The sequence below is a fragment of the Athene noctua genome, chromosome Z, assembly GCF_965140245.1.
Source record: "Athene noctua chromosome Z, bAthNoc1.hap1.1, whole genome shotgun sequence".
Classification (NCBI taxonomy): Eukaryota; Metazoa; Chordata; class Aves; order Strigiformes; family Strigidae; genus Athene; species Athene noctua.
In genome coordinates, this window is record NC_134077.1 from 58,288,597 (window position 1) to 58,413,137 (window position 124,541).

A 124,541-nucleotide genomic window follows, 5' to 3' on the forward strand; every position below is an offset into this window, starting at 1 on the left:
ACGGACCTCAAACTATTAAAACACTGGTGGTGAGGACAAGAAAAATGTCCCCTGTGAAGACAGCACATCTGTTACATTTGTAGCTGTACTGCTGAAGTAAAAGTCAGACCGGTTTATTCACTGAAGTGCAGAAAAGTTTGTAATATAGAAGTAAGAATATAAAGCTTTAACAAGAATGGTAATAAATAAGGAGGATGGAGGGTGGCACACTGGGAAACATGGAAGGCAAGGTCAGCCTGTCTGCTACACCATTTACCAGAGACTTCACAATTTCTCCAATATGCTTATTAAGCAAATAAGGTAAAATACTTAATTCTCCCATGTTGGCAATATTTGTATTTAATGTTATGAATAGCCACTCAGTCACTGAAGGCCCACATTTAGTTTTCTTCTGAATCAGCTGTGGCGTATGTTTTCATTTCTGTCAAAGTACTCATGTCACGGTTTTACCTTACAGGGTAACTGAGCACCGCGCAGCCGCTCACTGCCCCCCTTCCCCCCAGCACTGGGGAGGAGAGAATTAAAGCAAAAGGCCCAGGAAATTGATGAGGGATGACATCATCCATTATGGCACAGACTCATTAGGAAAAGAAAAAAAGAACACAAAATTTAATGGAGACATTAACAATGACAACACGTAACAAACAGAACAGGACCATGAGAAGCATTACCGCATCTTGAAAACACCTTTCCACACCCCTACCTTCTTCTTGGCTCAGCTTTTCTCCCCGTACATCTGCCTCCTCCCCAGCAGCGCAGGGGTCAGGGAGTGGGGGCTGTGGTCAGTCCTGCCGCTTCTTCCACCTCGGGGGAGGGGAACTCCTGGCATTCCTGCCCTGTTCCAGCGCAGCCCCCCTCTCACAGGAGACAGTCCCCCACAAACCAGCTCCGACACGAGTCACTCCCACGGGCGTGTGGGTCACCCCCACGTGTGGCAATCCTCCCGGCGCTGAACTGCAACAGCGGGGGCTTCTTCCCACAGGGTCCCGGCCTTCTTCTGGTGCAGTCACCTGTCCCGGCGTGGGGCCCCCCACAGCTGCGAATCAGCATCTGCTCCACCGTAGACCCCCATGGGTGGCAGGGGGCGGCCCTGCCATCTCACCAGGGGATACAGGGGAGCCTCTGCTCTGGCACACACACACACCTCCCCCCTTCTCCTCTGTTCTTCCAATGACCTCGGTGTGCACACAGGTGTTCTCACAACTCCTCCCAGGTTCCCTTTCTTAAATACGTTATCACAGAGGCGCAGCCGCTGTCACTCATTGGCCCAGCCTTGGAGCAAACGCAGGTCTCATCTGGAGCTGGGGGGGCTCAGAGAAGCTTCTCACAGGGGCCACCGCTTGTAGCCCCCCCCCCCCCCCCCCCCCCCCCCCCGCTACCAAAACCCCTGCCACTCACTCATACCAGGACATCATGACAACCTATGAAAGCACAGAAAAAAACCTATGAAGCCTCACCTGAAGAAATACTCCTTTGTTGGCTTTTGCTGGTTGACTTTCAAATACCATTATGTTTTTCACAGTTCATCTCTTGTTATATAAATATTTCTTTAAACTTAGCACAGGCAGTTCCAGGATTTATTCTAAGTACAAACGTATTACAATTCTACTTTTTATTTATTTAAATGGTATTAAGTCTTTAAGAATAAACCATGCTGATGACCTATGAATAAAAATGGTGGTTTCAGAAATGACAGTAAGTGTAAAGAATTTTTAGCAAGGCCACATTTATGAAACAAGCATGTTTAAAGATATGCAGATAACGAAATAATATTTGTCACATTAATGGCATCTTGAAATAACATATTTTTGGAAGATGCAAACATGGTGAGGTTTCACATAGTAGAAACTGGGATGCAACCTTAGATAAGGAATCAGCTTCATTTAGGAGCACATGTCATTTATTATCTGAAAAGAATGCTGTTCTTAAAATAAATAGCATTGCTTCACATCTGCAGAACCACATGTAGTACTACTCCAGACTAAGTGGCAAAAGAGAAGCTCAGACACCTTCATGCATTCAGTATTGGTAAGCCAACCTCTAGATCAGTATGAGCAAACTTTCAGCCTTGTCTGAGGTATTTTGGTTTTGTATTTTATTGTTGCAAATCTTACAGACATTAGCGCTCTGTTAAATAAAGGAATGGAGCACAAAAAACACATCACAACAAAATAGCTGGCCAGAAACCCCCCCCAACCTGCCCTACCCAAAAGAAAAAGTCCACTCCACTCTCCCCTGCCCCACCCCCCTACCCCCCAATCAAACCACTGCAGTTTCATTAGAGGTCAAGAGACCTGTGGCAAAAAACATCAGAGGAATTACATTCAGTAGATGTGCAGTATCAACATTCCAGGCTCACATATATTTATATATATATATTTATATTTATATATAGGGATCATTAAATGTTTACAAATAACAATATTGTTACAAATACAATACTATACTTTTCCCAACGCTTTACAATAATTTCTATTCACCCTCTTTACAGAACAATAGTACAACTTCATAGTCTAGGTACTGTGCTAAATATATACAAGAGTTCTCAACAACATTGTTGTCTTCAGAAACACATTTCATTTTAGAAAACAAGGAAAGCAAGCAAACCTGGAAATCCCAGCTGAATCTCAAATTAAAACTAGATTCAAAACAAATGTGTGAAACTTGCTAATAAAAAAAAAATACAAGGGATATTTCATCCTTAATGTAAACACTTTAGAGTTAATTAGACTGTATGAAGCAGCAAGGATGAAAAAGAACTCAGGTCTGTCACTGAAGAAGGAATGTGAACCAGCAGTCTGTTCCTCTCAATCTGTTAAAAACTCACATATGTAATCTAACAACTTGCTGCAACGGTCTAGAGAACTGCTAGCTTTCCCTTTCAAGCTCCTTTTTCTTGAAACTCTTTCCCTTCACAAAGTAAAATGGGATTGTTTACAAGACTGTTGCCAGAAGTGTGGACACACTATGGACCTCCCAGTTTAGAAATCTTACGCACACACCTTAGTTGGAAAAAATGAGACTTTTTGTTAGGTTCTGATCCTGCAAGCATTCACTTGCTTAATGTTAAGCACCTGTTTACCATGAACTGTTCAAGCACTCAAGCATCAGTAACTTCACAGAATCTTGGCTGCAAGATTTTCAAAGAGACTTGTTTCATCTCTAAATACATCTGCATGTTCAGGTCTTCATCACTTCCCGGTGAAGGGAGTTAAAGACCCCACCACATAAGCTGGACAGAACCACAGAAACAAGTGAAGCTGAGAGTATAAACACGACAGGAACCAGAAGCATAACTGTGTCTTCAAGAGTTCACTATGTTTCCTCAGGCAATTTATGGAAAGGCTGCACTGTATATAATCTTCTAAATTGTACATGGTTATATATCATATTTACATATATTACTATATATATGGAAAGTTCTGGAAAAAAAGTTCAAATGATCATACATCAGATGTCTAGAGTTGAACAATATACTCACAAGTCATTCACTATCTAGTTGCATCAGTCAGGCAACAGAGGTAAGTACTAACCTGGAATACTAACACCGCTCTCTTGTGCAATCTGCTATTCTGGAGATTTGGATTAAATCATATAACAGCAAGAACTGCAGTAAAATCAAGTCATCATACATTAATTTCAACACTAAAACATATTCACTTACTACAATAGTTTATGCACCACTTCGTTATCTCCCTTAAATATTCACTGCCCACTGAAATACAAAGCTTATTGTCTACCTCTGATCAGCCCATGGACATCCATCATTTCTGAAAGCCAAAAATGGACCTCTGGCAAGAGTGCTCAACAGCTCTCAGCAGTGTCTGCACACACACGTTGTACACACGCATGCATCCACTTCCATGAATCTCTGTAGCAATGTCCAGGTATCATTACTAGACTGTAAACAATGCTTCCATTGCACAGTCCACCCCACTATAATGGAGAAATAAGTGACTATGACCAGCAGCACATTTGCAAAGCATAAGTGGTGTGTGGCCTGCTCTTGTTTTCATCTCACTGAGCCTTTCTATCACAGTTAAACACAGCACAAACTATTTTTTTAAAAAAATCAACATACTAGCCCAGACTAAATGCATGGCTCAATTTCAGCATAAACACCAGTATACAGTCCTGGCAAAAAAATAACTACAGAGAACGGAGAATTTTCCTCTCACTAGGAAAAAAACCCCACTGCTGTTTCTTTTTTTTTCCCCTCTTCAAGCAAAACAACCAACCCAACCCCCTTTTCCCCTTTTGTCTCTAGCATGCAAGTTAGAGGCCAGTCAAATCCTAGATTTCATACATCCCTAAAGTTTATCATCTTCATACAAGTGCATATAGTACACGCATATCTCCTTTAAGTGCCATACATATTGAAAAAAAATCACAAGTTAAATTATATAACAAAATAAATAAGTTTATTCCCACCTTAACCCTCCCACTGTTATCTATATCGTGAACTAAGGAGAAAAATCAATAAAACGAGACATGTCTTTGGACAAAAATATATATTAAAACTGGCTCAGAGAACAAAAATACTTAGAATAGTCTGCAGATCTCATATTCAAACTTCATAAATAGCAAGCACAGTTTTAAAAATGTCTATATACATCGGCACACATGGCTGTGTGCACCAAATTCAGAATTAAGAGCCTAGAAAAAGTGTAGCTATTCAGGAAAGCCCCTCACTATTTCTCTATTGTAGATATTTAAAGATCCTGCCCCCCTCCTTTAACCTCTAAAATAGGCAAGGGACTATAAAAGACATGTTGCATTTAAAAACAAAGTAGAAGAAAGGAAAGACGTAGAAACCTTGGGGCAGAGACAGTGAGGCAACTGTAAAAAAAGCCTCCCAAATTACCTAGTGTAAGTAATGCAAGTGTAACATGTTTCAGCAACTCATGGAGTACCTTTTGGGGTCCTATGTCCATGAAGAACTGACAACAGAGGGGAATTAAAACGTGTGTAGTAGCAAAGTCCATTCTACAATAGCAGCATTTACTGAGCCTTCATAAGCAGGTAATTCTTCCCGAGGGAAAAACTATCCTTGTGGACATAAACCTTTATATCCCTACAGACATAAACCTTTAATATTGAGCTCAGTGCCTGTGGGAAAATGAGGCAAGAAAAGCAAAGTCACATGCAGGATATCCAAAAGAACACTTTGCATCCTGTACTTTTATCTGTTTGGTAAAGACATCTTTCATTCAGTAACATTTAATTTACTCAGTTTGTCAAATTATAGCCACAAAAATAAAACGGACTGTGTAGCATGAAGCAGAGTCAATCTTCTTTGAGAATCCTGCTGTGAACAATGCCACTGCTATTTTCCTGTTTTGCATGTGGAATTGCATGAAGTTTCACTTGTAAAAAGATGCAACCAAAATAGTCCCATAGATGTATTTTGCCCCTTCCCAAAATAGAGGGAAATAGTGGGGAGAAGAGGAAAAAGGGACAGTGTGTTTCTGCCTGTGAAGGGGAGAGGGAGAGAAAGAAATGTCTCTGCAGACACAAAAATGCAGCACTAGACAAGCACTAATGAGGAAAAACATCCTCCATGCACATCATGATGGTGAGGTGTCAGCTTTAGATGTAAACTGGTTGCTCTTGTGCAGTCAACAGTCTGTACATGGCAGCTGGCATAGTCTTCATATGAATCTAGAAGAGATACGGCAAGTTAATCAATGTTCCTAACATGCATACTACAACAGAGCACTGGTGAAGGAACTAGCTAAGGTCATGAAAGACAGAAGGGAAAGGTAAAACCCGAGAGTTTTCAAACCCCTATTAAAGTATTGCAGGTGCTAGTTTTATGAAACAGTATGTTTTGTATCAGTGAACATCCTAAAGTTGTGACGCTTTGTATTTTCAAATTAGGGTTCTTCTAAAACATAAAGAACTATGGGTAAATAATAAAACAAAGGTGTGTTGGCTTACTCTCACTTCCACTTTTTAGATCTGAATAGCAACATGCTAACATAGAATCACAGAATTATGGAATAGTTTGAGTTGGAAGGGACCTTTGAAGATCATTTAGTCCAATCCCCCTGCTGTGGTCAGGGAACATCTTTCACTAGATCAGGCTGCTGAAAGCTCCATCCAACTTTGAACACTTCCAAGAATGGGGCACCCACAACTTCTCTGGGCAACTTGATCCTGTGTCTCACCACCCTCACCATAAAAAATTTCTTCCTTATGTTCAATCTAAATCTACCCTCTTTCATATTAAAAACATTACCCATTGTCCTGTCACTGGAGACCCTGGTAAAAAGTCTCTCTCCATCTTTCTTATAAGCCCCCTTTATATATTGAAAGGCTGCAGTAAGGTTCCCCCAGAGTCTTCTCTTCTCCAGGCTGAACAACCACAACTCTCTCAGCCATTCTTCACGGGAAAGATGTTCCAGCCCTCTGATCATTTTTGTGGCCCTCCTCTGGACCCACTCTAACAGATTCATGCCTTTCTTGTGCTGGGGACCCCAGAGCTGGACACACTACTCCAGGTGGGGTCTCACGAGAGTGGAGTAGAGGGGGAAAGTCACCTCCCTCGACCTGCTGGCAATGCTTCTTTTTATAAAGCCCAGGATACAACTGGCTTTCAGGGCTGCAACTGCACATTGCTTGCTCATGCCCAATTTTTCATTCACCAGTATCTGCAAGCCCTTCTCCACACTGCTGCTCTCAATCCTTTCATCCCCCAGTCTGTACTGATGTTGGAGCTTGCACTGACCGAAGTGCAGAACCTTGCATTTAAGCCTTGTCGAACTTCATACGTGTCACACGGGCTCATTCCTCAAGCCTGTCAAAGTCCCTCTAATGGCATCCCTTTCCTCAAGCGAATCAACCACACCACAGAGTTTGGTGTTATCCACAAACCTGCTGAAGGTGCGCTCAATCCCATTCTCTCTGTCATTGATGAAGATACTAAGAAGTATTGGTCCCATTATGGTCCCTTGAGGGGCACCACTTGTTACTGGTTTTCCACTGATTTGTTAATGGTAACAGCAACAATGTTGTATGGTCTAGGCACATTGCCTTGCTCTTACCTCACCAACAGCATTTGAGAGAATGTGAACAATTTTCTCATGGGGTGTTGCTACAACACTCTGTCCATTGATTTCAATGATCCGATGGCCAACACGCACACCTCCTCGCTCTGCTATACCTCCTCTCATAAGGCTGCAGATCTGGAATGGAAAGGACGAATTTATCAGGGTCTGGATAAGGAACAGAGGCTTTAGGTTACACATTTTTGCCTGGAAACTATAAAGCAACATTTAAACACAGAGGCTTGCAACAAATTCTAAAATGTAATCGATCACTGATTCAAAGTAAAAGTTGTTAGTGACAAGTAACTACTGGACATTCTATTTCAAGAGCAGAACAAACTGTCAGAAAAGGCTGTCTGTTGTAAATCACATGTGCTATGGTTTGGAAATTTAAGAGCATATGAAAGACCACAGTTTAGTAATGTTCAGGATGCATATGCCTTACAACAAGACAGGATCAACAACAGTCTTTTTCTTTTGAGATCATGCAATGGCTTGGTTAGAGACATTAAAGACACTGATTGAAAGCAGCCTCTGCTACACATTTTTGTTTCTCTAACCTAAACCAGCTTTCTTACTCCTCTGGTTAATTCTAAAGTTGTGAAGTAAGCAGAGTCAAAGACAAAAAATAACTCTGATTAACTCTGATTTTATATCTTAGACTTAAGACATATGCAAAGTCCTGCTTGCTGTAAGGGAAAAAATGGCAGCTTCCCTCTTCCCACACTGAAACTTACCCACAAATGAGTAAGAAGTTTCATGTATATTAAAGCTTAACAAGAGAGAGTGAAAGATACTTACAATCCCATTCTGCACACTGAAGCCCAACTGATATCTGAGGTCTGGTCTCCTGATCAAGACTGTGGTTACTGGAGGACACCTAACAATGTTCAGTTTAATCCGGGCCTGGTTTTTCAAACCCTGCAAAAAGAAATCACCATTAAAAATGCTGGCAAAGACAGCGCAAAATATTTAACATAAGCACTGTGTGGGGAAAAAAGTGTTAAAATATTGACAGGGGAACAGCCCTGAACAAACTGCTCTTGTATGCATTGTAACATTATGTGATCACTGAATGCCAGACACAAGCAGAATATTCACTGAATCGAGTGATAAAATATCTTTTTTTTTTTTTTTTTTTTCTCACCAAGAAGCTGACACAGTTATTTTAGGAAAACTAGCTTCCTGTTAGCAATTTCTTCATGTGATAACACAAATCATGTACAAGAAGAATGCTGAACAGGTGTATACAGCTCACCAAAAAAGCCAATGACTGTGGATGGGAAATAAAATTTTAGAGTAGCTTGCTAAGATAGTTACAAATAAGTGGCTTCCCTAATGGGATATACTAAATTCTGTCAAGCAAATGGCAGGTCCTGCTCATATCATGCTTGTATAAGCAGTGGTCCCAAATTCTGTTCCTCCTCCCTTCTAAATGAGTTATATCACATTTGTCATGAACTCCTCGCTACCAGGAGAAAACTGAAGGAGGAAAATTTATTTACACTGTCAGGGTGGTAAAACACTGGAACAGGTTACTGAGAGAGATTGTGAAGTATCCAGCCTTGGAGTTATTTAAACCCTAGTAGGCACTAAGCAACCTGCTCTACTTTGAACCAAAGTGTTGGTCTAGACCAGCTTCAGCAGTGACTGCCAGCCTCAGAGACTGATTGTATGGATCCATGAAAACTCAAATGTAAAAATGCAGATAACTTCAACCTGACCCCTTGTACAGTTTCAAGCATTCAGAGCTCTCGGAGATTGTTAAAATATTTTTCTGAAATGCTTCATTCACATCAAGGATTAGTTATAAATAAATACATAAATAAAATCCGTATCAAGAAAGAAACGCTTTAGAAAGAATACAGCAACTTCAACCTTACTTAATACAATACCTACCAATGAATTCTGAATTCCTGTTATATGTACAATTGAAATCTGGGTCCCACTGCAACTAACAGGTGTCTGCACTGACTTCAAAAGGTTAATTCTGAAAAAGAATTCCTACTACACCTAAGGTAATATACACTGAAGTCTCTACATCTAGCTTACTGCTGTTGATTCTGTTGAGCTAAACTGTATAAAATCAGCAGTGGCTTGAATAGCTAGACTGGCATCCTGCCAGGGTGAACTGCCTTAGAGTCTGTTCTCCTGTCAGTGCCTTAAACTGGATGCAATAATCGCATGGGAAACAGCTGCCGTCACTTCCACACAGTGCTGAGCTCAGCTTAGCTCACTGTTGAAAGTTACTCCAAGAGAACGGGCATGTGAACACAAAATGACAAAGCATGTGGCTGTGGGAACCACCCCTACTCCCAGCAGAAAGAAGGTCCAAAATCCATCTCTTCCATGACTGTGGACTACTCCACTCTGGTGAGGAGCGAGCAGCACATCACACATGCTCAAGAGTCACTCATCTTCTATTTGCAGGTCTTCACAACAACACACACTGTAGGAGACAGCAACTAGTAAACCTGTACTAAGCTGTGGATATGATGTTTACTCAAGAGTCTGAGGGGCTTTTGCCTCAGCCTTCTAAATCCAGGAGGGCAGGAATTATGCAGAGTACTGGATATGCCCATTTAGGTGTCTAACTTCAGTGACCTGAGTTCACTCAGGCTACATGCCCTCAACAGAGTTGCTATTACTGTGCTCTTACTTCCCTGACAAATGTGCAAGTTATTTATATGTATTCCTTGAAAAAAAAAGTAATATGGTCCCCAACAAATAATTCTCAAATTTTCCAGAAAATGCATATATTTCAAAAGTGGCTAATACCCAGTATTATGCAGACTGGTAATATCTGCTGATCAGAAACAAAACAACTCAATCACTGGACCAATTTATTTGCTCATCTAGTCCCTGAGTCAGCTTCTGATAATAGCTAGTACCAGATGCTTCTGAAGAATATACAATTAGGGAATAACCACCACATATGGAAAGCTTCTTCCAAGCTCTGTCAGTCCGCAACTGGTTTATGGTCAATTAGCAGCAGACATTACATCCAAAACTGAAATTACCTTGAAGTGCCTGCAAGATATTCTTCTTAGCTACACAATATTGTAATCTTTTTATAGGAGTCCTTACAGCATACTAAAGAAATCTGAAATCCTGAGATATTTCTGCCACGTTTAATTCAGTGGTATATATACTTGTCACCAGAAGTGCTATATGAAGAGCTCCAGATGTATGGTTATGAAGACCTGCAAACATACGGATTATCTTCTCTTTAGAAAGACAAAATAAATGGCTAGCAGTTCCTATGGCAACAGCAATAAGTATCAGTGAGGAAGGGAAAGATCTGCCAAAGCTGGAAATAGTGAAGCTGGTTGGTTGTTTTGAGGAAATACAGATGAGCACAACAAAACTCCCCCTGAAAAGGTTCTGAATCAAAGAATCACAGAATGGTTTGGGCTGGTAAGGACCCAAAAGATCATCTAGTTCCAACCCCCCTGCCATGGGCAGGGACACCTTCCACTAGCCCAGACTGCTCAAAGCCCCGTCCAGCCTGGCCTTGAACACTGCCAGGGAGGGGGCAGCCACAGCTTCTCTGGGCAACCTGTGCCAGTGTCTCACCATCCTCACAGGAAAGGATTTCTTCCTTATATCTAATTTAAATCTACCCTCTTCCAGTTTAAAACCATTACCTCTTGTCCCATCACTACAATCCTGGACTCATAATAACTCATCACAGTTTTAGAAATAAAATTGACATAGCATAGGGAACAAGTATGGCTAACATGAAAAGCCTAAATTTGCAGGAGTTTTGTTTCACTGAACCTGGCACAAAGATATTTAATATGATTACTTTTTTCCTTCCCTCACAAATATAAGACTGTTTTTAGCATGCTACACTTCCAGGCTATCATTTCTACTCACTGAATCTAAAATAGCTAGCTCAGTAACTTATGCATCTATTACTCATCGGAACTCAGTATAAAACATTTTTGGAAACCAGAATGGGAAGTTTTTATAGTAAACGTCTTAGTTCAAATATTAAGAAACTAATCTGTGGACAAAAAAAGAAAAATGTGCTTTACTTTGTAAATTTACTTTGTAAATGCAAAATTTACTTTGCTATTTTAAAAAGTACAAAATGCACCCCCCCCCCTGTATTACATAATACAACTTGTTACCAGAAAATTGCCTAAATAAATAAGTTTAACAGGCATATTCCCAGAAATCAGAGAAGGATTTCTGTATAGCACACCACCAGCATTACATTACATGTCTACATCTGTTGATCTGCAGAAGCTCTGTGGGGCTGTTCTGATAAATAATAAAGCCCATATAACTTCCATCTCAAACATTCCTTAGTGACGCATCTTTACAGCTCTTGAAACTCTTGATGTTAAAATACCTATTCCCTTGTATGCTACAGCTACTTCAGGCACCATTCAGTTCCAGTTGACCTGCGTGCTTTTAGCAGTCTCTTTTCTGACAAACAGAATAAAACTCTTCTAATTAAAATCTTCCATTTAGCCAAGTGAAGCATCACATTCTCAAATAACTCAAGCAAAGTTTCTACAGAGGATAAGCACATCTTTAATTCAAAGTTTAAAAGTTTTAAAAATAGTTATAAACAAAATGCAAAGCATCAGCTCTAGTTCAGTCAGATACTAGGAGGCATTTAAACAGGTAATATGGCCTAAGACAACATTAGTCGCATAAAATTTTGAGTGTGTATCTGGTAATATCTTCCTTCTGAACAAAATATTCTCTTGTGAAGTTCTGCACAGGGGTCCTTGTCTATGTAAGCAAATGGCACAGCTCACTTTCTGGGAGTCAGAAAATTGGTGTAGCATAATTCCCACTGTAATTTAAAGACCATGAAATGGAAAGTGCTATACAAATGTCTCGTAGGAATTTACTTAAGAGTTCTATACTTTCTGCTCTCCTGTTATGTAACCCTTTTAAAATGTGTAACTTCCAGAAACATTCTCCATACCTTTATAATGCTCTGACATGTTGAGAGTGGTAAACCAACCAAACTGGTCCCATTGATTGACATGATCTGGTCCCCTATGTTCAGCTTCCCAGACTTCTCTGCTGGTCCTCCATGCATCATGTTGGCTATGATAACTGTAGGCAAAATGGATCCCCAGCCAGACTCCACAATCACTACACCTAGGATTTCTCCCTTTTGCTTTTCAATGTAAACCTGTATCATAACAAAAAGTATTTAAAAAAAAAGCTTCTTCACAGCTACGGAACTGACTAACACCTCCCCACCCCCAAACATTCATATAACCAACAAACACATATCCCTCCTTACTTGCAACCTGCCTTCCCAATTCAAAGGCAAAACAAACCAGGGCACACATTTTGTTATATTTCATTTGTATTCAAACACGAAATAATCAGCACTACATAACAGACATTTTACTCAGCTTGAAACACCCCTCACAATTTATTTCTGCATATAAGCAGAGGAAATTGGAGTTGAAGAAGCACTGGTGCGATGGTCTTCAGTGACAAAGCTCAACAGGAAGAGATTGCAAGCGTTTATGGCTGTAGATTGGAAAACCAATACCAGTGTCTTCCAGTGGTGCAGTTTCATCTTAAGTAAGCAAGCTGCAAATTCTTTCAGCAAATACAATTCTTTAAAATCTGGTATCAGCCACTTTCACAAACACCTGTGCCTCTATAAATTTCACATTGTTTACTGTAATCTGTTGAATTGTATTAATCTAAGTTTGTTTTCAAACATGTCTGAAAATGATTTGATAAAAGAACACAAAGAGATGGTAAACCATTTGCTGCTGATAAATTTGGGTTCATTGTTTGCCTTTGAAACAGAACTGATGACAGGGTGTCCTACTTGGGAGGATATTCTAGTCTCACTGAGGTAATTTATAGGAAGTATTAATGGTTTCCTGATTTCTGCTGGCATGGGCGTGCAACTGGTACAGAGCAGCTTAATGTTGTTACAGAAAAAAAAAGAGACATACATCTTTGCAGTTTTCAGATTTGGAGAAGTGAATCAGGTCATCATTGTACATGTCCTGGGTATTGAGCAAGTCACTATATTCCTTCTGGCTAAGGTCTTCTGGGTTGATTCCGTTTGCCCTCAGAAATTCCTGGTAGGCCACACTAAATGCTTGACCTATGGACTGTGCAATCAGCTGTGCCTGTAGCAGTTCCCAGAGAAGAGAAAAAAAAATTGAAACATTCTGATGGTCTTGTCCACTGACACTTTCTCTTTTACAATCACAGTGCAAAATGGATCATCAAGTTGATGAACCTACAAGTTACTGCAAACCAGTTTAAAAAATACTTGTTCATTAAAAATTAATTTAGAAGACCCACAAAATGTCAACACATTCACCTGTGCCATAAATACAGCTTGGTAAGCAATTATAAATGAGAGCCACCCTTTCACCGATAAGAACTGATAATATAAATGTAAAGGTATACCCGCTGCAGTGACTGTAGCTTGCACCTACAATTCTTCCTACATGTGCAGCTCCCAGATGGCTCTCCCCTTTTAGCAGATGCAATGCCATTCTCTGAAAAGCCAGCAGTGAAAATGAAAATGTCTACTAGAAAACACACAACCACATTTAAGAGGGTATTTTCTCCTTTTCTTACCCTCCTTTAGAAACATCATGTCCATATTGGCTGCTCCTACCTCATTCTCAGATGAAACATGAAAAAGGCAGCAATTAGTGACTGGATCCAGGCCTTGAAGCAACTGGAAGTGGTCATATAACATCTCCTTCTCCACCCTGCTACCTTCTTCAACCTCTTTCCCCTACATTTCTTGTTTCCCTCCAACTCCCATGGCTTTTCCAGTTTCCTGCCCTTTTCCTTCTCAGCCTGTCCTTTGTGTGCACCCTCTTGCATATGCAGCTTCCCACAGCCTTCTCTGCACCTAAAGCCACCAAACGCACCACTCCCTACAGTGCACTGCTCCCACTCTTGAGCTCTTCTACATATGAAGCAGTGGGAGAGAGACTGGGCCCAAGGCAGACATGGAGAAAGCTCTGTGTCAGGCATGGTGGGGAATGCTGCTGGAAACGGCAGACCGGAGGGATGCCTCCCTTTGAGGTAGTATGAGACAGGTAACGGACAGGAGAGGAAAGCAGCACAGCACGATGCAGAGTACTGCTGTGCATAACTGGAGCGATATGTGCAGTAAGCACTGTGTAGCGCACAGGAGTTGCCCATGATGTGTACTGGAAAGTCCCTTGGAGTGAAGTGGTGAAGGGAGTGGAGAAGAGGAGAGTTCCACAGCTGACAAGGTAGGCCTGAGGGAGTGCTGCTCATGAATGAATACTGCTGAGGTGTATTTTTATACAGCCTATCAGCTGTATTTAAAGTCCATTTTAGTCTCTAATAAAGGAAAGGTTCCCAACCCTGAAATAAAAAGTTGATTTTATCTTAAAGCAACTCAAACTAGCGCTAAACCTGCTGATGAGAACAGCATGATTGCTGGTGTTGAAAAGGCCAATATCTAGATTGGCAGTATTTTACCAATGCTCAGATCAACCTAGTTTTGATAGCAAGAACCGGAAAGCAAGAAAATGGGAAAAGTACACCTCCATAGCTCAGCAACATAAGTGAGGAGATAAATGTCAACTTTACATTCATACACATGTATCTTCCCTCCAGGAAGAGACCAACTCCCATTTAGAGACCCAGCATTTGGACATGTCACTGGGGTTCAGCTCATTTGAAGATCCAGCTCTGAATACATTTGAAAATCTGGTGCTGTCCTCTTTAGATAAGGACTCTTCCAAGCAGAAACACGTTCTGGCCAACACCTGCTTGAGGGCTTACAGCTTCTCTGTCAGTTACTAAGTAAATTCTTCTAAATACCCAGCTGTCCCAGAAGAAAAGGTGACAATGATATATACATGACTTTTATATTATAAACAGGCTGTACTACCCAACTGGATGTAAAAGATCTTTGAAGTTGACATCTCTTTTCTGCTAATAGGTGCTGCACTGTTTCCATTCTAATTCTTTTAGTCATTCGGGTATTTGAGATAATTTTGCAAGCTATTTGTGAACTATACCATGACTAAGGAGAGCTGATGTAATCTCCTGAAATTTCTCAGCATATTTTCACATCACTGAGCAATGCTTGTACTGGATCTACAGGCGCCTACTTTTTAGACCAACATCTTGTTGCATAGGGAGGATCATATCTGACACAAATATGGGCTGATCCAAACAAACCACAGAAAGTGATGTCAGTGATCCCCAATAGGAAGAACAGATTCCAGCTAGCCAAAGTAATAATAGTAGCCTGTGAAACAGATCTAGGAAGTCTGGATCATAGTCAGACCTCCACATGCTGAAGGAAAGTAAACCCCAGTCTCTGGCCTCTGACAGTTTGATTTTCAATTTTTCAACCGGTCAGTAGGAGAGCTAGCAGTGTCCAAACTTGTGACTAGAAATACAGGAACGGCAGCCTCAAAGTGGGCAGCATATCAAACGATATTAAGCCAAAGGACCACTGGCTACTCTCTTTACTTAACACTAGTTTCTTGAAAGGCTTTGCGAAACTGGCTTACACATTAGTTTGGGGAAAAAACAAATAAACAAATGAACAATTTTTTGTGCTCGCTGTCAAAATTTTGATAGAGCATTACTTCTATCTGTACTCTTGCTCCTACTTTTTAACCTCAACCTCAGCAGTGGGTCATATTTGTACATTCACCTTCAACCAGGTAATTTATTCAGACATGGGTTTAGAACAGATTCATCACGACATAAAATCAGCTGCTTATTCAAGAAAACCTTCCCATGTCAAAGTCCTTGTTGATACACTGTAGAGTGGAAGATATGAGTATTCTGTAAGACACTGATATTTTCACCTTACTTCTCTTAAGTAATGCTCTGCTATTCGGAGGGCTTAGAACTGAGATTTTCTTATTTTCACAAATTACTAGGACTAACTTGATTATGATCCTGACAACTACACACCTAGCCACTTCAGTCTGAGATGTTTGGTTTTACTTTTCAGCTACTGAGCTTAAAAAACTGCATAAAATAGGCAAGTTATGCATATTGATTGTGAAAACAGGATATCAAGTCCTATATAAGGTAATTTAGTAACCTGCACCATAGACTAAAATTAACTCAGATGTGTGCCTATTCATCATACTTTTGGTTTGCTGGAATTACCAATATTGCTGGCTTTTTGATATGATGGCAGTAACTACTCCCCAACACAACTCTACTCTTCAAAGGGAAAAAAAAAAAAAATCACCTTTACCTTTCTAGTATGTATCAATGATTGATTCTTGATGCAAAATTTGGGATTAGAATTTCCCTAGGAAAATCAGCATCTCTGACAGACTTTCACATGCAGAATCTAAGCTGCTATTTGTAAGCTGTGGCACCTGGATCCTCCTCTCATTGTTACTGGAAGGCACTGAAGGAGCTTAAAAATGGGAAGCATTTCTATAAACACCAATTTTGTGAGTAAAATGTCAGGTCCAAACATGTGAACAGAAGGCAAGTTCCTCTGCTTAAATATTTGGTTGCAGTTAAAGAACAAACAGGACCACTTGCAATGGACTTCAAGCCTACCAAAATATGCTTACATTTCCACCCTAGAAAATTACAAGACAGAGTAATTGCTCACATCCTCAGACTCAAAGACATGACAAATCATTTTGTACTGCCTCTTTCCGTCTTGGGAAGGGTGAGATGCTTCCACATTATCTTGGGAGTTAGACCGTGGCATTCGCCTACGAGCCATCAAAACAACTATATTTCCTATATCTGCAATGTAAGAAATGGTCCGCAGTGGATGATCCATCATGGTTTCCTGGGGAATACAAAAAACAACGTGAGCAGCTGTTTCAACAAAGTTCTTATTGCACACCTAGTATTATGCAGACAAATGTCAATATAAGGTTTTTGTTAAGTGAAGTCTGTAATACCTGTCATGCATGAAGGGAGACGCCAATAGAAAACAAGAGCTTCCCTTTCCAAAAGGAAAGCAAAGAGCAAGTTTTACAAATTAAAGTTGCACTTTCTGTGGCAAAGCACATGAAGACCTCAATAACAGAACTTGAATATGCTGGGCATTCATGTGCAGAGGACTACGAACTTCAAATTATCACAGCCAAACATTCTGGGCTACTCTGGGCACAATACTCGATGCATCATGGCTTCTAAGCAACAGCTGACTGCAATTAGGTTACCTGCACATTCTAATAATTTCTACATTCAGACACACATCAGAGTAATTGCATGTAGGACATGGTTCTTGAACATGGATTTGTTACTAGGAAATCCTGGCGTGAAATACAAGAGCCAGCACTTTTCGAGGGACAAATTTTGGCATGTAGGTGAAGGTCTATTTCAGTAGCCTACAACCACAATACTGACAAAGGTGTCTTTGTCTATACCTGCGTGTCTGCATTCAGTACTTTTATCCTCTGTGTAGAAATGAAGAGATCCACTTCAGTCATGGGTTGAGATTCACCTTCTGGAGCCTGTAAATAAATGTACAAGAGTCAAACAAACACATCAGGTAACATACTTACCAATGATGTTAGCTCACGAACAGGGGTGCACTAAGACACAGTCACCAGAACAGCAATGCAAGATAGACAGCAGAAGCTAAACACAAAGGTATGGAAACTATATACATATATGTGAAAGTAAGTAGGATATTATCTGAAAAATTCTTAACCCCATAAAAGCTTCCCTTGTTATTTTTCCTGATTCAGTATACCTGACTACAACATGAACTATACAAAGACTTCATGAAAATCAAAATGATTCTCTCGTTTTGTCCACACTATGAATCCCACTTTAAGGAAGGTTTTTCACACAAGCCATAGAACAGACTAATGGCATCTCTTGCCTAAGGACTTTCTATATGAGCTAACGGTGACCACAAAGACCTGTGGAAAAACCTGTGCCACAGGTGAGTACAGCTTAAGCGATTCATAATGTAGTCCTGGTAAGAAGACCTTCACATACTCTTCAAGCATTAACCCATTGGAGAAGTCACATTTTGTTAACAGAAAGCAAACACTTGCAATTTTTTAATAAATTAGATTTGTTAAAAGATACTTAAAAACTTCATAAATAAAACTTATTACTAAGATGAGTCAATCTCAGCATATTACTGTGTGTATATACATGAACTTTTTTTCTTTTTTGCATCCAGCAATTTGACACGTCTGTGAATCAAACAAAATATTCTTACAAAAAGATTAAAACACCCCCCCCAACTTAATTTTAATCTATAATTTTACATAATTAAAACCTTTGCCATGTTGGTCCTGTTCCTTTAGTATGTGTTTTGGGTTCTGCCTGTAACCATTTGATAAATCCAATCTTCTATTTCTAACATGAGATGGCTAATGATAAACAACAGAAAATGGCCAATCAGGTAACTGATTTCTGACAAATGTCAACTTGTATGGTGGCTCAGAAATAAATCTAAAAAAAACTTGCTGGATGCAGAAAATAAAAACACAAAATAAAAAGAAAGGCAAAAAAACATCCCAGAAAACAAAAGAACAGGCATAACATCAAGCTGATGGAGTTTGTACTGCACCTTCTTCCTGCTTTTGGCTAATTTCTGGGCCATCTGCTTAGCATGGAACAAACAAGAGACAGGAGAACAGTTAGAAAAGAATTTACAGAGACTCCAAGACAAGAAGGAATCTGCCTGCTAATGCTAGGGCTCACAGACTACTAGCTGTTCTAAATTAGTCCCTGCTTAGATTAATTTCCTCCTTTTCTTTTTGGCTTAAAAAATGATGTCATGTTTAGCACAAGTACTTTAAAGAATAAAAAGAAACTGCACAAAAAGAGTCAGGAAGAACACAAGAGGAATTTCTTTTTATTTCATTTAAAATGTTACTTGAAAAAAACAAGGGGTTTTTAGAATGGGTTTGTTTCTTGGGGCTTTTTGTAAGGAAAAAAAAATTGAGCTTCTGCTTATTTACAGCAGTGTAAACCATGATGTTACTGCTTTTGAAGCAACATCAGTGTAAAAGGTGGGAGAAGAATCTTAACTCTTACCATTACAGGTTTTTCAGATCTAAAGAATTTAGATGCAAGTTTCCTAATGCTCTCACATTTAACCAGTCTTCAAAAAATAACCTCCCTAAAACGATGTTATTTTTTCCTGGAAAAACAGTATGACAGAAGGTAAATTTCACCTCCATTTTCTCCTCCTTCTGTGCAAATATACCCCATACCACTGTTAGCACCACGTATCTGGACAACAGGTTTTTCCTGTGTCTCCTGCACGAAGAGATGTCCATACTACTGCATTTTTTGAAGAAGGCAGTGGAGCATGTACTTCAGTTCCACAAATAGGTCTCTTGTCACTGAGTAGTTTAATTGATTTACATCCAACTCATTTGCAACAATCTGATTTCTTATGTGCTACTACTGTGGCAACAATAAAACCACAAATAAGCATCATTCTTGCAGTCTTGCAACCACTAATTCAAACCAAGGTGAACCTGAACTTACAGACCTGCTTACTGAAGAAATGCAATACTCACCAGGCTGGCCAACATCTTTTTACTTGCAAAAGTAACAGCCTCTTAACTAATTAAATTAACAGGTGTTCTTGTGGTAGGAAGGAAGCTTACTATTACAGGCTTCATAGAGATTTATGGCTAATTACTTTTATGAACAACAAACAGGAGGCCTGAATCACAAGACACATCAAATGTTTTATACTGATGCTCACAACTTACATCTGTCAGGTCTCATCTAAACAAACCTGAAAGCACCTACTGAAACTTCAGACTGTGCTGCTTATTTACAAATAGAAACATCCTCACACTAGGTTTTAGTCACCTTTTTCAAAGTAAGAAATATTTGATAGCCTGGCAACGGCAAACTATTTCAAAAGCAGTTAGAACTGCCTCATGCTGCAGGCTCTTCATTATATTAATTCACATTGGTAATCAGAAATAATATACTCATCTTGAATAACAGCTGCCTGCCACACACTGGGCAAGGGGAAGACACTAACGAGACAGAGCATTTAAACTGCTTTCCAAAATCAAGCTCCCCTTTAGACAATTTCCCCCTCTCACCAAACTTTACAGAGTGATGGACCTCAAAAAAGAAGAAAAGCACAGGCCAAAAAGAAAAAGGGGGAAAAAAAATTCTTGAGCTAGAGGTTTACAATGCAGAATTAAAGATTAATCGGAATATACTACCATTCAATTTACTGAAACTTCTGCTCTTGCAATGGAAGCATCTGGTCTTAGTAGTATTTTAGTTTTTTGAAGAACAATTTTCAAATATTTCATAAAACTAAGGTAATGATATGGAACAACCAATTTTAATAAGTGATTTAACACTGCACAGAAATGTCATAAAAGAAGCTATGGTCCATGAAAAAATAAATTAGGATAATTTTATACAAGACACTTTATCATACAAATCCTCTTTATGATCACATTATTTTGCTAATTTAGATTGAAAGATTCTTTCCATATTCTTAGAAAAAACAGAAACTATCTAATATAAACATTTTTTTTTTTAAAAAATATACAGAGTCCAGGATTTTTTTTTTAAGGTAAATTAAATTTAACTATGTACCTAGTAGCAATTTCCAAAATTAGAAATCGTTAAAAAACAGCAAGCTTCCACTTTTGCTACAGGGATGACTTAAATATACTCAACCCATTTTGCCTCTACAAAAAATATACTGCAACTCAGTGAACACCTAGATGACAATGAGTTAAAAAAATGTGCAGAATACTAAACTATTTCCACATATGTGTTTTCTTACATTACATTCAGTAATTAAATCAGTTATCTAAAAATGTTCAAACCTGCCACATATCTCAAATCCGCTGATGAAAAATAAAAATGAAAGTTAGTTGTTAGTTCACATGTGAAATGTAACAGCACAGATAGGCTGTGAATTTTAACCACGCACATCATCTTTTTTACTGTTTCAAGTATTATGGATCCACTCCAAGTAAAATGTGAAAATATATTTTTTTCTGTGCTGTCTGAAGAAATTGTACTACAGTCTGAAAATGGTGAAATACTTTTTCTATTACTAAAAGTAACTCCTAGTGGAAATACGAAACAACTACATTTGACAAATGCCTTCAAAGTCGTGTATCTGTTTTAACTTAGGTGGACTTCATAGGGATGAGCGCCCAAGCAAGAAACCCCCCAACTCTTGTACTTTTAATGGAAGACATGCTTTTTTAAACAAGCAGCATGGAGAATTGTTCTCAAAACCTGTTTATATTCTAAATGAATGAATATGTGGTCTGAAGGAAGCATTATAGGAATTATCAGATTTAAAAGGAACACACTCATAGGAAGGTAAGGTACAACAGGCATTAAACAAAGCTCTCTCCCCCTTTTTAATGCTCTTAACTTCAAGTTTGCAAATTTTTAAAAGCTCACTCTTAATTCATAACCTTTATTTTCTTTTACTACAGAGAAATGTTTCACATGCAACACCTAACACACTCCATAAACAAACATGAGTGTGGCACAAGTATCATAGTCATTGTGCAAGTAGTATTTTACACATTTGGGCTAAAGGCTATCTTACACAATAATGAATCTGGCAGCAGGAACTCCAATAGTCATAATGAATTTCTCACTAAAAAAAGTTTATCTTTAAAGGTAATCAGCAACAAAGCCAGCCAAACCCAGCCCTAATAAAGCAACAACCCTAAGGTGCAGGGAGGTATATTTTCATTGCCTGAGCTTCATCTAGAAGCAGAAAAGCAGGAACTGTCAAAGAAGTGTACAATGGTATTGTGTGCTGTGCACTAAGGCAATAATTTTCTGAAATACACTTACAGTTTCAGAAAATTATGCTCACCAAATAGGATTTTACCAGGTCAACAATGCAACAACTTAGGCCTCCATCCTGAGACAAATTTACTACAACCAAGAACATGCATGCCTGTTGATTTATATGGATGTAAAAATCATGGGTTTCATGAGTGAAATGAGTTAAACAGATTTCTTTTGTTTTGAGGCACAGCAGTGCTGAGGCATAACAGAATCCTCACAAAGAACTTTATTTTGTTAATGAATTTCTAAGAAATACATTTGTATCAGAGGAAGATTCTACACTCTTATACCTCATAGGCCTGCTTTGAATCAATTCTATTCCAGGTTTCTCTAACACATCCCTTCAATTTTTGCCTATTGTGTACTCCCTCCCACATAAGCTTTACTTCCTAGGTTCAAACTTCCTGTCCAGCCCCAGGTTCATGTTCTACTCCGGATACCAGTTTCCTGTGACAGCTGAAGATAATCTTTCCTTTCAACCTCCAGTGATGCATCCCTCCTAGATCCAGCCTCAGTGAGGCTCTTATTTCTCTCCCTTCTCTATCCTACCTTTAGTTTCCTGTGCATTCAAATCAGACAACTTTTCTACTATGTGGCCAAGCATCAGGAAGGAACAGATGGTGACTACTAAACAGAGAGGCACAGCCTTACTTGCACCCAGAACAGGAAAGAAGCAGACTCTGTAAGGGAAAGTCTCCACTGTAGCTTTGGGAAGAACTCACCAAGACCTGCCAGGGTTGAGAAAGCTGAGTGTAAAATCTTCTAAAAGAAAGACACTGAAAACAGCATCTCCCATGAACACAGATGATTCCTTTTTTTTTCAAAAGGCTCAGTAGTTGCTTAAGTTTGTGGAAACTTCTACAGAGATGACAGAAGATGACTTATCTGTATCAGGAAGGCTACATGCCTGCCTCCTCTAAAATACTAGAGTGATTTTCAAAGACAAGGTTACAAGACCTTATGTATTTTGGCATCAGCAAAATTACAATTTCTTTAAGTGTTTCAACAGTTCTATCTGGAGCTTTCCTGTCACAGTTTCAATGGTTCTAGTTGAAGCTTCCCTGTGAAAGTTTCATACACAGACTAAATTGAACACCTGGCATGGAAAACAGTGGAGGGAGTAACAACAACAGGAAGCATCAGCTGACCTTAATAAACAGTGCTACTGGCTTTACTGATAACATGCCGTCTCTCACCCTCTCTCTTTTATACAATTGCATGCAGAGTCTGAGTTGGAATCCAAAATAAACTATACAAAAGAACAACACACAAAAACTAAACAAAAGAAAGTTTTCAGGTGAGATTTTGTTGGTTAGCTGAATTAGCAGAAAATGAAGCTGTGTGCCTACCACCCAGTCATGTATGGGTAGTGGGAGTATTGCAGCATCCTCTACAACCATGCAATACTTCATCCACACACCTTAATTTCAGTTGACAATGTCATCATTGTAACTTACGACACAGCAGCATGCCCATTGCTTGTCATGGCTCATACAGCAATCAGTGGGCATTTCTGTTTTCCAAACAAAGCAAACATACAACAATCTAGGATTTTTTTTTTTTCCCCTTACATCTCTGTACCATCACAGGCTTTTCTTTTTCTTTTAAAATCATCTCATAGCTGTTATGTGGTGGAGAACTAGTAACCAACCACAGCAGGGTCAAAAATAACTGCAGACATTACCACAGTGCCAGTTTCATCAAGTTCCAAGCCAGAAGCAGCTGCAGTACTTAATAGTTTTACCCTCAATTTGTTTTCCCTCAAAACCCAGGTAATATATAACTTAGACCATCATTCACTTCAGATTCTGGCTTAGAGTACACAGTTCAAGTATTACTACAGGGAATTAAAATGACCCGGTAACTTTTCCTTATTAGTCTTGTTCCAAAAAGCAGCATTAAACATGTGATTTATTTTCCTGAAAGAAAGATGAGGCACTTAACCCTTCTGAAACCACAGATAACCCCACAAGAAGAAAATAGTGCATATGTAAGAAGATCATATTCACAACCTTAAGGCACCCATAAGAAGCAGCAGGAATTATTCCTCACCTTGATCCTGCTGACAGCTTCCTGAGCCTGCATCATTCTCACATTCTTGGAGGGAGTTTTATCAGAAAGAAGTTGAGTGGAGCCAAGGTAATTGGCAGCAAAAATGATTCCATCTATTAAGTCTTCAGGATCGCAAGGTCCAGGAACTGTAACACAGGAAAAAAATCACTGAAGAAAATCATACTGAACCACAGCAAAACATTATCACTCTGACAACTTGAGCCTGCACCTGATGGCTGCAAATGCTCCACTGAAATACTTCAGTTTAGCATGCTGATGTGGCAACCAGTACTTTCAAAGGCACAAAACATCAAGCAAATGCTCTCAACATCTCTGGTGGGTTGACCCTGGCACCAGGTACCCACCAAAGCTGCCCTATCATTCCCCCTCCTCAACTGTACAGGGGAGAGAAAATATAACAAAAGGCTTGTGGGTCAAGATAAGGTCAAGATAAGGACAGGGAGAGATCACTCAGCAATTACCGTCACAGGAAAAACAGATTCAACATGGGGAAATTAGTTTAATTTATTACCGATCAAATAAAAGTAGGATAATGAGAAATAAAACCAAATCTTAAAAACACATTCCCCCCATCTCTCCCTTCTTTCTGGGATCAACGTTAGTGCCAATTTTCTCTACTTCCTCCCCACAGCAGTGCAGAGGGATGGGGAATGGGGGTTGCTGTCAGTTCATCATACACTGTTTCTGCCACTCCTTCCTCCTCACACTCTTCCCACGCTTCAGTGTGGGGCCCCTCCCCCAGGAGACAGTCCTCCACCAATTCCTCCAACATGAGTCCTTCCCATGGGCTACAGTCCTTCATGAACTGCTCCGGTGTGAGTCCCTTTCACGGGGTGCAGTCCTTCAGGAACAGACTGCTACAGTGTGGGTCCCCCACGAGGTCACTGTCCTGTCAGCAAACCTGCTCCAGCGTGGGCTTCTCTCTCCTCCACAGGGTCACAGGTCCTGCCAGAAGCCTGCTTGAGTGCAGGCTTCCCAGGGGTCTCGGCTTCCTTTGGGTGCATCCACCCGCTCTGGTGTGGGCTCCTCCACAGGCTGCAGGTGGGTATCTGCTGCACCGTGGAATCTCTGCTCTGGCACCTGGAGCACCTCCTCCTACTCCTTCTTCACTGACCTTGGTGTGTGCAGAGTGGTTTTTCTCCCATATTCTCACTTCTATTTCAGCTGCTGCTGCACAGCAGTTTCCCTTCTTCTTAAATATGTTGTCACAGAGCCACTACCACCATCACTGATGAGTTTGACCTTGGCCAGTGGCGGGTCTGTCTTGGAGCCCACTGGCACTGGCTCTGTTGGACATGGGGGAAGCGTCTAGCAGCTTCTCACAGAAGCCACCCCTGTAGCCCCCCTTGCTACCAAAACCTTGCCACACAAACCCAATACCACATCTCTCCAGCAAAAGCTGTAAATGCTAATTCAGCCTGTCTCTTACAACAGCTTAGTCTTTTGTGTGCAGGGATCACGCTGGAACAAAATAATCTCTGTGAGTTTTCACTGTTATAAAGAGACAGACACAGTACCCACCAAAACCAACCTTGCAATTCTAAGACCAACAGTCACAAACAGAAAGATGTAGGATGCAATTTAACAACAGTTATCAGCCACTGGTTCAGCTGTGTGTTAGTTTCAGCTAGTACAACAGGCAGAGGAACTTCCCCGGGAATGCTTTACAGGTACAACACGTTTCCTCTTGCTAAGGAGACTGATTGACCAATTAAGCCAAGTACTTTTATGCCACAGACCTTTAAAAGTCACTCCTATTCTCAACAGTGATATTGAGGTAACGTACAAGAGTTAAATAAAAATGTTGTTAAATACATTGAGCACGGGCTCTCCTGATGGCAAAACAACTCTCTTTGTCCCACAGATTCTTAATGATCTGACTTGCATCAACTTCTGTGGAAAATTCGAGTGTGCAGTGAAGAAGTGTTCAGTGCCTAACAATGCAAATCCTTACAATGCAGCATTTATGATCTGTGATTGTTTTGGTGTTTGGCAATTATATCTAAAAATCATATATGTAAAAATGTTCTATTTTAACACTTTGCTACATGTTAAAGTTGTCACGAACCAGAAGTGAGGCTGGTTAACCTAAGAAGCTTCTTGTTTTCTTACAAGTAAGGAAACACAGCTGATGTTCAGGACATGTGAAAATGCAAGTCATCTTAAAGAATGCTAATAAGTGTCCACATTTTATCACAAAAAAAATATTGGTTTTAGGTTTGTCTTTTTTTCCTCTAAGAAGAAAGCAAAAACCCTACAATAGCAGACTGGTGTTTTTCTTAGTTTAAGGGGTACCTTGAGATATAAGGTGATGGGGCCTAAAGTTTAGCATTACCGAGAATGAGAGTTTTGTTCTAATTATAACAGAAGAGATTAACAATCCCTCAGAAAGAGCATGGGTAACTTTGGCCCCAAATAAATGCAAGTCATTATTAAGATTAAAATAACAAAAGAAAGCTGGAGATAAATATCACACTGAAACTATACACACAGACAGAAGTAGATGGATAAATCTTATGAGCAAGTTTGTCTCCTTTATGGTTTCTTTAAATATGAAAATTTATGACTAGTAATTTTAAGATGCTCAACTCCAGTGTGCGGAATTTGTTCAGATACTATTATCTGGAGAACTCTCAAAATTAACAAGTCACTTTCAAGTACATGTCTTGAAGAAATGGAATTTTTTCCTTAGGAAAATTCATGCATCTGGAAGTACTACATATTTGCATACTATTCCAGTCCTGAAAACATACAGCATTTTAAGTGTTAGTGTTTGTTACTCTACATGTCAAGGCCTTTTCACCACTTCCACCAGTTCATTACAAAAGGCACAAAACCCTCTATAGTACAATTTCTGATCAAAATACAAAAAACATAAATACAGACTGACAAAAGTATAGATAAGACTCCCAGAAGGAAGCATATTAAAACCAAAAAAAGGTATGTGCTCTATTTTCATCAGAGGTGAACACACAGACAGCAATGCTTTCTATAAGCCCCCTCCATTTATTACCTCTGTCAATGAAATTATTATCTGAATAGAAGTGTAGCATAAGTGCTGGCAATTTTTTATTAGACTGCTAGTGCATAAAAATGGAAAATTTGGGTCTTTAAGGAATCTTGCACTGGACCAAGATCTAAGAAAACTTTAGTTTACAATTTTCTTTTTTTCTTTTAAGGAGGGGAGGATTATTTAAGATAGCCCTTGATAGACAGGGCTATCACTAGGAGATAAATTTCAGTTCTAAGAGAGATCCTTCATTGCTGCAAAATTCCAAAGCTCAGCTAGTTTCAAAACAATATATGAAATATACATTAGTTGACATTCCGGCCACAGACTCCAAAATATGCAGCTCATATACTGAAGACTAAACCAATGATTAACTTGTAGTCTAAAGAGAATGATTGCATAATTGTTTAAACACAGCACACTGTAAAGCAATACAAGGAGTTCCAAGACAGTCCAAATTATGTATTGCATCAACTGTATTTCTGGCATTTCATCAAGCATATGGAACAACTGCTGTCAGCTGAAAAAAAGCCAAATAAAACTTTGAATATTCTGCTTCTGTCATGCTCTCATAATGAAATAGCTGGGCTTTACAGCATGCAGCCTTCCTGTATATTCAGAGTGCTGACTCATACAAAAGGTAACAGCAGTTCATGGAGCAGTTAACTTGCTTTTTCACGTTTTTCTGAATAAATTCAGTGCTACTAGAAGTGCAGCCTTAGCTCTAAGACAAGCAGCACTATTTAATTAGAAGACCAGTAGCTGTAAAGCAGTGCAGATTTCCTCTGGCAGGCCTGTCAATTATTCCAATTAATCCAATTCTGCTAATTAATCCAACTGAGATTGGATTGAGCTGGCCAATAGAAATCAGTGCTGGAGAGAGCACTACAGTCTTCTTGCCTAGCCTATTTTCCTTGTCTACACATATTTGTATGTGTTATAGAAAGAACATTAAAAAATTAGTAGTGTGTTTTAAGTGATATTGATAAAAAGCCAGCAGAACTGACACAGAAACTATGGATGAAACACTAAAAAAATAAAAGCTCCATGTTTTTGAACTTCTGAAAGGGAATAGGATTTAGTTTAGGTTCCAGATTGGATACAATTTAATCTAAACCAGCATACCCAACCCCAGTAGCTTTTCTATTCAGTAAAAAAAAATAAAATCTTATGCATTATAAATACTGGAGTTTTTTGGATAAAAAACATTTAGAAATTGTAAAACTAGCTTACCTTCAACATAGGTTGGAAATGAAGCCAAGCTTTTTCTGGACTGTAATTAAGACAAAAAGTATTTCAAACAGAACAGAGCATGCACAAATATGCATCAAAAATTTCTCCATGCCAAAAAAAAAGAGGTAAATCAATCATAGCTATTAGCAAAGAAAGATCACCACTTACTAAGATTTATTATTACATTTAGTATTTTCAAACTCTAAGCACCTACTAGAGTTAAATTCAACGTACTTCATTTGTGTCTACCTACAGGCCACTTGCTAGGCCTAATTTTCAGTTACTTGGTGTTAAATAGTATATTAACTGTCTACCAACAGACACTCTAACTAATCAAGAAGTATGCAGGAAAATACATCATATCTCAAAGACACTGGATATTCCAACTACAAATAAATACATGCAGGAATATATAAAATTACACTATAACATTATTATTCATGACTGAAACCATCAGCCCAGTCAGTTACTCATTAACCAAATCCTGTTATTCATTAGGACTGTTCTTAGATGTATCCCTCAAATTAATACAGCCTACAAAAAGCTTTCTCAATTTTAACATGTTAGGTAGCAACCTGTATTCTGTGGGGTAACTGAATTCACTAACACCTTACCCCCAACTATAGTTGGTAATTATGTAAAAAGTGAACATATAAAAAAATTCCTGACTTACATATGTAAATACACAGCCTAAAGTAAAGACCTTACTTCCAACTGCAATTTTATGTGAAGGACTGTGGGTAACACTTCAAACACCTGAAAGCTACAACATTCACCATTTTGTTATAATCAATAACGTAAACCACATAGCAAAATTTATCAAAGAAAATTCTGTGTGGCAATATAGAGATGTTAATAAGTATACTGAAATACCTGCTGCTATTGTATGATAAAAATTTAGGACAGTCCATGGATTCCAAAACTTTAATGAATCTGCAACTGATTGTATTAGCAGTAACTCCTCCAATGAGTGCTTAATATCATTTTATTAAAAGAAAATCTATATAGGATCAGAATAATGTATAATAAACAACTTCCAGATGCTATACATTGAAACATATGCCATATTATTTTCATTTATGACAGGCAACTTACTATGCTTTTTGTATTAGTGGAAAAAACAGGTAAACTAGGAAGGTTTATGTGACAGCTTGAGTGACTAACCCCAAGGAGTTTTTTCCATTGTAACAAATAGAGAATGGATGTAACAAGCAATGTTTTTCAATGAATGATGCTCATCTTGCTATAAAATAAAACAACCTGTGAAACGAAAACAAAAGACACAGACAGCAGAGCCTGTGCAGCCGTACTTGCTGTTGCTCATGAAAACGACCAAGCTTTATTGCAAAACCAAGAAATCTCTCCATCAGAGATGCATAAATGGTCAGTAAACAACCATCTCCCGCTGCCAAAGCATTTAAGCTGCTGTGAGGACACTCACATGCCTTTTTAGATCTGCATCTCTTTCACCTCTTCAGATGAGTGTTTTTACGGGACCACCTACCCATACATATTTCAACAATTGTTTGTAATTGCTGTTGGTTTAGTGCTAAGAGGGAGATTCATCCACTGGACTCTTAACAGGCCCAGAGGACAAATACCCTACAAACCAGAGACAGCACATACATATAAATGCCCTTTCCAAAATACTTACTTTTTTTTTTTTTTTTTTTTTACAGAGTGAACAAAATCTGTAATCACAGATTTGGCAACTATTCAGCAATCTGACTGATGCAACTTCTTTTCAGAATAGAACGGAATAAATTGCAGCATATATGCTTTTATTGCAAAAACTCACACAAAAATTAAGGGTTTTTTGTTCATTACCCAGGTTGAAAGACATTCTGCTAAGAGCACAGGAATAATAAAGAAACAGGTAACGTTACCAATGGGAGGAAACCTACACCTCTTAATTTTACATATCCATGAATAATGAAATATCAAGGTAACTAATGTTTCATTACTCTTGTTAATCTCATTGCCAACCAGTATTATAAAATTTATATTTTAAAAAAGGTTTTACTAAGACCTAAAAGCCATTCACAAAAATTACGAGGCCACTTTATCACTGTTGTTCTTGCACTGGAAGTACTAAAGCAGGCATTATTGCTCATCTGACGGAAGCAAACAGCCTGACACATCCTAGTGTGAAACCTGGCTTACCATCTCCGACAGACACTACTTGTGAGCAGATCTTAAATACTGAAATAAGTAGTGTCTTGTTTGTTTTCTTCCTTTGCGTAAGTTCATTGATAACTAAAAATTTCTAAAAGTTAGGATACATATGAAGTGACAAAATCTGTACTGAAGAAAGCTAAAGGCTTTAACAGGCTAACAATATAGCAGATGAAAATTTAATGGCACAATCTATTGTTGAAGGCTTTAGAACATGAGATTTTATGAGTTTCTTCTATCTTTTGAAACCTTTCCTTATTCGCTAAACGCAAATACAGACTGGCACAAATACACGTGTTACAAGCTTTATTATCCCTTGAAAATAACAAAAGAAAAAAGGAAAGAATAGATTACTAATTAGAATTTAAATTTTAATCAGTATTTCCAGTTAAAGAAGATCAGGTTTTTTCATTGAAGAAGACAACTCATGCATTACCGTCAGTAACAATATGGTATTTTGTTAAGACTACAGTTTCTAGGTTTTTCTGAAGCGTAAAAACAAATAAACCAAATATTTGTAGATTTTTCTGCTTACAGAGCCAGCCATTCTATACTAATTCAAATACTATTTATGCCAACGATTTTCTTTTCATATCGTGAGAAGTTCTACTCACACTTCTCATTTTGTGTTGGTAGAACTACTGCAATATAAAAAGCTGTCAGGTGAGGGAAAAAAAAAAAAAAAGGAAAACAGAAAAAAGAAAGGTACATATTTAGTTTTATTTTGAGGAGCCTGGAGTCAGGAACTGAATTCTGACTGTGAATCACTGGCAGACCAGTTTCTACAATGACAAAACATTAAACAGCATAAATTACAACGTAATTAATTTCATTTAAGCAAGCTTTTTCATCTGGCTGAGAAATTATTTTTTTTTTGGTGGGAAGACATTCTGCATGGAAGAAAGAAAAGGGCTGCTTCCTTTTGCCTCTTAACACCGAGATGATGTCTGTTTGGTAAATCAACACCAACCGGTCTGCTAAATAAATTTAGTGGCTGCTGAACACAGACTCAGAAATGCCATGATAGACAGTTTTAAGTATGTTATCAATTCAGTCAGACATCCAGGCTAAGGAACGGAGCTACAAATCAGCTTTTCAAGTTTGCTGCAATTTTGGAAGAAGAGAAGGGATTTCACAAGTACAAAGGTGCAAGCAAAATAAAGAGGCATAAGCGGAATGAACAAGACTGTGGCTTTTAGAAAGATTTCACTCTACCTCTTTATTAGTGGAGGCCTCTGCTGTACTGCAGACATCCTGGTGATGTTGCCTACTTGACGATTCAGCACCTCGAGGTGAAGAGGAATCTGGAGATGGAGACTAGACATGTCAAGAAAATGAAATAATAATCTGAGTGACTGATGTGGAAATTCTTTCATATTTTCCTGTAACTCATCAGTGGAAATAAGAGATGAGAGGGGAAAAATAGAAAAGAAAAAACAAGACAAGCACTTTTAAGACATTGTAACCCTTGCTTTTAATCATAATGATCACGTATCAACACCTCAGTGGGCTTATTCTGAAGAGCTAAATTTTTTAAAAACACCTGTGTTTATTTGTCAGTAATGTATGAAAAGCAGTTGGAAAAATGAAAAGCTGTCCTCAGTGGCAAGCAACACTCAGCCAAAAAGTGTGTCATAAAACCGTATTTTTGCAAGGTGAATGGGGGATCGTCAATATTGGTATTGGGCCAACTACTTACTGTCAGTACTCAACTGAGTTGCAGTTACAGGACTTTCAGTTGCACAAGTATGTGCCTATTGCATGCAGAGAAATGACTGTGAGCTTACTGAAGGCTGCAGGCAATGCAGACCAATGTCCTAAGCACTGACATTCTAGGAAAGCAAAGATAGTCACAAAGAAATAAGCTGTGATGGTAGACAGGTGAACTGACCATGACCAGAACACAGGGATTCCACTAAAGATTACTTAGTTGTCAAATCAGGGAGACTGAAGAAAAGACTGCAATTTCCCCATAAGCACACATGGTCTCAGGTAGAATTAACCTGAAGTGCTAATCTTAGCAGAGGTAGGCTGCAGTGGTTGTCCCTAAATTGTTATTCCACTGTCTTAGAAAACAACTTTTATAAATTGTACAGAGTAATGCTAATGTATTCAAGGACTTCTGAAAATATTCAAGGAGTATTCAGTACCAGCGTAATCAAAGACTGTAATTCCTCATCCTAAATACAGCACAAACTTGGAAAATATTTCATAGCTCATGCTATGAACCCAGTACTATACATGCTCTCTAAAACAGACTTCCTAATTTTTCTCCCTTCACTGTAAACGATTTAGTGGAGAACCTGTCTTTCCAATAATGTCCCAGTCATTCATGATCATCAAGAATGTTATAGCAGAAAAACAAAGGGAACAATATAGAAAAGCAACACCGCGGAATAGCTACATCTATGCAATATGTCAGCAAGTATCTTGGTAAAGGGAAAGAATGCCTTGGGAAAGGATATTCTAATCATATGCAATTCCTAATGAATGCTGGTGACACTAAAGAGCTGTAGCAAGGTATTTAAAGTCCAGAGCAGGGGGCACTGGTATGGGGCTATGACACAAGAACACAGAATGCAGAATTAATGAAGATGACCAAAATGAAAGAGAGTACAAAGCTTCAATGTAGCAGGCATATTTAAAGGCAGATCTTAAGGAGATACAGGAAAAACATGTCAGTGCGCACGGCAAAATGTGAATTCTCAAAGGAAAGTTTACCATTTAGCTATACAAGCTGGGTGTTTAGCCCAGCAGCCCTGGTATTCTACACTGTCCTTTGACAAAGGGAGTCTGGCCCAAGATATGCCAGCTCAACAGTTCATCACTGATGGCAAAACAGTCAAATACTCTTCTTCTGGTTTCATAAACAATTACATGACATGGCTTTTCTATAAGCCAATGAGTCACACCAGAAAAGGGCCACACTTTCAGTGCTCTGAGGTGCCAGTAGCTCCATTGAAGGAGTGCCCTCCTTCTATGCCTCCACTCCAGCTGAAACATTGAGTTCTGTGAAATAGTGTGCAAAACCCCCTACGTTTTGCAAGCTCAGCTTCACAGATATGGAAGAAACTAAGAAAATAAAATTCCCTTCTCCACCTTTTCTCTTTATCCTCATTTCTTTAAAATGTCTATCATGGATAATTACTAAATATTAAAATTATAGTTAACTAATAAAGGTTTCCAAAGAGTTAAGAAGCAATTTCTTATACAGGTGTCTTCTGGGTAAAAGAGTAGACTTTGCATCTCTCTATATTTTGAATTACATCCATAGGGGAAAAAGGAGGTGCAGCTGTGGAACAGGCCCTGACCAGATGCAGCTGTGAAATGGTCCCTAGAATGCTGTCATGGGATTGCAACATCAGACTAAAGCTGGCATGTGCTTGCACCACCAGCATTCACACAGGGGCTCTAGGAGAGGTACAGGCTCCCCTGATTTGCTGTGTAACTACCAGAGTTACAGTGCCACAGTGACTCAACTGCACAAATGGCAACTCCAATTTATTTAAGGAAGAGTCCTCATAGTGCTCACATTCCCAACAGTTACATAGTATTTCTGTGTTAGGATTAAAAACAAAAGATGCACAATACTATCAAACTAATAATGACATCAGAATGTTGCAGGATTGAGCTTTAAATAGTAAACAAAGAAAAGCATAGAATATTTTAGCATTAAAAGTATATTTAAAATGCCTGAAAGCTCTCATTTTCACACACTAAAGTGGTAACAGTAAATGATTTAAACTAGTTTGTTGGTGACATTAAGAAATTTTGCACCATTTAAAATGTATTAACAGTTTCTCCAGTAGCACTACAAATGCCTTTACTCAGCTATTTTAATCTACAAAGTATCAGAATTAAGCAACCATCAAAATGATCACACAGCTTTCCATATGCTGTGTTTGAATATCTGCTTCAATTTTTCTGGGAAATCCCCACCCCACCCCACCCCCCCCAACTAAAACTACCAAACGCAAATATCAAACATCCTACCAAGTGTGCTACATGACATGACAGTTGTGCTCAAAAACATTTGTACAAAAAAGTTGTCTTTGAAGAATAAACACTCACTTCTTTCTGCATCAAAATGCATTTTTAGAGGTACCACAGTTAATGCACAAGGAAATAATGCAGTCACAGCAATAGCAAGAAATGTTTTGATAGACAACATGCATAGTTGCTCAAAACACTACAACTGAAGTTTAAAATGTTTAGTGACTGCTTCATTGTCCGTTAAAAACCAAGTTTCAGAAGCCTAACAAAAATGCTGTCAGAACAAACATAAGTTCATGTAAGTATGCTGTTACTATGTAGAGAGGTCCATTAGTGGAATTTTAAAGTGTTTTCTTGAGTGCAGCATGAAAAAGTACTAGCTTACCCCATTTCTCCTCTTGAATATCTACTTACATTTTTCTTACGATTCTCAACCTGGTACATCCAAAAATTCTCCATCTCAATTCAATTTCGGTGTTGTTCGACTCTAACTAACATGCAACCCCCTCCACCTGAGAAACCTTCCTTGCTATTATGCAGAGGGATTTAGTAACAGAACTTGTGACAGGAGAGGATTGTGTTGCATCCAACCTATACAGGTCAATGCAGCTGTCTACCAATTAGCTCATGAAGACAAACATAACTGACACTGAAACATTTTCAAATACAACTACCTGCTCTTGCTTTATAAAAGCAGTGTTGTTTTACCTGCTTTTAGCAGCAGCTTATCTGAAAAGAGCATAAACTAGGGGGTCACATTGTCACATACAAGGGATAGAGGGTGTGAAATCAACAAATACTTCAGCAAGATTCACTTAAACACAAGGCCATTATTTATATATGACACTAATGTCCACCTACAGGCTTCCTGGCAGAGGAATAGCAAATACAGTCTTATTTGTAATAAGGTACCCATACCCATTAGGCAAAGGCGGAAAGCACTATGAAATATTCAGGTCCAACGTGTGAGTAGTCAGTCAGATGCACAATTTCATAAGCATCGCCGAGTACAGCATAACTATGGCAGTAAATCTCTTAGATTTTAGCACAGCTATGCCGTGGCAGAATACCTGTTGTGATTTAAAATGTTTAAATTCTATTCATTAAAATGGAGACTGAGACATTAACATATATTCAAAGCTTTTAGATGGCATAAAGTACACATAAAGAATGGAGCTGAAAGCTAAATTTCCTTCCAATAAAACTAATCATCATTACTGGGTGTCTCTGAATTTGCTTCAACTACAGTGTCAAAAATGGGAGGGTTTGAAAAAATAAAATGAACTCTGAACTATTGTACACATACGTGCATACTGTGGCACAATCTCTGCAATTTAATTTATAACTGTGACATAAGGATGAAGTTTGTATTGTAGTTGCGGTGTAGTTGTGGTGTAACTGCCTCTGCACTTCCCATCGCTTCTCAGTGCACTTCCCATCAGTTTGCCGGGTGGTCCAGTTTGTGCACAGATAATACGATGAGTTGTCTTATGACAAGGTAAAGGACTGAGCTACTCACTTCAGAGCAATGCATTTGACTAATTGCTACAGGACCACTCTGTACAGGAATTTCAGGCAGCCTCAGAGATTCCCCCAGCAGGCTCCTCCTGTGCATATGACAAGTGAGAAGCACAATTTATCGCTTCTGCTAACTACCATCCTGGGGAGGTACTCTGTCTGACCCAACAGATTCCTCATGCAGTTTCTGCTGCAAAAATGATCAAACAGTACATGGATAAGACACTTGCAGGTAGTCAACAGGAACTATTCCTGCAGATGCAGATAAGGTCATATTCAACAGTGTTATGATACAGTTAGCATAGGATGTGTTTTGTCTGTAGCTCAAGGTAAACTACAGCAATGGATCACACATGCTACAGTGGTCATGTGGGATCACAGACCAGCTAGCTGTATGTGAGACCTGAGGACAGATGCAGTTTGGGGGATCTCCTCTGATCCAGCTGATGATGCCTTGCCCTGCCACTTATCACTGTTTGGATAATGATTGACAATCCCACTTAAGAGATCTGACTGTTCACACGTTACACTATTCAAAAGCTCTGTACAAACTAGCTTTTTTTTAAAAAACAAACACACTGTCCACGAGTGTCTGCACAACACAGAGTTGCAATTATTCAGTAATATTCATTGAAATTACAAAAATAGAGATTTTGACCTAAGCAATAACTGTAATTGTCGAAGTCTTTGACAAAAATCCCCACTGTTACTGTTACTAATCCCATTGTTACTAAGTCTCAAATACAAAATAAAAATATACCTAAGAACACACAGAATTTTAGATCTGACACAAAAAAGTCCAAGTGAGCAGACAATAAATGTAACTGAGACTGTTACGGCAAGATGGTCCTTTATTTTGCCCATTTCAAATTGTCTCTTGGCCACATGAGCCAGTAGCAGTAACCATATAGTACCACAGTCACACTTTGTGAGCTGGTAACTTCTCTTTGAATAAAATCTTAGGCTGTACAGACTCTGACTGTCTGTCAGATCACACACACATGCTATGTGGGTAGGGTCTGTCCAGCAGCAGGCATACTGGATAGAAGGTTGCCAGTGCAGCAAGGCCCCTGGAAGCTGGTTCAGTGCTGGCTGTTTCTCTCTTTCAACTATGGATTTCCTCAGCTGTACTTTCACTTGAACTTGTAGTTCAAATGCAGCTTAATTTATCAGTCTGAAAAAATCACTACAGGCCCCTCCTGTACTTTAACAAGCACTGTTCTAGTTTTCAACAGCACCGAAAAAGTACTTGAAATTGCTTTCATCTTTCAATAATTTAAAAAAAAAACAAAGCAAAAAAATATTTAAGGGGTTATGTATCCAGTGCTCATGGTAATCTAAAAGCCTGTAAATCATCTGGAGAGTGCCTGTCTTAAAGCAGACTAATTGAGAAATTTAAGGTTTCTTCTGTGTGAGTGATGAATCAGCATGAAGTTTTCTGCCCTGGATATTTTTTTTTTTTAAATTGTTTTTGGTTTGGGGATTTTGGGGCATTTTTATTCTGTATAATTTTAAGACTCGCATAGGTGATGGAAAGATTACCTTTATTTCTGTGTGCTCAACCAACAGTTCTAAAAGGTCTGCTCAGAAAAAGAAAACAATATCGTATCAAAACAAACTCATCTTTATTTCATTTCTTTTCTTTCTTTTTTTCCCCCTTAGTTCATCTATTACTAAAACCTGATTAATTATTTAAAACAGACTTCTCTATTGCCTTGTTAATAATACATTACTCCTGCTGTGGAAAAAATGAAGCAAACCCATCTGCATGAAAACACCTCTGGAGTTATCAGAATTGAGAAAATCCTGCAACTGAGAACTCAAAAGGTTGAAATAACATGTATGTAACAAAAAAGAACAGAGAAGCAAAACAATGCAGCTCAGTTCTGTTTTACCTGAAAGGCTTGTCTTCAGCTCTGAATTCCTACTTCACAGATCCAAACCATCCACATGTGGTTTTACTTTATATTAGCATTTATTCTAACCCTGCAGCACCTCAAGTGTCTGTAGAGGAACAGAGACTGTGAACACTGGTGAGGGCTTTGTAAAACCAAAGTCTTGGCACACAGCAACAAACCGTGACCTGCAGACCAACAAAACTTGGCCTTCACGTCTATAACCTGATGGAAAAGTGAACGGATTTCACAAAAAGGTCATGATGTTTTGTTCTGAAATGGAGAATTTCTTCTTCTAAACAACTATTTTTTCCTGATTATGGCAGAAGTGAAGCAGGCAGCCTGCTTCTCTCCTCTGGACATGGTAAGACAGAAATGCTCTTTAAATCCCAGCCCCAAAAAAATCTACTTGAGTTTTTGTGCCTGTGAGTGCTTTTCTCAGCAGGTCTCTGTACTTCCACAACTAAGCAAGCCACTATTCTCAAAGCTCTATAATATTTTAAACATGCTTTTACAGACCTTATGTACAGTTTATACACCAGAATATTTAATTGTATTGTGAGATATCTACAACACAAAACTATTCCCTTTTCCACTTGCACATGTGTTTATCCCCAAGTCCAGATCCATGCACTGCAGATGTCTTCTATTTAGACCTTTAAATACCACTATTTCTGTGCCGAGCTAGGCACATTCACGGAAGGTTTCTGGTGGAGAATCTGACAGAGAAGAATGATGGGCAAGAGCTATCTAAATGGGATATGGGTCTTCCCTTCCAGTGAGATAACTGTGTCATCTAGAACATTCCCTTTTCCTGAAGGGCATCCTCCTCCACCACTCTCAGACACGTGCACACCATAAGCTCTTTGCTGGTCTCCAGCTATGAACATTATTCAGTATGATGTCAACAGATTCTCTCCTGTTTCATACTCAGAAAACACAACCTAACTGCAATTCCACAGTCTTTTCCTTTGTGGGTCAGTTTCCTGATGTCACATTTCTTGCAGCTGTGCGGCTCTAACTGCTATTGTATTTGAATGAGATATCCTCACAAGGGCATATCCAAGTGATGGTCTGCTTTGGTTTAAAAAGTTTTCTGATAAACAGGTTTTGGAAATATATGTCAGTTGCTTATATCTCATAGTGTAGCATGTTGTTATATGTTGTTATATCTCATAGTGTAGCAAACAAACAAAAAAAAACCTTACTGCATTTATTCAAAGGACAGTGAGAGAATTTTTCAGCTTTTATTAAATACACAAATACAACACCTTCTTCACAAACTAGATATCCAGACCATCTCTTATTCAAATGAAAGCATGCACCACTAAATCAGGGTACACAAGGCACACGACAGCAAATGCTCTCCATTGTTAAATATTAAGTAGGTACTACAGTACACTGTTTATTTATTCACAGAAGTCTGCTACCTGTCTCCTACATCACAGGACTACCAGAATTTATTACAGTAGAATTGTCCATGGGCTGTGAGCAATTTTCTTTTCATACACCCACCAAACATTTATTTAGAGAAGAAATACATAATGATGACTGAAATTTTGGGTAAACTGTGAATAAACCTGAAAACAGGGCATCTTAAAAACAGATACAGTGATCAGTAGCTTTCTTACCATCAGTCATTGCATGTCTTTCCTAACAGTCCCAGACTATACCCAGCCACATGCTAGCTGAAACTTCTGGATTGTTAGCTTCTCAAAATAGTCTCTGGACACTTCCACTGATATTCTACCGAACGTTCTGCTGTGAATGTATCACCCAAATGCTCAGCACTGAGGAGTAACAGTCACTTTCTTGTGAATAAAGGCAAAGGAAGTTGTCATATTTAATGATCTCATGGATAGCTCCTAGCTGAATAAAAAGTGACTGCTATTTGGATCTAAAGAAGTCTTACCAGTTTCAATATGATACGATGAACAACACAAAATGATTACAGATATTTTCAAGTAAATTCAATCTGTAAAAGCAAACTGGTTTTGTTATAAAACAATGTACAATTTTCAAAGTAGACTGCAAAATAGCTGCAGGTAATAAAAGCACACAATTTGCATCACTTATCTGCATTTTCTTGATACTTCTGGGGGAAAAAAATTATGTCTGCCTAAAGATAAAACACTATTTATGTAATTCCTTCTTATTTCCAGGCCAATGTTACAAATTAGACTGAATAACATCTCTGGCATATACTGGTTACACTGAAAAGCTCCTGTCTGAGATGCTAGTTCTTCCCCAAGGGAAAGAGAAGAAAAATCTACATTTAGATGAATGGGATTCAATCATATATTTATTACAATCGATCACTCATAGTCACTTAGTCAACATAACTTAATTTTTTCCCAATTTACTGCTAAGCAGTTCTAGGAATGCTTTGTTAAAGAAAGCAGGCTGTTCATGAGTTGGAATCTGAATTAAAGAATCCAGTAAAGCAAATACATACCTCATGTTCAGTGAAAAACTGTATCCAGTCACAAGTCTCCTCTTCTATAGCATCTATTCCCCTCCATCTGCTGCAGATCTTCTAAACTATTTGCTTAATTTCCTTCCTCTTTCCAAGAACACAGCCTGTCTGCACATCTACATCCATCATTTATTTATCTTCGCACTGAACTATACTGTTATTATACATCACTGTTTTGGTTACAGCCAGCACTGAAAAATCTCAGTCAGGTTCTTATCTGACAAACTATGAAAAATATTGAATGAGAAATTAATTTTTGGTGCAAACCAGAAACCCCTGTGTACTTGAATAGCTAACTACAGACAGACAGAAACCTCTTTTTTGTTTACTATATGACATACTAGGCTGAGTCCTACCAGCATACCTTAGAAAAGTTAAATTCTTCAAGGTGCAGCAAGATTTTGGAGAGCAGCTGGAGCACCTTCAAGAAAGACTCAATGCTCTCAGGATCCCCAACCTAACGTTCCTGAGACCATCATGGTACTGGGTGTTACAATCAGGCCATCAGGAAGCAACAGAAGTTCTTTGATCCTCTTAAAGACAGCACTTACAAACACAGACAAAATGGTGAACAAAATGTCCAACAAAAGAGTAATGTGATCTATTTGAAAAAGGGGAGAGAAATAATTAGAGACTTTGGAAATCTTTAAAGAAGTTAAATTAAAAATAATTGTTCTCCTGTACAGAGAGAGCAGTAAAGACTGCTTTAGCCTTCCACAGGACTGCTAATCAACTCTGTGACAGACATTAATTTTAAAATATTTGTAGAATGTTTTGAAATACAGGTTTTTTTTTAAAAAAGTTTCAGTGAAGTTATGAAGAAACAGAAAAACAACCCAAACATACTCATCACTGTGATTCCAAGAGTTTTCAAGGAAAAATAAAATCTGGAAGCTACTTGTCTCAATCAGCTTGCAGATTTTTGCAGCAACTCTAACACCATGCTCCAAAAATCTCTCCTCATTTATAGAATATTAGACTTCATCATTTTGAAGACAGATTAAAAAAATCAGAAGTCTGTCATAGATCTACATGATGTGATCTTTTATCACCATCTGAATTCCCTTTGCAGAGGCTGAGGTGTTTTAGATAGTTCTGATGCATTCCTAGAATATTACAATAATTCAGTTTAAAACACCAAACAACACATAGAAAGTTCTATTTTCGGTGTTCTTCCAAAAAAACACAGGTCACAAAAACCATTCCACAGCAAAAAGACAATGAAGCAGATGTTTATGTATAGTTATCCTTGAAATAATAGCATGGGTCCATATGATAGACTATTTTTGGCCAGTAAATTTAGTCTACCAGCTCTTTTCATATCAGGCATAAATTTAATGCAGTTAACAGTTGTTTATGAGTTTGTTTGAATAGAAATGCAGAAAACCCATAAAACTTCAAGTGAAGATTATCATACAGGCAGCTGGAACCACAAACTGGGAACTGACTCTGATACAAGTTAAGCCTCATGCCAGAAGTACAGAATTTCAGAAATGCTGATGCTGTAAATCTGAACAATGGCCTTTGATACTTAGGTGCTGGAAAGTGAATACACTTTACAGTAATAATATACTGAGGTTTATAACACACTTTTAGAGCCTGCAAGTGGACAAAAAACTTGCAAATTTTCTGGAATATGAATCTGATCTATGATACCATCATAAAGAATATCAACAGTTTTCTGATGGAACTGTTACGAATGTTATGTGACAGAAAATGAAGCTTAGAAACCCAGAAATAACAGAAACACAAAAAGATAGATAACAGAAGATTAAATGTTCTGTAGCTATTCTAAAATATTCCATGGCAGTAAAAAATGTAACAGCATTTGTTTCAGAAAAAACGAAGAGCTTCATGTGACAAATTCTTGTACAGTATAACTGGGGTGAGCAGCGCTTTATAAAGAAAAATTTGGCCCACTGGTAACACATGTACTTACCTCTTACATGCTCTCTAGAGTATAAATTTAAAACACACAAAGCACTACATACTTTACTTAAGGATGACTCACAGAACAAGAAAAAAATGCACCCTTCTTCACTGCCATGAATGTAATAATTAAAGGAAGGAGACATAATCTGAGGGTTGAAAACTTTGTATACTCACATCTCCATCTAGTGGCCTCTGGTCGTCAGAGTCCCTGGTTGGACTGATGTCCTGCCTCATCACCCAGATCGGCTCCTTAGGTTCATCAGGGGTATAAGGAGAACGGATGGTCCTTGTCTTCACCTCCTCAATAGCCTCTTTAATATCCTTGATGGCCAGTGAAATTGCATCTCTCTTTTCCTTGCTGTACCTCTGTACAGATTCTCCTGAGCTGGATGTAACTCGAGAACCAGCTGGGAGCTGGCCATTACTTTCATGCCCACCACCAGTAAGAGCATGACCATGCTCCAAACTCTGCTCTGCCTCTGGCATGTCTTCAGCTGCCTTGTCTAAGCTCTGGGAGCTCATGCTCTGCTTCACCTCTGCTACAATCTGATCAATGTCCTCCTCTTGTTCATAACTATCCATTCTTGGGTAGGGTGCAAACTCTGCCTCCTTCTCAGGGCTGTCAGACTCTCCATCAGACCGTTCATCATAATGGTGAAGGCGGGCACCAAGTGCCTCCTTGCGGTAATTGTCAGCTTCCTCTCTTTCCCGCTCATACTGTTGGATCCCCTCCCTAGCATCGAGGTCTGGCGTGTCTCCTATCTCCTCATACACATGCTCTTGCAGTCCATAGTCAGCGTAAGGCTCAGCATACTGTTCATCCTCTCCTCGGTGGAAGAGCCGATGTGTGTAGACATAACCCGAATAGGCTGCATTCATGGCTTCCTCATGTTCGATGGAATGGAAATGTAAGTGATTGGGCAATGTTCTATTATGAATGGCCTCACCATGCTCAGCCTCAGCATTCTCTGTGTACTCCTCAGACTCAGGCCTGTACTGCACCGCATATGCGCTCTCATCCTCATTTTCCTGAATTCTCTCTGTGTCATAACTGTCCTCCACTGTGGCTATCACATCCCCTTCTGCAGTATCTGTGTGATTGTGGAAACCACTCTCAGTGCTGGCTGACCGGGCTAACATCCCTTCCTCCTCCTGCCCAGCCAGGACCCCTTGGCTGCTGTTTGTATGCCTTGGGTAGCGAGTTGCATACCGCTGTTCCTCTTCCACCTCTGAGTGCTCCAGGTCAGCCTCCACTGACTCGTTCACTGCTCCATTTGTTGGCTCTTCACTTACCTCCCCCTCAGGTGGTCCAACCAAATGGTTCATGGCAAGTTCTGGTGGGTAGGTCACTTATTCTACTGACATTTTGTCTATCACAGCTGGAAAGAAATAAAAAAAAACCTCTGATGTTACTCTTACAAAAAAAGCGGAGTCAATAAACAGAAGCAACAAAGGTTCCCTTCCTTCCCTGGTGCACAAACGTTTGACTTCATCAGCTCTGAAGTCAGACGACAGACAGCACAACAGTATTATCTGCCATGCAAATGATCTCCAACAGCAGCAACCAACAACGATCCCCTTGAGGACTGTCATTCTCATTTCTACAAACAAATTCTTTGTGGAAGAATCATTTTCAAGCAGTTCTTGGGAGATGCTTCTACAGACTGCTGTGGCATATCAAAGATGTTGGCAGGTACATGTTAGAAAAGCTAACTTTTGCCAGGATAGAGATATGACAGAAATATTCTACATTTGCTCCACCACTCTCTCTACAGCTCACCAACTTGGTGCAAATGAAGGATGCTGTAATGTAAAATGACATATTTAGTCTCATCTGCAATTGCTCACAAACATGACAGCTGTGCATACTACACTTCTTCAGTTCATCTTCAGCTCAGCTAGGCACCCTATGCACTCTTAAAAAATAAATTAGAAACGAAAATGTACTCTCGGGGTGTCTAAAGCACCTGTTCCTTCTCCCTACAATAGCACATGACAGCTAGATAGAACATAGTTACCTTCGTGGAATGTATCTATAATCACTTAGGATGGCTTCTGCACCAAAAATCTTTCTCAAAACATGGAAAGGACATTACTAATATTCATAACCATGACCACCATTGAGACTAGTGAAGCATCTTAGCCTTGCTGACTTTCTCAAAAGATGATATAATTATTAGAGAGATCTGTCAACAGTAAGAAATATGCAGGCCACAGAAACAGCAAAACTCCATAAGAATACAGCACAGCTTCCACAAGTTTCATAGAGCAAACAGGCCTATCCAGCTCAGAAGGTTTCATTTTTATGTAACAGCTTCAGCTATTTTGAACCTTATTCTATGTTTTTAAAATGTAGTGTCATAAAAAGGACATTTTACATCCTTTTAGGTCCCCAAATCAAGCCACATATCCATAAGTAAAAGACAGTTCTAGCCTGTTACTTATTAATAAGAACTAAAAGAAAAGGTACCTGTTGGAAGACTTCTAACTTTAAGGATCTATAAAAGAATGTGTCAATTACAAATTAGAAACATTAACATGAACGTAAAGTAGAATTTTAACAAAATCAACTGAACTGAAGCCAGGAGGCTCAGTTGACACTTTGCTGACTAAATGAGCTCTGTGCAAAAGTGCAGTTGGAGTAACTTCCTGTGACAAGAAAGCAACAGTAATTTCAGTTGCCTGCTATCAGAAAAGCTGACAGGCAGACAAGGCTAGGTGGGAGTTACTTGCACTATACTTCCATGGGAAATCTAGTGGGTGCAGCTTCCAGCTCAGCCAGTGCTCCTTGTCTTTGTTATACCTAATTGTTCTAGCCTTTAAAATGTAGGAGTCCTTGGAAAAAAAAAAGGAAAAAAAAAATACATCTTGGCCCAAGACCTTTTAATTTTCAGAAAAAGTTCATACATAGCTTTTGCAAACTGTTTCACCTCTTGTTGTGGTTTAATCCCAGCTGGCAATTAAGCATCACACAGCCTCTCAGTCTTCCTAGAGGCTGGTGCATGACAGGGGATGTGATATCCCACTCAGTTGCCTTTCCCACCCCCATCACAAGGGAGAAAAATATATAGTATATCATACAGTATAAAAAATACACGTACAAAAAGAGCTAATAAATCACATTAACTGAACAGATAAAGATGTTTTACACAAACTAGCTAACCCCCTTTCAAAATAACTATGAAAAACTTTGTTTTTTCCAGCTAAACAAGGTATGCTAGTAAGAAGCCTTCAGTGACAAGGTACAGTCTTTTCCAGTTACAACTTCCAATAAATCAGGAAAAAATGGGCAGAATACAGGTGTGTGCCAGAACTAACAAACTAAACACTCTCCTCTCCACAGCATATGATATATTATTTAAGTAAACAAGAACAGTAATATTAGAGAGCTTTCCATTTTAAGCCCATAAAAAGGTAAAGATGCCAAGGCATAACAGTCCTTTGAAAAGTCCATCCCAAGCAGGATTTCCTGCTTCCATTGAGGTAATTTATAAAATTTCCATTGCTTTGCACATAGACATTAGGCTAAAATAGAGGACTGCTTAAAAATTCAACCTTAAATCTGTTGCATTTGGAGTAGCCCCTGACTCGCACTCACAGGAAAAAGGGCACTACAAGTTGAAAGAAAACTAAGTTACACATAAACACAAAATGATGATCAACTTTCTTAAATCTTTATCATGTATCTTGCCACATCTTTAACTGAATTATGTTGTTAGAATAGAAGACAAAATTCAGCTGTATGAGAACTACCTGTACCTCAAGTCAAAGAAGGTATCAAATGTCACAATATTTATGACAACAGAAGTTTATTTATGACAATTGTGTTTCAGAATTCTCAATACAGGCTTGCAACATAATGCATCCTATGGACAAACAGCATCACTGATATGTCTAGCTGTGAGAAAAAAATTACAGAGACTACAAACCATACAAAATATTGCTAAAACCCAAACATCTTCCTTTTGGAAGCTGAAAGTTTTGAAAGCTGAGTTTCTAAAGGTCTACTTGTAAAACTGACTTCGTTTCAAGAATGATCTCACGTTAATTTCAAATATTGATATCCTGAAATTTTCAATGTTGTGTCCTTTGAGAGGTGAGAAGGAAATTTAAAGCTTTTCACTGAAAAATGTCCTCTTCTGTTTGCCCTTCCTCCAATAATTTCAATTTAATTTCACTTTTTAATTTTGCAAACAATGAAATATTATTTTCAAATGTATTTTGAAATTTTCAAAAAAGGAGACATTTTAATTGTTAAAAGATAAGTTTACTTACAAAACTGTAGATCTGAATAAATGCCCTTATGCCACCTAAGCCCAAACAACCTTCAATGAAAGGTAAGCTTCTAAGTCAAGTACATGTATTTGACTATTTAACAATCAGTCTTTAGAACAGTAATTTAAAGAACCACCTATTAAGGTTGGGGGTTAGAAGCACTAAAACCCTTTTCATACATGGTAGCTGGAAGACTAGTAAACCCCACATTTTTCAATTCTTAGTAGCATCTCCCTCAAGCAAATACAAGGTCTGCCTGATTTTTCTCACCAGGCCTCCAAACAGCACTTAATTTCCAGCAAACAAACGAAGATCAATAACTTATATAAAATGCCATAGACAGACGAGAATATAAGCAAGGGTCATCTGACCTTGGAAATAAAGACACAGCACCCATCTGAAAGGTATTATACTCTCACATTAATTACCCAGAACAGCAGCTGTGCTCCAGTAATCAAACATATATAGGAAAGTGCTCTGTAAGCACTCTTAGCTTTGCAGTCAGGACTTGATGGATGAATCTGTCTCCAAAACAGAGAAATCAGAGGTTGTATTACTACTGCAACTAGCTCTTTGCTGAAGGTTAAACTATCTTTCTGCCCGTAAAGAAGAAAAATTAAACATCTGCACATATTTTTCAAGCACATAAAGAAAAAGCTTCAAGTTTAAGGATTTTTTCTGTGCTACTTTTTATTTAAAAAGGAAGTATTTATAACACTACCAAATGGCATACTATCACCTTGGAGCAAGACCATAACACCCATGCCCCAGTGCTGCTCAGGAAAAGGCTAAAATAATAATAATAAAAGGTTAAAATATGAGTGTTCAGATTTGTTGTTTCCCAAGTCCACTTGTACAATTGTTTGCTTTCTTATGCATGCAGGCAGAAATGAAGCTTTTAAAAAAATCATTATTATTCCAAATATGCCTTTTAGTGTTTACTTTGTAAGAGCACTATGCATCATATTTCCACAGCCTAACCCTGACTTTTTGGAATAAAAGATCACACTCCTTGATAGGTATGCGTACTACTGTTACCATCTCAGAACAAAGCTGTGTCAGCTACACCTACACACACATATACATGCTGTTTTTTGTCACATATAGGGTAACAGGATAACTTAGTTAGGAGGGGACCATAGTTGGTCTCCACTACAAAGCCCTGCCCAAAGCGCATCCAGGTTGGAGCTCAGATCAGGCTACTCAGGGCCTTACCCAGTTGAGGCTTGATAACCTCCAAGGCTGGAGATGGCACAACCTGTCTGGGCCACAGTGCCACTGCTGGGCTGTCCTTCTGAGTAAAATGTTTCTTCCTTATAGTCAGTTTGAATGTCCCCTGTTTCAGCATGTGCCAGCTGTCTCTAATCCACTCTCCTGTCACACTACTGTGAAGACCACAACTGCATCTCCTCTATTCCCTGGGCTCTGGTTGGATGACCTGGAAGCCGTCACTCTTCCCAGCTGAACCAGCCCTGGTCCTTGCAGACTCTCCTCACAGGGCAAAGGCACCATCTCGGTGGCCTCCCCTCACTTCCCACCAGTTTGTCAGTGTCATTCCTGTATTGGGGATGCAAAGCAGAGGCAGTACTCAGGTGGGGTCTGACATGCTCTGAGCAGAGGGGACAGTCCCTGCCCTCCCCTTGCTCTCAGGACTATTCACAGTGCTCCAGGCACTGCTGTCCCTTTTTTTGCTGCCTGGGCCATGCCCCAGAGCTGCTCCTTGGCCCCACCAGCCTTAGCCTGTATCATTGTGAGGGGTATTTACCTGCATACATTTTAAAAAAAATTATTTGCATTTTGCATTTATGGGAAGTATAACTGTTTCCTCTTATTTTGTATAACTTTTGCAGGAGAAAAGTTAGTATACTAGTTGATCATGTAAGCAAAACCAGTTTTGACTTCCGTTGAAATTTCAGACATATTTACCAATATCTTCCATAAAAAAATAGCTATTTTTCAAACATATTTACCCATAACTCCAAATCACACTAGAAGCAGAGAGACCTCTGACTGAATTTGCAAAGGCATCCTACCCCAAGTGCAAGTTGCCTTGGCACATTCTCTGAGGAATTTCACAAAGCATCTATGTTTTGCCAGACTCCAGCAATACACCGATGTCTCACTGGTACAGATACATTTATCTCAATGTTGTAGTTAAAATCTGAGGGGCGGCCAAACACCACAAAGCTGCTTGCTGTGTTGCTGCTCGCCTATACAGAATCCAAACCACAGCACTCTTACAGCTACTAAGAACAAAAATTAACTCTGTCCCAGTTGAAATCAGGACACTCAACAAGACATAGGAACACAAGCTACTTTTCAAGAGACCAGCATAGTCTTTTAGCAAACATATGTCTCTGAGACGCATCTTCAATATTTTTTTTTTTTTTGAAGAACCCCTATTGATACCAAAAACTTACTAGTTAGTATACAAACAACAAGCCCCTTTGTATAACTGTAAACTCTGAAGGTAAGGGAGTCTGCATGCTAAACAGACAAGATAAGTGTCAAGGAGCAAACCAAACCGTAACAGGTCCCTCTGTATAAACTTTGCAGATAAGTGAGGCTGCGTACCAAAGAGGGATCCAAACCTGGAGTTACCATATATGAGTAAACTCAGCCAGGTTCTTTACCTCAAAACGACCACCCAGAGACCCTTCCCCAATTACAGCAGACTTGCCCAATGTATTAACATATGCATTAGATTTCCTGGAAATAGGCAGATATTTCTCAGAAATTACAGGAATATTTATTTCTTTTAATGTATATAATGACTGTGCCTTTGTCTTTCAGTGAGAAACCATCCCCTGTGCACCCCGTAGTGCCTGCCTTCTGATGCTAAACTGAGTGTTAGAAAGTTCTTCATTTACCAAGTTTTGATAACACTATGGTATAAAATAGCTGAGAACTTAACAGCATATGCAGTGACCCCTTAGAAAGAATTCCCTTCCTCTTCCATGTTAGATGACTCTCTTTTCTGAACTGTAACCTGCCTGGGAAACCTGCTTCTGCTGCCATGTGCTATATAAGCTCATCCAAAACACCTTTAAAGAAAAAAAGTTGTGAAAGGTATGTTTCTCGCCAGTCAGTGAAAGCAGCACCTGGAAGTGACACAAACAGCCCACCATGTGCACACACATACACACATTGGTTTATAATGATGAGGCTGAACAACTATGAACCCTCATAATATTGCAACTGTCAAGCAGAAAAGCTGCATGCACAATATTGTTCTGCACACAATATATTCTACAAGTGCTTGTGGAACAGTTGTATTGCTGTAATATTTTAAACAAGTTAAACACATTAGTTTCAACAAATCTGCCTTTAATATCTTCTGCAGTCTTTAACTCCAATTTTGTTCATAATAATCTTGGAAGCTTCCATTTCTGAGTCCCAGGTCTGCTTCTGAACTCAGTAGGAGCAAATTTTAAAACACAAACTACTCCATGTTCAACTGAAAAGCCTTTTGTTTTCTAGTTAAATTATGTAAATTTCAAAAGCAGCTAGCTTCTACCAGTATCAGTATTTTCTGACCACAACTAGCCTAAAAGAGTACACAAATTCATAACAAAAAGTAAAGAAATACTGCTATTAAAAAAGAGTTAGCGCATGCTTATAACATCATCTCAGCCATGGCATCTAAAAGAAGTCCCATGTCTAACAAGAGAACTACAACTAGCCAAAGATCAAGCACTGTGGCACAAGACTCAGGCTTAACATTAGTATCTCCCCACAACTTAAAGCACACAAGGAGTCAAATTTTGGGCACGAGAGAGGAAAAAAAAGCAAACTCATGAATTTATGACCAAAGAACCACTGAGCTACTAGAACAGGACCATCACAGGATTTAAGTCAGCAGCAGAAAAATAAACAAAACCTATGTCTTGGAAAGATATAACTACATCTACTGTTTAGAAACTTCCCCATATATAACACAATTAAAAATTATGTTCTTAACACCAGAGATCCATATGGAACAATAATGAACAGAGTACACAAACCATACTGGAATGGAAGTGAATTGGATTAAGCCACAGTGTGTACCTGAGTAATTCAAAGACAAATCATACATCAGAGTCTAGCTTTGTGCTGTTTCTAAATCTACTTTGGCTCTCACCAATGTATAAAATTCTGTGGTGGAAAGGGTGAACATGTGTCAGCAGCAGACTTCCTAAACCACATCATTTCAGACTAACTCTGTGATTACAGGGCATTAATTTGAATTTCTGCTTCCAATTTAAAAATTGTTTATATCAGCTCCTAAAGATCTCTTTAAATTGAATTGACATCATAACTAAAGAAACCTGAACAAGTCACGCAATTCTCCTGTGAAGTCTGGAAGTATCATCACTCACGAGATAACAAGAGTACTAGGATCATACCATGTTCTTGCTCATGTAAGGAACTTTTTGGACTTTTAGTATGTCTCAACATCGCTGTCTCCACGACGACCACTTCCTGACTCAGCATAAAGGAGCACATCTTGAAGGAGACACATAGTCCCCGACGAAAACCACATCCGCCCTAGACAAGAACATCAGCAGTCTCAGCAGTCACCCATTGAGCTGCGTCTAAGCGTGAGCCGGGTGGAGGGGAAACCATGGCGAGACAGATCGGCCCCTCGCCAGCACGACCACCATGGACACCCGGGCATGCACGCACGGAGGACCACGGGGTGGCACCTACAACAATGAGCCCCATGGAAAGGGGCGGACAAACTGTGGGGACAGGGACTATACAAAAGACAGACTGCGTACTCCTTTAGAGAGGGGAATCAACTCGGAGAGGGGAACCAACTCAAAGAGGGGAACCAACTCGGAGCCAGGAACGTGGAGCATCATCGGGCTGACAGAACATCGCCGGATCCCTGGTCGTGGTGGTGGTAATTAGTTGCGCCTCTACCGTGTTCTTGCTTAGGGATTCCGACCTTTTCCTTTCTTTTCCTCTCTGTCCTATCGCTCTTATTAGTTGTTATAGAAAATAAAGTTTATAAGGTTATGCAGCATCTGACCTCGTTTGTGCCTTAATCTCGCTCTCGGGATTGTTTAAGAACCCTCCCTGATATCGGATCGGGACATTTTTTAAATTGGTGTCACGGACAGGATCCCTTGAGACGAGAGTGCTGTGTTACCTTGTTGTCTTGAATGCAAACCTCTCAGGGTGAAAGTTTTCTGTGCTTTATATTAAGTTGTCATCTCCTGAGAGCAAACAGGGAGAGCGTGGACAGTGATGTTACATTTGTGTTTGGGTTAAGTTGTGATCTCTTGAGAGTGAACAGGTGAAAGTTATTTATCAAGTTGTGGCCCTCTCAGGACGAAAATTCCTTTGCATTGCTTTTTGTGTGAGATTCACATTTAGTCTCCTGGGAGAGAATAGGGGAAATGTGACATTAAGGTTTGACCCTCTCAGGACGATGTCTCCTTTGTATCAGAAAAAGGGAAAGGAATGGTCTGTGATGATGCGCCCTCAGAGGCTGAAGGAATAGATATATTATATGATCTTTTGGAGGCACACAGATCCCGTCCCTCAATTCAGGGGCGAGACTGGGCGAAAAACCACTGGTTCCAACCACAGAGTGTGGTGGATCGGATAAGGATATTGCAGAAGGAAGATAAGGTTAGAAAGGGGAAAGAAAAAGCTATAATTCGTGCAGTGCTAGGAGCGAGTCTGGCAGCTGTGGTGGAAGAGAGAAAGGAGAAGTCTAGTCAAGCTGATGCTGTAATAGACTCACTGCAGATGGTCATACAGACCCTGCAGAACCAATTGAGAGATACTAAAGGGTTGTTAGAGGAGGAAAGGGATCAAAATAGAATATTGAGAGATGAATTGAGAGAATACATTTTGGCAGAGACAGATAACCATGCCGAAGCAGAAGTGAACCTTATGGAGAAAGGGATACGTCAAATCTATCCCCAAGGAGATTTGCAGAAGGCAAAAGAAACCTTAGAAAGTTACCCCCACATGTATCCACTGGTTAAAACAGAGTATCTATATGAGGACGATAGTGATAACCGTCCTCAGGTTATCACAAAAGAAGTCCCATTTACAGCAACTGAATTGGCAAAACTGAAAAAAGATTTTTCAAGGACTGCAAAAGAATCAGAGACAGAATATGTGTGGAGAGTGTCTCTGTCAGGAGGGGATGGAATTTTATTGTCTGAGAAAGAAGCAGAAGGATATTGGTTTCCGGGTGTGTTTCTAACCACTGGCGACTGCCGAGCCCCATGGTCTTTGACTCAGAGAGCTGCATACTGGGCCGGAGGGCTGAACCCCTTGGAGAGGGGAGATCCCCTTGCCATAACAGGTACAGTGGATCAGTTACTGGAAAGTGTGCAGAAGGCAGCCTGTCTGCAGATGATGTATGATTGGGAGCTCATGCCCAACCAAGGCTCCCCGATGATGATGCCTGTGGACCCAGAGAGGATGACTCCCCTGATACGAGGACTCCCTGACTCCCTGAAACCCACTGCTATTCAATTGCAAGGGAAGATTCAAAACACTCCTAATGGAGAAAGAATAACAGCCGCTCTGGAGGGGATAGTGACCCCTGACCATCAACGGCCAGGGAAGAAAGTATGGACATGGGGAGATGTAGCCCAGGAATTGATTAATTTTGGGAGAAAATATGGTCCTGTTGGTGGACCGTCCCAAAGAACTGAAACCAGGCCCAAAGGTGAGGGGGGATGCGGAGGATGGATGTTTGTAAGACAACTCACCTGCAACACAAAAAGAGACTTACTGATTACTGTTGCTGTAGGACCAAAGAAAAGACTGGTAACATTTTTAATTGATACTGGGGCACAAATTACCGCATTAACATGGACTGAAGTGGAACAATGTGGACTCGCAATTCCATCCAAAAATTTAATTGTCCTAAATGCCCTGGAAAAACACAGTCAGTACCTATGACTTCAGTAAAATTATGGTTACCAGGAGAGGAAAACCCAGTCAACACTATGGTAGCCATAGGATCTTTCCAAACAAATCTCTTAGGCATAGATGTTTTGAAGGGTAGACAATGGAGGGACACTCAGGGGAACTCGTGGTCCTTTGGTGTCTCCCAGATCAGGCAATTGGCACAGACAAAGAGGTGCGTTTATTGCAAGCAGCACCTGCCCTGCCTCCCTCTAAAGTGACAAATGTTAAACCCTATCCATTGCCTCTAGGAGCAAGGGACGGAATTACACCAGTCCTGGAAGATCTGAAAAAACAAGGGGTTGTAGTTCCCACTCACTCCCCCTTCAATTCTCCAGCATGGCCAGTTCAAAAACCTAATGGCAAATGGAGATTGACAATAGATTACAGGAGACTCAATGCCAACACAGGTCCACTAACAGCTGCTGTACCAAACATTGCTGAATTAATAGCAACCATTCAGGAACGGTCCCACCCTGTCACGGCTACAATTGACGTCAAAGATATGTTTTCATGGTCCCTTTACAACCCGAGGACCAGGATCGCTTTGCCTTCACCTGGGAAGGGCAACAGTACACTTTTACACGACTCCCTCAGGGATATAAGCATTCCCCCACGCTAGCTCACCATGCTCTAGCACAAGAGCTGGAAACAATTCCCAGAAAACCAGAGGTAAAGATTTATCAATATATAGATGATGTACTAATAGGAGAAAGTCAGGTAGAAGAAGTTAGGGAAACTCAGAAGGACATCATCACCCATCTAGAAAGCATAAGATTGACAATCCCCCCTGAGAAAATACAGACACCTTCAAGTGAGGTAAAATCTTTAGGGATCTGGTGGAAAGGAGGTATGATGTGCATTCTCCCAGATACTCTTTCTTCTCTTAATCAGATCAAGATGCCAGGGTCAAAGAAAGACTTGCAACACGCACTAGGATTGCTTTTGTTTTGGAGGAAACACATTCCTGATTTTTCAATTATTGCTAGGCCTTTGTATGACTTATTGAGAAAGAGAGCTCAGTGGGAATGGACTCAGGTTCATGACGAGGCTTTACAACTACTTGTGTTTGAAGCGACTGCCTATCAAGCCCTGGGTCCAATTCATCCGACAGATCCAGTTCAAATTGAATGGGGAGTTGCCAAGAGTGGACTGTCCATTCACTTATGAAAAAAGGGTTCAGAGGGTCCTGTTAGGCCCATTGGTTTTTATTCTTGTAGCTTTAAAGACACTGAAAAAGGTACACCACTTGGGAAAAAGATCTATTTGTAGTCAGTCTAGCTCTAAGAGAAGCCGAACGCACCATTTGGCAACAATCTGTAATTCTCAGAGGTCCATTTAAAGCGATCAAAGCAGTTTTGTCAGGAACTCCACCCCCTGACGGAGTAGCCCAGAGAGCCTCCGTGCAAAAATGGTATGCACAAATAGAACATTATTGTGAAATCTTTTCTGTAACTGAAGGAGCCACAAGTGTTAAATATTCAAGATGAGGTAGACCCGAGTAGGGAAACACCCGAGCTTTTGCCTGTAATACAAGTGGCTCCTCTGTTTTCTGAACAATTGCGAAATGTCTGGTTTACTGATGCCTCATCAAAGCGAGAGGGAAAAATTTGGAAATACCGAGCTGTGGCACTTCGGATAGACACCAATGAACAGATCATTACCGAAGGAGAAGGTAGTGCACAAGTAGGAGAATTAGTTGCTGTGTGGAGTGTTTTCCAACACGAGGCTCAGTATGCTTCTTCTGTCTGTATCTATACTGACTCTTATGCTGTGTTTAAAGGTTGCACTGAATGGCTTCCGTTCTGGGAACAAAATGGATGGGATGTCAACAGAATACCCGTATGGCAAAAGAAAAAACGGCAGGAAATTCTTACCATTGCCAGACAAGGGAAATTTGCAGTAGCTTGGGTAGCATCTCATCAGCAAGATAATACCACTGTGAGCCGATGGAACGCCGAGGTGGATGAACTAGCTCGGCTGGCTCCCCTACAAAGCACTCAGATAGCAGAAAATTGGGAACGCCTGTTAGAATGGCTACATGTAAAAAGGAAACATTCAGGCATTAAAGACCTGTATTATGAGGCACAAGCCCGAGGGTGGCCAGTTACCAGGGAAGAGTGTAAAACTTGTGTATCTTCTTGTGAACAATGCCGTGTCCGTCTGGACAGACATCCACTGGGGAGTGACCCCCTGCACTTAAGAGAGGGAAAAGGCCTATGGGAGGCCTGGCAGATCCATTACATCGGTCCCTTTCGAAAGTCAGAAGGCAAATACTATATACTGGTAGGTGTAGAGATAGTGTCTGGGCTAGTGCAAGCTAAAGCATGTTCTAAAGCAACAGGAGAAAACACAGTAAAAGCTCTGAAAGAACGGTTTGGAATTTTCCCCAAATCACAGTCGATCCAATCAGATAATGGCTCGCATTTCACAGCCAAAGTGGTCCAAGAGTGGGCAGCCCAGGAAGGAATTTCGTGGGTGTTTCATACTTCGTATTACCCACAAGTGAATGGAATTGTGGAAAGAACAAATGGTCTACTAAAACGCTTCCTCAAACCACATAAGCCAGGATGGGATGAGCGGGTGTGGGACGCAGTGACCAGCGTCAACAGTCACTGGGGAGAAAATGGATGCCCAAAGATCACAGCATTCTGTCCTAAACCTCCGGCAATCATGCCAGCCCCACATGGTCCCGACCATCCCAGCAATCCATCCCATTTCCCAGGACAACCTGTCTTGGTTGAACTCCCCACAGTGGGCAAAGTGCCACTGGTGTTGGACACACCCCTTAATAAATACACCTGGAAAGCAAAAGATGCCTGTGGGAAAACTCACAAGATTCACACTAGATGGATTGTTCCCTCTTTCTAACCTGAGAAGCGAATTTGTTCTTTTGTTTCACTTTCAGGAGGAAGCAAGCGACACAGATGCACCCACAGAAGTGAAGCAGATGCAGATTTTAGTGCAATTTTGTCAGGATGTATATGCTATTTTTTATTATAGTATTCTGTGCATTTACCCATGGGAGTGAAGGGAAACCAATTCCCCCATCTCCCCCCAACCCATGTGACCCCTTTGAGGACAATGAGTTTGTTTTGTTAGCAAAATCTGTAAGCCAAACCTTTAATCTCAGTCACTGCCGGGTTTGTGGAGGACCTCTAGGATTGTCAAGCTGGCCGTGGGTTTCTACACCCCTTACCTCAGCACAAATTTTAAGTAACTACAGTGAAACTGGCCCATGTCCCTGTTCAAACATGGAATGGCTGGAATGGTGATTTATGGTCTTGGTTACCTGGAGCACCATGGGTAAAACAGCTTTTATTTTATCTGTTATGTGCATTTGCTGCCTTGATGTTTTCGCCCTGTATCATTCCTTGCTTTGTTCAGTTAATCCAACATGTTGTATCCAACATGCAATTTACATCTACTGCCTCACCTGATGGTGTAAAACAGATTCGTCCTGTTCGCCAATCAAAGTCTACCGCTGTATCAATCATTTAAACCTTATATACATCTACACATGTATCCTTGTTTATATTTAGGATAGGTGCTTTGAGGCCTAAACAACACATGCGCTTTGGGCTGGGGGCGTGGAAATCCATTTTCTTGCTGCGTAGACAGACCCACAACTCAGGCAAACTAGACCACCATTTTGCAGCTCCGCAATTTTTTGCAATCTGTCGCAACCATGGATATGGATTGCATTTCTGCATTAGCTTTAATCCTTGTTTTATCAGCTATTGCCTTGTTTGTTATTGTAATGTTTCTTTTTTGCCGTTGCAAATGTCATTTTTGTAAACTATCTTTGTCTTCCTCTGCCGCTTCACCTGAGCAACAACCGCTGCATTCCTCTGCTGATTCCCCTGCTTCTCCTCCTCAGTCATCGTCTTTTCCTGCCGCTGTTCCTGAGCCTCAACCATCATGTTCTTTTGTCGCTGTTCCTGAGCCCCAGCCATCATGTTCTTCCGCCGCTTTACCCAAATCTCAACTGCCCTCATGTTCTTCTGATGATTTTCCTGAATCTCGAGTTTAGTTTGTAAGATGTCTTTGTTTTATAAAGTTAATTAGTTTTAATATTGTTAGAAATAATAGTATTGTTTATTTGTTTTGATTTAAATTTAAAATAGAATTTTCCAGGCTCGAATGATGCATGAGCTTTGGGATAAGGAAAGCCCTTTTTCCCTCTGTGCATACTGATCCTGATTCCAGCAGACTGGAGCAGCAGACCACGTGTGCTTGCAGGGCCCTGACCATTTTGTGGTATTTTTTTGTTTATGATGGATTGTGTTTTAGCATTACTTTTAATTCATGTTGCCCTTTCTGCCCTGTTGGCTATTATCTTGCTTATTATTGTCATACTTCTGTTTTGTCCCCATGGAGACTGTCGCTGCGTCCCTCTGCAGATTTAGAGCCTTAAAATTAGTTTATAAGATGTTCTAGTTTTATAAGGTTAATTAGTTTAAATATGATGTATTTGTTAAAATTGCTAGATAAAAATGCTTAAATATTGTTAAAAATATATGTTTGTTAGATAAAAATGTTCACTGTTAAAAATATTGATAAGAATATATACTTGTTAGACTAAAATTGTTTATTGTTATTAAAAATAGTGTTAAAAGATGTTTATTGTTGTGAAGAATAGTGTTTAAAAAAAATGTTTATCAAAAAGAAAAAAATCATTTGTTGTTGTATTGTGCACTTTTCTAGCCTTTCTCTCTCCGCTTTCTGTACTGTTATCTTTCACACCACCACGAAAACAGTGATGTTGAGCCACAGGTGGTGTAAGGAACTTTTTGGACTTTTAGTATGTCTCAACATCGCTGTCTCCACGACGACCACTTCCTGACTCAGCATAAAGGAGCACATCTTGAAGGAGACACATAGTCCCCGACGAAAACCACATCCGCCCTAGACAAGAACATCAGCAGTCTCAGCAGTCACCCATTGAGCTGCGTCTAAGCGTGAGCCGGGTGGAGGGGAAACCATGGCGAGACAGATCGGCCCCTCGCCAGCACGACCACCATGGGCACCCGGGCATGCGCGCATGGAGGACCACGGGGTGGTACCTACAACAACGAGCCCCGTGGAAATGGGTGGAAAAACTTGTGGGGACAGGGACTATACAAAAGACAGACTGCGTACTCCTTTAGGGAGGGGAACCAACTCGGAGAGGGGAACCAACTCGAAGAGGGGAACGTGGAGCATCATTGGACTGACAGAACATCTCCAGATCCCTGGTCGTGGTGGTGGTAATTAGTTGCGCCTCTGTGGTAGTGCAATTCTTACCCCTCCCTGCCCTCCTTGTTGGGCTGCTTGGTGCCAGGTGTGATTCCATCCACATTTCCCCAAGCCATACACCAATCTGTGGAGATAAGGACTGATAACCTTGAGGAGCCTGGCTCCTGCCCCTCCCAATTGCTTGGAAAAGGTTATAATGGCCCATCATCTCCTGATGGCCTGACACACCTGTGCCTGGGATGTGATCAGATGGAACAATAACAGGGTTGCATGTTATTCAAATTCTTGTGCAACTGCCAGAAGGCACCAGATAGTATTTGACAAAAGTCAATTATCTTGGATCCTATAAACTGTGACCACCAGAGAGGCCCTTTGAGCTCTCCTGGATCGCAGCGGGCCTGTGACCAGCATCTCCCCTGAGCTGGGACGCCTCTCAGGTACCAAAACCCTTCAGGTGTCATCTTCTCCAGACGGAAGGCCAGGGCGAAGTCCCCCCGCTCCAGTCTCAATTATCGCCTGTTGAGGAATGCCAAGGCATTGTGAGTATTTGCTCTAAACTCGAGAGGGAAATTTTCTTTGAGCTAGCTTCTATTTCACGTGTTTATTGGTGGGGGGGTGTGTGTGGGTACGTACCCTTACCCTTGTTCCTGTGTGCTTGTCCCTTTTGTGTTCATTTTACCGAACCCAAACCCCTTTGTTTCTGTATGCGTATGTCTGGTTTGTGTATGCGCATGTACATACGTGTATAAATTAAGGTACCGTTAAGTAAGTTAGAGTGAATATTGTCATTTTAGAACCCGAATAAGTCGCTTTTCTTTCTGAGTTATTTGTATTGACAAATAGTTGCTAGTTATTAATAAATCTAGATTATTTTTCTAAATCATTACCATGTCAATACTTTCATCCGTGACAGCCTCTACCATGTTCTTGCTTAGGGATTCCGACCTTTTCCTTTCTTTTCCTCTCTGTCCTATCGCTCTTATTAGTTGTTATAGAAAATAAAGTTTATAAGGTTATGCAGCATCTGACCTCGTTTGTGTCTTAATCTCACTCTCAGGATTGTTTAAGAACCCTCCCCAGTATCGGATCGGGACAGCTCAACAGCATTTTTAACTCCTCATTTTTAAATTCTAGGTACCTACTTTTGTTCTTGAACTTTTTGTTTTGATAACACAACTTCACCCTTGCTTCAAGTCTTCAAAAGCACATTCCCATTTCATCTACTGCAGCCCATAAATGAGTGAAACTACAAAGGACCAGTTTTAAAAAATTGCAATATATCTGATAAAAAACTTATCTTTTCGTAAGATCTGAAAAGTACTTTAGGAATAAAATGATAAATTATTGTATTTACAGATTTAAAAGTTTATCAAAACCAGAAATTATTTACTGCCTATAGAAATCACCTCTACCTGTTTTTAATATGGGCTTAAAACAGATAAGAAGTAGCATTTTGCAAGTATTCAATTAATGAGAAATTTTTTTTTAGAAAAGTAGTAATTAGTTTTAGGCATGCTAATTATTAAACTGAGCATCTGGGGGAAAAAAAAAAAATAATCAGTTTCCAGTTCCATTGAACCTGAGCACACCGAACAGCTGATGACCAGTATGCAGTCAACAATAAAGCGAACATAATAGACACAGGGTAAAAAAACCCCAGCTGCTTCACTTCCTGCCCATGGGCCTCTTTCCACCAGGCCCATGCCTGCCACCATGAAAAGAAAGGGTTGCTGAGAGAAACCTGCACCTGACATAAAAGAACCCCAAACTTCTGTTAATAGTAAACAGATCTAGAATTACCAGAGTTAATGAGCTCTCAAAAAACACTCTTCTCCCCTTACAATTACCATCTTATTCAAAACTAAAATTTAAACTTGAACAAGAAACACCATTCAGTAATCTTCAATGCAGACAGGCCAAATGCTTTAGGGCACTGGAGAAAGAGTGCTCTGATCAGAAAAGGAACAGACCTTTTCCACCACGTTTTAACACTGAAGTCCTGCCTACACAAGAAACTGAGGCAATGGACTCCAGGAGTATGTGAAGCCATCCATCTGCTGCCAGGCAAAGGTTAACTGATATTATGGCCTAAACAGAGGAGATGAACCAAAAGCAATAGAGAAAAATCTTGACAAGGATCCACAGGCAACCTCTGTCATAAAGTATAAAAATTAGACATGCTAGACAGAAGATGCTTAAAAAAATATATTCATAAATCTCAGACTGTAATTGATTGAGGGAATAATCTGACTGGTCTCAACAACCAGAAAGATTAAGCGTTGTAAGTAAAAGTCCTGTAACAGCTAAACTGTGTAAATTTGGGTTTCTCTTTCACATTACTGTGATTCTCTGAGAGGTTACTGCTGGTTTTATTCTTGGATGTATTATGGATTGCAACTTTAATTAGCAGCCAGATAATCTAAGATTTTGACCACTGGGATTGTTATTCTACTATTTAAATCATGGTTAATAATAAAATCAATTTATAAAGGAGCAAGAGAAATTGAAATAGTATAAAGCAATTTCAAAGTACAACAACATTTAAGATCAATATTACAATGTCAGACTAGCTGCAGTCTCTGTTATAGAAACAATTATTAAAAATGAATCTTTACTAAATCTGATAATGGTTATTTGTAATGTACCATTTTTTTCTCCTCTGTATAAAAGGGAAGAACTGTCTCAGAGCACAGCGGAAAATACTGACTCTCTGGTGATGAACTCTGAATGCAGATGATATTGTCTTTACACTACTGATATTTTTATAACAATGAAAACTATATCTCTGTATTTAAACAAAGACAGATTAGCTCTACGATACAAAAAAAGTCACAAATTGACCCGGCTAGCCCAATACCCTTTCCATTTTCTTTCAGATGCCATACACAACAAGTGTAGACAGAGCTAAAAACTACAATCCGCCAAGCTGCAGGGTTTGGCTGTCTTCAGGGTCAGTAAGAATGCCTCAGGCTTCATGCAGAGAAAGAGTAAGAACTAGTATGTTCAAAAAGTCCTTGGATTTTCCTTCTCTGCCTACACATAAAGACTTCCAATCTTTCTGGTTGAGACAATCTTACTTAGCTGCATTCTTGGTCAGGGTTGTACAGTCTTGATGCAACATATCTTTGATGTAAGTGAGACAGAAGACGAATCAGCCAAGAATGAAGACTGAGAATGCTCTGCATCTGTTGAAACCTCAGTCACTTAGTCCTCCTGATTTAAGAACCCAAAATGATACTGTGAGGGGAAAATCAAATTGTACTGGGCCTACATGGCAAGGTTTTGGTAGCAGGGTGGGTGGGGGGAAGTGGCTTCTGTGCGAAGATGCCATAGGCTTCCCCTATCCCCAACAGAGCCAGTGCCAGTGATGGTGGAAGTGCCTCTGTGACAGCATATTGAAGAAGATGGAAAAACTGCTGCGTAACAGCAATTGCAGCATGAGAGAGAGGAGTGAGAATATGTGAGAGAAACCACTGCAGACACTAAGGTCAGTGAAGAAGGAAGGAGAGGAGGTGCTCCAGGCACTGAAGCAGATATTGCCCTCCAGCCTGTGGGCAAGACCATGGTGAGGCAGGCTCTGCCCCTGCACCCATGGAGGAGAGAAGAACCCACACTGGAGCAGGTTTGCTAGCAGGACTTGTGATCCTGTGGGGGACCCATGCTGAAGCAGTCTGTTCCTGAAGGACTGTACCCCGTGTAAGGGACCCATGTTGGAGCAGTTCAAGCAGTCTGTGAAGAACTGCAGCCCACCGGAAGGACTCACGTTGGAGAAGTTCATGGAGAACTGTATCCCATGGGTGGGATCTTATGCTGCGGCAGGAGAAGAGTGTAAGGGGTCCTCTCCCTGAGGAGAAAGGAGTGGCAGAAATAACGTGTGATGAACTGACAGCAACCCTCATTCCCCATCCCCTGCACCACTCAGAGGGGAGAAGGTAGAGAAATTAGGAATAATGTTAAGTCCAAGAAGAAGGGAGGGGTGAGGCTACGGTGTTTTTAAGATCTGGTTTTATTTCTCATTATCCTACTCCGATTTGATTGGCAGTACCTCAAACTAATTTCCCCAGTTCAGTCTGTTTTATCTTGATCTACAGGACTTTCCTTGTATTTTCTCTCCTGTGTCCAGCCGAGGAGGGGAGTGATAGAGCAGCTTCAGTGGGCACATGCCATCCAGCCACAGTCAACCCACCAAACAAATGTATCAATTTTGTTATGGAAAACAAAGTTCTCAAGAGAGTTAAACTCTTTAGCAAATATGCAGCTTTCAAGAAAATCAAGTTAAACAATATACAGTAAAGGCTAGCTAGTTAGTCTGTTAGTCTAATTAGCTTCCTTCAGCTGAGGGAAACAAGTTACAGAATACTGTTTCCAGGACAGAGTGTTCGAAAGAAAAAAAAGGCTGAAGTAGCAGAATAGTACACAAGTGGAGGAGAAAAAAATCCTCTAGGACACCTTAACAGTATTTTTTTTTTTACTTCTTAAACATATCTGTAACAAACGTAGTAGCTAACAAGACAATAGAGCAATATATATTGATCTAAAAATCTGTTTCCTATCCCAAAGTACAGGATCAACTCATTGAAATGGTACAGAAATAGTGCTGAAACCCCAGTAACTTCCTAGATTCTGTCATACAATCAGTAAAATGATTTGTTCTGAGGTGCCCATTATTATCTGGGACATTCAAGCTAAGCGTAGTCCCTCATGAAAAGCAATCACGGCGCAGACAGCATAAAAGTTAGAGACCTGATCCTCCTTTAATTAATTTTATTTCACAAGTTTCAAAGGAGATGTACCTGTGTTAAACTGGAAAACTAGGATAAAAGGAATACAGAACTTTCTTACCTTTCATACTATAACATGTCTCTGTCTGGCAACTGTTAACACCTCACTACCAAAACCACTAGATTTTACAATCCCTCCTCACCCCCCCGCCCCCTTCTAGAAAAATAAAAGCCTCAAAACTAACAGCTTTTATTTCAATTGTTATTTTGATTAGACTTACACTTTACTACACCGTCTTTGACAATTTTTTCTAGAAAGGCTTGGAAAAGGCAGTATGTAAGATGTGGAGATGTTACTCAGACTGTGGAAGAATGAGGAAGATAGAGAGATGAGGTAACTAAAATTCCAAAGCACTTGATTATGGCAGGCATATAAGCTCTTTTCCACGCACGTCTCACCACTCAAAACAACTGAATGAACACATTCTAGCTGCCACACCATAAGCTCCTTTTCAGGGACCTGATGTATGCCTGGATTACATTATTAAGAAGAAGATTGCAAGCATTACCTAGTTTGCCTCTTCTTTCTGAGTGACAGCAAGACTTCACAGTCCGTATCTACTTTCATTCACAGAAATTTGGTAAGCATGTAAGGTCTGCAGGTTATCAAAAACTCGTGAAGAAACAGTGAAATTCCACTAAGAAAGAAATTTCATTTAAAGGTATAGTCACAGCTGAAAACACAAAGTTACAAGAAAAAAACTCCAACAAATCAACCAAAAAATAAAGTCTTAGTGGTTTCAAGCTGTAATATTCCTGGAATTAAATGCTACAATAGATTTGAGCTTGGATCTATAAAACTTTAATTCTCAGGAAAAAAAAAAATCACAAGAAACAAAAACTATGTAACAAAACAACAAATACAAAGGAGGAGGAAGTAGGAATGCATAGATGTAGGTTACAGGAAATTAAAATTAACTTTTTTCTGCCCCCTACATGGACAGCTTTCTCTTCTACTGTATTTTCCATTACCATTTTAGTCAACATAGTAAATCCAGTCTGATCTCCAAACATCAAGTTCTAATAACACCTGCAGATCCTTTTACTTCTATTTCAAGGACAAGCTGCTGATTCAGCCCGCATTAAAAAAACCCCAAAGCTGCACAGCCCAGCTCATGAGTTTCCAAATGCCTGATGGAAAACTGATCTACCGCTTGTATTTTCTCACACATTTGCCACTATGTTACAGTGTTATACTCTAAAAACAGCCCCATGTCCTCTCCAAAACCACATGGAAGGATGTCATACATCTACTTCCCCAGAACAGTCCTGAGTGATTAGAGAAAAAACTCTCAAGCACATCCACTGTTACAACCTTTCTGAAATGCAGCACCAGTCACTTGTCAGCACACAACAGAATTTCAGCTGCAAGAGGCCTGTCTGCCTGTTCTAGGCTCCCCAACAGCAAAGGTTTTTCTAGCCCAAAACATCAACCATTTCTGCACCTTTAGCGACTAAAAAAGCAAGATATAGCCTGTGCTCCTCCTCAGAGTTGATGAGAGAAAGGGTAGGTATTCAGACAAGGGGGACATCAACATCAGTCTCTCTTCTCTGCACTGAGGAAGATCTTGGCTGAGACCTACTTTTCAGGACAAGTGCACTTCTGTTAGTAGAACTAGCTGCTCCAAGGTGACTACACATGAAATCTGTTCCCCAGACATAATTAAACCCTAATGAAGGCTGCCATTTCTCCATGTCTGCAGCTCAGAACAGAACTTGAAAAGTATTAGTAATTGCACCGTACACAGCTCAGGGTTCTCAGATCTGTCTCTCAAATGGTACTTGGTCAGAAAATAGTCTGAGCAAGGGAGATGGGAGCAACACCTAGTGTCTTCAGGTCAAGAAAAAAACCCCACATATTTGTTGATGCTAATCAAGTTAACCAGATCACACACTACTGCCAGATCACGAAAATCAAAACCATATGCATTCTGCCAAAACCACAAAGCTTTCCACACACTTGCCAGTCTACCTACTCAGAAAACAAGCCTACTGGAACACAATCACACAAGAGAGAGTTCAGAAGAAAACAAGGAAAACCGAGGGGAGTCACCCAAACACACTTTTCACAGCTCAGTGCAACATGTGCAGAGAGAAACTCCACAGAAACCAGTCCCAGTAAAGTAATACAGGCAATGGAAAAAAAGGATATAGTTTAACAGCATTTAAGGATGCAGTCATAAGCAAACCAGAACATGAATAAAAGATTTTTCTAAACACATGAAGGGTGACAGTTGTCTTATTTTTTAAAATTATTTGTTCCCCACACTGCAGTGCTTTTGTGTCCCTTTCAAACAGAACTGACTTTAAAAAAAACTTCAGATGGCTCACATTTCTGTAAAAGTAGGTTAACTTTGTCTTCTCTTTTTATATAGCAATACTTAGATTTTAGCAAAAGAGTACATTCCATTCACAATATTTTTATTACACATTCTTAACCTTATCAAATCTTTTTATATTATTAACACATCCAAGCAGTGGAATTACAGCAGAGAAAAGCAGTAACTAAAAAGGGCTGTTGTAAGGTAAAATACATTTCACAGGGATAAACTTACAGGAAGAACAACAGTACAATCCTGAAATGTTTTGATTTCAAGTAATTAAAAGGTATTCATCTATTAACGTTTTTTGCCTTTTTGCTTGCAAAGAGTCAATGGATCCTTTCATACTTATTCTCAGAAGTTATTATTAAGGCAATGTATTTCAAAGACACTCATGACCCTTTCTCTCCAGGAAATGGAAGCCCTATTTGTTATGTTTTATAAAGAGAAAATAAGATGCCTCTTAAATGTCCCATGAAATCTAGATAAGAGGGATTCTATAATGCCAGTGAATGGTATATTCGAAGTTATTCTGCTTTATCTTTTTATCCCTTTCCAAGGAAGGAGCATCTCTCCTACAAGAATGTCTTTCTCTTCTGAGATCCAAGTTTAAGTGTGGTGCTTAAAGTTCTGTTCTCTAGTGGTATTTAACTCAAATTAAAAGTCATGCTGGTCTGGTCTATCCATAAGACAAAGGAACACTTTGGATGTCTCTTCAAATATCTGACCTTTGCATAAGTGACCTTAAAAGCACATACTAATTTCCCTTTCCTTTGCTATACTACAACATAATTTTGTTTTAATTTCTTAAATTCAGGACCAAAAGTACTGATGATGTGATCTTTCTCATGGAAACATGCTTTAAAGTGAAGGTAGGAAGCCACTGAATTAACTTTAAAAATGGAAGTAAATTAAAAACCCAGTGAAAATGATAAAGAATTGCGTATTTCTCATAGCTCTGTTGGTTGCCCATTATTACCACTTCACCACAGAAATCAACACTGTTTCAAATCAGTCAGGCAGATGGCTACTGTTGGTGTTAAGTTACATGGACTTGTCTGGACAAGTAAAGCCTTTAGCTCTCCAAAAGTGTATAAACCCGTTGATCAGTAAATCTGACCTCTGAAAAAACACAAACCATTATGACACTCACTAAGCTCTTGCTTGCTTGAACTACAGCATAAATCATTCAGAAAGACCTGCAATTTTCAAAGTTCATCACCCCACAACATCCATCCCACTATCCTACATAGGACTGACATTAGGCTGTCATACTACAACTACTCAGTCATTCACTTTACCTTTTAAAACATTAGCACAACATAAACTTTCTTACAGTCTTCTGGGACCCTACAACAGCTACTGAAAACTAAGATTCCAAAAGGTTCTTCTGCATCTTCTGTCATTCTAAAGATGTTAAATCAGTTATCTGAATAGAAGAACTTTTACGTACAAAAGCAGCTGCTCAACAACACAAATTTAGCACAACGAAGTTTGAAGACTTTCTAACAGGACAGTTTCTACAGACAGTTACTTGTGCATACCCTGATCTCAAAGACACAACATCCAAGCTCTGGAACTAAAAGCCAGTTACTACAAAATGAATTAATATTTCAAAAACTTGATTAAAGCAGGCACACAATTCAAAAAATCACAGTCAGTCCTGAGAAAACACTCTTTGCTCTTTCAGATCTATGACCAGAGTTCTGGCCTTTTTCTGAAAGTCTCTGAACTTCTCACTGATCAGTTCTAGAGGAAAAAAAGACTGGAAAACAGGGAAGGGACAGGAAGGGGAGGGGAAGAGAGGGAAGGAACACACACAAAAAATCTGCACCTTGCAAGATTGCATAGATTGCCATCTACACTTGTCAGAATCACTTTCTCAGAGTGGGTCTATATTTGTGTTTTAGTTTGGATCTGAAGCACATCTTCGAAGGGCATCTTCTGATGATCCATGTACACCGGACTTCAGCACACACTGCAGAACAGACTTGAAGATCACATATATAATGGATTTCTTTCAAATAACAGTCAGTTAGCAGAAGAAAGACGCAGGAGTGCACCTAATTTGTTCAATCTTCAGGTAAACATTCAGATACAGGACGAGTCTAAAGCTAATGTGATATGAGACTCAAATATGCATAAGGCTGTACATGAGGTCCTTGGTACCAAACATTTTGTCCTACAGATCTGATCAGGCTGCAGCTAAGTCAGGGACAGACTCAGAGCAGTTCCACAGAAACATTTGTTTAATAATATCAATCATAATTTCTTACATATGTTCACTCCTTTAATCATATCGAAGTTATTTTCTCTCAGATGCTTTTTCACTGATGTGCCAGGGAAGACAAAGAAAGTCAAAAACATTATGGATACAGACGAAACATTTGAGAAACCAGTACATTCTGGTATATGGCTGCACACTCAGATGGTTCTACAGACTCAGAAGAGTAGGAAAAATGTTGACTGCAAGTGACCACTGGAGATCATCCAGACCAACCAGCTCCTCAAAGTGGAACTAATGCCAATACCAGACCATGCTGGTCACGGCTTTGTCTGGCCTACCCTCAAAAGTTTCTGCAGATGGGTTATTCTACCATCTCTCTGGACAACATGTTCTCGTTTTGCACTAGCCTTACAGGAAAGAATTTTTCCATTATGTTCAATCTAGATACGCATTACTATGATAACTTGGTGAAGCTGAAACATCATAACTGACCCTCCCAACAAATTCCTCATTTGTTCATGTAATGTGCCTGTTCATAAGAGTAAATATGAACTTGGAAGAAAACACCCAGGGGACCAAGAGAAAGAAGAACTTAGGACAGAAAGGGAGGGTGAAGGGGCAGCAGAAAAGAAGGCAAATATGACACACCTTTCAACAAAGAAAGAATTGCTTCATAATAGTGCCTTCTGCAGTTATCTCTCATTCAAATAATTGCAAGTGATCTAGCTGAAAGTATGGAATTAAGTTTTAAAACTTTGCCATTGGTATATTTTTTGATTGTTTAATTTAAATCCTTCTTCACATTAGTGTTTGGACTCCTCACTCCTGCAAAAATGACAAAGACACAACAGTCAATGACACATTATTAAATCCATGGCTGTCTTTTGCTTTCATTTTTTTGGTATATGTCCTGTTATTTTTCACCTTTAAAAATATTTTTAAAAAATGTATTAAGAATCATAAAACTACATAAGCTATAAAGAAAAATAACAAGTTGTGGGGAAAGAAAAGAAGTGGAAAAATTGCACCTAACTTCTTTAAAGGGTATTAGAAATTTCACTATTTAATCTTAAATATATTGTGAATTTCACTATATAGGATCATTAGACATTGGCTAACATTTATGTGGTGGCACTGAAAAATTTCAAGTCATCACATTAACCTAATTCAGTTAAAAACAGACTTCTGAATGACTATTATTTTAGACTGGAATTGTTAAGAGAAACTACAGCTCCAGTATCTTTACAGACATGCAATGCTTCCTAACCAAAAGACTGTAACTTTCATGTAACCACATTTAGCAATGCTATTAACAGATTCTTCTTCTACTAACCGGGTGTGGTGGGTTGATTCTGGACACCAGGTACCCACCAATGTGGCTCTATCACTCCCACTCCTCAGCTGGACAGGGGGAGAGAAAATACAGCGAAAATATCATGGGTTGAGATAAGGACAGGGAGAGATCACTCTGCAATTACCATCATTAACATCCTGGGTGTCTGCTGGGATCACAGCACAGCAGAGGGAACAGTCCAGGAGGTTCCTGGAGTGTGTGGAGGATAACTTCCTCACACAGCTGGTGAGTGAGCCGAGCAGGGAAGGTGCCTCCTGGACCTGCTGCTTGTGAACAGGGAAGAGCTGGTGGGGGAGGTAAAGGTTGGAGGCCGTCTAGGGTGCAGTGACCGTGAGATGGTTGAGTCTTCCATCCTTGGAGAAACAAAGAGAGGGGTTAGTAAAACTGCCACCTTAGACTTCCGAGGGGCAAACTCTGACCTGTTCAAAAGACCGATTGACAAAATCCCTTGTGAGGCTGCCCTGAAGGATATGGGAGCCCAGGAAGGCTGGACATACTTCAGGAGAGAAGTCTTAAAGGCACAGGAGCAGGCTGTGCCCGTGTGCCGGAGAACAAGCAGGTGGGGAAGGAGACGGCCTGGCTAAACAGGGACCTTTGGCTGGATCTCAAGAACAAAAGGAGAATCTATTGCCTTTGGAAGAGGGGGCAGGTCTCTCATGAAGATTGTAAAGATGTAGTGAAGTTATGCAGGGAGAACATCAGGAGAGCCAAAGCACAGCTAGAGCTCAACCTGGCTACAGCTGTTAAAGATAATAGGAAATGTTTCTATAAATTCATTAACAACAAAAGGAGGATTAGGGAAAATCTCCCTCCTTTACTGGATGCAGAGGGAAACATGGTAACTAAGGATGAGGAAAAGGCTGAGGTGCTCAACGTCAACTTTGCCTCAGTCTTTGGCAGTGGAACTGGCTGTTCCCTGCACACCCAGCCTCATGAGCTGGGAGATGGGGAGGGGAAGCAGACTGAGGTCAGCACAGCTGAAGAGGAGGTGGTCAGAGACCTGCTGCACCACTTGGATGCACACAAGTCTGTGGGACTGGATGGGTGACACCCAAGGGCGTGAAAGAGTTGGCAGATGTGCTCGCCAAGCTGCTGTCCATGATTTACCTGAAGTCATGGCTGACTGGGGAGGTCCCACTGGACTGGAGGGTGGCAAATGTGACACCCATCTACAAGAGAGGCAGAAAGGAGGATCCAGGAAACAATAGACCTGTCAGTCTGATCTCGGTGCCAGGGAAGGTCATGGAGCAGGTCATCTTGAGCGACATTACAAGTCATATAATGGACAACCAGGGGATCAGGCCCAGTCAGCATGGGGTTATGAAAAACGGGTCCTGCCTGACAAACCAGATCTCCTTCTATGACAGGGCGACCTGCTTATTGGATGAGGGAAAAGCTGTGGATATTGTCTACCTGGATTTTCAAAAAGCATTTGACACAGTTCCCCATAGAATTCTCATAGAAAAACTGGCTGCCCATGGCCTGGATGAGCACACGGTCTGCTGGGTCAAGCACTGGCTGGATGGACGGTCCCAGAGAGTGGTGGTCAGTGGAGCTAAATCCAGCTGGTGGCCACTCACAAGCGGTGTTCCTCAGGCCTCGGTGCTGGGACCATTTCTGTTTAACATCTTTATTGATGATCTTGATAAGGACATAGAGTGTATTATCAGTAAGTTCACAGATGACACCCATGTAAGAGAGAGTGTTGATCTGCATGAGGATAGGGAGGCTCTACAGAGAGACTTGGATAGATTGGATCAGTGGGCCAACGTTAACGGGATGAGCTTCAACAAGGCCAAGTGCCAGGTCCTGCACTTGGGCCACAGCAACCCCCTGCATGGCTACAGGCCTGGGGAGGAGTGGCTGGAGCTGTCTGGGAGAGAAGGATCTGGGGGTTCTCATTGACAAGCAGCTGAACATGAGCCAGCAGTGTGCCCGGGTGGCCAAGAAAGCCAATGGCATCCTGGCTTGAGTCAGAAACAGTGTGACCAGCAGAGGTAGGGAGGTGACAGTGCCCCTGTGCTCTGCACTGGTGAGGCCACACCTGGAGTACTGTGTCCAGTTTTGGGCACCTCAATACGAGAGAGATCTCGAGGTGCTGGAGCGAGTGCAGAGGAGGGCAATGAAGCTGGTGAAAGGCCTGGAGAATAAATCCTGTGAGGAGCGACTGAAAGAGCTGGTACTGTTTATTGTGAGGAGAAGGCTGATGGGAGACCTCATCCCTCTCTACAGCTACCTGAAAGGACATTGTAGAGAGGTTGGTGCTGGTCTCTTCTCACAGGTGATTAGTGACAGAACAAGAGGGAATGGCTTTAAACTGCAACAAGGGAGGTTTAGACCGGACATTAGGAAAAAAATTTTCACAGAAAGAGTGTTCAGACAGTGGAATAGGCTGCCCAGGGAGGTGATGGAGTCACCATCCTTGGATGTGTTTAAGGGTCATTTAGATGAGATGCTGGGGGATATGGTGTAGGGGAGAACTTTGTAGAGTAAGGCTGATGGTTGGACTCGATGATCCCAAGGGTCTTTTCCAACCTGAATGATTCTGTGATTCTGTGATCATGGGCAAAACAAACTTGGGGAAATTAGTTTAATATTACCAATCAAATAACAGTAGGATAATGAGAAATAAAAACACTTTCTACCCACCCCTCTCTTACTCCTGGGCTTAACTTTACTCCCAACTTCTCCACCTCCTTCCCAGGCGTAGGGGGACAGGAAATGGGGATTATCATCAGTTTATCACACAGTCTCTGCTGCTCCTTCCTCCTCACTCTCTTCCCCTGCTCCAGTGTGGGGAACCTCCTGCAGGAGACAGTCCTCCATGAACTTCTCCAACTTGAGTCCTTCCCATGGGTTACAGTCCTTCATGAACTGCTGCAGCATGGGTCCTTCACATGGGTCCTTCAGGAGCAGACTGCTCCAGGGTGGGTCCCCACAGGGTCACACATCCTGTCAGCAAACCTGCTCCAGTGTGGGCTCCTCTCTCCTCCACGGGGTCAGACGTCCTGCCAGGAGCCTCCTCCAGTGTGGGCTTCCATGGGATCACAGCTTCCTTCGGGCATGTCCATCTGATCTGGTGTGGGGTTGCAGTTGTATACCTGCTCCCCCATTAACCTCCAAGGGCTGCAGGGGCACAGCCTGCCTCACCATGGTCTTCACCAGAGGCTGCAGGGGAATCTCTGCTCTGGCATCTGGAGTACCTCTTCTCCTCCTTCTTCACTGACCTTGGTGTCTGCAGAGTGGCTTCTCTCACATACTCTCACTCCTCTCCTTCAGCTGCTATTGTGCAGCAGTTTTTCCCCTTCTTAAATATGCAATCACAGAGACACTACCACCATTACTGATGGGCTCAGCCTTGATGTGGCTAGCACTGGCTCTGTTGGACATGGGGGAAGCTTCTAGGAGCTTCTCACAGAAGCCACCCTGTTTGCCAAGAACCTTGCCATGCAAACACACAGGGTAAAAGAGTACAGTGTACCAGTTGTACCAATGTAACACTTTAGTCATGGTCAAGAGGGCATTTTTCACTACTTGAAGAACAAAATAGTTTTCTGAGTTAAATCTCTTAAACTGTCATTCCTGAAAGGTAAGCATTAGTCTGCATGCACGCACAGAGATTTTTTATTAGGACCAAGTGGACCAGTAAACCATCTTATCCACATTACAGGCCCCAAAAAATTCACCCTGTAATTCTAGAGCAACTCTGCCCACATGCTGGTTTGTCTACAGGCTCCTAAGCATACTCTCACCACTCCCTAAAACGACTAATGGTGCCGGCAAGATGAGGCTGCAGCACAGTCTAATGACTCTTCCACTTGTACAAGCACAAAATTATGGCCTTCAGAGTAGCCTTGAAGTAATTCTCAAAAAAACCCCACCTACAAGCCTTAATAAAGCATTGTAATTTGCCAGAAGGGTCTGATCTAACACCTCTCAACACTGCACTTCTGTAAGTAAATTTACCTCTGAACCACTGGAAGAAAACTACAGCAATGTCCCACAGGAAGGAAATGCCGTAACGTCCAACAGAAAAAATTCACCCCTGAACCAACAGCACCAATTGCTCTGTCACTCTCTCACACATCCCCACACCCCTTTATGCAAAATGAAGGAGCATGGCTCGTTGTGCAGAACTTGAAACCATTTATGATGTTTTGCCATGAGATGAAAACCATGACACTCAAAATTGCTTCTCAAAACTCTTTCGTCTTTCGCCTCTTTGTTATGCTGGCTTAACAATCACCGATGGACATCAATGGACTTTGAAAAACATTTCATGGTCAAAAATATTTTCCTGTGAGTTTTATCTTTTGCGTCTCTTATTCTTACTGTGGAAGACAGAGTCAGATACTTCATTTCAAATCCTACCAAAATAATCTAACAGGATATAAAAAAATAGGCTGCACCTTTCCAAAAGAAAAACATCCACCACTAGATGAATGCTTAAAAGTAGAATACTTTGCCACACAAGTTATCCCAAGTAGCTTTGCCAAAAGACCAAACATTTAAAAACAAAAGAAAACCTCAGGAAAGGCAAAGAAAAGTAGAAAAGAGTTGTCCAAGAAGCAAACTAGGGCTAATAAAAGTGATGTCTTTCAATATTACTTAAGATTTGACAAAGATGCATGTCTTTTTTAATAATACTAACTTTTTTAAAGCGGTGTTTGAATCCTTTTACTCTTCTGTGTGTTTTGTGCTAAGAAATGCACACAGATAGCTGCTTTAATACAAGCACATCTCACTTTTTGTCAACTAAGATTACAGTAGTGTATCATCTGGCAATATGAACAAGGCAACACTGTCCACAGGTCAAGTCCCCAGATTATACGATCCTTGTGACAACATGGGAGATTGCACTAGATGATCTTTAAACGTCCCTTCCAACCCAAACCGTTCTATGATTCTACAAAAAATGAGCTGAAACTAAGCTCAGTGCTGAAAATGTAGCTTCTGTTACTCTATCCCAGGCAAAAGCCCTTTTTTTCAAGCCTGCATCCTCCGCAAACGTATTTTTATAGCTAGCTGCATCACGAGAGAGATTGTTAAATGTGTAAACCTCTTTCAGGAACAATGGAGCAATGTATGATTTGCCTATGATTTCTGGTAATATGTAGGAATGACTCTTGCAAATACAGACATTTGTAATGTAATTTGTTTGTAGAATTATATTTATCAAAACAAAACCTAAATTCTGTAACTTATGTGACCTATTCGCTTCTCAGTGATATTTTCAGAATTATCTCCAGTAACAAAGAAAATAAGGTGTTCCATATAAAACTAAATTGCTTACTATTTCACTTACTAACATTCAGCTATTGTAAAGCTCAGTATCAAATTTGGTTCAAATATCTATATACTAACCACTTCACACACTCAAGGGATTACCAGCTCCAAAGTGGAGATAAGCAACAGGTCCAATCCACATTAATCAAAGCATGTATGTGCAAACCTCAGATCAGGCTGGAAGGTAAATGTACAAATCAAGAGACAACAAGTGTGTAACAGGCATTTGGAAGGTACTGGTCAAACCTTTTGACATTAGAAAGTTATTTTAATCCAATGAGACAGGCATTCCAACACATACAGGAAAAGTTGCAGGAAACTACAGATCAGAGAATGGGAATGGATCAAATTATGTCATGTCCTGACTCCCCAAAAGCAGTTCCACTGACATGGAACAAACCAATTAGATTTTCCTGCAAACCTTCTAACTAGGGATTTCATGGAGCAAACATGCAACAGAGGAATGAACTCCCAACATCACAAAACCTCTGACATTCACATGAAAATGAATCTCATGATGTCCTCTCTGAGCATGTCTTTGCAAACCCAGCATATTTAATTTTAAGCTACTCACAGCCACAAACATGAGAAATACTACAGAAGCAAACACACACCCACAAAGCCCTAAGGCAGAGGCAAGCATTCAAAACCTTTCACTTAAAAGCAGGTTACAAAAAAACGCAAAGGGTGAAAATAGTTTTTCCTTGCGTAGCTCAAACTGGACTGGAGAGTCTGGCAGTAGGTTTTTGCACACCTTGGTGTGATGCCAGAGTATATAAAAACAAATACCAAGTATTTAAATCAGACAGTCTGGAAGCAAGCAGTAAACATTCTGCATCAGTTATACTGATGTACAAAGTCATTGAGAATGCAAATTAGCACATATTAGGCCGATGATTTTCTCAAGGGGATAGTGTGTAACCATAAATGGAAACACTGAAAGCTAGAAAAAGGTGAGCAATAGAAAACTGTACACATAAGCTATGACCTCAATTCTTTTATCAAGTATGGAAATGGACCTAAGTAACAGTAGCAAAGCAAGATTCCCAACTCTGAATATGAGTCCAAGCACATCAGAACATGAGCATTGTGTTGCATGTGCAAAGCAAGAAACATCTTATGCAAATACCTGCTCTAGCAAAGTTGAGAGAAAACACAAAATAGATAAACCTAACCTAACTGCACAAACCTAACAGAAAGAAATCACTGTAGTGACAGAAAAACCTGCTATATTATAAAAAAGAACAGAGAAAATCCCTTTCCTTCCTGAAAGTTCAGAAAAACCCCAATTAATTTGTGGTACTGTAATATTTAAATCCAAAAGGTTTAGGAATGACAATAACAATATAATTCAGGTAATCAAACATGCTGAGAAGCCGAAATACAGAATTAATTTTCAGCTTATAGGAGCAACAGCATGCAGACAAACATTTTAAAGGGCTCATCCAGGAAACCTGAATATTACAAAAAATGAAAAAAAAGTAATCAGCAAACCCACTAGTCCAAATCAAGGCATAACAAAGCAAAGTCAGCCGGAGAATCAACAAGCTCAAGATCAATAATCCATACCTACTGTGAAGAACAAAACCACTGAAAAACATTAAAGGAAAATAAGCAAGAAAGCACTGTTTGGGACCACACAGGGAACAACAGCATTTGAGTCATTACAAAACAAGCAGTCAAAGGCTGCTGAGCAGTGACAATATGACAGCTGCTTTGGCTCTCAGCCGTGTCAAGCGCACCCAAATCCCCTGCCCACATGTTCCCTGTAGGTCCCAGAGGGGTCAGATTTGCTGGTATCAGGCTCTTCAGCATCACCACCGGGTTTTTCCTCATCTCATACTTGTTCCTGCATTTTAGAAAATGCAGCTGTGGCTCTAAGCCTTTGCCGACTGTTTTGCCCAGAGGAATCTGAACTCTTGGTAACAGCGGTATTAAAGAAATGTGGAAACAAACTATTTCTGTTCCCCCCTCCCTGAAAAAAATAATTACCAGGCAATTCTTCCTGTGTGTGTACACATGTGGGGAAAGATGGGTCTCTTCTGTGACAGCTCAGCTGGGCATTGGGGACAGGAGAAGTCCATGTGTGGACTGACACCTGCAGCACTGACGGGTGTAGGGGCACCGCCAAACACAAACCTAAGTGCTAAGATGATGGTATCGAAGGACCATCTGCAAGTACATTAGCTTCCCCAGATTTCCTACAAAGGTGGGAGTTTTGTTGCATATTTTTTTTCAATAAATCACACTTTCTATCCTTTTTGTCCCAAGACCTGTATTTCTCCTGTCACAGCACAAAAAGCCCCCATCCTGAGTCCCAGGCAGCTGCACTGCTTTCTCCTGGCAAACCCCAAAACCACCCACCTGTCCCTGAAGCGAACCCGAGGCTACCCACAACTCGTCAGCTACGCGCTGCCATAACTAATTCTAGCCTCTCAGTTTACCGATACAAACACTTGCAAATCTGTGTCACAATTTGAGAAGAGACCACCTCACTTTTCCCCCCGTGAGCACCGCAGCTGGCGCTGCCCGGGCTGCCTGCCTGCTGCGCGGGCTGCGGGCACCTGCGCGGCGCGGCCGGGTGCGGCCGGCTCCGACGCACCCACCGCGGGCAGGGCTGGGCCCCGCGGGCGGAGAGAGGGCAGCGCCTCTGGGAAAGCCTGCTTAGGGCAGGGTACGAACTGCACGGCACAGAGGGCCGAGGGGCGGCCTTGCACACACCGAGGTCAGCGGAGAAGGAGCGGGGAGGTGCTCCGGGCGCCGGGGCAGAGATTCCCCTGCAGCCCGCGGAGAGGAGCCCACGCAGGAGCAGGTTTTCTAGCAGGAGCTGCGGCCTGTGGGAGACCCACGCTGGCGCAGTCTGTTCCTGAAGGACTATACCCCAAGGGAGGGACCCACACTGGAGCTGGAAGAGTTTGTGAAGGGCTGCAGCCCATGGGATGGACCCATGCTGGGGCAGAAAACCGTGAGAAGGGAGGAGCAGCAGAGGAGCTGTTACGGCCTGCCCAAACCCACATTCCTTATGGCCCTGCACCGCACAGTGCGGGGAGGAGGTACCAAAGAAACGAAGGAGTGAAGCTGAGCCTAGGAAGAAGCATGGGGGGAGGGCAGGGAAAGTGTTTTTAGTTTTTGTCTTTGTTTCTCACCGTGTGCTTCTATTTTATTTGGCAATAAACTAATTTTCTCCAAGTCTGTTTTGCCCGTAATGGCAACTGGCAACTGATCTCTTTACCTCAACTTACAGGCTTCTCCGTGCTATTTTCTCCCCACTGCCCTGCTGAGGAGGGGGAGTGAGGCTGGGGGTGGAGCTGGCAGCCAGACAATGTCAACCCACCACATACTCATTGAAAGAAAAGAATTATTAAAAAAAAAAGTATTAACATATATTCAATTCTCTTAATTCAATACAGGTATGAGGAGAATAACACATGAGTAGGTAACCAGGGTCCCCTCTGAAGTGTTCTCAAACCATGCCTTCACAACTCTTTGTTCAATGCAGAAGCAAACATAGATTTGGATTAGAGACTGCTAACAGGTACACAATTTAAAATTACAGGAAAGGGTGATAGAGTGCAGAAATACTCAAAAGATATTTTTCCTTCTAAGTTCTTTCAGTACTAGTAAACACAGGTGGTATTTGTAAAAATGATACAAAAATATAATCAGAATTGAGATTTGAGAGGCGTGCTGTTTTTTTTTCAATACTATCTTGGCACTGAAAAGCCAATTTTACAGACTGCACTACAGAAATAAATTTTAAAACCCCCCTGAAACCACCCCTCCTAGCTTATTATACAACAGCAACATCTGTGATTTAAATCCTCAAAATCCTTACCTACACTCTTGTCTGGTTTTCTGAGGGCTAAGTCTTGTCTTAAAATCTAAATGGAGTACAGTTTGCTTACACTTTTGTATACTTTCAGCTCTAAAGATAGTTTCTGTCACGAGACTCTCAAACACAAAGTGTGAAACCCTTCTATCCAATATAGGACTATGAAAAAGGGAAAGCCATTGTGCTTTCTTACTATAATATATTCAAAAGTGGCATAACTGTGCAGCCACAAACTGCCGTGGTTCCTGCATGTTTCATGACCATTCTCTCCTCCAGGCCGTTTTATCATAGATGGGAATACTTCCATGCAGAATTGCTCTATGTTTTTTTAACAGAAAGTTTCTCTAGAATTTCAGATGCAGCAAAACACAAATACCATGATCTTCAGTACTCTCAAAATCTTCTGGGGCTGCTCTATGGTACTGGTGACCTTCAACTGCCTTGGACAGCAACATAAATGTTACCCTAATAGAAAGTACTTCCAGAATTCAAAATTAAATAAAAATTTTAGGCCCAGATTTATCCTTCCCTTTTATGAGAATTGCAGTATTTTGTATCAGTTAAGTGAACTGCTGAACTGCAGGCATCATACACTGTGCTAAAAACAGACATCATCAGCAGTACAGTCACTTACTAGTTTCATACTGGTAGGACTTACTAAAAATAGACTGCATTACTGAGAATACCAAAGATGTTATTTTTGTCCCAGGAAGTTAATCCTGATAAAACTAACAATTTACACTCAAGCTAGAGTTAACATACTGACTCTAGTGAGTAAAAGTTTCTTGACATCCTCTGGAGCAAGGCACAGAATTCCACAGAAGTCCAAAATCCTAACTTCAGTATTTCTTGTAAGGAACATCAGATTATACAAAATGCCAAGCTGATGTCCAACTGATGAATTATTCAACAATGTCTCAAACAACATAACGTATTATATCTGACTTCTGTTGTAACAATATTTTTTACAAACCAATTTGCAGTTCGTGAAGACCAACATGTTTATTAAGAACTTTTTTCATGTAAATTGTTATGTTGTTATGTTTTGAGTGCCTTTTCATTAACTGTGTAAAGAGTCACTGGTGCAACTTGAAAATCATTGATATATTCATGCAACTGGAGCTAACAATCTCCTTGACTAAAACCCACATGCTTCTCCTTATTCCAATATGTGGCATCTGGTGCACTGGAGTTAAGTCAGCATACTAAATTTTCAGAAATAAAAGTTACTCAGTTTGCAAGAGGAAACGAGCTTCTCCTTCAAATGCATTCCTAAGCAGTTCTATGTTTCTGTATTTCTTTAAACAACAAGAGGTAATTATTCTGTGACTACACATTATTTCAGCAAGAAGAAAAACAAACAACAAACAGCACTTCCAAAAAGTTTCAGTTGGTAAAATATTGTTTCTAGGACAGCTCAGAGTAACACACTAGTAACTCTTGCACCAAATAGATTGACAGATTGCTACATATGGTTCTGTCTGCAAATATCTCATTGCAGAAATGTGTTTCAGGTCTCTGCAACTCAAGTGTGTGGACAAAAAAAGAAACTGCACAGACTACCCAATTAATCTACAGAGTGCAGACTGAGAACAGTACTTCCTCTGCGCTCATGCTCAGAAATAGGGCTGAAAACCACAGACATACTCAGAAGTACTCACCTGAATACTACTGCCTAAGGCTCAGTTTCAGAAGCAATATAGGAAGCTTAAATACTGCATGACGTTAAGAGAGTACAGGCTTCCAAACCAACCTGCAGCATTCTGTTCTGCAATATTGAAAGACTATTTGTGTCAAACAGTTTAACTAGCTTTCTACTGTCCCCTTTGGGGACCTTCCTGCCCTATGCTACCTAGTCACCTGGTACTAATGACATTGCCAGATATGGCAGTAACAAATCAGAAATATTTAGTTTCTAGGAGACTGCTGAAGTAGTCAGAGACACAGGTGGATCCCTCTTCCATGCCCCAGTCAGGTGTAAAGACCCAAGCAGGGGCAGATGCATAATTGGAAATGAATACATGGCTGCACAAACAGCATCAGCAAAGTTTTTAAATTTTCTCAACTGAGAAAGCCTGTTTGGCAAATGAAGGATGGCCCAGAACTTCAAAGATGGAGAAGCTGTTCAGAATACTAACTCAGCAACAGCAAAATACTATAAACTAGGTTTTGAGGGAACTAACAGGAAAAGCCCTTACAGGTTAAGACAACAGTAACATTGTCTTAGAACTAGACACTAGGAAGAAGTTGGAAATTGCAACCAGATTATGGAAGAAATAAAGACAGAATGTCAAAAGACAGTTCCCTAAACACCAATGATGTCGACACAAATGCCCAAAATACTAAATCGTCTGAGAAGTGCTGCAGTATGTCCTACACAGCACCATTAAACTCTGTGGGACACTATAACCAGCTAGATTAGTAAGACAGCAGGTGACAGCTTGTTCATGAAGGACAACCATGGCAAGAAGAAAAGAATAATAAGATTCTATACTGTACTTCAGGAACAGTGCATTTATTCTGCAATTCAAGAAAATATAAAAGAGTGGACTGAAGTTAAGATGAAAGGCAGGGAAGAAAACAACAAAGGCAATATTACAGGTGAAACATTCTCAAATTTCGAAGCAAATACAGACATTTTTTCTTAACTAGTTATCTCAACTACTCAAAAGACAGCCTATGACAGGGTAAAATACAAGAATTCATTCATTCAGGCACTGGGTGAGAAAGCAATGCAACACAGTTACTAGAAGTATGGAAGGATCTTTGCTGCTTAAGAAATTTGAGAAGGCTACCAGGAAAAGACATTTTATTCTGATTCAATATGGAGGAATTAGTGCTGAAAATCGAGATGTCACAAGCACAAAACAATGAAGTTTAGCATTGTACAAACAGCAGGATTCTGAGTGTGACAGGGTGAGGACAATGGACTTGGGAGAGGCACCAGAGAAGGACAAATAATTACAAGATGCTTAGAATACAAGGCCTCTGTGAAAAAAACTGAAGGAAATGGGTTTGTCCATTCCCCTGGGAGAGAAAATAACCAGCCTAAAAAAGCAACTTAATGAGATCAGATTTTAGGGGGGAAAAAAAAAAGCCAACCCAAACCAAAAAGAGCAAACCCCAAAACATACAATTGTAACTTTAAAGGATAGTGAAGTTTTTTTAAAAGTGCTTACTTTTGGATGCTGTGAAATCTCTCATCTCCTTATGTGGAGACCTAAGAAGAGATTAGAAAAATATTTAATCAAGCATGATTTAAGTGATTCATCATACCTATATAGAGAGGAATAAATTAGCTTCATGTCTGAAAAAACCTTCTGGCCCTATACTTTCACATTAGTGATACACAGATTTCAGAGCAGTAAGATTTTCTTGCTTATTAAAAACATTTACAGTTTTAAGACAAGAAAATCAAGAGATTGAGCTTTACATCTTTCACCAAGGTTCTAATTTATTTCCAAGTAAATTAAACAGAAACAGTTAAGAAATGGATTGTATGTAAAGAAAATTGTGAGTAAGAAGCCAAACTGGAGCACAAGGCCTTGCAATAGCTAAGGCCCTAGTAGGAAACCATGGAAGCCCACAGCAGAAGTGTGAAAAACATGCTACCCTGCTCCTCTGGCATGTGCTCTAGCACATACAGTAAGAAGCTGATCATGATGAAGCGGATCTAGGTAGAGCTCTATGGCTAAAACAGAATAACTATACGTAGTAACTGAAAAATGTAAGCCAAATCCGAACAGTCCAAACTGGTAATAACAGGTGAATTTGGGGCTGCCAAGCCACTCACTCACACCGAGTCAGTCCTGTTCATAACACTACATAAGGCTTACTTTGCCTGTATAACAACATGAAATAGGGATATGGATGTAGCAAAACTGGGATCAATGTCAAAAAAGTAATTATAAGAGGGCTGTATACTTGGGAAACATTTTGGCAAAGACAGGGAGGTGCAGGGCTCCTGAAAGCTAATGAAAAGCTGGGATGAAACTCAAAAAAATATGGAGAATAAAATACCACATAGAAAACAAAATGCCAAATTGAGTGGAGAAAAAAGGAAGATGGGTCTTGCAATGTGTGGACACCAACAGGTGATAGTAATGCTGACAGGAGGATTCCAGCTCATGAGGAGGCTGGAGAAAATCCCCTTGGATGACATGCTGGACTCTCCATCAGTTTCCTGTTCTTAAGATTTGATCAGTGCAAGGGAGGGTGGGGTGGAGGCAGGAAACAGATTTACACCGCAGTACTTAGAAAACTATAATTTAGTAGTAATCGCATGATTCCTCAGAATCATTATAAAATTGTAAATTGGTATATTTGCATAGAATACAGATTATTTTGCATAGATTATTTTGCTGTTCTACCTACTTAGAGTGTTCATCAATAAACATCTTAATAGTTCACATCAGCTAAATCTCAACTCTCCATTCTAAAGGGATTCTTCAAAACAGTAACAGAATAGCAGTAACAGATTGGCAGTTACAGAAATGTATCTACATAGCAATTATTTCTGAACTTCTTTTAGGATGTATTAGTGATGTTATGTGATAAAAATCTCAACCGCGAAGCAGCACAGCAAAGCAACAGCAGGGTTGAAGCCCAAATAATACCCTGTGCCAGCTGTCCCCAGTGCCATTCCAGGAGCCATCAGCCCATCAAAGACCCACATCCACAAGCCCAGAGGAGCACAGGGGCACACAACTGCAGACGAGAACCCAAACTACAGACTCCTAAGGAAGGAACACCCTGTCTGGGCCCCTCCTAGAGCTGACCTGGGAGAGCCTCAGCCCCTGTCTCCAGGTGTGAAACCCATGAAGATAAGTCATGAGGAGCAGGCCTCTGGATCACCTTTCGGATTAAGTGGGGCTGCTGTCCAGGGGTGTTGGACACATTATAGGATGCAGGGGAAGAGCATTAGGTGCTTGCACAGGACTCATTACAGGACGTTTAGTAGAGGAACTGATGACAGGAAAAGGGATGGATTTAGGTGATTTGGTGAGGAACAGGTGTAGAAACATGGAGCAGTAAAGAAGACGGAGGAGTAAGTCCTTTGCTGCGAGAGAGAGAGAAGGATGAGGTCCCCGGTGCTGTCTGTGCTTGTGTGAGTGCTGTGTGTGTCCATCTGATCCGGCTGTGTGTATATGTATATGTGTGGTGTTTACATGTGCAGCATGCACGTGTCCACTGGGAACACAGACTCAGCTTTGCTATTGGATGGATGTGGGGCCACGGAGCAGCAGCAGCCTCACCTCCCACAGGCTGCTTGCATCCAGCATGATCCAATTTCCTCTAACAGTGTTGTACTGAACCAAGTCTAGACAAGGCTGTACCTGCTCTATAAACACAGTATGCAACCCACACACTGTACTCCCACCAAGCTAAATCAAAATCAGTTTGACTTATTATGGGTTAAAAAATTATTAAATAAAAATAGCATTAACAAATATGGAGTAGTTCTACCAATCATCACTAAAAAAGTGTTTTTGAAGAAACATTATAAGAGTCCAGTTTTCTCCATTAAGACTACCAAAGAAATAGGTAGCTGCAATGCTTAAGAAATTTCTATGATAAACCCTGTGCCACTGCTTCAGGTTTGTAGTATTTTGCTTATATTTGTACTGAGACAGAAAGGGATGCTCCAAGAACATAGCTAGCAGTCAGAAATTCTTGACTTCTGTCTAATCCCTTCCTGAGAATGGGCAAGTCACATAAAATCTCTCCTTTAGTTTCCCTAACTGTAATACACAAATAGCATGACACAAAAATTTATCAGCATACTAGACTTCAGTGAAAATTAATCAGTGCTCATTTGTTGTGAATTCTGAAAGTGAAAAGGACAATTTGCATCAGTGAGGCTTTCTATAATGAGACAGCACTGGCAACATGAAACAGTCAGGAAGAGGAACAATTTTTTTTACAACTTCTATAAACAGAGGGAACAGTTACACCCTATTTCCTTCATCTATTTTATTTTTGGTGCAGGAATAAAAATAAAGGTTAAAACAAGGCCAGCCTACTTAAACACTCAGTTTATTGTGTAACACACAGACAGAAACGATGTCATTCTGAAACAAACTTCCCGAAGATAATAATCTCTGAGAATTTATGAGAAATGTGTACTTCTTGCATAAGTGCATGCAACAGTGGCAATTAAACACATATCAAGCACATTAATTATATGTGATGTGAATTTTTCACTGCAAGTTAAATCAGCTGTACTGCAGCTGACTGAGATTTAAATATCTATAAATAGGGACCGTGAATTATACTGTAGAATGTATCACCAAATTCTCTGTGCACCCTGACAGAAATGCAGAAGGTTAGGAATAGGATAATTTTATTTCCTTTAAATCAAACTGGACAGCACTTGAAATTATGTATCCTTATAAGATCGTTGTTGTGGTTTAACACCAGCCAGCAGCTAAGTACCACACAGCTGCTCCCTCACTCCTCCTCTCCTCTTAGTGGGATGGGGAAGAGAACCAAAAAAAAAGTTATCAGAAAAAAAGTAAGACAAGCTTAAGAGTTAGTTCCTGGAAAAAAAGGATTAGAACTTTCCTTCCAAACAGCAGTCTGAGATATTGGTCCCAACTTCTCAGTTAACTACATAATCCCAAGGGATTGGATCTTGGTGGAACCATTACGGGCAGCATACCAGTTGGCTTCCTGAAACCCAGACTGCTGTTTCACAAGGAAAACTTGTGCATTGTCCTCAGTGATGGCATATGACTTTTTAAGGTACAAACAACAGGTTGTCACCCACACATTTGCTTTCTCAGCAGACAGCCCCAGAACTGAATGCATGCGGAGATATGGAAAACCATTTGTATTTTAACTATTTAGGATCAAAAGTTGCAGGTGCACTAGCAGGCTGAATGACTGCAGCGTACAGACAAGCATGCTTTACCAAAAAACTTACAAGGCCAAGTCTATCCATTTCACATTTCTCAAATGAAGCTGAGCCACAAAATAACCTTGGTCTGCAAACTCCAGCCCCAATGACATCAGTCATGCAAGTGGACCCCACAGTCCATGCTATCAACAAGCACATCTCCATGCATGCATGGAAGCATCTGTTCCTGTAGTCCTCTGTTTGATTCAAGAGTCCAACAAGGTACGAACCTTACACTGCACAGCATCTAGCTCTACACAAGGCAAATACAAACATATTGGGCGAAAAAAAAAAAATCTGATTTCTTTCATCTAATTTTAAGTATGTCTTCACAACATACTTTTCAGCAGTGTCCTGGGAAGACTGAAAAGGTACTTTAACACCAGGGGTTTAGTCTGAAATACTTTTAATGTGAGGCAGCTTAAATGTAACATTGCAAAAAACGATGTCAGTTTCTTTCTTTCTCCTCCTTGGCTCTAACTTCAGAAATACACTGAAGACTGTTTTTCTGAATGCAAGTGTGTTTTGCCATTCCATTCTATATTTTATGTACAAGTTCAGCATTGAACAAAAGCCCCCAAAGGATCAAAGTTTAAATTTCAGATAAAGGTTATTAGTCACAAAGAGGAGTGCAGAATTTGCAAAAAGATTAATGAAATGTGAAAACCTGTAAGGACCTATAAGGCCAGGATAATCAAGGTAAAGATACAGTTTAATTAAACTGCATTGATTTAATCATTTAGACTGCTTGGGTTTTGCATACTTTAAAACACTTCTAATGCCCTCTAAACTAGTGCATCTTAAGATTTACTGTTTGAGAACTAGGCATCAGTTTTAAATACTGTAAACACATCTTCATGGGCCAAGAGAAAATAGTTACATATATTCAACACAGAGGGCTCTCTTGGTCTGCATAGCCTAGGACTGCTTCTGTTTGGAGTTCCCAGGAAACAAGATCAGAATTCAAGTAGCAAACCAAACAAACTCAAAACCAGACGACAAGACCTCATTCAGACCTCAGCTGGAATCTAACAGTCAGAAACAACAAACAGGCACAGAGGCAATGCACAAGGATAGAATTAGGACAAGTGTTCTAGTTCCTTACACAAGAGTCTAGGACAGCCAAACTTGATCTTAACAAAACAAAAGCCTAAAAAAGTTGGACATAAAAAAGCCCAACCTTTGTAAACTGAAGGATGATGTTGCTAAAGGGACAAATAGGCATAAATAAAATCTAGAGAGGAAGTAAGTTGATTCTGCTTCAAGTTTCGAATGGGAGTTCTAGTGGAAGCAACAAAAAACCTTCAACACTAGCTGTTCTTAAAACACAGAAATTTTATGTAAGGGATCATCTGAGACATCAGAAACTGGTGAAACACACTAAATTGCTGTAACATAGTATTTCTACATAAATTTCCCTCTCTCCTTGTTTTGAAAAGATAAATCTGTGCTTTTGGATGAGGAAGTTCTTGAAATGCTGTGAGGCTGAGAAAGCATCACAACACACTCTCTCTGGTTTTATACTTTTTCCTAAGCATTCATGGCTATAAACAGGACACATGGATAATGGACTCTACTAACATTGTACAGCTATTCACATAGGCTTTTTAAAATCAGTGTAGTTTTGTTAGATTTTTGCAAAAATGCTACAGTAATGCAGTGTAGTTGTATACAGCTTACACTTAACTGACCATATTTAGGTGATGATCATTTTCACAACACGCAACTTAGTTCTACAGTAATAAAAGGTGTATCACAAGTTGGCTTTTCAGCAGTTGTGTCACACAGCAACTGCGGCACTGACACAGGCAAAAAAATCTTGACTCGGGGAATTTTACTTCATTTTACCTATTGTCAGTTAACACAAACTTCTGATTACTGATTTGGGTATTGAGAAAAAAAACATAAACAATTAAACACTTAGGGAAACACTTTTCCTCTCCCTTCTCCAGGCTTGACTTCAGTCCAACACCTTTTCCTCTCCTTCCCAGTATCAACTTCTCTTGTTTTCACTACATCTTACACTTGTCCCTCCCAATTCCTACAGTCAAGCAGCAGGCAATGCAGGACATTGGAATCAGTGTTGTATGGTTTGTTTCAGCTGCTTCTTGCTTCCTACTTGTCTTCCTCCACTGCTGCTTGCTTCTAAATTTGCTTCCTTCACTCCAGCTTGAGTTCCTCCATGTGCTGCAGTCTGTCAGGTGTGTCCCTGCCTTGGTTTGGGTCCTGCAAGACCTGTGATCTCTTGGGGCAACCCACCCCAGCCTGTGTTGCTTGGGAGCTGCTGTCCCTTGGGAGTGTTGCTGGTCCAGTGTGGGCCATCTCCTCTCAACAGTGCACCTCCAGCCACATGCCTCCTCTGTTTCTCCTCCCTTCCAAAAGCCACTCTTAAGTCTGCACAGCAATGCCATGTGCTTCCCTGACTGGCTGAGGTTTTGATGCACAACAGGTTGTTTTCATGAGTTTTAGACCTGGCTGGAAGTGGCCATGACTGGCAGTATTGGGTTTACTGGCATGGTTTTGGCAGCAGGGGGGCTGCAGGGCTGGGCTCTGTGAGAAGAGACCAGGGGCTGCCTCTTGCCATGTAACAGAGCAACTCATCATAAAGGACTGTATCCCATGGGAGGGACCCCATGCTAGAGCAGAGGAACAGTGTGAGGAGGAAAGAGCAGCACAGAGGAGATGTTATGAACTGATTGCAATCCCCACATTGCCCATCCCCCTGCATTGCGCAGGGTGGGGAGAAGGTAGAACAGTCACGAATGAAGTTGAGCCTGGGAAGAAAGGGGTAGAGAAAAAGTGGTTTAGTTTTGTCTTCATTTCTCACCATCCTACTCTATTTTAAAATGCTAGTAACTTTAATTTTCCCCAAGACAAGTCCGTTTTGCCCATGAGAGTAATTGGTCAGTGATTTTCCTGTTCTTTGTCTCAACCCATGACTTTTCATCTTATTTTCTCCCCCCATCCTGTCGAGGAGGGGGAATGCAAAAGCAGCCGGGTGGGCAGCTGGCAGCCAGCCAAGGTCAAAACCACACTGGGAGAGGGTAGTTCACAGTCTGCTCTGCCACCCCTGGAGCTGGGCTCAGCCTTTGTCCTTTTAAAATTTCATCAGGTCCCATTGTTCAGTTCCTCCAAACAGTGGCCCTGCCTTTCAACATATCAACTGGTCCTCCCAGAATGGTGTAATTTGCTACAATTTATGACAGTGCCTTTTGTCCTCTCCTCTGGGTCACTGATAGAGGCATCGAACATAAGAGGTCCCAGAACACATTTCTCTGATACCCCTCTTGATAACTGGCCTCTAGACAGCACATGACCCATTAACCATGACCTCTAATCCCAACTGTCCAAACAGTTTTTTACCCATCTGGTTGTCCTCCCTCCCAGTCTGTAATGTTCCAGTTAGATACAAGAACATTGTAGGAGACTGGGTCAAAACCTTGCAAGAGTCAAGGTAAGTAATATTCACTGCTCTCCCATTCATTGTCTGCAAACCATTTTATCACAGAAAACAATCAGGTGGGTCAGGCATAATCCACCCTTGGTCAATCCATGCTGACTGCTCCTGATGACTGCCTCCTCCCTCACATGCCCAGAAATGTGTTCCAAGGGCTCATTCCAACATTTTTGCAGGGACAGAAGTGAGGCTAATCAGACTGTAGTTTCCATGACTGACATCTTCTTTTGGAGATAGGTGCGATGTTTGCCTTTCTCAAGTTAAAGGAGGCCTTTCCCAATCCACATGACCTTTCAAAGATGACAGAACAGTCATGCAAATCCTTCCAGATTAAAACATGATTTCTGGAATAACCACCCCAAAACTAAAAAAAGATATAGAAAACAGTTGTACTTGAACCAGAATAATTCCTGGTTGCTCATTTTTAGCAGTCATTTAGTTTGTGTTGATTAGACATATTTTTGTTTTGCTTTTGTACTGTAAAAGAAGCTTGATTCCAATCTGAAACACTTTCATAAATTTAACTGTTCCCTCTGAATTAACCATTCCCTCTGAAAGCTCTAGTAACTTTATACCACACCAGACAGCAGGATGTGCCAAGGTACAATTTGGATTGAAATTCAACATACAGAAATGCTCATATAAACTAATTACATTACCTATTTGTTTATACTGAGGCCCTCTGTAATACTACAGAAAGAGGCATAGCATAAGAATGTGAGCAGAATGGATTTGTGGATTATATTTGCAAAATAGTACCCAACATACTGCAGTTCACTTCCCTTCCTGCATAAGCAATATCCATTTGTGTTCTCTCAGGCATACTGTTCTATTTGTGACATGAAACAAATTATATTGCGATTCTCAGTTACTTAGAGATATGACAGTATTTTGCACCTAACCAATCTCCTTCAAATTTTTTAATTTCCTCTGGGAATTACCTTGGACATTTTCCCTAATGTAGAATCACTCAGTAAGCAAAAAGAGAGCGCAGCGCTGGTTTTAGAGACAACACCCAGGAAAAATGAGCAACACTAACATCAGCCTACAGGAATGATTACTCCAGGCTTCAGTCGTGGCTTCGACATTATTAATTTGCAAACATCTACTCTCCTTTTAAATTGCATCACAGAACTTGCATTCAAAGGAAACAGGGAAACAGGCAGGAAATAAGCCATAATCACAGCTCATAGAGTAAATGTGTCCTAACCTAATCTATGCTCCACCATAAATAAAAGCTTCTTGTCAGACTAGCAACCACACAAGAGCCATGTCAGAGAAGTGTAGAGGCTTCAGATTTTGACAGAAAAGCTCAACCAATGTGAACTTTCTGGCATTTCACGTCTTCTTGAAGAGCAAGAAAGCGAGATTCCCTCCACTTCACCTACAGATTACCCATGTAAAGAGGGTGTTCAGATGTGTTACAATTTCTAACCAACATGGGAGACAGATAGCATTCAATACAGAATACAAATAAACAGGTTTAAAACACTAGTAAACAAGCGGCCATTACATTTGGTTTACAGCCCTCACTTAAAAACATGAACTGTAAACAGACCAGCTTTTCAGATGCCTCCTAGGTATATGTTGTAAGAATTCAGCTCAGCGTCTAAATTATGTATTGGAAATCATCAGTTACCATGTTGACAAAGCCACTGGTATTCTCTGAAACACATACATGGATCTTACCTTGCCTACTACAAATTACATGTGAAATCTAACCAGTGCAAATGGAAAAACAATGGACAAAAATCAAGAGCGATAAAGGTAGTCATAAAATTATACGAGTATTGTGATGGAGGTACTATTTCCATTAACACTTGGGATTACTGTTTCATAAATTAAAACAATTCTGTTGTGCAGACAACTCAAAAGAAGCTCAAATCCCTATAGCTTTCCTTTGTCTTTTAAACCACCTTGTGTTATTACTGTAATAAAGTTAATTCTAACACCTGAAGAAATCATGATCAGACAGGAAACAGAACAATCTACAATGAGTCCAGAGCTACACAAGTAATGGTAGTCCAATACACACAGCTGTGTAGTCAACTGATGGCTGTCAAATTTATATATAAATAAGTCCAGCTTGTCATCTTCTCAGAGGAGAAAGTGAATGCATTTTCCCATTATCTGATCATCAGATTAATTAAAAATTAATAGCTTGCTTTATTTTTGAGGTCTCCACTCTTCTTCCAAATTTGGTTGGAACTAACCAGCACAGGTACTGCTGGGAGAAAAAAGGAGAATGCAGGCTTGCGCAAATTTATCTCGTTTTTTATAATACCAAGTCAGGGATAAGGAAAAAAAAAAAAAAGAGCAGGCATGTTTAACCCCCTCCAGTGGATTGATTTTTAGCCCTATGTCTAGAAAAACAATCCAACCACACAGTTATGTGACAGCAATACTGAAACCTCTGCAATCACTGAGTCGTATCTTGAGATATCATCTGACACAATTATGTCAATGTCCCTGTCCCTGAAGTCAGCATCAGTGACACTGACAACATTTCCAATATGTGTATTTACTCACTTTCAACAGCCTCCAAGCATCCACGGTTACTTTGTCAGATTTTAGTGTTTCAATATTCTTACTGTTGGTAAAGTATCAAGATCTCATCTGACTCTTCACTGTTTTGGTGGAAGCTGGTTAGCTATACCCAGTCCTGACAAACCAAACACAGATTGTCTGCCACCTCTTTACTGCAGCTATTTTCAGTGCCCTGTACATACCCTCTCTTCTTCAGTCTAAGCAATGCCTACTCAATAGTGGGGTTCACTCTTCACGGTCTTGCGTGCCCACCTACAGGCTTCCAGTACTCTCCTCTGAACTCTCTCCAGCTCTCTCCAACACAGTGCGCCAAACGGGATACACCATCTGACCCCTCACTGATCATCCTTCGTGCCTCTCCGAAGGCTACATTCCTATTCTCTCAGTGCAGCAACCACCTTTCAGTAACAGTACATCACGACTTACACTGTCATCATCATCTTACATTAGCTGCAATCCCCACAGAGGCCAGGTGCTCCCTCACTGCAGTACCATGCATCTTGCTCTAGTCCCTGTTGAAGAGCACCTTCCTCTCCCTTCCCCCTATGAAGACGCACAGTGGTTGTTTTCCTGTCCTCCAACACCCTGGTGGGTCTGTTAGACTGCCTCTAGTTCTCACCTCTAATGAATATGTTGAGTACTACTGACAAAATCCTGCAAAGTCCACTTTGATGCAGGTTTTCATTTCAACAGTGAGTTACCAGATTCCCCTCTGTGGTTTCCCTAATATGTCTACAGCCGAAATGAAAATTAATCTTGCAGGAAGCACAAAGTGGAATTCATCCACCCTCTTCTTCCTGCCACTGAAACAAATAAATAAATCTAGACCAGAAGCATATCAGGAAGTGTTCTGCAAAGAGAAGAAAATTACTAAATTTAAAACTTGGAAAAAAAAAAATCACCCAAAACAGGTTGACTCTACTTGTAGGACAAGGATACCTTTGTACTTCACACTTATGAAGGAAAAAAAACCAAAACCACAACACTGCCAGAATAATCAGTCATGAAAATAATCATAGCCTTTGAAAAATTCTCACTCAGGAAGTGGCATTAGAAAAGTAGAAATCAATAGATTAACAAAAATCATACACTGAAAAAATAAAAATCAATTCAATTAAAAAAAATTCTTTAAAAAGGAAAAAAAGAGTAACTTACTACGATTAGATTCTTTCTTACATCTTTAACCTGCTTTTCAAAGTAAATCTCTTGATACAGCATTGACAAAGAACACATACATCTCCTTAAGCTACTTAACCTTGTTCCACAGTTCACAACCTCTGAAAGCACTGTGTTGTACCAACATAAGGCCCATGTAGTTTTGCCCAATGCTAAATGCAACAGAATGTGATGCATCCTGTTTTAAAACTCCTACAGACTGAAATGCTCTTTCACTATAGCAACACACAGAGCTCCCATTACTTTAGTACACAGGCACTTCACAGAATAAACACTAATTTATAATCACTGGCAGCAGGCTAAAAATCCCTTCTTCTGCCATTCTAAGAAGCAAGTTTTCTTCACTCATGAAAGATGCAAGAAAACACGGACAAAATGACTCAGTTCAGATTCAGCCAGTAAACCCCACCATATCATACATACCTGGTTCTGTTCTCCAGCAGTAAAAATGCCAGTAGTTAAGAGTGCTAATGTGTGATACCACCAAGGGGCATTCCTGACTTCTGAGACAGAACAAAGTACAAACTCCTCCATGAACAATACTGAACAGCATCCTCTGAGAGAGGCCCCAAAGAAACTAGGAAGTCATTCTTCAAATCAGACAGGAATTGCAACACTAACACAGGGTGGTAAACTTTTGAAGACAGATCATTATCTGTTCCTACAAAGATGGAGTGTGGCTATTGTTTGGTGCTCTTATGTCTCCTTTTTAAGTGGAATTAATAACGATTAACTTCTGAATTAATATTTATCAACTGGGAAAGAATAATGGGAAATTGAGTAGAAGGTCCAAGCACAGACTAGAAAATTCAAGAAACTCAAATCTTCTGAGATCCAAACAAGCTTAGTACTCAGTGTAAAGTTCAGGATTATACTCCTAATAAAAACAACAACAAAACCCCCCCAAAAAACCACCCCCACCACCGCCATCCCCCCAAAGTAAAGAGCCTTCATAGCAACTGCATACTTCCTGATATGGCAGAGTTCTGTCATAGTCTGCTGGAGTAATCGGACATACTGAGTGAAAACACCATGGTATTGAAGTCAAAGGATAACTATGGAGAATTTATGCTGGCACATTGTTATAAGAAAATGCTGGCTACAGATATACCCAGTTATCATCATACCGATGAGAATAAAAAATGTCCACTGTATTTTCGTCTGTCAATTCAGATAATATCCCAGATAGAAAACAAAATACAAAAAAGAAGTCTAAATGTTACTCCTTTATACTAAGCTATGCTAATACATTAATTTTGATGGCTAAAATTCTGTTTCATGGCAGTGAAAAGGTTATATGTGAAATCAGCCCACTGTCTAGCAAATCTCTTTCTAACTGATGAGTTTTCCTCTCCACAACCCACTACTTTTCATTGTACAACAGTAGTGGCACAACCACTACTGATGGCAAGGATTCAAAATTACTTCAAATTTTTATTGAAAAATGTCAAAAGAAAATACTTTAAAAAAGCAGAAGTCTGATTATCACAAAAGTTTTATATTTCTTCTAAAGTAACAGAAAATACTCTCCTGAAGAGCTCATTCATTTGTAAAACACTGTGCAAGTAAAAATATTACTATTACCTACATGAACTTTTTATGAAAGATCACTACAACTGCAAAATTGCAAGTGCTGAAACTAAGAAAAGCCATATAAGATTTCTAATAATGTCCTTCAGTAATTGTTTATTCAGTTAATCATAACTTAAGTGTCTGTGAGAAAAAGGGAAGTAAAAAAGGAAAAAGTAGTAGTCATAGTCTGATATATAGTGTTATCAGAATTGCAGAAGAAATTTTCTTTTTTAAAAGCCAAACATTTAAACTCTATTATTTGATAGATTAATCCAAATTCTACACTTCATACAGCATCAACTCTTTAAAGACCCATACAGAACCTAAACAAACACAAAAGTTCATCAAAGCCACAACCAAAATAGAACTTCTGTAAAATAAAAAACAGATGAATGTTGTTTTATCTATATGTGAGCATTTTGTGGAGTATCACATCTGAAGTATGCATAATGTTTTTATACAAGTTGATATCACACAAATAGAAATGTACAGACATAATTAAAGCTTAAATATTTAATATATTATGTTGCGGATTTTCAATTACTGTTTACCAAGAAAAAACCAGAAGAACCACACAAGTTTAGAAGATTTATAACCTAAGCATAACATCGTGCTGAAAGAAAACACTCTATGATTAAACAGCCTGGAAGGTAGGCTCTTATTATGTTGGTAATCCACAAACAATACTTTAAAGTGATTAAACATTTCTTAATTTCTTATCCTTAACTTTTCAGCGGCTGGCCAATTTTATATTTATTTTATGAGTCTCAAAGATAATGGACTTCATTTGAGCTTCACAGGCAATCCCAGTTCATCCTCCCAGCAGGGGAAAGGTGAGCAGAAGTCTGTCAGTGGCTGGCAGACTGACCTGAGGGCATGACCAGGCCAGCAGTTCAGTAGGTCTTCACCCTGACATTATCATCCTCACACTCTTCTGCTTCTCAACCAATTTCCTGGCTTTCTTGGGAGATGTGTAGTAAGGATATAGGGAGTGGGACAAGAAAGCAACAGAGCAGTAAAAAAAAGGCAGACTTATGAAATCCTCATGAATTTTAGGAAAATCAGATTCCAGGTGTCCTTGTGCTTCTGTAATTCCTTAAGGGTTTTCTTCTCCAAAGCACTGGGGGAAATCACAGTCCTGTTGCTGTCTTTAGTGCATTACAAAGATGCCCAATGCCAGACTCTCTTTATTTAATCAGTCATGACTTTGTATCAGACCCAGCTCCCAAATCCTCTCATGGAAGTTTTTCCCCATAGCAGTGCTTTCACATCCATTTTTAAAACCTTGCATCCACCTGTCACTTACAGAGTAGCCCTGATGCTGGCCAGAAGACCTGCCCATCCCTTCCCCATCTTCTCCATGATGCTGTACAATAAACCTGCCAAAGATTACAAATCACACCCCAAAATCCCATGGGAAGAGCCACGTGGAAGTGATATTCAAGAGCCACACAAGGGTTCTGCATGGGACATGTGCAGGTCATAAAAAGGCCATTTGGTCTCGGGGGGGGGGGGGGGGGGGGGGGGATTGTGCCCATTCCCTGAGAAAAGCTGTGCTAGCCACTCCTGTGCCAGGTTTCCCAAATTCACTTTCAATCATCTCCAAACATAAACTGTATTGTGAAAGTGAGTAGTCCAGACAGTCTGCTGCTTTGAATTATACAAGAAACTGAAAAGGCTTTAAATTTTAAAACACCTGGAGCTGACACAGTTTTACACCAGTGTAACAGGGATCAGAAGGCATCCCACCTTTGCTTGTCAGGTGCTGATACGGAGGCAGTGGAGGAGGTATGCAACAGTTACGTCATACAAGGGAAGATACTCTGCTTGTCTGTTGTAACCTTATCAAGTGCAGTTTTAAGATAAGAGATTCTATAAAAATGTCCAAATATTACACCCCCCAGAAGTTTAGCTCCTTCCCAGCATACAGAATCTAGCTACTTTGCAATCATTTCTTTAATAAATGATGCTTCTGCTTGGCTTTACTCAAGGACTGATTTCTTCTAAATCTCACAACCTGCCTAGTGTATTGAACTTTTCTGGGTTCTGATAAGACCATCAAATAAGGAGAAACTACGACAGAAAGCAAAAGATTAAGCACAGGAGTAACTGCACAAGAGTACTTCCCAAATACAGAAATGCAGATCTAGTAATTCCTTGAAAGGGCATTTTCCCATCCACCTGACCGTTCCAAGCAGATAAAAATATAGCCAAGAAACAAGGCTAAATGGTGCCTCTTCCATCCCAAAAGCATATGCAGGATTTCATTACTGGCTTTTGTACTGAGCTATACATTCTGTTGCTGTAGACAAATTACTGATGAATCCTGCACAAGAAACTCTCATGATGCTTACTAATGCCAAAAACACTGAATAAATTGTGTGGAAACTTAGACATAAACAAACAAAACAATAATTAAAAGCTTTTGGGAGGTTCTGTAGATCATCTAAAGAAATGCATCCATATTATTAAAGGCAGGCAATATAAAATATCTCAGTCTTTTACGCAGAAACTACTATTGATTTAGAATACTTTTTTCACCCTACCTACATTCCCATAAATATGATCTTGCTAGAAAACAACTTTTTTTTTGTTTTAATTCCCTCAAGCTTCATGAATCTTTAAATTACAGGAGAACAATTATTAGTTGCTCATAATAAAAAAATACCTTATTAGCACCAAAATTGCCTTAAAATAGCTGTCCAGAGTTCAAACTGACTGATTTCTTGGTTTGGGCAGTTTTGGTGGTGATGTGTTTTGTTTGTTTGTTTTTACTATATTGCCCAATAGATCTCCTAACAAAACAAAAGGAAAAAAAACCCCAAAACCTAAGGAAGCAAATTCTTCCTTCAACATGAGGAGAGGAGACAGAAGAGTAATAAAGAAACTTTGCCTGAAGAAAGATTTAGATAAGAGCACTATTTAAGTAACAGTACACTTATTCAGCATGTTTCTTCTCGTACAGATTTCTTTGGGTGTATTTCTTGCTACAAGCAAGTATACAAAATTTTAAAAAGTTGTCTTTGCTTTTGAGCTCATCAAAGAGTTGAAAAAGCAACTGAGTCATTCTGAATTTAAAAGAGTGCAAGCATAACAAAGAGTATGGTATACAGCTTACAGTGAGAAAAAAAGAGATACTTAAACAGATTTTGTTTGAAAACAGTACAAAAAAAATGTGGAAACTTAAGTAGCAAAATTGCTTCCAAATAGAATATGGGCATATCCTCCAGAGATGTCCACAATGTCTCAATGCCACCTCAGTTCAGTTCCTAAGTAAGTCTTTGACAGTAACAAACACATAGATTGAATATTACAGACCTCCAGTTTATTCTAAATAAATATAACTCCACAAAATTGAATACAGCTTTGTTTTCTGTTGCACTGACAAGATCACAGCAGAACTACAGAGACTTAAATCAGATACCTCTAGACTGCTTGCTTTCTCATTAAAAATACTGTTTCTTCTACATTCCTGAAGCAAGTAAAAAAATCATTGTTTGGGACTTGGCTAGTTATGCTAGAAGCAGATCAGTGAGACCTGCTAAATCAAAGAATCATTGAGACTCTCAGATATTTTCTATTTCCTGCTCTTGTACTTTTTCAAATTCCCAAGGATTTGAAATCCTGGGATCCCTAGGAAGAAAATCCCATTTAGGGAAGATATAGCTAAACTGAGAAAGAACACTAATACCCTTCACTTTCACTAATCTCCACCTCAGAGAATTTGGATGTTGTAGCTCAAAAGCATAGCCTCAGCTGCTGTTCCACAATGTCGAACTCTGCTAGTCTATTAATCACTCAGAAAATGCCAGCATGTTTATCACTATGGGGCATTTCTAAAAGCTATTCTAGAGCAAGCAGCTAGTGAAAATTTAAACAGAAGCGGGCAGGGTAATAACTACTATCAAAATAAACTAAGTGTTACTTTAATCAAAAAGGGTCATCTCCCACATTTAGAGAGGATTATCAGTTCATTACTTACACCCTTACATCCCCAACACTGATGCAGTGATGTCACCTTAATTTTTTTTTTGGTTGCTCTGCATAGAAAGAACAAGTAGAAGGACACCTAGAAGTATTTTAATTTCCAGGTATTTGTAGCACTTTTCACACAATACACATAGAAGTTAAACTCTTGCACAAGCTTCAGTGAATTTACCCAAAAGACATGAAAGACTGTGAACTGCCTTTAACAACAAACCGCAGGCATCAAGCAGTCATTGTTTAATTACATGTTTTGTATTTATTGAAAAGAGAAAAGTTACTGCTATTCTAAACCTTAGTAGGTTCCTTGAAGTCACAGACTCTGCACCGGAGCTGCCCTACCATTCCACCACTCTCAGTGACTTCTAATCTGGGTTACATACGCATCAACAACACAACAACATCATCAGTAATTTATTACCAAACTTAGACACAAAAACTAAAACCAAATGTTGACAGTTCCCTGGCAGGTTTTATGGTGTGCCTTCAAACTCCTCCAACTACTAACACAACACACAAAAAACACAGCAGTAGTGAAGAACAACTGACAGGCAGATTACCAGTGCAGCAGGTACCTTCTCTGTTTCACTGAACAGGCTTCCACATCAGAAACGATTGCAGCAGCAGTCTTTTGGGTCACGGCACCAGACTGAACAACCCACGCACAGCACACGGCTATGAGGACTACATTACCTTCTAGAACCACCCTAATTCACTGCTGTACCAGTTATAAAGATCTGGAAAGGTCTGGCAAATTAATGGATTTCACACAGCTTCAAATGCAAGAAAAAGATCTTAAAGAGACAAAAATATGTCAGTATCTGCTGTACACCTCTTATAGAAGCTACTTTATTGGAGATTGTACAGTTTTTCGGCTCTGACTCAAAATCTAGCCTCTTCTTTAGCAAAAAAGCTGAGGGAGGAAGGGAAGGAGAAACAATATGTACAACCTGATAGACCATTAAATACTGCAAGGAAAATACATCCAAGGAATCAGCTAATTCAGTGACATGCTGTACAATAATTTTCTCAGTTTTGAGTACCACTGAAGTCACACCACCACTTCTACACAACTGCAATCACACCATTTGCAATCAAAACCTCAACACTCAATGGAGTCAGGCTTGATGCTTAATTCTTGAGTTTTGGTCCTGTGCAAGTACGGGTTGCGATTGCTCAGCAGGCAGCACTGCCCACTTCACATGCTGAAGGTATTACAGTGATGGGTAAAATGTGTAAATGTGAGTACATGATAAAGAACATAATGAAATCCAGGACAATTAAAGAGACAGTAATAGTCTATAGGAATAATGTTAATCAGCCTTCAAGTACTAACAAGCATTTGCCACAATACTGGATTTTAAGAGCATGGGAAACAAGATTTGAAGAGAAGTGACAATGAGAATCCTCAGGGCTACAGTGGCACTGCTTGGACCTCCTGTGGGGAAGCAAGGACAGATCTTCTAAAATAGCTCAAGGCACTTTGCAATCATAGTATCTGCTTCATCTTTCCAGCAAAAAGTTTGGGTACAAAACCACAGTAGCTTCTTTTGATAGAGAGCTGTGGCAGGAAAGACACCTCATCTAGAAATGATACTCTCCCTGGAAGGAAAACCTAACAATGAGAACCTCAAAAACTCTGTTGATCTATATTAACTCCCAAATACTATGAATGACTTCCAAATATATTCCCTAGCAGTCTTTCAGTTAATCCAGCATTATTATCACAATTTCTCCTAATATTTTTCTAACACCTTTAACTTCCAAACATCCTTCTTTCTTCTACCACTGTCAGAACTTGGCGAGCAGCCAAACAACTGGTTCGTCACCCTCCCCCAGCCTGGGGAATGGGAGAAACTGGAGGGACAAAAAAGAGACTTGTAGGTTGAGATAAAAAAACAGTTTAGTGATTGGAATAAACAGAAAGTACAAACGGGTAATCCACAATGAGACTGCTCGCTATCCGCTGACTGATACCCAGCCTGCTCCCAGACAGCAATCCCAAAAGAACCAAGACCCTGTGCCATCACAATCCCAGAAGCAAGAAAGAACCCCCCTCCTTCCCGTCCACCTCTCCTTTATATACTGAGCATGGTGTCACATGATAAGAAATACTTCACTGGCCAACCCAGGCCCAGTGCTCTAGCTGTGCCCCCTCCCAGCTCAAAAAAAAATTAACTCTATCCCAGCTGAAACCAGGACAGTCTCCACCCCTTATTCCCTATCATTTACGTTATGATCAGGTTCCCAACACATTCTAGTAATGACCATCCCTGGTCTCAGACATATATACACGGATATCATTCTCTTAGTCTATGGACAATCCTTCCAAAATGTGTATTGAGTTCATTTAGTCCATAACTTTGGGTTCCATTTGTCATGACAGTATTTTAAGGCAGAAGGGATGAGCCTGAGCTGACTCCATTGGTAGAGTGAGTGACCGTGGATGCGGCAGGAGGATGCCATGTAGTCTCTGTCACAATTAGAGCTCATAGCTGACCTATCTGGCAGAGTTCATGCTCACAGTCTGTGAGCTGAAAATGTCAATCTTGAGGATGTTGCTGGGCACCGATTACTGAAATCAGCCCTGATGCTATCAAAGTTTATCTTTTTCTTATTACTGTGATGCCATTAGTACAATATGTATCAACAGTAGCAATGATACTATGCAATAACAGGGTTATTTGAAAGCTAACATCATACAGTTCAATTCATTGGCTATTTTAACCCAATATCAAATCCCCTTGAGGCACACATCAGACTTGCCCATCCTTCTGCATTACTCATGAAGTGCACCCAAGTCCTTGGGCAAAAGTAATCCCACATGTGGGTTTACCTTTACTGGAGTCACCAATAACCCAGACTGTCTTCCCCAGCATATTTTTTATGCATGCTACAGGGACTTTGTCTCCATCTGCAGTACGCAGGAGGTTTGACTGAGCAGGGACAGCCTGGCTGACAGATCATCTACTACTGACTAAGTGGCTTTTGCTAAATGCACATCCCAGTGTTTGAAAGTTCCACCACCCATTGCTCTCAGTGTAGTTTTCAGCAACCCATTGTACTACTCAATTTTCCCAGAGGGTGGTGCATGGTAGGGAATGTGATATATCCACTCAATATCATGTGCTCTGGCCCAAGTGTCTATGAGATTCTTTCAGAAATTAGTCCCATTATCTGACTCAATTCTTTCTGGGGTGCCATGTCATCAAAAGACTTGCTCTTCAAAGCCTACAGCGGTGTTCCGGGCAGTGGCACGGGGCACAGTGTAAGTTTCCAACCAACCAGTGGCTGCTTCCACCATTGTAAGCACATAGTGTTTGCCATGCTGAGTTTGTGGGAGGGTGATATAATCAATCTGCCAGGCCTTCCCATATTTATACTTTGACCACCATCCGCTATACCAAATGGGCTTTAACCGTTTGGCTTGCTTGATGGTAGCATGTCTCACATTCATGGATTACCTGTGCAATAACATCCATGGTTAAGTCCACCCCTCGGTCACGAGCCTATCTGTATGTTGCATCTCTTCCCTGACGGCCTGAGGAGTTGTGGGCCCAGCAAGACAGAAATTGTTCGCCCTTATGTTGCCAGTCCAGATCTACTTGAGACACCTTGACCTTGGCAGCCTGATCCGCCTGTTGGTTGTTCTGATGTTCTTCAGTGTCCCGGCTCTTGGGTACATGAGTGTGTGCATGGCGTACTTTCACAACCAGATTCTCTACCTGAGCAGCAATATCTTGCCACAACTCAGCAGTCCAGACGGGTTTGCCTCTGCGCTGCCAGTTGCTCCGTTTCCACTGCTGTAACCACCCCTGCAGTGCATTTGCCACGATCCATGAGTCATTACAGAGGTAGAGCACTGGGCACCTTTCTCGCTCAGCGATACCTAAGGCTGGATGGCTTTCACCTCTACAAACTGACTGGATTCACCTTCTCCTCCAGCAGCTTCTGTGACCTGTCACATGGGACTCCACACAGCTGCCTTCCACCTTGTTTCCCCACAATGTGAAAGGACCCATTGGTAAACAGAACATATCGCTTCTCATTATCTGGTAGTTTATTATATAGTGGAGCCTCTTCAGCACATGCTACCTCTTCCACTGGCACCATTACGAAATCTTTGCCTTCTGGCCAATTTCTGATCACTTCCAGTATTCCTGGACGGCTGGGGCTCCCTGTTCAAGCCTGTTGTGTGATTAATGCAACTCATTTACTCCACATGGCATCAGCTGCCTGGTGTGTAGAGAGGACACTCCCTCTGAACACCCAGCCCAGCACTGGCAGTCAGGATGCCAGAAGGAGCTGTGCTTCGGTCCTGATCACTTCAAAGCGGCTCAGAGCCCTTCATATGACGCCAGTACCTCTTCAGCAGTTGGAGTATAGTGGGCTTCAGATCCTCTGTATCCCCAACTCCAAAACCCCAGGGGTCAACCCTGAGTCTCCCCTGGTGCTCTCTGCCAGAGACTCCAGGTAGCGCCATTGTTCCTGGCTGCAGTGTAGAGCACATTTTTAACATCCTGCCCTGTCCGAACTGGCCTGAGGGCTACTGCATGAACTATTTCCTGCTTAATTTGATCAAAGACTTGTCATTGCTCAGGACCCTATATAAAATAATTTTTTCTGGGTCACTTGATGGAGAGAGTTTACAATCTGACTGTAATTTGAAATATGCAGTCTCCAGAAACCCACAATGCCTAAGAAAATTTGCATTTCCTTCTTGTCCGTTGGTGGGGACGTAGTTGTTATACTATTAACCACCTCTATTGCAGTCTGACAATGTCCATTTTGCTGTTTTATTCCTAAAAACTGCATCTGCTGTGCAGGTCCCTTGACCTTATGCTGCTTTATGACAAAACTGGCTCTCATACGGATTTGGACTATTTTCTCTCCTTTCTCGAAAATTTCTTCTGCCGTTATTACTCCATGTGATGATGTCATCAATGTACTGTAGGTGTTCTGGGGCTTCACCCTGTTCCAGTGCAGCCTGGATCAGTCCATGGCAAATAGTGGGGCAGCTGATTCCAGGTGTATTGGACACCCCTCCAAGGAAAAGTAAACCGCATTCTGCTGCCATAGAGATTCAGAAGACATTATCAGTACCAATTTTGGTGTACTACTTGTCTGCTTTTGATTCTAGTTCATACTGAAGTTGTAGCACGTCTGGCACAGCAGTACTCAGCAGTGGCGTGACTTCATTCAGGCCACGATAGTCCACTGACAATCTCCACTCTCCACTAGACTTTCGCACTGGCCATATGGGGCTGTTAAAGGGGGAGCGCGCCTTGCTGATGACTCCTTGGCTCTCTAGTCGACGAATCAGTTTATACATAGTTGGTGTGATACAGCCATCGGTGCACTGCTGTAGTAGCAATTGGCACCTGTTGTTCTTTGACCCTCAGCAATCCCAGACCACAACAGAAGGGTCCTCTGACAGACCAGGTAACACAGACAGCTGTTTAATTTCCTCCATCTCCAAGGCAGCTATACCCAAAGCCCACTGATTCCCTTATGGGTCCTTAAAATACCCTCCCCTAAGATAGTACATACCAAGAACGCATGGAGCTTCTGGGCCAGTCACAATGGGGTGCTTTTGCCACTCATTCCCAGTTAAGCTCACATCAGCTTCCAACACAGTCGGTTGCTGAGACCCCCCTGTCACTCCTGAAATACAAATGGGTTCTGCCCCTTTAAAATCTGATGGCATTAGGGTGCATTGAGCACCAGTGTCCACTAGAGCCTTATACTGCTGGGGGTCAGATGTGCCAGGACATCGAATCCACACAGGACAGTAAACTTGATTGTCCCTGTCCTCCCCCTGGCTGGAGGCAGGGCCCCTCTGATGTTGGTCATAATACCTACACGACAAAGGGGTTAGTGTGATATGTGCAGGTCTCAGTTTCATCTTGGTTACTCTCTTCTCATGAATATGAATCAGAAGTTATTCTCACAGGATCAGGAGCAAAGTCAACCTTTCTGCTCTGTTTGGGCAACTGATTACCGGAAACTGGAGCAGCATGTCTTCTGAAAGAACCCTGACTTGTAGGTATTCTTCCTTCTAACTCATGTATCTGCTCTTCTAGGAGGTAGGTAGGTTTTCCATCTCATTTTTGCATGTCTTCTCCATGGTTACGCAGGCCATATCACAAGTTCCCCCACAGTATATACCAATCCTTCAGTAGGGAAACGCTTGCTCCTAGTGGCTGAGGTCCTAGTCCATGCAGGTGGGGAGTAGGACATACTATCTTTGAATTGCTGGAATTCTTGGGATAGTTTTTCCATCACCACAACAAGGGAGGAAGAGAGACTTTCTCTATATTGCCAGAGTCAGCGAGCCAATTCATCCACTGATTGGTCCCTCTTTGTCTCTCCAGTCCATTACTGCTAACGCACTGGCATATGGCGATGGTGTGCTCCGTACAAACTTCCGCCACATGGGCCGGGTGCATCAGACTTCATCTGAATCTGTGGGTACCTGTGCATTGTCTGGGTCATAGTAAACCATCTTCTGCATGGCTAACTCCCTCAAGTATTGAATACCTCTCTTCATAGTGGTTCACTTACTTGGATGATATATAACATCTTCCTTGAAGGGATACCTCTCCCTCACACTTGACAGGAGTCACTTCCAGAGACTGAGATTTTGTGTGTTCTTTCCAATGACTTTGTCAATGCCCCCTTCCCTAGACAGGGATACCAGCTGCCTGGCCTCCCTACCCTTGATTCCACACTACTGGCCCTGCTATCCCAGCATCAGAGCAGACAGGTAACAAGTTGCTCATCTGGATGGCGGCTGAAATACTTTCGCATGTCTCGCAAGTCACTCAGGGATAGGGATCAGGTGATTATCACCGGTTCTGTCTCTTCCTGGTAATGGTCCTGGTTCATCGTCATCCTTCACAATGCGAGGGGACTTTTTTGCATATTTCTTGTTATCTATATGAGCAACTGACACCGTCATGGGTTGGTCCTCTGGTTCAGCTGCAGTGCCTGTCATCAGGGCTGGATTAGCTGCAATACCTGTTGATGGAGTTGGAGTGGCTGCAGCACCTGTTACAGGGGCGGTAGTCACTGCAGTGTCTGTTGTGGGTATTGGAGTGGTTGCAGTGTCTGTCGTTTTGTTATCAGATCCAGAGACCTCTTCCCTTTGAGGGCACCGAATAAGTTTTTAATAGGACTTGGTAGGCATGGGCCAGGCCCCAGCATATTGCAGTGATCTGTGTCTCTCTGGAATTACCAGGGTGACAGTATACTTTTTCCAAGTATTTTACTAGTTTTTCTGGATTCTGCACACATTTGGGAGTGAAGTTCCAATATACTGGAGTTGCCCACTGTTCTAGGTACTTGCCCATGCTATCCCACACCCCCAGCTACTCATAACTCTCCAACCTTGGGGTAGATCTCCAGGTGATACTCTTAAAATAGTTGCTTAACCCTGAACAAACCCTTAACCAGGAACACACTGGCTCTCAGCAGTAAGACAACCATGTGAGTGTCAATATTCCAAGGATATTTGAAATTCCCAAAATTCTCATACACAATTCTAAGTAGCCTCAGGAGTGACAATTCAATCGTGCCATAAATCAAGTTACATAGTATAGAGCAAAACAAAAATCTTAATTCAATTTCCATGAGTGGTAAGCAGCAGCATGGGGATTATATACAGCAAGTGAGGTGATGAAATTTTTAGGAGTCAAACAATCAGCATTACAACCAGCAACTGATAAGCCAATATAATGAATGCTTATAACAAATTCATTATGACACACTGATCAGATCTGTCATTGTCTCAACTCCTGCACCACATTGGGTGCCACAAAAGACTGTCATGGTTTGAACTTGGCCAGCAGCCAAACACCACACAGCCGGTTCGTCACCCTCCCCCAGCCTGAGGAATGGGAGAAACTGGAGAGACAAAAAGAGACTTGTAGGCTGAGATAAAAAAACAGTTCAGTAATCAGAATAAAACAAAACAATACAGAAAGTACAAACAGGTAATCCACAATGAGACTGCTCGCTATCCGCTGACTAATACCCAGCCTGCTCCCAGACAGCAATCCCAAAAGAACCAAGACCCTGTGCCATCACAATCCCAGAAGTGAGAAAGAACCCCCCTCCTTCCCGTCCACCTCTCCTTTATATACTGAGCATGGTGTCACATGATAAGAAATACTTCACTGGCCAACCCAGGTCCAGTGTTCCAGCTGTGCCCCCTCCCAACTCAAGAAAAATTAACTCTATCCCAGCTGAAATCTGCGTCCGCTGCTCTAGCTGTGTCCCACTCCCCCAGCTCAAGAAAAAATACCTCTGTCACAGCCAAACTCAGGACACTCCGAACCCATGCTGGACATTATTTCGTTAAAGGTACTTGTACAGTGTTATCATTCTTCTCTTAACCTCTTTTTATCCAGCACCTGTATTGCACTCCCTCTGCCACTCACTGTGCACCTATCTGATCCTTACACTTTAAATTGATTTTTCTACAGATTTTACTTTCCTTGTATTTTTTAAGGAAGAATGCAAGTAGAACAACATTGTGGTAATGTTTGGAATTACAGCAAATATAGACCCATTAGTACAAAGTGCACTTGTTAAAAGCATACCACTCACTTGCAAAGAAATAAAAAAATCACTGCGAACCATGACTGTATGCAATTACACTCCAATCATCTGTAAGACAGGTTACACTGACCCACCAGTAACTTCTGACATTCTTCTGCAAGGATCAAACATCCTAATGTTCATTCCTAACCGCTACTATATTTTAATCAAACTTTAAAAATGAACCTAAAGCCATTGACCACCAAAAGAGTCATGGAATGCTGCTTCAAGGGCAAAACTAAAACAGAAAATAATTTACCACATCTCCAAATCATTGTTCTCATGGGAAAAAAAAAAAACAAAACAGTATTAGAAAACTACATCTGGAGACAAACAAACAAAAGAAGAAAAGAAAATCTGCTTTGTATCAGTTTCAATGATGAAGTCATCCCGGGTTGTGAAAAGCAAAGCCATGTCTAAATCCCTCAGAAAGAGATTATTCAAGTTGAGGATTGCTCCCTATAGTATTGTTGAATCCCTTGCACCACTGAGTATTCACATCTCCAAAAACGCATCTTCCTTTACTCCATGGAAGACTATTTCACAGTCTAGTAGACATCAGTGTTGAGATTTTTTTTCCAGCACTTAATTATCCTTTCTGTACCTCACCCCATCATTCACAGTTAAGTCCTTCTTACCTTTATAGCTTTGTTTCCTGATGCTTCTGCCAGGGCTTTTCGGTTAGGAGGTAAAATTATTCCCCTTTATTAACAAAAGGCAGATAACATTTCAGTCCTCTCAAATTACTAAGAATCATTCCTACCCTTTGAACATACTTGTGTTACTTATTTCAAGACAAACAACCCACATTGCAAGACACACAACCAAGGCAGAGATACGTAAGTTTTTTTAAAGCAAAGAGTTTTAATGGCAAGTTAAACACTGGAAACTTGCTAACAAAATTCTAATATTACCCTTAACTCAGTCTCTGTATTCCTTACTGTCTCTCTTCAACAGGTCAAAAATTGAAAGACTGAAATCTTTCTCTCCCAAGAGACATCAAAAACCACTGAACCTGGACTTCTGTCATGTGTCAAATCAAAGAACTGAGCCCCAAAAAATTTTAAAAATTACTGTTGTAGAAACAAAATGTAATTTTCACAAGGTAGACTAATAACCCAATTTCTGCTCAAAATTACTGTAATTTTTTTCTTGACGGCACAAGGTTTACCATGCAAAATGGAGAAAATTTGCTTCTGCAATCCAGGAATGCATTTGTCTCTAGTGAATTTATAAACCCACACAAACCCTCAGACAAAGCAGTGTACAATCACTGCTGCAACAACGGGGAGCAACTAGCTTCCTTTGCTAACCCAATGCTACAGAAGTGCCATGTACATGATATGCAGATGATAACAGAAACTGTGTCCACAGCTGTCACAAGGTCTTCTATTTCTGTAACTCACTGAGCATCTTATATAGTGTGGTAGAAGAAAACCAGATGCCATCTTATTAATGTATGTACAGATACCATCCCAACAATATATTCAGCATTAATAAAACACCAAACTAAATTCACTAGGCCACAGAAAATGGTAAGACTCTCTCTGAGTCTGGAGTATCAGAGCTGTGCAGAATGGCAACCACCCACTGACAAATCTTTAGCATAAAGAGACAAAGATTTATTTAGACATTGTGGGCCACTAGCTCCAAACTGTGGACTGCAAAGCTTTTCTATCAAAATGGTGAAGCATCTGTCAATTTTTAAGCTCTAAGGTTTTTCCATTAATCCAGTCCATGATTCTCCCATAATTTCCCAAAGGTAGGTTTTTTCTGAAATACATATTTCTAGATTAAATGCACACCCAGACATGAACTCATTCAACTCTGTCCCCATGTGTCCTCCACAGGTTCATCAGATCCTTTGCAAAGGTGTTTTTTCTAACCTCGACCCCTGGCAGCTAAAAATCTGCTATTGCATCACTGTTTTTTCTTGGGGAATATGTCACATACACTAGGAACTCACGAATGGGGATATGTTTAGAAGCAGAAGAATTAGCCTCCTCTGAACAAAGAACAAGTGGAAAACATGATGACATAACTTACAAATCAGATACAGATGGGAGAGAAGAGAAAAAGAAGAAGATTAAATCCTCACCATATACAATTCAAAGGCATTTAAAATACAGACAGCAAAACTAGAATAGATACACACCAGATGCAAAATAAAATGTGTATGTGAGATTACCTTCCAGACCTTGTCACAAGCACCGTGCACATGCAGATGGAGCTCAAGGATGACAATGCTATGCCTCACAAGAGAAACACAATTTTTACATGTTACATTTAGGGACAGGAAAAATAAAATTATAACTAGCACACAGAAAAGTCTCCTCTGATGTACATGGGGCTGAAGCTGAAGAATCTGCAGTCATAAAGGTAACCTTGGAAATACAAATAAAAGCACTGCTACCATCCTGAGTCCCCAGACAAAAACTGGCAACAATACGACTGCCATCTCCTAACATGCAAATTGAAATTGGTATATTTTCGCTCCATGTTTGCTTCTGACACTCAAACACCTCCTCAGAAGTAGTGTCAAAAATCTCAACAGTTCTCTGTGTCAGTGCTTGTTAAGCTACAAACATCAGCAAGAACAGATCTTGGAGCCAGTAAGAGAGAATTCAGAAACCACTGCCTGTGGGGAAAGCATATCACAGCTGATGAGCAACAGAACAAAAGACTAAACTTCTAAGGCTTTAGTCTCTCCTCAGCAGAAAATGGCTTCCAGATTTGCACCCTTGACACTTAACATGTTGATGCATAGGTGTTCTCTTTAGACAGGACTGCAGCCAGATTTGCTCTTTGAATAATAAAAGCATGGAGATCTTTAGAGGGATTCCTTTCTCTTGGTAAAAAAAGTTTGTATTTCACAAATGTTGTTCTTAAACATCTCATGGGATCTTAAAGTATCTTCAAAAGATTCAGTTAATAAACAAGAGTACAAGAATAAACAGACATCAGAAATTATAACAGTCTAAATATATAATATTCAGGAACAACATTTTTATACTGTACGCTATGTCCTTGTCATGTATTTGGCATTGGCTTGGTTACAGCAAGTATGAGAGAACTCACTAACATGCTGTGTCATCAAACTGCACTAGATGGATGCTCCAATTACACAGTCTCTTCCCTTCCCCACTCCTCTCCTCCAAACAGGATGTAACTTTCAAAGACCAATGACAGGTGCCAGTGTGGAAAATCTTATGCTGGTAACTATTTACCTGCCAACATGTAATCACTGCTCCAATTACTTTTGTCTAAACTAATAGTAAAATTTGGTCTTGATCTTTACAAAGCTGTACTGCCATAGTGCTTGAGAGGCTTCAGGAAGGGCCAGTTTGACCAGGGTGAACACAGAACTATGCCAAACTGGAAGTGTCAGTCAAGTTTATCTTTTTCCTAAATAATCCACTCCTGACACCAACCTTAAGCAAGCTCCCCGGACACTGCCTTAAGAGATGACTGATATTTTTTTGCATTTTCCCAATTTGTCCTCTTAGGGGGGAAAAAAAAAAAATTAACTAGATTCCTCCCTCTCCCGTGTTTTCCCCATTACACACACACACTCACACATATCACCTGTAAACTGCTGCTGCCGGACAGATTGACCACAAGAATGGTGCAAGGTGTCTTCCTCATCAGGTGGTACCAGTGGAAAATGGGTGGGTTTCCAGGGAAGCTGCAGCAACAGACTGCTGTCTTGTGTTGTGTGACTCTTCTCTGCAAGCAGTCTTCCTTCCTAAAACCCACCAGCATTTCAGCTGTATCTCCCATGCTGTTCAAACTCAGTATGAATAATTACAGGTGACTTCACAGCACACCACTTCACACTTGAAAGATCTGATTACTTTGTATTTGTAAATGTGTCTTTTCTTCCTAGCATGAACCCCCACAGTTGCCAGGTGAAGACCAATGAAATCCACCAAAAGACTTCACTGGATTCTTCTCAGAGCCGCTGACGCAATGAGTTTTATCCAGATAATCAGGTGTACCCACTATTCAGAACCTCACTACATCTGAAAAGTCAACACAAAAAGGATACCACCAAGGTTTGTACGCTACTACACTGTAATAACTATGTGAGATATTGTGAAAGGCTGTAAAGCCACAGGATTCCTGTCAGACATCAGTGAGAAGCAAAGTCTTCAACAGACAGCATAAATAAAGTGATGGCAGATGTGCACCTAGTTGGACAGGTGAGTCTTTAAGGGGTGTGTGTCTGATTTTCTGACACACTAAGCATTAATAACTAAGACACAAATATTGTAAGAACAGAACAGCAGCTTTTTTGTGTACTGTCATTAAGTCCTTGCAGTTCATATGATTAGTAAACCTTCAGGCTGACTTTCAAAGCATTTTAACTGACCAAAAAAGTATTTTCCTGTTCCTCACTCCACAAGAAGCCTTGAATTATTCAACCCACCCTGTGAATTCCTTCCCAGTAGTTTCACCCTCTCATTTCAGGTATAAGGCACCTACAAAAGCACAGTACATATCCCTCAGTTTCCAGTGCCCAATGGCCCTGTAAGGTTCCTGTTCTATACACTCTACCATTTGAAAAAAATCTTCCTTTTCAAAATAAACAAAATGTCGTTTCTTAATAAAAAAGAAACTCTTACCTTACTGCTATTTGTGCTATTCGATAAACCAGACAGCATCTAGTGTACATATATAAACCTGCACTACAGTGCTTGTGGATGCCACTGCTTACCAGACCATAACACAGAGTTTAACACTGCAGATCAAAATTGACATGTGAACTGCTCAGGTTTCAACACAGCTATACACTGGAAGAAAAACAAAATCAAAAATATCTCTGGACCTCCACCTAAGAAGTCATTATGTTCACGGATAAAGATGCTGAAGAAAAAGTGTCTTCAATAAAATATGAATTTGCATACCAGAAATGTGATACATAAAAACTGTCTTTGCTCCATGCACAGAAAGGCTGTTCAGTGCAGTTTTAATTTCCAGAGAATCACCAAAAGGCAATCATTTTTGGAGTAGAGAACTTACTACTTTTTTTTTTTTTTTTTTTTTTTAAATTGACTATATGGATATTAACTGTATAAAAGCTATGACTGTGCTTTTAATATTTACTTTTCATGAAACTGTATTTCCAGTCTACCATTCAGTTCAAAATGCTTCTACTGGCTATCAGGGGATAATTTAAACCGAGGGGAGTCTGACAGAGAACCAGATGTCCTCTAGGAAATGTTTTGTTATTTGTGGTCGAAGACAGCTAACAACTGGATCCCAGTGACTCAGTCACTCACATAACCAGTGCAGCAGAAGTGATCCTCCATGTCATCTGTGATAACCATGTATCTCAAAGAGTTACCTGATACATTACAGAGACTACTTTTCATCTAAAATAAGCAGCAATACATGCAGTTTATAAACATCCTAATCAATTTACTCTTCTCCTTCCAGCTTATTTATTTGGCTTTCCTGACAAAAATTTTGTTCAAGAGGCTGGGATATCAGCTCCAAAACCAGAAATGATCAAGTCAGTAGCTAACTAGAAATACTAGTTCTTTTTAACAGCTAGATTTGATTCCAGAACATGTTTCAATGTATTATATATCAAAGCATTAAAGGTAACTCCTAAAATATGGATAAGTTTTCTGTAGCCTTAATTACCTTTAAATTTGCATTCAAAATCATTTTGACCTGAGCTGAAATTAAGACATCCAGTCTTTACAGTTTTCTTAGGTACAGAAATAAAAAGATAGGTGAGAGTGTGTTCAGTCCCTAACTAAACTTTAACTGTAACTAAAACTGCTGATTCCAAAAACAGTGTGGCCCAAAGGGTACCACACTCAAAATACAACCCATTAAAACTGCCTGAATTGGACAAGACTTTAAACTAGGGCTAAGCAATCGCACTAATTATCCTAAGGCTGTAGTTAAAAGTCTAAAGCCTGGATGTTGAAGCTAACATAGAACCACCATTATGCATTATGAAGCTGTCCCCTCAGAGCGATGCCCAGCTCCCCGACAAGAAGGCATCAAGCTCAAACATCACTCCCACGCTCCTTGCAGCCCTAGCATGGTCCTGCATGAAGAAGTTTTCAAGGACTTTGGGACTTTCTCATTGTTATGAAATAAAATTAAGCATGCCAAAATCTGAATGATGTCATGGCAATCTCATAAGTGGATTACATTAATCATTTATCAGCAAGGGAAGATAATTCTTGAGCAAGAGCAGAACCCTGAGTCCATCCCTATTTATCACTCTGAAACAAAAGGTACAATAACTATGGATATCAGAAATACAAGTTTGTGGAAAGGGTATGCAAAATGTCCGCTAAAAATGTGATGGAATTCCAAAGCTACAGACTGGTTTTACACTGACTCTTATTTAATACAACTTTCTGTCAGCTCACCACAAAGTTACTGGGGGAGATTTTCTTCACTAGTTAAAAGAGTTTTCTAAACTTCTGGATGTTACTTTACTTTGTTTTGACCATTTTAGGAATCCAATTAAAAAAAAAAAAAAAAGTTAAAAATGATCAGGTCACTAGATAAGCTAATATAGCAGAAGGCCTGTATTTCAGCCATTTCCTGAGTGGAATGACCGTGGAAAGACAGGACTTAAAAACCAGCACCCACCAGGAGGTAACTGCTGTTTCCATCACACAGCAGACACTCTTCATCCCAACACACCTGTCGCTGCAAAAGATGCAGCAGAGCGAGCAGCTCTTTGCATGGTGGTTTGGCCAGCAGAGGAGGGCAGGTTGGAGGAAGGCTTGTCTGCAGCCGCTGTGACCCACCCTGCCAGGGTAGTAAGCAAAACCTTCTGCACACTCTTGTGTTTGAAACACAGGAGAGGCACGGCACCTGGGTATCAGAGCTTCCTGCTTTAGTTAAGCCAAGAGCTACAAACGTGGCATGTGCAGCCCTCGCCTTAGTCACCCAATTTGAGCAGAGCTTAGATCAGATGGCATTTAGGGATCCTTTCCAACCCAAGTTACTCTGTGATCATAAAAAAGCTGGTGCGAGAAAACTGTTAAGAAAAGAGAAGGAAAAAACCCTCAGCTTCACACACATCACACAAAATGTACAAATTTCTCCTTCCAATGGTGGAGGCAGTACCCACGCTCCCAAAATTCACCCAAGACAGCCAACACACAGAAAACTACTGGTTTTGTCTGTTCTTTGGGTCTGAAGATTGTTAATTAAAGCATTATCTTCTTATCTTAGTGTGGGGAAAACCTAGAGCAAGAGCTTTTACCCTCCACTTCCTTCTCCTGCTTTAGCAGGAGATTTTTTAGGGTTTACTTTCAGTTGTTTTTTTTAAAAATGTTTTTCTTATTTAGTCTAAAGAAGAGTTATAGATTTCCAAAGCACCAAGATTTCAAACATGATCAAAGTCCCATTAGAACAGCCACTGTAAATACATGGTAACAGTAACACTGTTGGCAAGAATTGCAACAAATATATCAGAATAAAGAAATAAGTTTCACTAATAAAACCTAAGCATATGTTAGGAAAAAAAAGTAATGTATGTTTTATATCTTCCACTGTGTTTTTATTTCTCCTCCTTCCGTTTAAAAATGCCTTCTTTTACCCAGCCCCTGAGCTTCCTGCTCACCTGAATACCCACCAATTTTTGAGCAGAATGTTTCTTGTCAAAAAAAAAATTCTGAAAGACCATCAGAAGAGGAATGATCAGAAACCTTTTCTCTTATGTACAAGTATGAAAGTAATTGCAGAGAAACAGAATTATTTATCTAGATCAATACAGGAACCCAAATCTCTTTCTCCTAGGTATGAAACCAGCACCTTTATCGCACAGAATTAAACCTTAATTACACAGAAAGGCAGTTCTTCCCCTGACATACATCCCCAGTGTGGAAAAAATAAGACAGTGAGTTAATGCAGGGTAGCTGCTCAATCGATCTTGGCAGCAGATGGCCAAGTTTTGTAGACTTCATGGTTCTGCTCTCCTGGTGTTTTCCTGCTCTGTGCTCATCTTTTAAAGTTGAAAGTTAGAATATCAAATTCCATAGGGATGCTCTTGATGCACAAAAAGGGTGCGTGCCACAGAGGTTCGGAAGAGTTTAATTAGTTGAAAAAAACAAATCAACACTAAAAGGATTCAGCCCAGATTCCAAGGATGAGTTGCTCATCTGTGACATTCATCCACAGACTTTTAATGAAGTCTCTTCACTCCCTACTCTCACATTTTCCTCAGATGGGTGACATGGTGGTCATCTTCTTAGGGAAAGTAATTTTTATTGAAGTGCTCATTAAAAAGAAAGAAGTAAGTAACGCTTAATTGCTGGTTTATAAGCAAGATTTGACAGACCAAATAAGCCAAGAACATGCTGGACAGCATGGGGGGAGGGTACATGTAAATTTAAACACTCTAAATATTTTAAACAGTCTGAAATAAATGGCTAAATGTCACTGAACATGTCTTCCTCCTTTTGCTAGGCAACAGGAAAAACAGAAGCTCCCAGTGTGGTCTACCTCACCTAGACAATTTAGGTTTTAAATACTTCTATAATCCATTTCTTTCACTAGTTTGCTTGATGATGTACAAAACCCCACTGCTCAGCCACAAACAGTTGCTTTCACAGGGTTGCTGGATGATGGAAAATTTCCTGGGAAGTATTTGCAAATAGAACACAGCACAGGAAACACCTTGTATGATATGATTCTGTAAGGACAACACAACAGACCAGGTGAGATGCCACTTTCCCAGCGGCATCTCCCTACTGGCTCCTTGGAAACGTGTTTGCATTCCCATTTCTACTCCTCCCATGGATGGACCCCCTCCAGCAGAAAGGGCCTAGTGGAAAAACTAAGGTCCTAGAGTATCTTTATCCAAGTCCCCTGCCAAACACAGCTGTAACTTACCCATCACACTGCTCCTGTATTTATTTCTTCAGAATTAGGACAATTATTATCATCATTATTTGCCTGCATATCTGAAAGCGGCAAATAAAGATGTTTCCCTAGGCCCCTTCAGTAAAGCAACAAACATACAGCTTTTTCAGAAGAACGCAGTCTCATGCAGTGGAAACAGAAAAATCCTATCACACTGCTCTGAGCAGCTCATCAAATCAATCAATACTATGAAGCAAACCTAATCAATCTGTTTTTCCGAAACCTTTAACCCCTACACAGTATGTATGACATGCAATCTATTAGAAATAAATGAGCAGAGGGTTGTTTCCTAGATCTCTCATTAAGCAGGAATCTTCACCTTCTGTAAAACCAGAAAAATACATTTAAAAATGCATTACTGGAATATCAAGACTTGACTTAAACCTACGGTAACAAGATCCTGTTCAAAGTTAAGTCTCAATGAATAAAGCTGCACTGCCTATGGACAACATGTATCAAACTATCCAAAACACCTCTTTCTTTTTTTTTTTTTTTTTTTTTAATTTTTTTGAGCACAAGAGAAAATATCAATTTCTTCTAATTCATAATCTCATAATCCAGAACAGCTATGATCAGTAGCAGACAATTCATGTGCCAAGGAAAAAATGCTGAATCTGGTCTGAAGTATCTAGGCAATGAGATGCAAGTTAAAAGTTTTAGATCTCTGTTTGACTTTTCTTTTGTTTTGTCTACTTGATGTCTCTGAAGTTTATTTTATATATATATATTTTTTTAACATGATCATTAATTTTGGATATGAACCCTGAACTCACATACATGCAGTAACTCCACAGAACCAACATAGCGTGTATTTTGCCAGTCACCTTTTCTGGACTTAATATTAATTTTTCCAGATTTTGTTTGCCATAAACACTACTGTACACTACAAAACCACTGCAAATGACTACCCACACCGGGCTGTTAAAAATACTAAATAAGCAGCTGAACAGGAGATTCCATTTCTTTTCACCTGTACGTCTTTCATGTCAGGTCTAGCTTCAGTAGGCACTGCTTATAAAAAGGTTAACTACATTTCAAAGATGCACATAATCCTCATATGGCAGGCTTTTAAAGAATGTAAGCATTGTATATGATGTGGCTTAAAATACTATCAAAGAAGTCAGAAGCCAATTCCTGGTCCAATTAAAATCCATTCAAATCTCATAAGCAAAGAATTCAGCTTTCTGGTTAGTGTCGCTTTTTAGACAGATGACACAAACTTTAGCCGCAAAATTAGCAGGCCATGATTTCAAAGCATTACAGAGCCTTTCCATAAACATAGAGTAAACAAGATGTTCAGGTTTATCTCCAAAAATCCACACCTGCTTTCCCTGCCCCACAAGAATAAAGGCACGATAGACTACACCAAGATTTTCACCTCTGGCATCCACCATGCCACCACATCCAGCATCACAAGATTTCTTCCAAAGCATTACTTCTTATGGTTTAAACACCTGAAGACAGTTTTAACAGATAAAAAATTAAGAATGCATTTACACTCGTCCAAACACGTAAGGAACTGCAAACTTATCAAAACCAAATGATTGAGAATTATTAACTCAAGAAATTGTGAAAAGGATATAATATTAAGTAAGCAAAAAGAGTTACACTAAAAACCTTTGGTGTCTCTCCCTCCTTTCCAACACACCAAAACTATATATCTACTTAGATATACCAAATCATGTTCCCAGCATTCTCACTTTTTATAGCCAAAGGGCTAATCTGTGAATACCTTTATTTTAATAGCCTTACAAAAGGCTGGCCTTACATCTGTTAGGAGACAGAATAGCAGCCAGAAAATTTGCTATTTTAAGTGATGGCAATGCATTACTGTAAGATAAAAGTATCGCTTTAAGCTACAACTAGAAACATCCAAGAAAACTTAAGACCAATGAATTATATGATTCATACTACACAGCCAAGCTTGAACTGCCATTACTTTGTAGAAATCAGTTTGGCCTAAGAGTTCATAGATTTCTCAATCTCAGAACACATTTTTCTAATGAAGGCAAGCTTTCACTCACATTTATGTTTCACTCATTAGACATCCACAACATCCATCCCAAGGTGCCTTAGGAACACTGAATTTTCTGCTTTTGCACAGTTTCTTGTGGTCTTCATGATTATTTACTGGGTACTTAATTTTTCAGTATAAATCACACAAATGTACAGAATTCAACAGTAACTGTTCTCCTTCACTCCAAAACAGTGTTTCTGGTCAGCCTTCCCCTTCTCACCCCCGCTCCTCTCCGCGCATTAGAGCAAGAGGTAAACATGCACCTCACTTCTGGCTATCTGCATACCACTAAAATGTAGCACCCAGAGAATAAACACATTCTGTGTCACCATCAGTGTTTGGGGAAATCAGACATCACGTGCTTGTTCCAGCCACAGGCTGCAAAGGCAGGTGCAGCCAGTCCAGATTTTAACAGCAATGCAGCAGAACCTGGAGTGCTGTGATTGGAATATTTTCCAGGTCAAGTTGGTTGGGACCCCACGGGTCACAGTCGCAGAGCAGATGAAACCGCAGCCACCTGGGTGTACTCTCATCAGCTGGCATAACATGATGCATGTCACAGACAAGAAAAATGCTACATGCCTGATCTGCCCTACACCCACATTAGCTCACCCTTAATATATGCAGAGTCAGGCAAACATCTCCTCTGCCTTCTCGTTCCTCAGCAGCTACAAAAACAGTCGAATCTGCAACACGCTCTCTACAGCAAACTGCAATTCCACAGCCCAAAAAAGCCACAACGGGGGAAAGCAAAAAGATACTGCATTTTCTAGTCTAGGCCCAAGTTACCGTCTCACTTAAAGGGCAGATTTCTAGTTGACAGCAATAAAACAAGTCTTGGTACACTGGTCCTATTAACACTGATCTTTCCAGAAAGCAGATGCAGCACGTACGGCTGCACTGACCACGACTGTGATTTAGGCAATCGTTACATCAAACTGCTTTTCCGGAAAGAAGAGATCAAGACGCCTTCCCTTGCCCGAAGCCGGTACGTGATGGCAGCAGATGTCACCTCCCCCCCCGGCCAGGGATGGAGAGCTGAACAGGCAACTCGCTGCACCCCACAGCGAGGATGGGAAGGTCCAGGCCCTGCTGCGCTCCCTTCTGCAAACCGGGACGCGGACAGAGGGCCCGGCAGCACCTCCGGCAGGAGAAGGCTCTGCTGCCCGTCCTGTCGCGACGGTCACCGCGCGATCGGCGACTGCGAAATCTCCACATCCCCCCCGCCCCCTTCCTCCCTTCTCTTTTCCCCACAGAAAAGATGCGGGGCGGGGAAAAAGAAAATGAATTTAAAAAGCAAAGCCAGCAAACCAGTGCGTTAGGGCATGCACAGCTCCCCGCAGCATTATTCCTGCCCTACCCCACCAACATGAAGCAAAATAAAGAGGTGAAACGCGCAAGCACGAAATTGCCGGCCGGAGGCTGGCACCGAGGCACCGGTGTACGCGGTGAGGCCGCTCCCCGCAACTGGGGGCAGGTGCGGAGCCGCCCCCCCCGCTCGAGACGGGCGCGCACCCGCGGAGCGCCGCGGCCCCCCGCCGCCCCCGGGAGGCGCCGCCAGGGCGGCAGCGGGCTGCCCGCGCCCCCGCCCCCCGCCCGGGGGCCCGCCGGCCTCCCTCCCCGCCACACCGCGGCGCGGCGGGACGGACCCCGGACCCGCTCCCGGCCGCGGCCCCTCCGCACCTGGTGCGGGTCCGCGCCGCCTCCTCAGCAGGCAGGGCGGCTCCGGCGGGGGGGCGCGCAGCGCAGCGCAGGGCGGAAAGCCCGGCAGCCAGCCGCTCCTCCCGCTGCCACCATCTTCCTCCGGCCGCCGCCGCCGCCGGCCCCGCCCGCCGCCCCGCCCCGCGTCAGCGCGCGCCCCCGCCCCGCGGGCAGCCGGGGTGCCCCGCGCGGAGGCCCGGCCCGGCGCCGCGCTGCGGTGCCCCCTGGTACGAGGCCCCGCGCTCGCTGGCGGGCCGGCTCCTGCGGGGGTAGCACAGGGCGCGGGAGGCCCCGCCGGGCACCAACCCGCCCCGCCGCCGCGCATCGCCCGGCAGAGCGGAGCGGGCTCCCTCCGCGGAGCGGGCGGGCACCAAGGCAGCGCATCCCCTTGGCAGCTGCCGGCCGGCCTTGGGCATCCTCCGCGGCTGCGGAGAGGCTGCAGGGCCGCTGGTGCTGCCCACCTACCCACGGTGTGCCAGCGGCCGCGGGGGGGAGCTCCGTTCCCCGCTGTAAAGCTCTTAACCAGCGCCTCTTCCCTGAAAGGGCTGCTTACTCCCGTGACTGCATGGATAAACACAGCGTGCGCCCATCGGTCGCTTCTACAGCCCAAGCTGTAATAGCTATTGTGTCTTGTAACTGCCCCTCTAAACTGCTGCTCCCCGTGCTTCTCCGCTTCGGTCATTCCACACGTATGGACAAAACCCTTAATTCCTCAAGATAGCGTCTTGCATTTTACAGTATTTAAATCAATACGGCTGGACTCATAACCAAAATAAACAATCAACAAAACAAAACAAGGTAGGAGACTTCAAGATGCCTAACAACTAATGCAAAAATGTAGTATTTGCAACCTAAATTGGTACGTTTTGACAGTACCGTAAATTTGTCTTTTCAGAGATTATGACAAACCTCTGTGTTTAGGCATACCCCACTGCAAACTATCGTAAGTAATCCATACATATAAAGGCTTGTAATTAATTAGTATAACATGGTGCTAGTTTGGAATATAATTCTGTTTTTCCCCTTCCAAAAACATACCTGGAAGAGACTTCCTGGTTCTTGATAATAGGGTAGCACCTATTCTCCTATTATGATACAGTTCAGCCACTCTGTAAGCACAGCTGCACTTTCATATCCTAGCCAAAATACTGTCGTACTCTGCAAATGAAGACTTTGAAAATGAGTACGAAAAAATAATTTTTAAAGATAAGAAAGAAGTCAAGAAAGTATGAGTGACTTCTGTTGCTTAGATACCGGCTGCCAATATCCTTTCTTCTGTTTTTAAGACATTGCAACACTTCACTTTTTTTTCCTCCTTTAGTAATAGTTTTTATTAATTGATGCTTTTCTCTCCTATGCTGGACACCTTTTGCAGTGAAAGTAACAAAACATGGAGGAGATTCTTCCCTATGCCCTGGATATATGGCCCAGCTACTGCCCCATAAGACCAAGTTAGGGTGTACAGAATGCATGTGAGAGACTTCCAAAAATATTGATTCTTGGATAACTACATTAGGTAAACCCCTTTACCTGTGACTAAGTTCCTTTGTGTCCTCCTTGATGCATGGAAATAAACTCTATAACTCGGAGAGAGTCACAGAGCAGATATGTTTATTCCAGCGCCAGGGTGCAAGGGGATTTCTCCACCACACTTGCACACCCTCAGCACATTTTGCCAGAAACTTATAGAGCATGGATATACAGATTCATTGCATTACACAATACAAACATACATAGGCATGAGTAAGGCCGGGTTAGTTCGAAAGGCTGGTGTCAGCAAATTTATGTTCTCTTTGCGCCGGCGCATTGCCTCCTGGTGGGCGTCCTCGGGGGTCTTTGGGAGGAAGGTTTACAGTCTTCTTCACCTTGTACTTTTCCTCTGAGCACGCACAGATTCTCTTAACCAATTTATTGAACAAGAGTGGTTCCATCCTGTTTACCACCTTTACCTTATCTAAAAGCACTAGCTTAGTAGTTTCTACTGTCCATATATAGTCACAAAGACTCAACTTGTTAGAACACCTCTGCTTTCCAAGGACATGTTTCTTATTTTTGTTGAACATAGTAGTTCCTGGTAAGTTTTCACAGAAGATGTCTTTGATTTGATGAACACAGTAGTCCTTGGTAAGTTTTCACAGAACAATCAGGATTATGAAACAATATTCAGAAATCAATATATAAGCTGCTATAAGCAAATGAGTTGCAAAGCAGGTGATCATTTCCTTGTATCACCCTCTCAAAACAATGAAGCAGTTAGGCCTGAATGTGATCTAAATCTGCCCTAAGAGAGAGGTTTGACCAGATGATCTCTAGAGGTCCCTCTCCACTTACCTTATTCCTTTAGATTCTTACAGGTTCAATAGACTGATAATAACAGTCTTCATGACTGCTAAATTATATCCAAGAAAAGTTCCTATCCTAAAAGCATTTTCTTGCAGAGCTCCACTTTACCCAGTGTTTGACAGCTCATCACGACAGGTCTTGTAGCACAAAAGATGTCTGTGAACCTGAAGCTACTGCTAATGCAACAGCATTGGTATATTGCATTAGTGTTGACCTTCAGGCATGTTTTCAATCTGGTCGTCATTATTTAGTAATTTTTTTCTTTTTTTGATTTTTGCAATTTGAATGCTGGGAATTGTGGCCTGTTTGTTTTCCAAGTAAAGCTTTCATTTATGAAACACAGTTTTGGTTTAGTCTTTCTGAAAATGTACAATGTTGAGTTCTGTAAAACTGTATTTAGATGAAATTAACTTCCTGGACAAATGTAAACTGCTCTTTAAAACTAGCAAGTTCACATTTAAATATAGTAAAACCTAACTAAAAACTAGTATCAAAAGCACCAAGACTAATCTGTAATATTTATAAAATGAAGTAACGCTGTGGATGACTCTATATAATTTGCTGGACATTAAATAATAACCTTGTGAGGGCGACAATTTTCTGTCATTGTGGTACTGTGTAATAAAGGCAAATCACCCAGTTTCTGGCATATTCAGACACTCTTACTATGTAAATAGTGCTATTTACACTGAACCATTTCTTTGTTGTATATAGTTGGGTTCCCCTCCTCTGGTATTTCTATTTAAAGACGGCATTTGCACCTCCTATGTGTCAATGGCTTTTAAGGTTCGGCACCCCCCACCCTCGGTGACCAAGAGATGTGTAGGGGAAAATGGATGTAAACAGGCCTTTCTTCCCAGAAGTCCCACACCAGCTGAGACTAGTCTCACTGCCTCACATACGGCTTGTGATTATGCTTGCTGCTCAGCCCTGCTAGGAATGTTGAAAGGCAGACGGAACTGTCAGATTTTAGAGCGCCCTTGATCCCCCTAGTTCCTGAGTACACACTGAGGTCCTCTGGGCTTCACAGACAGAGTTGCACAGGGTTTCTCAATCTGCTCCACAACATCACAGTCTGCCTTTGTTCTATATATTTTAGGATCATTTGGCACAAGCTGCTATGTGAGTATCAGCAAAGCATCTATCTCACAGGGAAGAGCCTGGCCCAGGTTTCACACAGACCATTAGCTGGGCCTGGATATTCCGAAAGGGAAGAAGTTACACTGAAGTTTTCTCTTTTCTATGCTCTAAAAACTATGCTCTGTAAACTACGTATTAATGTAGTTCACCATACTGATGGGTTCAAGCATGTCTAGGTTCTGCCTCTACTTATATACCCATTAGCCTAGATAAAAGCCTTGGCTATGGTAACTCAGAAACTTTTCGCTACATTAAGTCTACTAATCTAGGTAGCTTATATGTATTTTCAGGAACTGGATATTGCAATGATCTTAAGCCTGTGACTTGTAATTCTCAGCCATGGGCCAAAGACAAAACAGCTCTTGCAGGCCGAAAAGACCAGTGCAGGCTTGACATAGTTTTAAGGTCAGATAGTTCAAGATCCAAGAGGGACAGAAATGAATGTTTTTTACTGTCTGAAAGCTCGGGAGTACAGCTTTCATATGTCAGAAAGCTTTAATCTCTGACTGTAGTGGTGTGTGAATTACCTCTTACTAGAAGAGTGTGGGCTATTCCAGATGTACTTGCTGGTACTGAAGCAGGTGGCTTTCAGAAATGGAAACATTTTTGAATTCTGATACTGGGCCAATGAACTGAAGGAAAGCAGTTTTATGAATAAAAACTCCGAGACTCAACCAGCTTACCTTCTTGACTAGCTTGGTCTGAAATAGCTAAGTCAGGAGTACGGAGTCAGATCAATGGTTTTCAAGCCTAGAAGTCACCAGTATTTTCAACTATTTTGACTTCCCATATAACATACCTGTCAAATATAACCATGTGTGTCTGCATCCAGTTTGTAACTCTTCAGGAACACAACAAGCATTCAGGTTCCACAGGCGCTTTCCTTCATAAAGCGATTTCCCATGTCAGGGAACGATACCTAACATAACTTCGATCACTCCTGGACACTTGACAAGGTGTGCCATGGAGGGTGCATGCCATTTTCTTTATTAGTTGAATAGGTGTAGTCTTTAAGGTAGTACTGGAAGATCTCCAATGTTTTATTCTGTAAATGCTGCTTCTTCCTTTTCTGTGATTATATCTTACGAGACACCAGCAAGAGAGCGTCGAATTAACTGTGATTCAACATCCTTTGGAGTTTCCTAGTGCTGTTTCAAGCATTGGTCAATGCTCCCCAAAAGATCAATGCAGACTTCTACATCATCCCATTGGTGAAGCTTTGGAACAGGCATCCCCTATATTAGAACAGAAAACTTCACTTCTGTTGGGTCTGCCCACCCATAGCCTGTAAATGTAATAACAGTGAGGGGATAGTATGTCACTGGTTATGCTTTGAAGCATTTACTTTGCCTGAGGAGCCATATACTAAATATTTAATTAATTTAAATTATAAAGACTGCAGCCTCCTCTATGAACAGGTCTTTAAATAAGACAGCTGGCAAGGGTCTTCAGGGTACAATGCAAAACTGCTATGCCCTCCAGAATACTAGGCAATAGACTTAATCATAAAATAAATAAAATCCCAAAGATAAAAAAAAATTTTGAAAGCTTAAGGGAACAAATTGTCAGTCAGAAATCAGCAATATAGATAATATCGTATGTGTAGTATTAGAGCAGTTCAGCAACAACACACTGAAGTAGCCAATTTTGGAAGTTTGGAAATAGGCTAAAGGAGTTTAATCCAGTTGAAGGTCACACTTGCTATCTACATTTTTACACAGTGCAGAGAATTTTGCTTCACCCTTCCCCTTCACTAGGAAATCAGTCACATTTTCATACTGTTTTTACAGTTTTTTGATACATAATTATAGATAAGCAATAAAGCTGACAGTGGTTC

The 124,541-nt window shown here is 40.6% G+C and overlaps 2 protein-coding genes across 3 annotated transcripts; one reads left to right on the top strand and one right to left on the bottom strand.

The window, feature by feature from the left end:
* Window positions 1-2,274: 2,274 nt before the first annotated feature.
* Window positions 2,275-119,329, bottom strand: APBA1 (amyloid beta precursor protein binding family A member 1). 2 transcript variants are annotated; one of them, XM_074931403.1, is made up of 14 exons: window positions 119,204-119,329; window positions 81,544-81,584; window positions 42,307-43,511; window positions 31,534-31,635; window positions 28,144-28,183; window positions 23,880-24,025; window positions 18,583-18,615; window positions 17,420-17,506; window positions 16,648-16,833; window positions 13,001-13,180; window positions 11,998-12,210; window positions 7,851-7,970; window positions 7,047-7,187; window positions 2,275-5,661 (listed from the first exon to the last, which is right to left on the bottom strand). In XM_074931403.1, exons 3-14 carry the CDS (start codon window positions 43,456-43,458, stop codon window positions 5,590-5,592), a joined length of 2,472 nt encoding a protein of 823 aa, XP_074787504.1. In that variant the 5' UTR covers window positions 43,459-43,511; window positions 81,544-81,584; window positions 119,204-119,329; the 3' UTR covers window positions 2,275-5,589. The 2 variants fall into 2 exon arrangements, with proteins under 2 accessions (XP_074787504.1, XP_074787505.1); XM_074931404.1 differs by lacking the exon at window positions 81,544-81,584.
* Window positions 51,856-53,947, top strand: LOC141973790 (uncharacterized). The gene is made up of 2 exons (XM_074932708.1): window positions 51,856-53,083; window positions 53,664-53,947. Exons 1-2 carry the CDS (start codon window positions 51,856-51,858, stop codon window positions 53,945-53,947), a joined length of 1,512 nt encoding a protein of 503 aa, XP_074788809.1.
* Window positions 119,330-124,541: the final 5,212 nt, after the last annotated feature.

Coding starts and splice junctions, on each gene's coding strand:
- APBA1 (XM_074931404.1), bottom strand. CDS start 43,458: ATGAACCATTTGGTTGGACCACCTGAGGGGGAGGTAAGTGAAGAGCCA. Junction 13,181..16,647: donor ATGTCTTTGAGTCTGAGGAT/GTGAGCAATTAC, acceptor GAACTGCTACAG/GCACAGCTGATTGCACAGTC. Junction 7,188..7,850: donor TCAGTGTGCAGAATGGGATT/GTAAGTATCTTT, acceptor TTTCCATTCCAG/ATCTGCAGCCTTATGAGAGG.
- LOC141973790 (XM_074932708.1), top strand. CDS start 51,856: ATGGTCTGTGATGATGCGCCCTCAGAGGCTGAAGGAATAGATATATTA. Junction 53,084..53,663: donor AACTGAAACCAGGCCCAAAG/GTGAGGGGGGAT, acceptor TCAATTCTCCAG/CATGGCCAGTTCAAAAACCT.